Source organism: Canis aureus, chromosome 3, assembly GCF_053574225.1.
Source record: "Canis aureus isolate CA01 chromosome 3, VMU_Caureus_v.1.0, whole genome shotgun sequence".
Lineage (NCBI taxonomy): Eukaryota > Metazoa > Chordata > Mammalia > Carnivora > Canidae > Canis > Canis aureus.
The window spans coordinates 80,663,588-80,807,766 of NC_135613.1; the positions used below are offsets into that span (position 1 = coordinate 80,663,588).

General features: G+C 43.3%; 2 protein-coding genes across 9 annotated transcripts; one reads left to right on the forward strand and one right to left on the reverse strand.

The window, feature by feature from the left end:
- The first annotated feature begins 8,932 nt into the window (after nucleotides 1-8,932).
- On the forward strand, nucleotides 8,933-18,894 carry VSIG10L2 (V-set and immunoglobulin domain containing 10 like 2). Its single transcript, XM_077883288.1, is given in 19 exon segments — nucleotides 8,933-9,041; nucleotides 9,487-10,224; nucleotides 10,627-10,772; nucleotides 11,053-11,387; nucleotides 13,166-13,224; nucleotides 13,227-13,259; nucleotides 13,262-13,306; nucleotides 13,309-13,374; nucleotides 13,779-13,934; nucleotides 13,937-13,968; nucleotides 13,971-14,028; nucleotides 14,920-15,060; nucleotides 15,063-15,170; nucleotides 16,387-16,416; nucleotides 16,419-16,523; nucleotides 17,813-17,935; nucleotides 18,223-18,251; nucleotides 18,359-18,407; nucleotides 18,554-18,894. Coding segments are annotated over 19 exon segments (2,703 nt in total).
- A 1,415-nt stretch (nucleotides 18,895-20,309) lies between these two features.
- Nucleotides 20,310-119,569, reverse strand: CDON (cell adhesion associated, oncogene regulated). 8 transcript variants are annotated; one of them, XR_013377092.1, is made up of 22 exons: nucleotides 119,452-119,569; nucleotides 83,496-83,623; nucleotides 81,054-81,326; nucleotides 79,043-79,189; nucleotides 78,089-78,232; nucleotides 77,159-77,446; nucleotides 75,611-75,880; nucleotides 69,073-69,423; nucleotides 62,582-62,871; nucleotides 60,884-61,058; nucleotides 58,923-59,051; nucleotides 54,943-55,146; nucleotides 53,017-53,198; nucleotides 52,022-52,127; nucleotides 47,087-47,209; nucleotides 43,621-43,842; nucleotides 41,394-41,674; nucleotides 38,635-38,714; nucleotides 30,028-30,275; nucleotides 29,507-29,782; nucleotides 26,418-26,449; nucleotides 26,063-26,329 (listed from the first exon to the last, which is right to left on the reverse strand). XR_013377092.1 is itself a non-coding variant. In XM_077894102.1 (20 exons), exons 2-20 carry the CDS (start codon nucleotides 83,572-83,574, stop codon nucleotides 23,294-23,296), a joined length of 3,768 nt encoding a protein of 1,255 aa, XP_077750228.1. In that variant the 5' UTR covers nucleotides 83,575-83,623; nucleotides 119,452-119,569; the 3' UTR covers nucleotides 20,310-23,293. The 8 variants fall into 8 exon arrangements, 4 of the variants coding, with proteins under 4 accessions (XP_077750228.1, XP_077750229.1, XP_077750232.1 ...); XR_013377095.1 differs by lacking the exon at nucleotides 30,028-30,275; XR_013377094.1 differs by lacking the exons at nucleotides 26,063-26,329; nucleotides 26,418-26,449 and adding an exon at nucleotides 29,909-29,934 and having other exon boundaries at nucleotides 29,693-29,802.
- Between the last annotated feature and the right edge of the window lie 24,610 nt (nucleotides 119,570-144,179).

Genomic DNA, 144,179 nt, shown 5'->3' on the forward strand with positions numbered 1-144,179 from the left:
GCCCTTAGGAGGAGTGGAATTTTTTATTATGCCTGGAGGGGTTTCCCAGTACAGCTCAGAGGAAAGAGAAATTGGGGCTGTGTCCAGAGCCTGGGGATGGGGAGATATTTTTGCTACAAGATAGGTCTCTTGGAAGAAGCTTGGAGTCTAGAGAGAGAAGATATGGCCAGAGAAGACTTAAAGAATTTACCCAGCCCTCCCCTCCCCCTGCAACCCCCCCTCCCTCCCCAGCTTGGGAGTATTCCCCATCCGCCCCTGGCTGGTCAGAGACCTCTTTGGGCCTTCTCAGCTCCCCAGGCTCCTGCCCCCTCCTGGCTCAGAACAATCTCCTCTTTGATTGCTGGCTCAGGCCCTGCTGACAGGTCAGGTCATATGTACCTAATCAGGAGGAGCCGGGGCCTGAGGGATGATAAACGGGGCTTCTCATTTCAATAAAGTTTGTGCAGAATATTGGAAACAGCTGCGGGCCTTGGCCGGCGGTGCCAGAGCCCGTGGGGGCCTGGTGTTTGGGGGAGGAGGGTGGAAATCGGGAAGCAGCAGGGCAGGAGTCTGAAGGGTGCTGTGCCCCCCGAAAGCTGAGGAAGCTAGTGGGCCTCGCTCCACCCCAGCTCCTGCTGGAATCCCCGACTTCGCGGAGGCCGGAGAGGCCGCAGAGGCCGCAGAGGCCGGAGAGCACTCTGGAAGCGGAGGACTCAGCTCACAGCCAGGCAGGTCCCCATTACCCACCAGGCGTCTGTTCCCATTCATGTAAATATGTCATTTATTTCCCCAATTCTACCTAGATGTCTCCGCAAGCTGCTTATCTCCCCTAACATCGTGAAAACCCCTCTAACGGTTATTCTTCCTCTTAAACTGCGGTAGCACGTGTACAAAATGTACCCTCTTCATGGTTTTTAAGCTGCAGTTCCCTAATGTTAAGGACGTTCACGTTGTCATGCAACCGACCTCCAGAACTTTCTCACCTTGCAAAACAAACTCTGGACCCGTTCAACAACAGCTCCCCGTTCCCCCCCTCACCCCAGCCCCTGGCAACCACTTTTCTTTCTGTCTCTACGAGTTTGGCGACTCAAGAGGTACCTCAAGTAGAATCGTACAGCATTTGTCTTTTCATAATTTACTCTCTTTTAACAGCTGCATGATATTGCGTTATATGGACATCTGTATATCGCTCAACCACCACTAGTACTTTGCCCCAGCAAAAAAAAAAAAAATAATAATAATAATAATAATAATGCTATCAAAAATTTGTATGCGTATCCTTGCACACTTGAGTTTGCTGCCTTTTTTTTTTTTTTTTTTCCCTGCAGGATAAGTTACCAGAAATGACCTAGCTGGGTCACAGAGATGTGTATTTTTAGGTTTCATCCAGATCCCTTTCTCGAAAGTCTGGGTAATTCCCATATTCACAGCTGTGACTTTTGCTTCCCCCACATCTCCTCCAGCCCTGGCTCTCCTCACTTTTTCTAAGTTTTTGCTATTCTGAGGAAGGAAAAGTGGCGTCATGCCTTTAAAGTGTGCACTTCTCTTAACTATTGGGGAGGCTGTGCACCTTTCCCTAAATGCATTGGTCATTTACAATAGAAACACAGACACAGGTATTCCTATTTTCTGTCCGTTTTTCTGCTGGCTTTATTTCTCTTTTCCATGGTGTGCAGGAGCTCACTGGGCGTCACAGGTGTCAACTCTATCTATGGTAGATGCAGAAATATCGTCCCCGGTCTATATTTTGTCTTTTGACTCTACACAATGTTTCATCCTTTGAAAATTTTAAAAAATCACGTCTGTCTTATCCTCTCTGGCCTCTGGGTTTTCTGTTTTGTTTAGAAAAAGCTCCTCAAACCAGAGATTGTATAAATATTCTTCTAACGTTTTCCCTGTTAAATTGTTTTAAACAGTGTTTAAAATTGTTTTAAATATTTCCTCATGAAATTGTTTAAGTATGAAGAACGATGCATAAATTGTTTTAAATGTTCAAATTTAAATACATTTAAATCTTCCATCTATTTGAAATTTGGTTTTAATAACTTGTGAGGTACAGAGATGAACCTTGTGCTGTTTTTCCAGAGAGCCAGTGGTGCCTACGTAATTTATTAAATAAACCATCCTTCTCCCCACTGGTTTGAGGTACCACTTTTATTGTATATTATCCATACGGACTCGGGTAGAGTTCTGGACTTGGTTCAGTATCTGTCCCCCGGATCTATTCATCTTGTCCTTTACCCTTAATGTGTGATTTGATCACAGTGATTTAGAATCAGTGTTCTTACCTAAATATTTCATTGTTTTCATCATTACCATTATATCAGTCCTTTTCAGCTGTCGTGGCCTGCAAGCCCCGGAAAGCCTGCCCATGTGTGCTTTCTGGAATCAACCACGGCAGAGGCCGGACGATGTTCGATGAGCATCTACTATGTGCTCGGCACTGCTCTTCTAGGTAAAGCTGGGGCTGGAAGACCAGGTTTTCCCACGCTGCAGTGACTAATAATACTTGAAGGTTCTTGGGCTGCTCCTTCTCCAAACTTCGAGCTTCTCCATCCATCACACACCCCACACTCCTGCGCCAGAGGCCCCGGCACCTGCCAGCAGGTGACTGCTCCTCAGAGGTCTGGGCACCAGCCCAAGGGTCGGTCCTTCCCACTCAGAGCCTCTTCCCCAGGGCTCTGGGTCCCTCCTCCAAGCATCTAAGGGTTCGTAACTGCAACCTCCCCGTCTGGTTCCCCCAGAGTTTCTGCAGTTGCCACCTCCATGACACCCGAGTGTCCTCTTGTTACCTCATGGGCAACCTTATACCTAGTTATCAATTCCTCATCCTTTTCTCAGCTGGCGTGATTTCTGTCTCCTGCCTGGACCCCGACTGACACAGGTAATGGAGAATGGAAGTTTTCTGGGGGCGGAGGGCTGCTTCCCTTGGCCGCCCTGCAGAGAACTCCCCTCCCTCCTCCATTCCCAGAATTATTTGGCTGCTGGTTGTCAAGGAGACGGCTGACAATTTCCAGTTTGCAAGCCTCCCCCTGGAGCTCTACGGAGACATTCTGGAAACTCCCTACTCCTTCCTGCTCTCCAGCCAGGGAACTTGGAGAATCTAGCCAGGCTCAGGGGGCCAAGGCATGGGAGGGGGCGAGGGGAGCTGACCTGCAGGCCTGCAGATGGAGAGAGAGGCAAGTGGTCTCGATGGGCCTTGGCTTCCTCCATAGGCCTCAAGTGCCTGGCCAGCTCCCCCAGCCCTGTCCAGACAGATGCCCCCGGGGTCCAGACAAGGCTGCCTTCTCCGGCCAGGCCTGCAGCCACAGAAACCCATCCTCATGCTGTGACTCCAGGCATGGGGGGAGCCCTGTTGCTGGCTGCAGCAGGGAAGGGCCTGGAACCTTTTCTAGGGAGGAGCCGCAGCCATTCCTGCCTGCCTGTCTCTGAAGCAGAGAGCAGCACACACTGAGTGTCACCTAGTGTCACCAGCAAAGCCCCTCACCCCGCCTGCGATGCTCCAGTCTATTTCATAATAATAACAGCAGCAACATAATAATAATGATAGCAGGGAGGCGAGTGTGAATCTCACTCTATTAAATTCAAATAAAGCTGACTCCTTACTGGGACCCTGTCTCCACCCCAGAGCCCCACCAGAGTCTTCGAGGCTTACACGGTACGAAAAATAGAGAGATGCTCCTAACTCCGGGCCTGTCGTGGTTGCTGCTGACCTTTCACTGGCCGAACTCCAGGGACTTTCCATTTCTCTGTCCTTGGAGGGCACCGGCCTGGCCTCTCGAGGGTCATCCTCTTCCAGGGACCCAGTGACCTCTGACCTGTCCCCACACTCAGGGAAGTCTCTTCCACTGCCACCCAAGGCACGCTCCTTCGTCCTTCTTACCACTACCGCTTCCACGGAGAACACCTAACACAGATTTTTGGTGAGTCCGTGCCTCAAAAAAAAATTAAAAACATTCACTTTGGTGCCAAGCAGCTTTTGCGTCTGTCCTGCAAACATCCTCCAGGCAACACAGAACTGACGACCTGGCTAAAGCTTCATCTGTTTTATTTTTGCAGAAGTCTGGCAAATTGAAGACACCCTTATATCTCATCCTCGAAATGTTTTAAGAAAAGTAGAAAAAAGTAGAAACGTTATCTTCCATAAGCACAAAACCACTATCTTGCAAAACCAGAATTGATAACCTTTGTCTAGTGTTTGTCTCAAAGAATCAGCCTCATTTGCAGGGAAGACCTGAGACCTGGAGCAGGGAAGGAGCGCGCTCGGCGTCCCTTGGCCAGTGGGCCGCGGAGCTGGGATCTTGAATGCTGACCCGGTCACGGCCCTGCTCTTCCCCCCCACACCCCATGTTTGCACAGTGGTTTCTGCTGTTCACTGTCCCCTCCGGACCCCCTCCTCCAGCTCTTAAACAGCTCTGAGGAGCCACAGGGCCGGTGTGACCACCCCGTGTCCAGCAGCTGGCGAGGCTGAGGCCGGAGAAACAGGGTGGCCTGCTCCCGGTGGCGCAAGGGGCTGGCAGTGAAGGTGTCCGGGAGTGGGTGCAGCAGACGGAGCTGGCACGGACACCAGGCCCCCTCCCAGGCCCCCACCGCCACACCCCGGCCACGTGCCCCCTGCCTCCCCTGCCTCCCCGCCTCCCCTCATCTGATGGTCTCCCTTTCTTCATCCCCCCATCTAGGCCCTCATTCATTTCCTCTCCAAAGAGCAGTTACCAAAGTGACTAAGCGGTGACCCCCGCCGGAGCCCCTGTCCCTGGGGCCCCCCTCCTCCTCTCGGCCAGGAACACAGCCGGAGCCGTGTAGGCCGCGGAGCCTCTGGCCGTTTCCTCTCCAGCCCTCAGCTCATGTCCTACCGAGGTCCCCGAGGGCCTGTGGCTGGCCTCGGACAAGGCACACATGGACGCACATGGAAAAGCCATTTGTTTCCAGAAGCATCTGCTTCCCCTGCTCCAGCCCGGCTGTTCCCATCCTGCCCCGTTCCGCTCCCCCTGAGCCTGGGCCTTCAGAGCCAGGACTCAACGTGGTCTCAACAGGCCGGAGGACTCGCCAGGCGCCGCTGCTCCTAGTGACGTAGAAGTTTCTCAGAAAGCGAGGCAGCGGCCCGGAAGCCTGAGTGCTCGTGGTCGCCGGCCACTGTCCCCTTGAGAGGCCCCAGGAGCCCCATGGAGCCACCAGGTCCTCTCAGAACACCGAGTTCTGTCCAGCCGCCTTCCTGGGCCCGGAGAGGACCCGGGAACGCAGAAATAAACGTCAACTGGACGGATACACAAAACTCCAGCGCGGTACGTAACTGAGAGAGACTGAGTCTCCCTGTTGGAGAATCTTCCACAGGCCCCTGGCCAGCCCTGACGGGACAGTCTAGGTGAGGACCAGCCGGAGAATGCCCCAAAGGGGTGCACCTACAGGAGCGTGGGGGAAATCGTGGAGAGAACCTGAGCCAGCTGGTAAAATGCGGACGGCAGTACTGCCTCGCGGGGCGTGGAGAACACCGAGCACACACAGCACATGCCGGGCCATAAATGGAAACTCGTATTATTATTTCGGTAGAAAATAAGAGGACTGGACGTGCTGCTCCAAATTCCAAATGACTTTCATTTGGAAGGGGCTGATGAATAATTTTGCAAAGTTTTGGTGCAAGAACTCAACCCTGACAACAGAAGCGTCAGGGAAGCAGATTCTAGTTCACCCTAAACAGAAAGAGGGCAAGAAGGAACACGCATTGAGTGTGTACTATGTGCTCGGTGCTTACAAGGTGCTGGATATGTGGGGTTGGATCTTATCTGTCCAACAACTTGAAGGTGTCCCTGGATTTTGGATGAGCAGACAAGGAGGCGCAGGGTGTGTTGCTTGCCCGAGGTCATGCAGCTACTGCAGTGCCCACCCCCAGTGTTGGTCCACGAGAGGGGCTGACGGGCCGTCTCTCCAGAAGGCTGCAGAGCAGCCTCCTCTGCTATAAGGCAGATCTCACCCACCTGGAGCCCTCAGCCTGGTTCTCCAAAATTTCAGCTCAAACAACTCAAGACTCTGGATCCCCAAGTCCATCCTTGTAACCTCTTCTCTTCCGAGTTGAGCTGAGAGAACAGTCCAGTGTTGGCCCCTTGTCGCTCCTGACTCCACGCCATCCCCTCTTCTTCCCTCCCTCCAGGGTCTCCCAAAGCAATGATGCTGGTGTTGATGTGGGACCCAGGTAGGCTGTCGATGGAAGCCTCCACACTGAGGAGGCCTGCATCCACCTGAGCAGGAGGGGAAGATGGAAGCAAGCGCCAAAACCTGGGAGGCCACAGCCTCACCTGGCCCTGGGCGTAGGCACTGAGCATGCCCCAAGCAAAGCACAGTACCAGGTTACCTTGGCTTGGCGGATGCTCCTTGGGAAACAGGGGTAGGGAGAAAGGGAAGTGCCCGGCCATATACAGCAAGTGCTTTGCTCTCAATAGGTGCTCAAGAAATGTTTGTTGAATAAATTGTTGACATTCTTCAGGTCAAGGCGCATAAATACTTTTTTAATCGGCAGGAGCTATCTATGTATAGCCTCATTTATCCTTCTCAGGAAAAAACTATATAAATGAAGAAACTGAAGCTCAAAGGGGCTAAGTTACATGCTAAGATCACAGGATAATGAAGAGGCAAAGCTGTGCTCTGACCTCTGTACTTTCCTGTCTTACAAAAGTGGAAGACCTGGCCTCTCCTGGCCCCTGAGCTCCCACAGCATCAGAGACAGGAGGCCTGGATCTGCTCTCCCATTCTGGTCATGGCTCCTCTTCCCTTCCAGGCAGGACCGCAGCCCTGCCCTGGTGGTGGGGAGCACAGGTTAATTTTATGTGTCAACTTCACTGGGCCATGCGGTGGCCAGATATTTGGTCAAACATTATTCTGAGTGTGTCTGTGAAGGTGTTTCTAGATGAGATTAGCATGTGAATGGGTGGAACTGAGCAAAGCAGATTGCTCCCCACTCCATCATGTGGGTGGGCCTCATCCAATCAGTTGAAGGCTCTGATAGAACAAAAAGGTTGACCCTTCCCCCTAAATAGGAGAAATCCCCTCCTGCCTGACTGCTTTGAGCTGAGACATCAGTCTTCTTCTGCCTTTGGACTTGGACTGAAGCATCAGCTCCTCTGGGCTCTCAAGCTTGCCAGTCTTCAAACTGGAACTTACATCACAGCCCCTGCTGGGTCTCCAGCTTGCTGACTGCAGATCTGGGGTCTTGCTAGCCCCCAGGAGCCCATTTCTTAAAATAAACCTCTTTCTCTATATGCACACACATCCATCCAGTTCTATTTCTCTGGAGAATCCTAATACACCTTCTTCCCTGATTCTCCCTTCTAGAGTCTCCCTTACTAAAGAGACAGAGTGGGTGGAGGAGCACTACCCATATCTCCTGTGATCCTCATGGGCCTGGGGGAGAAAAGGCTGACTGCAGGGCCCAGTTCCACAAGCCCAAGAGGTTAACGTCAAGGCCAGCATAAAATCTCCCTGCAAGACCGAGTATCCTTAAAGTTCCCTGATTCACCCTGCCCGAATGCTCATGTTGTCTCCAAAGATGGGCCGCCCACCCTGAGGTGGAAGGCAGTGCCAGATGCCCATCCTTGGCTCCCAAAGAAACATTAAGACATTCCCAGTTTGGGAAGGGGAGATCAAAATGACAGGTCAGTAGGGTCAAGAAAACATGCCATTCCCACCACGTGGGAGCCTGGATCCCAAGGACCATCTGCCATTCTGCTCGAGAAGCCAAGTTAGGATAGGAATAAGGTCGTGACCCCGTGAAGGGCATGGAAGGATCTTGGCCACGGTTGAATGAGAGTGAGACAGGGGCCCGTCCACCATCCTGTAGGCCAAGTAAGAAACCAAGAGGGCCACGGTGAGGTGAGCACCTCTGGGCCAGGAGGAGCCTGTGGACACTCAGCTCTGACAACTCCTGTCCCGGCTGAGCCCTGATGAACCCGACACCAGACATCAGATCCCCCAGCTCACTGGGGTCTGGAAATCTCACCCTACACCCAACCCCAGCAGCAGAGGATGGAAAACTGACCTCACGTCAGGCTGTCTGTCAGGGGGCAGCAGGAGAGCTGGTCTCCGTTCCAGCACCAGGTCCGTGCATCGTAGCTCAGATCTGCCTGGGAGTGTGAAGGATGGGGCACCAACTCCACGCGGGGCCTTGTTCACTGAGTGTGTGCATGTGTGTGTGTGTCTGTGAGAGAGAGAATTTTATCAAGCGTGCGGAGAAGTATATAAAACACAAATGTACAGCTTGGTGAGCTGCAACCCCTACCCAGGTCAAGAAACAGGACATTACTAGCACCCGAGAAGCCCCCCATATGCTAATATAAAGTTTTCACTTAATACCCACAACAATTTTTACAAGAAAGAAGGTGTTACTACCCCCATTTATCTGTGGAGGAACGAAAGCTCAGAGAGGTTCAGAAACTTCCTGAAGTTTCACAGCCCGTCAGTCAAACCCGAACTCTGGCGCTGTGTCTGACTCCCAGCTCCTTCCACCTTCTACCAGCTTCTCCCAACAAAACACGAGCAAAACACAAGAGGGGCGGAGGGCATTCGAAGGCGTGTTTGAATCTCCTTGTCCCTGAGGCCTGGGGGACCGTGCACGCTGGGCAGGTGGTTCAATTCGATGAGTTTGGGGCTGTTTTCGACTCTATGATCAGTTTTATACTATCTCTAGTTTTATACTATAATTAAAATAAAAATGCAGGGAGCTTGGGGGGTCCCCTAGATCTGCCCCGGCCACATCTTGCCCTCCCCAGCTCTGCATTATGGATGGAGTGAATCACCAGGTAAATAATTCACTTGTCGTCGGGCCAGTGAGGGTAACAGGAGAGCGGGGGTTGAGGGGGGCAGGGGGCAGAAGGCCAAGGCTGGCAACCCGAGCCAGACCCCCAATCCTTCCTGGGCTGGGCTTTGCTCTGGAGAGAAAGTGCCCAAGCGTCAGGCAGGAGCCCCGATGGGCAGCCACCCGGGGAGACGAGGCCATGGTGGGTCAGAGGGCTCCGCGCAGACGGCTCGGCGTCCTGTGCTGACGCCCCTCTGCCTTCTGCACGGAGGGGCCGCAGGTGAGTGATGCCCAGACCACGTCCCCATACCCCGTTGTTTCTCCCTTTTTCTTCCTCGGGATCCCCCTTTAACACTTGTGTGGCCATTCGATGAAGTCCACCAACTCTGCTTCTCCGCTAGACCTTGGCCAGCCCGCCCTGAGCCACCCCTCTGTGCCAGGCGGGGGAGGCAGGGCCGGAAGACAGAGAACATTCTGTGTTACCCTCAGAAGTCTGGGGTTATCCTGACCAGGCCACTGTGGTAAGCATGGAGTGACACGGTCGGCTCTGGGCTTCCCTCGAGGGTGGATGGTCTGCAGGTGGCTGAGAGCAGTGGGAGACCAGTAGTCTCGGTGGGAGAGGCTGGTAGCTTGGGCCAGAGCAGGGTCCACAGGCTTGGGGGCGAAGGGTTTTGCTTCTGGATCAATGAAACGGCAGAATTTGGCCCTTGGTCCCTCCCCTCCAGCTCCATGCCTGGGTCCCCTTCTGTCCCTGGAGAAGCTGGCAGCAGCGGGAAGAGTCTGCTATTGGGAAAGAGGCCCCCCCAGCTCCACCATCTACCCTGTGGTTCTAGAAGGAGTGACTTCCCGCTCAGTCTCAGGGGGGCGCTATTACTGTCAGGGTGCGGGTGGACCCGTACCCCACGGGCAGGGCCTCGCACAGAGGAAGAACTCATGTCAGACCCCCGGGGAGACCGAGCGCCCCCTGAGAGCAGGGATGGGCCTCCTCCCGTGTCATCGCCACCCTGTGCCCGGGACGCAGCAGGCAGCGCCTAATGACCGGCCGACGACTGAAGGCTGGATGGGCGGGTGGCAGGCCGCGGTCACCGTCCCTTCGGGCAGTGGGTCTGGAATCCCCTGGAAGCCTCAGACACCCGCAGAGCCGGAGCTGCCGGTGGCCGTGTGGATGTCCCAGTCTCGGGCTGATCAGCAGATTGGCCTCCGGATGCCCGTTGACAGCACAGATGCCCGGGCCAACGCCCTGGGGACTCCGACTCCGGTCTGGGATGAGGCCCAGGGATGCATATTTGTATCGAGCCTCCAGGGCGGTCTGATGGCTCAGGGGGTGGAAACCTCAGCTCCGGGCGGTTCCCAGATCGCAGTCAAGGATCCCCCTGGGCTGTCTGCTGCGAGGGCACAGCCAGACAGGAAACCCCAAAGCTCGCTCAGAAACTGGCCTGCCGGGGCCCCTGGGGGACCCAGCGGTTGAGCATCTGCCTTCCGCCCGGGGCATGACCCTGGGGTACCGGGATCGAGTTCCGCATCAGGCTCCGTGCATGGAGCCTGCCTCTCCCTCTGCCTGTGTCTCTGCCTCTCTCTCTCTCTCTGTGTCTCTCATGAATAAATAAGAACATCCTAAAAAGAAAACCCCACCAACTGTCCTGTCCCCACCATCTCCGGGGAAAAGGAGCGGGGGCCCAAGGAGGGGCGGGAGGAGAGCCCAGCACCGCCCAGATGTCCTGCATCACCGCTCTGTCCCCAGGGCGGCCCAGTGGCCCCAGGGAGCCCCTGACAGAGGCCACGCGGTTCAGGGAGCACGGGGGGGGGGGGGGACTCTGTGGAGCTGGCCTGGGGCTCTGGCCCCGGCCTCTACGGGTCTCCTGGAGCTTCACCCCCTGGGCTCACTGAGGCCTGGCCTGTGGCCATCACCCATGGAGCAGAGTCCACGGTGGAGGCCGGGGCCTGGGCTCTGGGGGCCGTGAGTCTGCGGAACAGCAGCCTGGTGCTGCGGAGGCTGCGGAGGCTGCGGGAGGCCGCCTGACCACCCCCGGGCCAGGCCCTGCGCACGGCGGGCCCGCTGCATGCCTGCTCCCGCCCCCCAGGCCGCGCTGGGCGAGGGGCCTGCCAGGGACCGGCCCCCCTGAGTGGCTCTGCCTGCTGTTTGCCTCTATTTGCACGTGTCTCCCATTGCAGCAGGCTGGGTCCACGACCAGGGAGTGGGAAGACCTGGAATCACAAGGAGGGGATGGTGGGGGCGGTGGGCAGGCCAACCTGCAGCCAGCAAGGGCACGGCTCAGGTGTGACAGCTGCAGGGCGGCTCCTTCTCCTGGCCAGTGCCCGTATCGAAGCCCCAGGTGAGGCTGAGTGACCCATCCCCAGTGGAGGGGACCTCCGTGGCTGCCACATGTGCAGTACGGGAGGGCACAGAGCCCATGACGTTCGCCTGGTGACATCGGGTACCTCGGGTGGATGTGTCAGACCAATGGCTTCAGCTGGACCCAGTCAACAGGACGCACCTGGGCTGGTACGTATGCAGTGTCCACAACACGGTCAACCGGCCGAGCAGTGATGGGACCTTCCTTGATGTCATCTGTGAGTCAGATTGGGGGGGCTGGCACCTCCCTACCCATCTGTACGTGGCCTCCTGACACCCCCAGGGCCCCCAGGACTGCCCCAGCCCGCTGAGTGGTGCCAGGAGGCCAGGACAGCAGGGCACCGTACCCCCGCTACCAGATACAGGCCTAGTACAGGGGTTGTAACCTTCTCCAGGTACGAGCCCCTTTTCCCAGAAAAATGAGCATGCATTCAAAGTCACAACTTAGCCCCTAATGACAGTAAAAGGGGTGACCTGCGGAGCCTGCCTTTGGACTAAGCCGGAAGGCCTCTCAGGGATGAGCGGAACCCTGAGGGACCCTGAGGAAACCGGGAGGAGGGACACAGTAGGGAGAGAGGGCAGCAAGTTGGCCCCATGTCGGAGGCTGAGAGTTTGGAGTTGAAAATCAGAAGTTTGTCTTTAAAGCACAGAGACCAAACACGGATCACTTCTCAGAACTTGCAAGGAACTCCAAAACTAGCAACCAGGAGGAAGTAGCAACTGATACAAAAGCGGACAAAAGGCCAGAATAGTAAAGAGAACAAATAAAGCTAATGAACTTCTGCAAATTAAAAAAAAAAAATTAAAGATGAAACTAGAAGTTTGTGTGAAGAAAAAAAAAAAAGAAGTTTGTGCAAAGGAACAAGACTAGGATGGTCTAGAGCTGCCCTGTCCAACGTGGCTGCCATCTGCGTGGCTCCGAGCCCTGGAGATTTGCCAGAACCGAGCAGGTGTGCTCAACCTACCAAATGCACACTGGATTTTGAAGACTTTGTCTAAAAATATATATATTTATAATAACTCATCAATAATTTTTTGATTATACACAGAAATAATATTCTGGATGTATTTGGTTAAATACAAAATATTATTACGATTATTAAAACCCATTTGTGCTTTTTGGTTGGGTGGGTTTAGTTATTTTTCCTTTTTAAGATCTGGCTGCAGGGGGATCCCTGGGTGCCTCAGCAGTTTAGCACCTGCCTTTGGCCCAGGGCGTGATCCTGGAGACCCGGGATCGAGTCCCACGTAGGGCTCCCGGCATGGAGCCTGCTTCTCCCTCCTCCTGTGTCTCTGCCTCTCTCTATGTCTATAATAAATAAATAAATAAATAAATAAATAAATACCTTTGAAAAAAAAGATTTGGCTGCGGGCCAATTCTAAAAGATCTGTGGCTCACGTATATCTCTTGGAGGAGGCAGGTCCAGAGGATTTAAAAAGCCAGGACTAGTGATGTCTGTCCTGGTGGTGGGGGTTGGTCGGGGATTTGCAAACTCAGGACCATGGAGGAGACAGATGAGCAGCTCTTGGGAAAAACAGAGGAGCAGGAGCAGAATGCAAGCAGGCAGAGAATTCAGTCCTTTCTGGGAATCAGAAAGAGGGGACGCAGGAGAGAAGGGAAGACAGTGTGACCCCAAGAAGTGAGAGGGGCTGGCTCTGGGATCCCGCTCCGGGGCGCCTTCACGCCCTGTTTCCGCCCTCCCCCGTCTCAAGGGCCAACTGTGCCAGGCCCAAGAAGCCCCTCGATCCTGGGCAAACCCGGAAGGTCGGCGCCCTACCTCTCTGCTGCCGTCCCCCCGACTCAGGGCCCCGGGGAGCCTCCCACGGCCTAGGGTGGTTGCCCCCACGGCCCCTGAACACCCACCTGGCCCCGGGCCTGAGTTCCTTGGGGGCCTCGCCCAGTGCTTGACACAGTCGGTACGTGAGACACGCCTGGCGGCCGGTGGGCAAGTCCGGCGAAGATTCTATGAGCGAGCGGAGGGGTGAGGACGGGACAGGGGCGAGTCTTCCTCGCCTGCAGATGGTCCAGTCCCGTGACCACCGCGGAGCAGGGGGAGGGGAGAGGTGACCCTGAGCTGCCGGGCCGCATCCAGCCCCCCGAGTCACTAGGTGCGGCTCGTGACCACAGTCCGGTCCACAGCGGGCCTCCGTCATCGCCTGCGCCAGCCGCGTCCACGCGGGCCTGTACACCTGCCGCCCCGCAGCAGCCGCCTGGACACCCGCGCCCAGACCGCCACCAGGCTCAGCGTCCGCCGGGAGTGCGTGGGGAGGGCCACGGCCCCTGGGCCGCATCCCCAAGGGATCCTTCCTGTGGCCTTGGGGACTGAACTAAGGCACAGAGTAGGCTGGGGAGTGACCGAGAAGCAAAGGGCCCAGTGGCAAAGAGATCGGGTGATGGGGAGCCTCCCCGGGCAGGGGCTTCCATGGGCCCCTGGGACTCCTCAGGGATGCCGAACCCCGGCTCACCCCCTCCGCCTCCGCCTCCTGACCCGACAGCTCAGCTCTTTGCTCACCAGCCCCCCAGAAGAATCCATCCTTCCCCCCCCACCCACTTCTCCTACCCCTCACCCTGTGGCCTCCGGCCCCCAGCTGGCCCGGGGGTGCTGCAGTGCGCTGGCCGTGAAGTCTCCCCCCAACCCCATCCTCACCCATTTCTCCACCCAGATCCCCCTGAGAGCCAGCCCTCTTGAACTGTGCCCCCCACCCTCGAGGCTGTGATTTTGGTCTGCACCTGGCCCAGGGGGCTTCCAACTGCCCAGCTGCCGGGGGGAGGGCCCCAGGGAACTGGCCCTACTGCTCTCAGCAACGTCACCTGGAGTCACCAGCCGCCCGGCTCCCCAGCGGCTGTGTGTTTGCGCCTGCACCGGCCAGCACCTGGCCCTGGCGCTGCCCACCCTCTGCAGGATCACGCTGTGTGAGAGGACTCAGGACACAGCCGGGCTCTGATGGTCCAGGCCGAGGTGTGGGTGGGGGCCCTGGGACCTGGGGTGGGGGTCCGGATCACAAACTCCAAAACTGGCTGTGGAACAAGGAGGTGGGCCGCACTCAGCTCAGACCCTCCCTCCCAACGCCTCCTCGCTCCAGCCGGGTCTCCAGCCACACCGCTCTGGCCCCTGCAGGTCGGGCCAACCTCCTGTCTCCCAGCCCCTAGGGTCAGCAGGCTGTCATCGACCTTACACTACCACTGCCCTCTTGCTATTAGCCTTCTCTCTGCTTTGTAAACTCCTAACCACCCCCCAAGACCAAGTTCGAATGCCATCCTATCTTCAAAGTCCTCCTCCCTGAGGCCCCAGAGTTTGTCTTTCTACCTATACTCTGGCATTTATCAAATTATATTGTAATAGTTTGCTTGGCATCTGTTCCCACAATTTCTCTGGCATGTGGCTAGCCCTCCGTGAATGGTGAATGAATGAATGAATGAGTCACTGAGGCAATGAGGGAATGAGTGAGTGAAGCAATAGATGAAGGAAGGAGGGGTGCCTGGGTGGCTCAGTCAGTAAAGCATCTGACTCTTGGTTTCAACTCAGGTCATGATCTCAGGGTCATGACCTGAGCCCCACGGCAGGAGTCTGCTTGAGATTCTCTCCCTCTCCCTCCACCCCTCCCACTTGTGCTCTCTCTCTCTCTTTCTCTAAAATAAGTAAATAAATAAAATCTTTAAAAAACAATAAGGGAAGGAAGGAAGGAAGGAAAGAAGGAAGGAAGGAAGGAAGGAAGGAAGGAAGGAAGGAAGGAAGGAAGGAGTAGGCCTACCAAGCCCTCTGTCCTCCTATAGGGCCATACTGAGCCATTATTCCTTGTCTAGGGGACCCCCACCCCTGGAGCCCTACCTGCTGGACCACAGCCACCGTGGGAGACCAGTTCATCATGCTGAGCTGTGAGTGGCCTGGAGGCGAGCCCCCTGCCATGCCGAGCTGGCGGGATGGACAGCAGCAGCCCCTCGCTGGCCGTCTGTCCATCTGCTGCAGGCCCAGGAAGACCTGGCTGGCTGAGAGTTCACCTGCCGGGGTACTCGCCCCCTCAGGGTCCCTGACCCCCACTGCCAGCTCCAGCTGGGTGAGTGGGGGCTGCTGGCTTAGTTCTGAGGGCTGAGGTGGGACAGCAGCCCTTTGGAACCCGGATGAGGGGCTCTGGCGGCTGTCTGTGCTGGAATGCAAAGTGAGTCAGGAGACGGAGTCATCTCATCTCCTAAGGATCCAAGGTTTTTTTGATCCATGAAATTAGGGGGTTTGGTCTGGGTCTGTGTTGTCCAATAAAAATATAATGTGAGCCATTTATATCATTTAAATTTTTCTAGTAGCCACATGTGAAAAAATAAAAAGAAACAAGAGAAACGTTTGATTGAATTCAATATATCCAATACATTATTACCTTGATGTATAATAATAAAACATTATGAATGAGGTATCCTATTCTACTGTCCTCAAAATCTGCTGTAGTTACAGCACATGTTGACGTGAGCTGGCCACACTGCAAGCCTTCTAGGGTCACATGTGGCCGGGCAACCGCTGTGGGACAGCCCCCCTCCAGCTGGCCAGGGATTCCGTCTCCTTCATTTGCATCAATTTGCATGAGAGATGCCTGATTATTATTCCTGACCTGCATCCACGGTTCAGGTGTCAGAGGCCTCTGCCTCTCTCACTGCCTATAGGGTTTGGGTCCGGTTTCTTACTCTCTCCATCCAGCCCTGCCAGTCCTATTTATCGCCAACTCAAGAAGAAAGGTAAATATTGAAGTGAAAGATAGGAGAAAAGCGCACAGAGGAGCCGCCCCTATAACGGTTCCCACGAAATGATTTCCCCTTGGTCTCGGGGGCTGGGTGGCAGCCTGCACGGCCCAGGCCCTCCACTGGGAATACTTCCCTCCCTCCCTCCAGTCTCGGCGCTGGAAATTCCATCCTAGGAGAGTCACTGACACCTGAAACTCTGGGTCTTTGGGACTCAGTCCATAAAGAGAGCACCTGCTCTGGGGCCAGCCTGGGTCCCCGGGGGGCAAGGAACTGGTGGGCCATTAGGGAGGAGGGGGCCCCTCGGCAGGTGCGGGCAGGGAGGCGCTTGACACAGAGGTGAGTAGGGCAGGGGCGCACCCGTGGGCGGGGAGCAGGGGGCAGGCAGGCGCACCGGCACCCTCGGGAGATCTGGAGCGGACTGGGTGGGCATCCGCCCTCACCTCCTCTCTCCCTCCTCATCCCGGCCGCCTCGGGGACCCCCCCCAGCCTCCCCAGCAGCCGGGGCGCGGGGTCCCCCCAGCCTTGCCCTCTGCGTCCCCGCAGAAGCTCCGCAGCTGGCGGTGGCCCAGCCCGGGGGCCGGTGCCGGGAGGCGGAGAGGCCAGGCTGGGGTGCGCCCTCCTGGGGGACACGCCGCCCGCCCCGCTCCTCTGGCGGGGACCCCGGCGGCGGCTCCACCTCGGCACTGAGCCCTGACCCCGCGCGCCCCGGGGGCGCCCACCCACGGCGAGTGCCCGAGCGCCCTGCGGGAGGTGCCGCGTGGGTCCGGGGCGCGGGCGCGGGGCTCCCGGGGCGCCGACAGAGCGAGTGTAGACGCGAAGGCAGCGGGCTGGCGGGCACGGGAGTCGGGGCACTCCTGGGCGCAGCCTAAGGGCCCCGTGCGGTGGGCAGGGCAGGCTCTCCGCCTCGCGCAGGGACGACCGGGTAGCGCCGGCGGGGTGGGGTGCAGGTGCCGGGCGCCCGTCCTCCCCCAGCGTCCCCATCCGCCGCCCACCTGCGGGCGCCCCTGCGGCAGGTGCGGTGCAGGTGTCCCGGGCGAGCCCGGGAGCCGGGGCTGGGAGGCGGCGGCCGGGGACCTCGCGCCGCACTGCAGGGCCCCCCAATGCTGGGGAGCTTGGACCCCGGCGCCCGCTGCGCCTTCCGCGTCCTGGCCTGACACCCCTCGGAGGGGGACCCCAGGTGCAGGCCACGCGGACTCAGCCTTTCTCTGCAAAACCGACTCACCCGGTTCCTCGTCCTCTTTTATCATTTTTAAAAATATTCTATTTATGTATTCACGAGAGACACACAGAGAGGCAGAGACACACGCAGAGGGAGAAGCAGATTCCCTGCGGGGGCCGGACAGGGGACTCGATCCCGGGACCCCAGGATCACACCCTGACCCAAAGGCAGACGCTCTGAGCCTGAGCCACCCACGAGTCCCTTCCTTTCCTCCTCCCGGGGAGTCCCTTATCCCCCCCTTTGCCCCCCCCTCACCCACCGCATCCACCCCTCTCTCTCCTCTGTCTTGCCCATCCCTCTCTGGGAGGCTCCGGAGGCCCCAGGCCAGGGTCGGGGCCACAGGGGGTGGGACGGGGTGCTGGTGATCAAGGAAGAGCAGGGGCCCAGCTCTGTGCCTCAGTGTCACCCCCCCCCCCCGGGGGCGCAGGTGGGCTGTCAGCTCCCCGCTGCTCTCCCTCCATCCCGGCAACTCCTTGTCTCAGGGTGTTCTTCCCTTCAGCCCCAAGCTGCCGAGATAACTGGCCTGCCGCCTTCTGAGCCAGAAATGGGGGGCTTGGCTGGAGCCTCGAGAGCTCGAGAGCAGAGGCATGCCGAGCACCTCTTTCCTTGGGAAAGACTTGACCTTGGTCGCCGTGGGGCCGTCTTGCTCGTGACTCCCACTGCAGGGCCTTGCCTGCTCGCTGCCCGCTGAGCCCTTGTTTCAAGTTCAGTAGTGGCTCCAAAGCCATGTAACCAGCACTGTCCCCTTAGCGGAGCCCCCCTTCAGCGCCTATCCGGCAGTGCTGGGTGCAGCAGGCACAGGAGTGGTGGTGGCAACGGTGGCCTCCCTCCTGGTGTTCCAGCCTGCTGCCTGGCACCCCGAGACTTTGCCCTGTGAGTAGTAGCCGAAGGGCTGGGTTGCTGGACTCCAAAGGGGGCCAGGTCTACACCTATCCAAGGAGAGATGCAGACTCTCCCGGGCAAGGCATCTGGGCTCTTCCCTGTGACCTCTCCCCAGTGCTAGCTGTCCATCCGGGCTCCAACTCCCAACTGCAGGCATCTGGGGCCATCCCCTCTGGGTGCTGGGGTCTCCAGTGGGGAGCCTATGGGGGAAGGGAGGGTTATTGTTGCCAGATCTATGCTGGGTGGCTCAAGTAATGTGCCTTCTTTTCTTCCTCCAGGCCTTGGTCAGTTGCTTGTTCCCATGAGAGTGGAGAACCCCAGTCATTCTGGGGGTCGGGATTCTCCAGTAACTGGAAAGGCGGGCTGGGGAAGTGTGGCTGTCATTGACTTCTCTCCCATTTCACCCTCAGGGAGCAAAGTCACCAATACAGGGATTCAAGGGAAGGCCTGGAGGCACCAGCAGGTCAGCACAGTTTTATCCCCAAAATCACCCATATGTTAAGGGGAGCAGTCCTGAGTTCCAGGCACTATACTCAGTGTCTTGTCCTGTGAACAACCCAGGACGCGCCCGAGGCGTCTGTCTCCTTTGCTTGTGTCTGTTCTTTATAGACCTTGAACCACCACCCACCACCCCAGGCTCAGATCCTGCACAAGAACCCACAGATGCCCTAGTTAACGTCACCATCACTGTGACCACGACCTCACGAGGCCCCAACAGGAATGTGCAAGCATGCATAGAGGGGACAGGCGGGAGATGGAAAGATCCTTCTGTCACACTTGGCCTTAAGACCAAGATGGCCAAGACACCGGCCCTCCCTCCCCACCCCTTAACACCCAGCCTTCCCCACGAGGACAAAGTAAATGGCCTGGATACAGGAGAAGTCCTGGCCCAGCTTGGGGAAGAGAGAGGTGGAAGGATGAGGAAGACACACAACTGGAGTAAAGACTAGTGGGTGTCCAAGGCCAAGGGAGGACGGTTCTGGAAACGGTGCCTGGTGCAGTTTGAGTGAGGTGGCCGCTTCCACACAAAGCCCATGAACTGAGCAGTTGCTAAATAAATCCTACTCGATGCCGTCACTAGTAGAGGGTTATTTCAAATTGCAACTCCCACAGGGAGAGGCTGACCCCAGGGTGGGCTGGATCGCAGGTTCTCCTACCGCAGGAAGCTAGGAGGTGGGAAGGAGGACGTGGAGGTATGTGCTCCCTTCGTTCCACTGTAGCAAGAAACGTGCTCTTCTAGGAGTTATTTCCCAAATCTCAAATTCCTTTCTGAAGAGCACAAGCTTCAATTATGGGACCAGCCTAATCAGAGGGGCAGGGGAGCCAGGTGCTCATCCCTGGGCCTTTGTCTTTTACCTCTGGTGTAGGAGTGTCACTGCGTCTGCAGTGGTCAGAGGGACACACAGTTACTAGACTCCAGGAGTCTGTGCCAACACGACAGAGCAGAGGTGTTCCAGATGCAGCTTCTTGCCACCAGGCTGGGGAGCTGGCTGACAGGGGACCGGGGCTGTTCCAGAGTCGTACTGTCAGCTGCCAGCATGACTCACTGACTCCAGAGTGTGAGTGTGAGTGTGTGTGTGTGCGTGTGTCTGAAATCTGGGTGACACACAAATGAATGCTTGTTCAACTGACTAGAAGAGTCAGGACTCAGAGCTGCCTCGGCGGGGGACTCGGATGAGAAGCAAGAGCAAGACAGCCAGGGGACGAGCTTGCCAGGACTAAGTGGCGCCTGAAAGGAGACGGGAATCGGACAGAAACTGAAGTTGCTTCTTAGGTTCTCACAGATTTAGACTTTATTAGAGAAGGGATTTCAAGTTCTCTCAAGGCTCTCAGGACTGGAGCTAAGGTTTAAGGGAGGCTTATTTCAACACGGGAAATAAAATATAACGAGGCCCCACCCCACCCCATGCCAAAGACCCTGTTGGCTTTCTGGTCAAAGCAGCCTTGATCGGTTTGATTAGGTTTTTTTTTAGGGCCGCTTCTTGAGGAGGCTAAACGCCTGCCCAGGAGTTCCCACAGATGCAGCGCCAAGCTAATGGTAAACCCAGACAGCGGGCGAAGCCCCCCTCCCCACGCTCCGCAGGCTGCTCTCCAGCCCTCCCCCCTTCCTTCCCGAGGGGCTCGGCCTGCTTGGGCACAGCCTCCCCACGAGACACTTGCTGCCCTACGGCCTGGCCGGTTCCTTCAGGGCCTGGATCTCTGCGGTCCGAACAGAAGGGATTAACTCACTTGGCTCTGGGACGTGCACTGGGGATGTCCAGGGGAGGATGAGGATGGAGATTCCAAAGAGTTTCAGAGTAAGACGAGCACCCACCCCGACCACAAGCTATCAGCAGCTTTATACAAACAGGGAGTTATCCGAGGATCCCCATCTTCACGTGCTACTCTCCAGGAAAGCAGCGAGCTCTTTTAATATAAAGTCACATCAACCAGATAAAACCCGTCAACGCTACATCATTTAGAATATGTACAGTTCCAAACATGTTACAACTTAAAGGAAAATAAAACATACTTTTCAATAGGATACAAAAACATGCATCTCAAAGCCATTACTTTAAAAACAAAACGCAACAAAAAACAGAGCAACACAGGTGAAACCCAAAACCATGAAGTCAAGGCCCTGGCACTAGGGCATCCGGAGGGAGGCCTCTGGGACGTGGTCGGCCCCACACGGACGCACTGGTCTTCGCAGACTCGCTCCAGGGAAGCCAAACCCAGAAGGAAATGCTTTTGCAAAAGCCCACACTCCAGGAGGGGGGAGACACGGCGAGTTAGCAGACATCCTTACGGCCCCTGTCACCAGACCACGTGTGCGCAGCGGGACGAAGGACGCAGCGGAGGCTGCCACGGGGCAAGGGGTGGGGACAGCGAGATGCTAAAACCCAGAACCACAGAGAATCCTCAGATGGAGGCATGACGGGGCCTGGCCAGGGGGGTGCCCACGCAGCCCAGGGAGGATGGCGTCCCCAGGCGGGGTGGGGGCGAGGGCTGGCACAGGGAGACACGGGGACCTGGCCAGGCGCCTAGGACAGAGGCCCCCGCGCTGGGGGCCGGGGTGCAGCCTGGACGGCTTCCCTTGCAGGAGCGAACCGCGCGCCTTCGAAAGCGGTGCGGAGAAGGGGAAGGAGGCTCGATTCCGGCTCCAGGTAAATCGGGTGGAAATGCAGGCTCTGCGGTGGCGGCTGCTTCGCAGACTTGTCGGGAGGGTTAACGAGCAGCGGAGACCGCGCCGAGCGTGGTGCCTGGGCCACAGCAGTCACTCCACAAATGCTGGTGCCCTCGCCCACCCTGTCCCGTGTCCTCTGACCTCCCGGGGAAGCGACATCGGGCAGGACTGTGGGCGGGTGGCTTTGTAGGTCATACACGTTCAGAGCAACTCCAGGTTAGGGAGAATGCATAACTCCTAAACGGTCAGGCAATTTTATATATATATTTATATATTTATATTTATATTTATAGGTCTCAATATATAAAGGCATTTTTTATAAATAAAATACAATAAAAGGGATAACACTTAAAACAGCGTTACTAATCATATAAATAAAGCAGTCCACAACGAGATTGCCCTAAAGGAAAGGCGTCTTCTCTTCCTAGTGGACAAATCCCATATTCAAACTCGATCTTTAAAAGCAGTTTATGACCTAAGGCTCATGCTAATACACCTCTGTTTCCTGAATCAGAATGACTGCCCACAAACATCTACCCCCTAGTTTTCTAAACCTCCCTTTGTGACAGCATGGCTGTATCTTGGTTGGCAAAACACAGGATATGTTTTCAGAGTCTGTGCCCTAGGACTCTGTCCTTTGCTAGTCACCAAAGTATAGGGATGCAGCTATTCCCTCCAAAAGCTAAATTGCATCTACACCACATGAAGGATAAATCCAGTATACTCGAAGTATGGACATCTGAAATGAGAACTTGATTCTACTACAGCATTCCTAATACCTGACCCAGAAATTATATTCACTACATCCTACTCGAAGGCATTCTTGCATAGTGACCCAGCTCAAACAGCATATTTCACTAACAGCTCTATTTATAAGATACGTAGACATATATAAGGGGATACGGATGCGTTTACAGACGGTTGATTAACATAGTATTCTAGTCTATTTCACTGCAATTTCTGGGAAACTGAACTTTTTTCATTTATGCTGAAGCTGCTTGACTCTTCATGAAGAGAATCACGAGCAATGATCCACTGAAGCTTGACTGACGCTATTAAAATAGCTATTAAATAGGAGTAGTGTTTTTTTTTTTTTGTGGGTTTTTTTTTTTTTTTTTAGAAGTGGAGAAGAAAAGCCTTCCAAAGGCAGCTGCAAATGTCCTTGTCACTCAGAGGGAGCCATAACTGTGATTTATGGGCTCTGCTCGCCAAAGCTTCAGGTGCGTGTTTACAATGATGACATTCTGAAACAAGTCAGGAAGTTTCAAACCATACCCCTTTCCCACCAAACTAAATCTTTTCTGACACTCACATCTTCCAAGTATTGCCCACGTTGGAAGCTTGAAAAATAACTATCGGGTGGCGGGATACTGGGAGCATGATGTGAGTCTCTCTTTCCAAGTCACCACCTTAAATTCATTTTGTTCCTACTCTTAGAAATAGTCAAAAAGAGCCCTATAGTGACAATATAATAAACCAATCTAATTTTAACGCAGTGGGACTAGAGGGCTATCTTTTTCTCTCCGGCCTCGTTCCCTGTCTGTACATGGCAATAACCCCACAGATCTTAACTTCAACCATGTTCATAACACCGTCTGTGACGTTACTTGTGCCTAGACAACTGAACATCATTTGTGCCCATGTGCAGACAGAGAGTCAACAGATCACCTGTCACTTTTGTGGAAGACACTCATAAAATTCATAAGACACCTGCTATTACAGACACTAGGTTAACAACTGAACGTGACTTCCAATGTTCTCAGAAAGTCTGATCACACAATACATCATCAAAAGATAGCTTTCCATCTGAAAACTTCAGTTTCCTCTTAGCCAAATTGGCCAATAGGCTGGATCCTTGCAGAAGGAGCTCTTACGGTCACGGAGGTTCTCGGAAACATGGAACGATCCCACCGCTCTCAGATGATTGAAAACTACGCAAAACTAGGTTGGTTCCTACTCAGGGAGGGGTTGAGAAGAGGGAAATTTTAAGGCATAAATAATATAAAAGGGCACACATTTTAAGATACATTCATAGGACATCACTACTACAAAAAATAAATAATGATTTTCTCTGATTGGAACTCCTGTCCTTCACACAGTCCATCCCCGGGCCTGTTTTGTGCAGTTACTGGCTTGAAGTGGGAACATGACTGGTCATTTGCATACTCTTGAGTTTCTTAGTGTCACTGAAGGACCCCTGCAGGGCTGTCTAAAGGAATGCCAGGAGGGGACCAAGTGGCCTTGTCAGTACAGTCCTTGGACACGTGTGGCAAAATAAGAGGATTCCAACTCAAAATTTTGTTCTCTGTTTCTGAATGGATGCAGCTGTCTCCTGAAAAACACAGAGATTTGGGAGCATTATGAAATCAGAAAGACAGATTTTTACAAAACAGTCTCACAACATTACTTTGAGCAATAAAGAAAGAATAATGGGCAAAGACAGAGCCCTATAGATAACATTGAGTTTGACTTTGAGAGAGAAAGTAGGTTTCAAAGATTCAAAATAAGGTTGAGCTCTCATGAATAGTTGTACAATTCATCTGAGGGGTTTAAGCAAACCCCTTAAAATCTCACAAATAACCACTTTAAGGAAAGGCTACAACCCCAGAAGCACCTCAAATAATAAGAGGCCTACGATCACAAAATACATTCTTCCAGCAATTCTACTGTTCAAGCACAAACCAAATCAAAGCCTATTTGGATTTATTCTCCAAAATGTAATGGGATTAACAGCCTGAGATGAAGGATGTAACAGAATTTCACAGAATTCCTTAATATAGTCAACTTTTTTGAAGTACCCAATACCCCCACCCAGTATTTAAGAAATACGTGAGTTGATCACAGAATGTTCTAAAAGCAACTTCCCTCACACAGGTCTCAGCTAACTGAACACTAGCTAGAACTTAAGATTTATTAAGGTATCCTGGGGGGCACCTGGGGGGCTCAGCCAGTTAAGCATCTGCTTTTGGCTCAGGTCATGACCCCAGGGTCCTGGGATCAAGACCTGCATCGGACTCCCTGCTCAGCGGGAGCCTACTTCTTCTCCCTCTGCCCCTCCCCCCGCTCATGCTCTCGAATGCACACAAGCTCTCTCTCAACTAAATAAAATCTTTAAAAATATATACACACATATATACACAATATATATATGGTCTCCCAGTACCTCTATTGAACTCTACTGTATCTTCTGTGCACTCAGAGTTGATCTCATGTCTACTGTCCTGACAGCAAGTATGCTCAGCTGGTCTTGGTGCCATGTCGTCTTTGAAGCTCTCCTCAGGTGACTGGCCACAGTCGGGGACTGTGGAAGCCAGACATGCAAGCATCTTCATGTGACTGAGGGGCTTCATTTCCAAACCATCCTGGGGATAAGGTACTACCGCTGGGACCGCAGGAAGGGGGCTGCTGCTGAAAGTGCTGTTAGTTTTGGTGAAACACCTACAAAATACAACCAAAAGAAACAGAACTGTGTCTGAAGGGGTCAATAATTAAAACATGCCTATTTTGAAATACCATTTAGTATTTTGTAATCATAGGTTCTTAAGAAAGATTAGTGCTTAAAAGTAAGGAAATGACTATGATTTGAAATATCAAGAACTCAAAATTACAGTTAAAATGGACTATAGCAGGAGAGTGCACCACTTAAGAATAAAACCGTACGTAGGGTGCCTGGGTGGCACAACTGGTTAAGTGTCAGACTCTTGGTTTCAGCTCAGGTCATGATCTCAGGGTTGTGAGATTGAGCCTTGCGTCCAGCTCCATGCTGGGTGTAGAGTCTGCTTAGGACTCTTTCTCCTTCCCCCTCTGCTCCTCAGCTCCCTCTGATAAACAAATAAATCTTAAAAAAAATAAAAGAAAACGATATGTGAGGACCTATCTCACAGGCTTCCTTTGCCTTGGTCCACTGTCTTAAGTTGTCTTCCATTTCATAATTAACTGGTTTCTGAATATAGCCCACAGAAGAAAAAGGCCATTGACAACTGGAAGGAAGGGGGGAGAAAAAGAGGAAGAAGAGAACAGAAAGCTAAGAAACGTATGGTCACATAAGAGGACTAATCTTATGAAAGCCAACAAACACACACCACTTTGAAATCAGATAATATGCTCCCTCTCACCCTTGAGAAAAACACTACATGGATCAGACATTCAAAATCCAGGGTTCGTTTATTTAAAATTTTTTTCTTTGCAGAATTAGTTGCTAGAATTTATTAGCACCGAGCATTTCAATCCTGCCCTACTTTTACTTCCTGCCCTTATCTAAGATATGTGTTTTCTTTTTTTTCTTTCTGTTCTTCATACTGGATCATTTCTATTGATCTTCTAGTTCACCGATTCTTTCTTCTGTTGTCTCTGACCTGCTCTTAAGCTCATTCAGTAAATTTGCCATTCCAGTTAATTGTACTTTTCAGCTTTGGAATTTCCATTTGGACTTTTTTTATAGTTTCTATTTCTTGGCTGCAATTCCTTACATGGGAATTGTGTTGATCTTCCTTTAGGTATCTGAACGTATTTATAATAACTGCCTTAGGTTACTGCCTGCTAATTGTGGTATCTGTGTCACCTCAGGGTCTTTTTCTATTGACATTTTTTTTCACATGTATCACATTTTCCTATTTCTTCACTTGTATAGGCTTTTGTTTTTGTTTTTATTGGTTTTCCCTCTAATTTTCTGGTTGTTCATGAACTCCATCTTCTGACACCTTCTGTTTGGGTCCTTGATCCGAGATTGAAGAATGCCCTACAGCAAAAATCCATGAATGAATGCCAGACATTGTCTTTCAAGGTTAGCTTTATTCAGTTTCTGCCTGCTTTTGGTTATTCTCCAAACTTTCAAATGGTCCAGATTTCATCATTATTACCTGTGGATGACTGAGCTATTCTATCATTAACAGAAACTGGAATTACAAAAATGTATTTTTTTATTTATATAATTACAAGAAGAGTCTCAGGAAGATATTTTATTTGGTTTTAATTTGGGCATGCTAGGTAGAAAAGATATAGCACTGACTCCTAGTATGATGGAGCTACACAATATCAGGGAATAAAGATAAGAATTTCTTTGGATTTCCACATTTTTAACATGGAATGAATGGTGCCTCATTTCTGAGGCAGATGAAAATCAGTGCCAGTAAAAGGAAGTCCATGCAACCGTTACTAGCATCTCTGTTGGTTCAAGTTATTAGAAATACTGAATGCTAGGCAAGAAGAAAGATCTGAACCTGAAAGAGAAAAAGATAATCTGTTAGTAAACCAGATCCTTAATTTAAGTAAGTCCAATATTAGTTTAAAATAGAGAAATATACTTACTATACATTTAGTGGAATTCAGATACTTGTCACCTGAAATGAAAACAAAGGAGGTGAAGAATTTGTATAGAATAGTTGGAGTACAGAATTAATAGGACTATATTTTAAGTTTCAATAATACAGAAGAAGTATATACCTGATTAAAATAAAACCTAACCATTCCTATGCATGTCTTCAGTCAATAAAAAAGGAAGGAAGCACTATTATAGAAGGAAGTTTGCTGAAGGCAGAGGCAGAGCACTGGGCAGGATAGATCATGATTACAGGAGAGTATGGCATTCCTTATTTGTCCCATTCTCCATTTTATTCAACTCTGAATTTTAAAAAATGTTTTAATGTTAATGCTTTTTTAATGTTAATGCTCTCCTTTGCCAGCACCCTAATTCTGGCAAAGGGGAGCACTAATCTCCTGACAGCCATTTAATAATGTCTGTGTTACTGGGTTCTTTCCTTCTTGGATTTTGTCAGGTCTCTTCTATTGTCCCTATACCCAGGGAACCTGAGATTCCCCATGAATGCATTCAATTCATGGGAATCAAATGCAAACTCTAAGTAAGGTATTTACCCAAAATGTTGGGCATGGTCAGAGGCAAAAACAAAACAAACCAAACCAAACCAAACCAAACCAAAAAACCCACTAAAAACCCCACTTTTCTGAATTCAGGTACTACTAATGAAACTTTAATAGATATTATTCATTTATTTAAATAACCTTACCTAGAAGAACCTTTTATTCTAAAAGCATTTGCTGAACAATTTCTAAATGTCAGACACTGTGGCAGACACTAAAAATATAAAGGTAAATACAGCAGATTTCTAGCTTCCAGTCAAGTGGAGGAGACAGACAAGTAAACAAATGGTTACAGTGTGATGCAGTGTTATATAAGAAGATATAAAGGGCGCTGTCAGCACTCACCTGGGAGATGGGTAGTACATGTGTGGCTAATGAGAAAGAGCACTTCTCATGTGACCAGCTAGAGGCCAGTGTCTATTCTTTCCTACTAGTTCAGACTCAACTGACTTATAGCCAAGGAAATTACATTAGGTAGCAATTATAGAGTTAGAGAATAAAAAGGATTCTGATTTCCCAAAACCAGAAATATCTCTGGTCAGGAGAATCTATACGGCTACCATGATTTGTTAGAAATAACTTTTAAATTAAATTAAATTAAAAATTAAATTGCTGGTTTCTGGCTATGACTGATCAGTTTATATCAAGACAGCTCTCCTGCCAAGGACAACTAAAAAGGATGGAGACATTTTTATTTTACATCTGTTGAAGTCATCCGAGGGCAACTATCAAAGCAAGCAGTTGAATAGCTGAGATTCCAGAGAGAAGGTAAATGCAAACCTAAGTTTCAACATCACTTTTTCTCTTGCGGCATTTGCCCATTTCAGTGCAAAAAGAAAAGGCTGAGACGTCAAGCAGAAGGTGGTAGCTGCAAAGCTAAGGAGCTGAGTAGGACTCTCGGTACTTTCATGGTGCTTGGAAGATAGAAATTGGCATTCAGAGCTTCCTAAGGAGAAAAGACTTTCGGTGGGACCTTTGAAGGCTTAAACTATAAAAATAATGGTGAAGCAGAAATAAGACAACGCTTTTACAAATGCTGAAATTCAGCAGTAAAACGGCTCTGTCCCTGATTGGGTGAAAGTGATCTGCCCCTTGCCAAATTCCCTGCTAAAAGCAACCCTTTCTGGAGGAAGAAAACCTCCTCCAGAGCCTCTTATAGTTTTTATATGCAATTTCCAGAATTCATAAAAAATTGCCAGGCATATCAAGAGAAAGGCACAAGAGAAAAATAAGTGACACATATACTGAGTTAGAAGACAAAAACTTTGAAAGAGCTGGATGCATATATTCAAGAAAACAGATGGTAAGACAAAGAATTTTAGTAGAGACCTAGACTCTAGTAATAATTAATATCTGGGATTTCTACACTAAAAAGTAGAATAACTGAAATTGAGAACTGCATACATGGGGTAAAGAGCTAACTGGGCACAGTTGAACAGTGGTCTGCTGCACATGAAGCAGGAAATGCACAACATTTAGACTGCAGTACAGAGACAAAAAGGATGGGAAACATAGATAGAAGCTTAAAAGACATATGAGGCATCACGAAAAGCTCAGAAATATATATAGTTGGGAGTCTCTGTGAAGGAGAGAAAATGAAATGGGACAGAAGCCATATTTGGAGACATAAGGGCTAAGAATTTGCTAAAACTGATGAAAGTGCCGGCACAGATTCAAGAAGTCCGATGAACCCCAAGCAGAATAAATACAAATACTATTACACTTTTGAATGTGATTAATTAAACTGTTGAAAGCAAAATACAATGTGAAAATCATGAAAGCAGCCAGAAGAAACAGATATTATTATTCTGAAAGGGAACAATGCTAGCTGTACAGATGATTCTTCACCAGAAATGACAGAAGCAACAGTGCAGTGTCATTAAAGTACCAAAGAAAGTAACTGCCAGCCTAGAATTCAATAAACAGTAAAAAGGATACTTCAAAAAGGAAGATGAGCTGAAGACATTTTAGACCAAAACACTGGGAAAATCTGTCACCCTTAGACCTGTACTATATGAAACATCAGAGACAGTTTTTCAAGTTGAAGGAAATGATTGCCAGTACACGCAAGAAAGGAAATACAGAAAGGAAAACAACGAAAAAAGGTGGTGTTGGGAATTCTGAATAAATATTGACTTCAAAAAGCAGTAACTGTAATGTCTTAGGGGATTTTAAATATTTATAGAATGAAAACCCCTGACAAAAATAACACAAAACCCTAGAGAAGGAATGGAGTTAAGATGGTCTAGAAGTGGTAAAGTAGTAACGTATACGGGATTCTGATTAAAGTCATAATCTCCAGCACCAAGCACACAGTTCATGGCACACAGCAGGACCTCGAAAATGCTGAACTAATGAATGTTAAAACATTAGTTTTTTAAATAAGCAAGTAAATTCATTATAGTGGGGGTAAGGGAGCAATGACTAAACTAACTGGAAAATACCTCGTAATACCTTGTTAATACCCAGTACAAAGATAAGACATGTCCATTAAAGTGAGAATGAAGAGATACACTTACCCCTGAAGATTCCTGTATCACCATCGTTGTTATTTCTGTCCTTGTTCAACACTGGCTCTGTTGTCCGGGTTTTCCTTTATCTGTTGGTTTCAAACTTGTCTGATTTAAACTTCAATCCCTTGAGGACAGTCAATGACTGTCGTCAGTGTCAAAGCTCTTAAAATAGTGAGACACACAGCTCACACAGTCAGGTCCTCAAAAAAAAAATTCCCAATGGTGACGGTGTAAAACAAACTAACTGAGCTTCTGGCTTGCTGCCACATTTCTCTGAAGAATCTGGAAGTAACACAGAGGTCCTAGAAACCCAAAAGACCAAAAAGTGTTGTCAGGTCAGAAAGAAGAAAGTTTTCATTTAAAAGAAGCAAAGTTCAACTATAGGAAAAAAATAATAATAATACTTGCCAGAATTAGGAAAACAAGGAAGTTCCCTAAAAACAAAATATCATAAATTAATGATTTGTTTAGGGCGATAGAAGATGAATGAAATTTCATAATGTTAACATAAAATAACGAAGACTCACCGAATGATAGTAAGAAGCCTTCAAGTCTTCTGCTTCCTTCCTTTTAGTTTCTTTTTTTCTGCTCATTTCTTTCATTCAAAGCCAAGGATGAGATTTTAAAATGAGGTGTGAGGGCAGCCTAACAGTTTGAGTGTAAGGCACCCCTGCAAGGCAGCAGTGGTGACTTACATGTGTGGGGCAAGAAGGAAGAGGCGGCCAAGACAGAGGAGCATGGCCAACCGTGATGGATGATAACCTGGCTCTCCGCACTGGAGTCAACACACAGATGAAATACACAGATGTTTTAAAAGAAATGACACGTATTTAATAAGAAAAAAAAGGTACAAGTGTACTATTCCCATTTCTTTGATATCTATTTTTTAGATAACTTGAAACAGATGACAGCAACTGTTTACTGCTGTTCTGAATCGTGATTCTCTCCATTAACAGAATGGTGTTGACCGTAAGATCACACTTTGAGTTAGATTACCCGCTTTTCAACAGGATAAACCAAACTGATTTAAAATTTTCTAGTATATCAAATCCTAACTCCTAATCATCAGGAATTTAGATAACCACATGCAAATAATTTTGTTCTATGCCAGGTACCTACATGTGTTGTGGCATAAAAATGGCTTCAGCTTGCAGATTACATGCTAAGATACAAGCATAGAGGACAAAGTATATATATAAAAAAAAGAAAGAAAGAAAAAAGAAATAGGGGCACCTGAGTGGTTCAGTGGGTTAAGTGTCTCAGGTCACGATCCTAGAATCCTGGGATCGAGCCCCATGTCGGGGTCCCTGCTCAGTGGGGAGCATGCTTCTCCCTCTTGCCCCTCACCCCTGCTCATGTTCTCTCTCTCTCTCTCCTTCACTCATTCTCTCAAATACATAAATACAAATGTTTATAAAAAAATAAAATGTAGAGAAATAGAATACCTGTCCTGAGAATTAGGAATATAGCATGTGAAAACAATTTTACTGATTAACACTTGAACTAAAATTTCTAAAGCTGTCAGGGAATCACACAAAAAATATCTGTATACATGTAAACTTCAATGACCCAAATCTACAGACAGTGAGAGACGGAAGAGGTCAGATGAGTATATCTGCAAATACATGACATTCATCAAGATGCTCTCACAGCGCACATTTTACAGTTCATGCAGCCACAAAGAGTTTGTAATTTCACTGCCTCGGGCTTCTCAAATAACCCTTCAATTACAGTTATTATTGGCTTAAGGTAGAGTGAAAGTTTTCACTGAGTTGTCTCTGGCTCAATGAAACTACTTTTCTTAATTTTAAGTTTAAAAACATTGAGTAAATAGAACTCTGGGCATCTTGCCATGTACAAAAATGTGTGCTAAAACGAATTCAGGTGGTCTGGGACCTGTTAGTTTACTAAGATATCATTCAGTCAACAGGACAGACCTGACAAACCTGTAAGAGAGAAAAATGACTATTCTAGTGTCGTAAGAATAATATTCTTTAACCAACCATCTGAATAGCACACACTGGGAAATCAGAGATTGGAGTAGTGGCATAGGACCGTGCTTGGATGAATATGTTGCTTTAGTATTCGACTAAATGTATTTTGGACTTCCCAGTAAAACTATCTAGGACCTCTGAAATATCTCCTAGCCAAGTGTTCCATTTCCGTTTACACAGTTGGGTATTTGTTCAGCTACATACAGAATTGCTCCGATTAGATACTTGTGTAAATCGTGCATTAGTTTTCTTCTTTTGATTGTCCCCAGAGGGCAAAGACTCACCATCCATCACTCTCCTGGGTGTGTGATACTTATGCTCATGAGGCTGTTCTTGAGACTTCTGAAACAGTCACATCTTGGTGGTGGTTTAATGTTCAGCTCATTTCTGTTTCCTCTTGCCTCAGTGTCTCTGTCATTTTGCTGACCCAGCCCTTATTTCTGGAGGCTCATCAGTTACTACGCAACAGAACCTGAGGACACTCCTCCAGGGCCATGAGGGACACTGTCCTCCATTCTCATGGTATATTCTTCATCGGATGCAATGACCCCAGTCTCAGAGTGGGAGCTGCCCTCTGGGAATTAGTTTACTGGTAATTGTCACATAATAGGTGACAATAAATGAGTGCATTACTGAACGTGACAAGCGCACATGCACGCTCTCTTACAGATAAAAGACTAAAAAACACTACCCTAACCACTGGATTCCCTGACAACGGGCCCTCTTTTCTCCATCTTAGAAGTACAAAAAACAGAACTTCCCCAAAAGGAAGGTACTGATCAATTTTAAAAATTAGACATAGTGTTTTGAAATTTTTTCCTTAGGGAATTAGGCAAGATTACCAGAGCTGGAAAAGAAACCAAGTCTTAGGTTTTGTGTATTTTCTGCCTTTCGTTTTTATGGCTAGTTCTCAAGTAGCTACGTGATCAGCAACAGGAGATGGATGAAGTCATAACAAATTCACTTGCTAGGGGAAAGAATTTAGACGTACTCAATAAGTAGTCATTTTCATACTTAACAAACCAGCTGGGTAGCTCAACTCGCAGGCCAGAAAGAGCAAGTACTATAATGAAATGTTTGCATGCTCATCTCTACACACTATTTTTATCTACATAGATCCGACTGACGTGGAAGGTTCCAAGTTGGTGAAAGAGTGTCCCCAAGCGCAGTAACACACAGGCTTTCCAGGTCCTCATCAGGCAAAACTTTGGAGATCATTCATAGTATCTGTGCTTCCTAGGCACTAAGTAATTTTATTCCTCCTTTTGACCATCAGTGAGGTATAGCTTGCACTATTTTTCCCAGATGGATTATATATGCATTTTTCCAAGTTGATTTTTACTTAGCTACTTCCTGCCCACTTCCAATCTCTCTAGGACCCTTCATTTCTTGTTCCTTCCTGATGGGACCTCTCGGTCCGTGGGTCTGTTTATTCCATCAGTGTCCTCTACTCTTTTACAAATTATCAAGACTGATGGTAAACAGGCGGGATTTAACGTCAGTCCTTTCCCATTAAACTAGCCAAGTAACTGACAATCTCCAGCTGATTACATATCCAGAACTGCGCCACTGCCTCTTAAATTGAGGAGAGGAGGAGGATGGAAAGCTTTTGATTTATTTCATTAAAATCTGTTACATTCTTGAGATGCATAAGTATTTCTCAATTAAGTCTTTAGTGTAGGGCTCCCCACAAAGCTGCATTATATATGCCTCCTTCTAGCTGTCATGGTGAGCTATTACATAACACTCTTAAAACGTGAAAAGGAAAACAAAACAAAACGTGAAAAGGGTTCAAATTAACTGAATACGGTTGAAGCGGGCAGTCATTTACAACATGCCACAAAAGTGCTAGAATCAAACAGAACTCCATAGATTGCTGGAGTGCACATTCCCCTCTCTTCCTTGTTGTCAAATTTTCACACCAGTACTCCAATTTAGATGATAAAGATGTTTTCTCTCCAGATAGTTATTATCACAACAGAGGGATGATAAAAGGGGTCTAAGGCTGGCACTGACTTGTTCCTTAAGAGCCCACTCCCCAAAACACATTTAAGTTTAAACCCAAGAAGGCAGGGCAGGACACTGTGCTGGTAAGACTGTGTGGGGCACAGGCCCCAAGCAAGACTGCCTCAGTTCCTCAGTTCTCAGGCACCTGTGGAAGATGACAGCCACCCAGGGTAAAGGTAAGTTTAATAAGGTGACTAACAGGATGACTCCCGGGGCACTTGGGTGGCTCAGTGATTGAGCGTCTGCCTTTGGATCAGGGAGTGATCCTAGGGTCCCGGGATCGAGACCCACACTGGGATCCCTGCATGGAGCCTGCTTCTCCCTCTGCCTATGTCTCTGTCTCTCTCTGTGTGTCTCTCATGAATAAATAAAATATTTTTATAAATAAGTAAATATATATATATATATATATATATATAGAGAGAGAGAGAGAGAGAGAGAGAGAGAGAGAGATAAATAAGTATTTATTTGAAAGAGGGAGAGAGTGAGCACAAGGTGGCAGGCAGTGGGGAGGTGGGCGCAGAGTGAGAGGGATAAGGAGATACCCCACTGAGCAGGGAGCGCAATGTGGGACTGGATCCCAGGATCCTGACCTGAACTGAAGGCAGATGCTTACTGACTGAGCCACCCAGGTGCCCTTAAGTTCCTTGTCTCTATGACTATGACCATGGCAATTACCTTGCCGTCCATGCTTGAAACATTCTATTCATTTTGAACCTTCCTTTTTTTCTAGATTCCCCAGTCAATGGCCAAATCCCCAAGACCAATCACTTCTGTCTTTTTTTTTGTCTTTTTTTTTTTTAATTGGCACTTCCTAAATCTCTCAAACCCATCTACTTCTCTCTACCTCTCCTGCAATCATCCTAGAACACGGTTTCTCCTCTGGACTACTGCAATTAGCCATTTCACTGGTCTCCTGTGCTAATTTATTCTCCAACCTCCATCCAGAATGTTCTAGCACAATGCTGTGCTACTTAAAAATCTCTTGCTGATTCACCATGGCTCTGTATGACCCGCTTTCAATCATATTTCACCTCTGACCCCTCTGCTTGCAAGGTTCCTAAATACTCCCACTCTAGGGGCACCCGAGTGGCTTAGTTGGTTAAGAATCCAACTCCTGAATTCAGCTCAGGTCATGATCTCAGGGTTACGGGATTGAGCCCCATGTCAGGCTCCATGTTCAGCAGGAAGTTTGCTTGAGATTGTGTCTCTCCCTCTGCTCCTTCCCCACCCCTCTCTAATAAATACACAAATCTTAAAAAAAAAAAAAAAAAAAAAAAAAAAAGATTCTCACACTGGAGCCTCCCTGGTCCCTTCCTTTCTACATCCATTCCTTGCACAGAAGCTAAGGTCTTCATTATAGAAACCATCAAACTGGTTTCCTACCTGCAACCCCACCTGTGTACAGCTACCACTAATCAAGTCTAAACACATCTCTTGGAAACACGGCTCCCCTTCTCAAAAATCTTCCAGAGAAATATGATGCAATTATTAGTCCATTGTTTTTCAACATTTAACCAATATCCCCTACTTTTGATTAACTTAAAAAAAAAAATCTCATATCCCTCCCTGCACCTTTACTATTGAAACAATAAGGATCTTTTCCATTACTTAAATGTAAAACTACAAGATTCAATGTGCTTCCTTAAGCCCTACTCACTGTACTTGGAGCTCTGTTGTGAATCACTACGATTAAACTATGGGCTCTCTGCAGGGGGGACCTGGGTCAGTACCCTGTATATGGCAGGTGCCCAACAAATGTTTATTAAATAAACTACTAAACCATGACATTCAGGGTCATCCATGACATAAACTCTGTCCAGCTTTCCAATTTATATCCTGCTACCCTATTCTTGAACTTCACTAGCCCAATTATTCCAGTGGTTCTTAAAACATGGTCCCATGACCAGCAGCTGCAGCATGAGTGGGAATTCATTGGAAATGCAAACTCTCAGGCACCACCCTGTACCTACTGAATCAGAAACTCTAAGGGTAGAGCCCTGTAATCTGTGTTTTCACAATCACCTAATTGATTCTAATGTATGTTGAAGTGTGATAACCATTGAACCACACTATCAGCATACCTTGGGGATAATGAGGTTCACTTCCAGATCACTGCAATAAAGCAAATATCACAATAGAGGAAGTCAAATGAACTCGTTGGTTTCCCAGTGCATATGAAAACTTATGTAAAAAAAAAAAAAAGAAAACTTATGTTAACATTATACTATAGTCTATGAAGTGTATAATAGCATTATGTCTAAAGAAACATGTACATACCTTGATTAAAAAATACATTATTGCTAAAAAATGCTAACCATCATCCGAGCTGATAGTGAGTCATAATCACTGATCAGATCCCTATAAACAGATATAATAATGAAAAAGTTTGGAATATTGCAAGAATTACCAAAATGGGACAGAGACAGAAAGTGAGCAAATGCTGTTGGAGAATGGGCGCTGATAGACATGCTTGGTGCAGGGCTGCCACAATCCTTTGATATTTGAAAAAACACGATACCTGCAAAGTGCAATTAAAGCAGAGCACAACAAAACGAGGTATGCCTGTCTTCACCCGTAGGTAAACCCTCATGTAACTTAATTGAGATTATGCCTCTTTTTGTGTACTCATTAGTTTGGCATTAGGAAATGCAAATTTATTCTTAGTAATGTCAGTATTCTAAAAGTGTAAATGGACTAAAATTGTGCATATGCTGGGAGTAAATCATGTGTCATCTACCTCAGCATTCAAAGCTTATTACAGATTTTGCCATTTGGGGGTCTTGAGGAAAGACACCTGTTTTCAATTTCAAAGTGAAAAGAGTTAGACACTTACATTTAATGATGCCAATTTTCCAGAGATGAAGGCAGGTACTTACTGATACTTATCGGGCCAATCATTAAGTATCAAAATCACATAATGGCTCCTGGGAGCCAGGTGTGATGTCTGGCTAACCTTGGAGGCAATGCAGACAAGCCAAGACTTGCCCTAAACAGGTAGACTCTCATGCAGGAAAAAGTCAGTTTAAGCCAGGGAGAAACAGAAGCTGGGTTTCTCAAGCTAATGAGAATGCACCTATGTTCCCAAATAAAAGTAAAAGCCCCAAACATAAAATCAAGAAGTCATCGACTTGAAAAATTAACAGAAATATAACTTTCCATTTTCTTAAAGGAAAAAAACCCCTGTGTAACAAAAGCCCCCAATACTATACACATATATTCACTCACACACACTCATACATATACACACACACACAAACACACATACACACAAATGGCCATGATCGTATATGCAAGATGATAGATACTGGTTATATAAGTTCTTTTAAGGAAACGGGATGTATTTTTGGTACCACAATGATAACTTCCTCATAAAGACATGATTAGCAGCAAATTATCAAAATCTATCATCAGAGTATGTCGGGATGATTTTTACATTTCCTAGGGCAATTTTCCATTTTTCAGATAAGGATATAGCCACAGAGAGATTATATAACTTTCTCAAGATCACAGATTCAAGCAATGGCAAAGCCTCTTTCTACTTATTCTTAGGCCAGAGGGTCCCTTACAACATCTCTCTAACACCAGCATTGATGGAGATCAGCTCATGGTCACAAGAACCACAAAGGAAAATACATGATATTTTTAGGTGATACCATTTGTCTTAATTAAGTCTATTTGATTACTTACCAGTTGTATGAAGCATCTTTAGCATGTTCCTAACAAACTGTGATAAAGTCTACAACCAGCTCAGGACAAAAATACGACTTCCATGTTATAGATATCTTAAATTTAGCTAGGGTCAGAAAGAATTTTTAGAAATGTAACAAACAATCTTAGTACACAAAATAGGTGGATGGCTCTTGCTAACACAGACCCCCCCTAAGAGGGGCTAAATAAACGATAAAGACAAATCTCCAGGAAGTTTTATTGCTTTTGCTCTGCAACTCTCAAAACACATGTTGAAAAATGTACTGTTGATTCTATAGTTAACCTGGCTATTTCCAAGTTCTGGTTTTGATAACCTCCAGACACAACACTTAGCCTTGTCATTAATTAAAAAAAATATAGGTCCCACCCCATTTCAATAATGAAATAGCCAAACCCCAGTCCATACTCATTATTTTATGCACTAACTCTAACACAATTTTTAAATTGTAGAGTTTTAGAGCTGGGGAGGGCTTCTGAGACCATGTAACCCGATACCATTGTTACAGGAAAAAAAGAACTAAAGTTTCTGATGGATACAACTTTAATACAACAGAATATCTGAAAATCTTTTGGAGTTACTATATATATAGAGGCAGCCTGAAAGCTTCCTGGATATTGTCAAAATTTAAGTGGAACATGATACTCCACATATTTCTATCTTGTTTGAAATACTGTGAGTACATATGGCTCTTACGGTATTTTAAAAACTCAAATTAGAAAAAAGTGGGGGGAAAAAGTGAGATTCTGCTACTTAATTATCACAAGGATTTAAGAATAATAAAAAAAAAGTACTATAATCCAGTAAGAAAATTTCAGTAATATTACTATATATACATTCCTTTATCCACAGGACTTGCCCCCTAACATTCAAAGTGCTTTTATTCATAACACAGAACAGAAAAGAACAGGTGAGAAAAGATAAAATCTGTATACCGAGAATGGCTCTCTTTTAAGTACTTCACAAGCATCAAACCTTTTAATACCATCTCAGTGAGAAACGACATCTTTAATATTGTCCATCCACCTAAAGACACCAAGGCCCAGAAAGCTAAAAATTGTAAGGCAGGGGGCGCCTGGGTGGCTCAATTGGTTAAGCATCTGCCTTCAGCAAGGGTCCTGATCCTGGGGTCCTGGGATAGAGTCCCATGTCAGGCTCCCTGCTCGTGGGGAGCCTGCTTCTTCCTCTCCTCCCTGCTCATGCTCTCTCTCTCACTCAAAAAAATAAAATCTTAAAAAAAAATTGTAAAGCAGGGCCAAAAAATTAGTAATGGCCTTACACTTCAGTCTCCATATTCTGAGATTTATGTCTTACTTAAAATTTCAAGAACGTCCTTTGGTGAAGGTGGGGTGGGGGTGGGGGGGGTAGTAAGAGTCCTACCAGGCTGTGTTCCCAACAACCTGAGCAAATACAGGGTCCCGTACCTGTTGTTGTTTCTACAGTTTCGACAGTTAACACACTCCAACGGGTCTGTCTGAGGCACTGCTGTGTACATTCCACCACCCTGGTCAGGAAGGGAGCAGAAGGAAAAAGAAAAATACACGTTGTGAAGATATCACACACCAGTCACCCAACAGCCCCCAGTGGAAGAGCCAGGCCAGGGAGAAATGGGCTACACGGCCTATTTTAACCAACCCCTGAACAATGCTGTGCTGGTCGCTATTTACCAATATTCACAATTGAGTTCTGCACAATGTTAAAACCATACTCTACACACTAACTGCCATGCTTTCGCTCCACATATTTTCTTCCTGGAAGGAGCCACAGAAATGGAGAAATTTACTCACTTCCCTTTCAGGCGTTCAAATCTCCTGGGCCCCAAATACACACTGTACATTAGAACCTCCTGTCCATTTTTACTTTTCTAGCAGTCATGGAAGAATTTTACATGATGCCAGTTGGAGAAATGGGGTGGAAATCTGTTTGAATGATGTCACAAGATAAACCCATCTTCATTTTCCTGTAATTATTTCTATTAGGTCTGTTCACTTGACTACACTAAGTTTTAAAACATGTTATATTTTTCCAGATGGAGTAGATTCTCAGCCAGCAATGACTTGGAGGGGAGGATTAATATTTTGATGTTGCTTTTGGCGGAAACTGCCCAGCAATTAAGAAAAATGCCCGGATTAACACATACCTCACTGTAAAATGCTTGCTTGACATATACAATGGCAAGAGTTCTTCAAAACTCATGTTCAGAATTGAACCAGCCTTTTGGTCAGAGGCAAAATTCTGCTTTCAGAGGAAAAACAGCAGAATCGAATTTGATAAGGGGGGGAGAGGTTGTCACACTGCACCCAAGCCCAGAGCAGCTCTTCAAGGTTAAGGAAAGTTCAGGCAATTGTTTTTCCCAGAATACTTTCCATTTCCATTCATCTCATAACAACAGCCAGAATCTAAGCAAACCAAAAGCACTGAAAATGTCTCTCAACATTCCTGATCCAACTAGCAACAGGAATTTTTAAGAAAACATTGAGAGAAAGAAGATCCTCTGTGGCATTCAGTCTGTGAGCATAAGCTCCAAAGCTTCACAAAATGAAGTTAACCTACGGGGTAATATGCTTACTCGAATCACTAAACACATCAAAGTGTTTTCAATGATTCTTTTAAGATCGCCAGTATTTTTAAAATTTCTCCATTTCCTCCCACCCGGAAAAGACAAGTAAGAAAACTAGTGAGTATAAACCACAGATGATAACCTCTAAAATTGTACACCTAAAAAGGGCAACTATTATTTAAATAGCAATTCTTTGTTCAAAAAACCCCAAACTGCTGTGTCCAAATCCTTGATCAAATGTCAGATTTATTTTTTTCTTCTTATGGAAACAGCAAGTGCTACTCAAACCTTAATGCTCTCTCCTTTAGTTTCTTGGACAATGTCAGTAGTTTGGACTAGGAATGGTGACAAAAACAGTTTAGAAAGTCTGAATATAAGCCATGTCCTTCCACATAAAATAATGAAATCATTATTCTCTTTTGGTAATGAGACACACTCAAGCAAATTAGGTATTTTTCTATAAAACACTAAGACTAGATCATATGAAATCCCATCAGATGTCCAGCTTTAAGATACAAATATATATTATAGTTTTGTTCTCCAAATGTAATATTTTTTAATAAATCTTTGTTGAAGTTGAGGATGAAAAAACTCTAAACTTCTTCTAATTTTAGCACCTTGTGGGTTACGGCAAATTTATCTGTATTTAGAACAATGATGAAAACCTCAACGAGCGCTTAATATGATCAACTAAACATATCACCTATTTGATTGAGAAATAATGTGGATGCATATCCAAACAGCATCATAAATCAAACGTCCTAATGCACAGAACCTCTTTAACCAGCAGAAATGTAAAATATGCTAGTCATTTTATTCCCATTTCAAAAATTAAACTATATCACCGAGTTATCTCTGAAACAAAGTATTTTTCAAGGCCTATCCTGTAGTTAAGAAATACTAGTATCATAAAAGACAAAAATCTTACAGGCCACAACCGTACCACACATTGGATACAACAAACAAAAGAAACTCACTATGGTGCGGAAGTCACCATCTGGTGGCCTGTGGACTTGTTCCATGTGGCCTACACAATGCTTTCAAAAATTGGAATTCATTGCCAATGTGTATATAATCTGGCAATTTTTCCTAGATTTACAAGATGTTTTGAAAAATCAGAAAACCTGGTAACCCCAGGCCCTCCATTCTGCGTGCCAACAACTGGTGTGAGTTGCAGCTCTCCAGATTGCTATTGCCTCCACTGCTTCTGTCTCATTCTCAACTTGCTTTGCTCAGTTTCACGATCTGCCTGACTCCTCTAGGCATATGAGTTTTCAGACTTTGCTCTAAATAAAGCAAATTTAAAGTATTGGGTTCACTCTACACCCAATGGTATTTCCAATTCTCAAGAATAACTTCCAGCCAGTTTGTTACCAGTATTCCACTTTCACTGTGAAATAATTTTAAAATATAAACCAAATTGATGAACGTACTATCACCTGACAATAGAAAGCTCACCAAGATTACTCTACATGAAGGGGTTGCCAGTAATACATACTATTTCCAGTTCAACAAACCCGTGAGGTTTCTATGTTGACAAAGGCCAAGCAAGTAGGCCAGCCCTGTTCTTGCTCTCTGGCACCACGGGCACAGGGAGGCCTTATCTATCATTAGGTCTCTTACATTTACTAGGTGACGAGGATGTTCAAAATCCATATGCATCCTGGTTAGTGAGCCTGTGTGCCCTGAGTAAAGCCCTCCATTTAAGCTTCCATTCATGATTCCATTGACTCCATTAGGGATCTTATGGTGAAGATGGGAGCAGCCATTGCTGAGACCTCCATTGCTTATGAGGCTTCCATGAACATTCCCATTTATCCGGTTTGTGCCAGGCAGAGTAGTGTATTCTACCATCTGCCCATTAATATCTGACCCCTGGTAGAGATATCCTGGAGGGTCATACTCTGTTAAGAGAGAAAAAAAAAAAAAAGAAAAGAAAAGGTAAGATAATGAAAAAGACAATCTTCTTACATAGGCAGTTTTATTAATAAACCCCTAAGAAACTACAAATACACTAAAATGAAATGCCTTAAATATGTTCACTTAAAGTCTAATTATGAGATAATGCTTTAAGAAAGTTATTGCTCTTTCCTTGTGTGAAGATAGCTAGGAACTCTGAGTTAATTAAGGCTTTGTTAATGGGAAGAGAAATTAACCAGAGAGAAATTACTCAAGAGAATTAAAAAAATCATGCAAGTTGAAACTATCTAAGTACTGGCAGCACTAAGAAAAAGTATTTAAACTCCCACACACTTCAAAGTGCCGAGAGATCAACAACAACAAAAGGCAAACTTTAGGTAGGATATTTTAAATAGTAATAAATAGCACTTTTTTTTTTTTTTTTTACACAACACTTTCAAATGAAAGGACGCAGTTGTGTATACATTCACTGACTATCAGCTCCTTGGTTAATACAGCCCATGTGAAAGGTGTGGGGTACTAAAGGCCAAAGGCTAATTACTCCATTTCCGTATATTAAAAGCACTTAAATAGTTGCCTCAATGTTCCAATTTCCAGAGGCACACTTGCTAGATATATTTAGAAAAAAAGTGTAATAGCCCTGAGAAAATATAGCACCTAAGTTGTACAGGACTTGTTGGCAGAGTTTTGTTAAATTCTTCAAAGGTATTAGAGCATGTCAAGACTAGATTAGGTGTCTTTCTTCCTATTTCTGAACTTCTTGCACAGGTGAGTTATTGTCAGCATACCTGCTTATCTTTTCCATTAAACTATAAGCTGACAGAGCAGGGACCAGGTTTACATTTTTACCATTGCATCCCCACTGTCTAACATAGTGCCAGGCACATCAAAGATAGTCCATGAGTAGCTTCTGAATAAATGACTGAATGAATATTCTACCCTAGATTTCCATCTTTGAACACATGACCAAGTCACAAAGGAAAATGACCTTTGCCAGATAAATCTTGCTCAGAAAAGGAAAGCAACACTTTTCTTTTAATGATTCATCACACACTCACACAATTAAAGTCAATGACATTGAAACCATTTAGGAAAAGACCCAAATCAAATGATCTCCAAGCCTTTCAGCCTGGCACCACCACCACCACCATCTCTCTCCATATCTCCTAGAAAGCACCAATTCAGTAAAAATAAATCACCTTTTTTCCCCCCGGGCTGTTAGCTTGGATTCTCTTATTCTGGGGTCAAAGGGGAAACCAAAAAACCTTCTCCCACTAAAGACTAATGATTCCCCTATCTTATAATAGCTGGGAGAACAAGAAAGGTAGGGAGGGATGGTCAAAGAAAAAGAGGGAAGAGGGGTTCATCATCTGTTTTCATGCAGCACCATCACTGACAGCACCAGCATTCCATTACTAGAGACACTTAGTGGGGAAAGGTGCCAGTCTGGAGCCGTACTGACTTCGGGTACTAAAGCAGGACCATGGTACCTTAATGTGTGTCATTCAGTCACAGTAACTTAGACAAGTATTCCTTTCCCCCTCATTTCTAGCCTTTTCTATTCCTGTTGACAAGACTCATACCAGTATGAAGGTGTTCTTGCAACAATTCCAAAGCTCATGCTTCAAGAACTCATGCTCTTTGGTGGTCTGACAAAGCCAGAGTTTCCCAGCACTAAGCCAGCTATTTACTTAAGAGACCTGCCTGGTTTTGGCTTTGTTGTTTATTTCTACTGGGCGATTTAATGTGATGCTCCACTTATTCTGGTTGACAGCTAGAACAGTTTTAAAGTCACCTCCCCTGAATGAAGAGTTTCTAATGTGTTTTATACCATGACACTAACACACAGAAGTCTTAGAGATCAATATTCTAACAATATTTTCCTACTCATCTTCACAAAAAGACAAGGAAATATTTACGAATGGCTTACTCTGTATGGTGTTTTGCTGGCGGTTCTTCCACAGGCACATTGCAATGAAAACCATGAGAATGAGGACCATCACACCTAACACACAGCCAACTATCAGATACAACATATCGCTGCTCCTGGCGGGGCTGGTGGCAGGCCCAACATTTCGTCCACTTCCTGAAGAATTTGGAGGGGTACTCAAGTCTTTGACAGGATACTCAGAAGCTCCAGGAACACGTTTCACTAGTTGACATATTAAAGAAAACATGATGTCAGAGTGAATACAGACTCTATGAAATGGTTTACTCTCTGAAGGAGGTCTGGTTAGGAATACAAGCCAGTCTGTTTACACTTGTTACTGAGATGATCTGACCACCAATGAGTCACAAAGAGGACTCAAAAGTTTAAAAATCTGATGTGCCAAAGTCTTAGTCCACAAATTCTAGAGAAATCATAAAATCAGAGAAACAAATACCCTTGGTCTAACCCAAACTGCTATATGATAATCTGCTCAGTTGTCCCTGTAGAAGACTCCCAATATTTCAACTTACGGATGAGACAAAAAGTCCTTTCTGTGTGACATACTCTGAGCTGAGTAAGATTCAAAATTAGAAATATTATGCCTCTTTTATGTGATTGATATTAAAGGTATGACTTTGGGCCATTCAAATAATTATATACGATTCCAAAAACCTCACACTTAATATTAAGTAGTCCAAAACCAAAAACCTTTGGAGTCCATGTAAACGCAGTTCTTCTACCTAATTCACTGATATTCTGGAAAATAGTGACCACAAAAGCTAATAACAGATGAGACTCAAGCCCCATTTTCTTTGTCCTCGAATAACATGTTCTTCATGCTTTAAATGCCAAAGCAGCAGAGCATAGCGGCGGATAGCCCCGTCTCTGGAAGCAGACTGCCCAGGTATATATTCAGTTCCACCACTTATAATTAGCTGTATGACTTAAACCTCCAGGAACCAGGGTCTGCATGTGGGAACTAGAGATAAGACTAAAAAGTTCTATCGTAAGGCTGTAATGAAGAATAAATGAGTTAATCATGTAAAGCACTTAGAACAGAGCTTGGCACATGGCAGTGCTCAACCAATTTTGTTACTGTTAGGTATTATATCATATTTCCTGTTATGGCTCTTAACAACCCACTGGAGCAGAGTGATCCTTAAAAAATTCTACTTCAATAAACATTATGTTGGGGTTCAACTTTCTAGCACCTTTATGCAGAATAGAGTTAGGAATCCACAAATAAGAGCCCACTTTTCAAAGGGAAGAGGTCTTCAACACTGCAAAGTGGATAAATACTTGGCAGAGACTCAAGGAAATTCCTACTTCAGGTGGTATTTTGGATTAGATAATTCCAAGGTCCCTGCCAATTCTAAAGAAAACAAATGACTTTCTGAGGCAACGTGGATGCTGCAGATCATACATTAAAGATCACGATGACCCGTGGGGAAGTCCATCAGGTTTATTCGCTCTTCATTTACTCTTTATTTATTCATAATTCTACCAAGCTTGCTGATTTTGCTAGCCTCTGCTAAAGCTAAAAATTTCTGTGGTGGATGGTGAGTGAGGCAGATGCATCAACATCAACAGGGAGAGAAAGCTAACTCTAGGGAGAAGGAGAGGAGGAGAAAGAGGAAAAACAGAAGGAAGAGGAGGAAGAAGAAGAGACTTAAGAACATGAAACAAGACTGGTGCAAGGAGATACAAAGAGAAGCCAAAGAACTAAAGAAAAACTATGACAGGCTATGATCTGGTAGGGCACGGGGAAATGGCTGGCCTCAACGCCTCTGTCATTCCCGGAAAACCTTATTGAATTACTAAAGATAAGACAATCATTGTTGCTAACAAGAACCTTGACTCATTTCTTTAAAAACAGAGATGGTGTATCCTACAATCTCTTTCCACAGGCTGGAAATTGTGTAATATCTTTTAGAAAGTCATTCAATATGAATGGTTAGGTATTTTCATCTGTCAGTGACCTGGAAGTCTGTAGGTAGAACCTTTTATTTCTCAGTCAATTAATGAGGCCTACTATCACAGACACGGCTAGCCTCTAACGCTACTTAAACAATACAGTTACTACACTGCTGTCTGTGTTTTGTGTTTTGCCTGGCTAGATTCTTAAAGGTCTTGGGGACAGAGACGATAAATTTCATTTTTATTTAATTTTGCCCCAAGTATCACAATACTCTAGAGGCAAGTAAGAAACGCCCATTAGCAAAGCAGTGACTACTACAAAAAGCCCCTCAAATATATACTAACCAAAGTAAATCTAAAGGTCCGTGCATATGTATGCTTAAATGTGGATTTAATAGGCGGGTTTTGCAGCAGAAAGACACATGACTTAGTGTTAAAGATGAAACTATGTCTTGTCTTTATAATTCAATTTTTCTGAGCCCTAGTTTCTTCATTTTTAAATCGGCACATAAAATCACCTGGAGCCTGGCCCACTCAGCAGGCTCTTCCTCCCACGCTCCTCAGAGGCCCAAATTCATTCAGCTGTCCACTCGAACCCCACACAACTCGAGCAGCTCCTGACCAATCATTCCATTCTAGGGAATGGTCTGGACTGAGTGCTGACCACTGAGACTAATGGGGGTGGGGGACCAGTGAGGACTCTGGGAAATTTTCTCAGGTTCTTAAAAACAGACAGAAGTCGGGGATCCCTTGGTGGCTCAGCGGTTTAGCGTCTGCCTTTGGCCCAGGGTGCGATCCTGGAGTCCTGGGATCGAGTCCCACGTCAGGCTCCAGGCCCGGAGCCTGCTTCTCCCTCCTCCTGTGTCTCTGCCTATCATTAATTAATTAATTAATTAATTAAAAAAAAACAGAAGTCAAAAACAGTCACTTTTTCTGTCAAATTTAACTGAGACGGGACATGAGTTTGTAAATAGCCACATCAGCTGTTTCTATTATTCACAGGTACTATTGCCACCTTTAAAAACAGAAGATACTTTACAGTCCATCTATGCACGTAGGCAGAGTTGAGAATTCCAATTTAGCATTAGCGCACTGCGGATTCTGAACTTAACCACCACACTTAAGCAGTAGACAGTGCTATGCATAACTGTCACTCCAGAAAGTTTCCACTTTAAGCCTATGAAGCACTTTTCCTTAAAATTATATTTTTGTTTTCCTTCCAGTATTCTAATTCCCTCAGCAATCTCAGAAATTATTCAGCAAATACTTCTACTCTCTTCGTAAAGAGAAAAAAGAAGGTAAGTGACTTACTTGGTGTCACATGGGAATTCATGACTACGATCCATGCCTACATAAAGTATGTTTAAGACAAGTGCTCTAGCCAACTTATTATATTTTCTGTTGGGACAGTCTTAATGCCTGCACCTAGGAAATGGTCCAGAGCAGATGCTTCCTTAGGGAAACATATCAAGAGTCAGAAGGAATAATGCAGAGTTTGAAATTCCAGTACCGTCTGGGGAAAAAGGAAGAGCTCCCATTTGTCTCCTACCTTTAGTTTCACAGATCATCACATTACTAAACTCGCTTTCTCCCCCTTCATTGAAGCACTGCATTTTAATATCATAGGAGGTTTCTGGCTGCAGATGACCAATCATGTGCCACTGCTTTGAACCTAGAAAGGAAAAATAAAAGAGGAGCTTTACATAGCGTACGACCTGAAGGGTCGTCTCAAAACGAGGCTGGAACAGCACATATCACTGTAGAGTCGGTCTGTGCAATGAAAACATCCTTCATAGAAGTATTTTAGTAATGCACCACAGATAAATAGAATTTTGGTTACATGCCAGGAAACAAAGGACATGAGGTACAATGATTGAAAGCTGAACCTGTGCATTGGTAGTAATACTGTTCCGTTATAAATAAATAATATGAATAATTAGTGGTGAGTCTTTTATAAAACATGTTAATTTTATGCATAGGTGAAATAAATTAAAAAAACCCTCAAATCCTCTGATGTTCCATTTTAGTCTAGCGAGTCAATCCAGTCTGTCCACCCACCAGAAAGGAATACTATAAGTGAGATCAGCAAATGGTGCCTTACCCAGGACAAGTGACCATGTAGTTACAAGACAGGTCTTACAGAAACTCTCAATCCTGGGGCACCTGGGTGCCTGGGTGGCTCAGTGGATGAGCATCTGCCTTTGGCTCAGGTCGTGATCCCAGCATCCTGGGGTGGAGTCCCACAGGGGGCTCCCCCAGGGAGCCTGCTTCTCCCTCTGCCTGTGTCTCTGCCTCTCTCTGTGTGTCTCTCATGAATAAATAAATAAAATCTTAAAAAAAAGAAAAGAAAACTCTCAATCCCACTGGACTGGACATGGTATGAATGGACAGATAAGCACATGCCTGAATAAATGGTTGAGAATAATCAAAAAGCAAATCTACTAGGGGAAGCTCTGGGTTCCTGCTCCCACTACTTCTTTTCCTTTGAGTTGGGGTCCCCAAGCCACACAAGTATCTCTAACAGAATGATTCTGTTGTCCATGGCCCACAGCCAATGGTTTCATTTAGAAACGCTCTTCAAGCGCACATTCCCTTATAAACTGCCCCCCATTTTTACCTCCATGAGCATGTGACGCCTTTAATAAACAGGACACTTCTGCCAGATTCAATTAGCTCTACAAGCACCTCTAATCCCTCTCAGAAAATACCTCTTCAAACTGTTTCCACAGTTCCTTAGAAGCTCAACTATACCACCTACTGATTTAAGAATTAATTGAAGGGGGAGGAAAAACAAAACCAAACCAAGCATCCAAGTCAGGTCTACTCAGAGGACAGGACTAAGAGTACTAGGTTCCCTTCTAATTCAACACGGACAAAAATACTCCAAACTGGACACACAACCCCTTTGGCAGGTCAGCACCACAAAACCCCTCATTCATAAAGACCCACAGTTTACATGGAAGAGAATCTGCTTGTTCTAGGATCAAGGGACTCTGAAAGGCTCAAGAAGGGAAGAAATCTATGCCCCCTTTATGAGTGTAAAGAGGGCCCTACAATAAAGTTGACTCAAACCTTGATTCAAAGACTGAAATAGATTTCTAAATTCCACAAACTTTCTCAAAGACTTCCATTTTCTCCGCTGTCCTTGGGTCTTTCCTCACCCAGCCCTACGCTCACCTACCTACAAACATTCACCCAAATAATTACCACACTGCAGTTGAAGTTTTCCTTTCAAAGCCCTAGTCAAAACGGAATTGCACCACGCTTCTGATATGTTACAAATAAAAGAAAATTGTTAAAAGGACACAAATCTGGTTAAATTAATATTCCACTGTTAGGGTAATTCTTCGGAGGGCTAAGTGACAGGAAGTAGGAACAGAGGAAAAAAAGTCTTTACTGATCATTGATGAGTAAGACAACTAAGTGTATTATCAGGTTGAAAGTCAACCAACCAGCATATCCTTTGTTTGCTTAAATGGTAATATTTTTTCTCAAAGGATATTTTAGAAAAGGCAAGAAACAAAACACAGGCTTAAAGATTAGGATTCCTGATACTCTGATTTATTTGAGACTCAACTTAACTTTATAAGATAAAAATATTCATCACACAGGCACTGGTATGCTGGAGACATTTACGGTTTGTCCCAATGTGGAACTTAATATAATCGCTCTTAGCATATTCTTTAACACTGTAATCAAGTTTCAGATTTTTTTTTTCCAAAAGCTTAAACAATTCTGAGTCAATACACATAAGTAACCTAAAACTTCACTTTGAAGAAAACGTTACGTGCTAAGGGTAAATGCTTTTGTTCCTTGGTTTGGGAGAACAGGCCAATAGTTTAAGACAGCCACAAAAAGAATTTCAAATGCATAAACTTGAAAATAAGGAATAAGCAAATTACACAGCACAGTGAAGCCCACTTAAACATCTAACTGCTCCGTCTACTGAGTTTATAAACAAGGTCTCTGTGAACCAGAAGGCAAAACTCACATTTGCAGACACTACTACTAGATACAAAAGCTCCTGTAAAGTAATTTCCCAGCTCCACACACGATATTCACATCACACAAGCTTGCAAAAGTTCAAAGATTTAACTAGAGAATATCCTTTAAAAACTGGTCACTGGTGGCTCTTTCTAGAGAGTAGAGCCAGGAGAGGTAGGGAAAAGAGTTACACGTAGAGAGAAACAGAGAAAGGTCTTCACTTTACTAACATTTACCTGTTTAGCACTATTTTACAGCAAATGTTTAAACTCTGTCAAAAGACTTAAAAAAGGGACGCCTGGGTGGCTCAGGCGTTGAGTGTCTGCCTTCGGCCTGAAGCATGATCCTGGAGTCCCGGGATCGAGTCCTGCATCAGGCTCCCTGCATGGAGCCTGCTTCTCCCTCTGCCTATGTCTCTGCCTCTCTCTCTGTGTCTCTCATTAATAAATAAAATCTTAAAAAAAAAAGATTAAAAAAATAAAAGTCTAATAGACCCACTCTCCTAACCCAGCTAAACTTGAAAAAAAACCCAGGTAGGACTCCAATATAGTGAACAGTTACTAACAATTCTTACCATTTCTTCTTTTGAATAGCCTTTCTAGAAAGTGAAATATGCATATGGAAAAGTACCCATAACCAAACAGTTCATGGAAGTTCACGAATTGAACATATTTCAAGAAAGGAAATATTAACTGGCACCCAAAAAGTCCTCCCCATGCTTCTTCCGGTCACTTCTCCCTCAAGATAGTTACTATCTTAACTTCAGAGAATAGTCTGGCTACTAACAAGTCTCTAACCTCATTTCCTCAATTCTTCATGTTTAAAGCAGATTTTAGAAACTAATCTGTTTCCTACTTTTCCAGATTAAGAAAAATAATCATTCTTTTATTCAGAAAATATTTACTGAGCACCTACCTAATGTGCCATGTATTAAAACTCAGATGATAACCTTTTACTACTTTACAAAAGTAATTCCACTGGATAAACATTAAAAGGAATGCCACAATATTTAAGGAAACCTGATATCGCAGATTTAAATGAATTTATTATAGGACTACATATAACAAAAACAATATGCAGTATTTGATGTCAAGAAATTGTAGGAAAATAACCTTGGCCTAGGGCCATTCTCCGACATGATCCATTTAGGATGTTAACAGTTCAAAGAATCAGAACCTTGCAGTGCAAAAAGGCCTTGGAAGGAGCCTTCCTCCCAAAGCAAGAATCCCTTTCAAGCTATCACTGAGCAATAAGCATCCAGCTTTTCCTCCAAAATTAGGGAATTTTTAATTTTGTTGGAGAGCCTTTGCTAAAAATGCTGTTGGAGGGATCTTCCTTACACCACTTCCTTTTGGCTGTCCCTCTCCAACTGGCTGAGTTCCTCCTCCACGTAACAGTCGTTATATATTCGAAGACAGCTGTCACATTGCTGGCTCATCATCCTTTTTCCAGTCTGATTATCCCCAGACATTCCATGGTTCTTTCTGGACTCCAAGCATTCCTTCCTTCAATAAATACTTAACACTGCACCACTGTGGGGGCTTGGGGATACGGCACTGGGAGCAAAGGCTCCTGGCCTACAAAGAGGCTAACGTTTACTGGGGGAGACCAACTAAGTAAATAATTTCATGTATCCACACACATACACATAAACATACACTCCTTACATATCAACCATTCATGAACTCCACGGGAGAACCATAAAGGTCACAGTTAGGAATTACACCAAGGGTATCTCACATACAGCGGTGGAGGTTCTCCGAGGAAATAACATTTAAGCACAGAACAGAAAAGTGGAGTCCCTGAATCAAACACTGGGAGAGGAGCAGAGGAGGCAGCTGGAATTGCCATGTGTCATAGTCCCAAGGCAGGAGAGATCTTGGTACACATAAGGAAACTCAGAGCCAGTGGGTCACAGAAGACACAGAGAGAGGGGACAGGTGCATTAGACCAGCAGCAGGTGTAGGCAGGGGCCAGCCTGACCATCTGGAGCCTTCAGACCACATGCAAAGTTGTGGATTAGAATTTAACTGCAGGGGAAAGTTTACTATCTTGGCTGGCTTTTACTCTACATATACGGCATCTCTAAAAGCGGATAACCCGCCCAAGATGCAATCATTCTAGTATAGACTTCAATGGAACTGGGACTGAGACATTGTTTTTTAAAAATCTAGCTAAAAGTTGCAAGTGGCTTTGATCCTCAGGATACTATTCATTAAAAAAAAAAAAAAAAAAACAGAAAACAAAAAATTTTTCTTCAGATAAACTACTGACAAATCTTATACCCCTCAGACTCATGTAACCGTTTCTCTAACCAAAATGTCAGATGCTTCATATATTAAATTGGAAAAGACTTTCTTTGGGAAAAAGTCAAAGTAATACTGTACATAACATCTCATGATCTCTCTATCTTAACATGGGATGATGTTTTCCATAATATTTATAAACCCTCTCCATCCAAAGCTCTTTACGGGGACTCCAGCTTGTCAGGGGGACTTACCTTCTACCACATCCCTCTTGTAATCACTGTCATTATCACTATCTGTTGGCCGGTAGTAGATATAAAATCCTTGAATGGGAGTGTTATTGTTACTTGATGGAATGTACTAAAAAAGAGAAGTGCAGACTTGTCAAAGACAAAAATAAATGTAACTTTCACAGCAATGAAGATTCATTTATCTGTGTGGCTTCATTTTGCAAACATCTTTGATGGCCATTTTCAATTTAATTGGAAGGTGGTCAAAGGTATCAAGAGCATTTAGTTTACTGTCAGGGCTGAGCAAAAATAGAGTATATTTCACAAGGTTCAAAGGCATAAAAGGATATTTGGTGTAAAATAAATTAAATCTTGAAAGGGCAATTAAGTTAACACCTAGATGAGAGCGGAGGAGACAAGTTTATTTTTAATCCTGCCCCCCTTACCACATGTGCTTTTAGACAAATATCTGTGCCCTTCAATTTTCCTTCACTTAAAAGTTAAAAACATGATGTGATGAGCACTGGGTGTTATACACAACTGATGAATTACTGAACACTACATCTGAAACTAAGAATGTACTAAATGAAAAAAAAAAAAAAAGAATGTACTAAATGTTGGCGAACTAAATTAAAAAAAGTTAAAAACATTTGCTATTCAGGGGCACCTGGGTGGCTCAGTTGGTTAAGCGTCTGCCTTTGCCTCAGGTCATGATCCTGGGGTCCTGGAATCAAGCCCCACATGGGGCTCCCTACTCAGCGGGGAGCCTGTTCTCCCACTCCTTGCTGCTCCCCTGCTTGTGCTCTCTCTCTCAAATAAATAAAATCTTTAAAAAAAAATTGTTCTTCATAATATCATGTCATCAGAATAGTAAATCAATCCTTAACATGGCCAAACACTTAAAAGTCAAAAACTTTTGACTCTTGCTAATCATAATACCATCTCATGAGAATAGTAAATCGATCATCAACATGACCAAACTAGAAAATTGTCTCCTTTAGAGAAGATGTCCCACTTACCGTCCACTTGAGCATGATCTGAGTATCACTGACAGCTTCGGTGTATGCGATGTGAGGTCCAGTTACGGGACGGTTAGAAAAACGATTGGGGAACCCAGCCACTTGATAAGGACGAGACGCTGAACTGCGGAAACTCTCACCATAATGGTTGATAGCGATGACCCTAAATTTGTACGTTGACCCTTTTGAGGGAGAAAAAAAAACAGTTTTTAAAAAACTGCTATACAGCGACTGAAGGTCCAATATTCAAAATATGACAACTGTGCTCAAGTATCTACACTAACAAACGTGCTCTGAAGTCTACATGGTAATCAGATTCCAACCCACGTGCCAGCTTCTGCCAACTGGCAGTGCCTGTCCAATATGCCCCGATCCAGATCCCAAGAGCTTATGCATAGCCACCGGGAGACAATGCCATGAAGGGTAAATGGCGTCTGTCATGGAAGGGGTGGGTAGAGAACAGGAAAGAGCATGTGTGCTTTTTTCACTATCATCTTCTAAAGTCATAACCATCAAATACAGTATTAGTTAAAGTATCTGTGCTCGAGACTAGGTTCTTTGCCTTTGAAAGAAACAACTGAAGCGAAGTTTAATACGGCGAATACACTTATGAAGGGACACTGTGGATGACAGTAGATGTCACTCCAATTTCACAAGAATAGGACAAGAGGGAGCAGATTTAAACTACAACAGAAGGTATTTATTTGTATTACATATTAAGAACTTTTTTTAAAAAAACTAAGGATTGTGAGTTTCTGAAGTTCTGAATCTAAAGAATAAATTAGACTCCTACAGCACGTTTCCTGATGGCTCAGAAATAAGCACTGGGCTTCTGAAGACCACGTTTTCTGTCTATGAAATGCTATTTAGCTTCACCCATATTTAAAACTTGTCACCTTCTTCCAACTATACCTACAGGCTCCTAGGCTCATGTTACCTGTTTAGACAAACACAGGCATTTATCACTAAATACATATAAAAGCCCATAAGCAAAATGGTCATGAAACCTAAACAAATAAAATCAATGAGAGTAGATTTATGGTTACTGCTTTTCTCTTGTTATGGTTTAACTTCTGGCATACAGCCTCAAGATATTGGGGTGGTGGCAGGGATGGGGGGTTCCTTCTGCTAAAACAAAACTTACAAAGCAAAGAAGCATTAAGTGTTCTCTCATTTCCATAGACCTAAGTAGGATTCATCATTAGATCAAACAGTTTTAGTCAAATAACAAGCAGTTTTCCTCTTAAAACACGGAATCATAGCAAAATACCTACACATGCATACACACGAAGATGTCACTACAATGCCATTTCTACTTATTGGCAGTTAAAAAGAATCCAAAACCCAGGAACATAGGATGGGTTAAGTAAAGTATACTATATAGATATATAGTTATGAAAAACTGAATTTCTGAAGAATTTCTAACATCACTGGAGTGTACATATGATATAGGGAAAATGAGGTCAAGAGACATTTTGGCATGATCCTGGTTTGTATTAAAAAATCAATAAAGGGGGACGCTTGGGTGGCTCAGCAGTTTAGCACCTCCTTTAGGCCCAGGGCATGATCCTAGAGTCCCAGGATCGAGTCCCACATTGGGCTCCCTGCATGGAGCCTGCTTCTCCCTCTGCCTGTGTCTCTGTCTCTCTCTCTGTGTGTCTCTCATGAATAAATAAATAAAATCTTGAAAAAAAAATCTATAAAGGCCACAAAAAATATACCAAAGGGTAAACAATACTTAATTCTGGATGGATGGGTGGGTTTAGGGTGACTTCTCTTCTTTCTAGTTTCTCTGCTTTCAAATTTACACACAATAGGCTTGCATTACTCTAACAATTGGAAGAATAAAACATCATTAACAAATATGCACCTAAAGTCACATAGATGGCATAGATGGAAAAAAAGGAAATGTGTGAATATTACTACCTGGCTCTAAGCTACGAACTTCCACAGAAAGTTTGGAAGGAGGGATATCTTCAGCTGCCACCAGCCAATCACTAGTCCTCATCCGTTTGTATTCAACCTTGAAGGCAGTGATTGGAGAACCCCCGTTGGCCCGAGGAATCCAAGTGACGTAGACGGAGGTCTCCGATGCCGTGGAGATGGTTGGCCGATCAGGTGCCTCTGGAACTAAGCACGGAAATATCCACTCCAATAACCCATGGTGTCAGAAATAATAACTCAAATAAACTCAAAGGGATAAATCCCAAGTACCATTTTATTAAAGGTTTATCACCAAACTTATTGCCAGGGTTAATAATATTATGACTATCTTCTTGCCCTGTGTTCAAAGCTAATGGGCAATGAAATGGCCAAAAACGGGAAATAAAAGGAAGGAAAAGCAAAGTCGTCTATAAACTTGATAATTAGCTCTAAAAACTGAAAGTTAAACAATAACAGGAATAGTGACCATGCTACTTTGGATTCTTAGCCCAACAGTGTATAAGTAATTATTACTTGGTGCTTCAAGTCTGATTGTGGTTATAATTTACAGTAAATTTTCACAATTAGGTATTATTTTATTTAAATGTTCTCTTTATCTGTCCAAGCTACACAAAGCACATTCAGCAAGCAGTCTACAGATTATTAGCTATTATTATCATATTGTATCTTAACACACCTCAAGGCTACAGGAATGCTACTCAAAAAAAAAAAACTGCATGCAATAGAGATAAAATTTGAGGAATAAATCAATAGGGATATTAATGGGAAAAAAGGATGCTGTGCGGGATGAATGCAGGAACATGAGCTATGTAGTTAAAGAAAAGTGCTATCAGCAATTAGATGATCCACTTGATCATCCACACAAACTTTAGAAAAAGGGGGTGAGAGAATCAATGTCTAGCACTTTCAGTTCGCACTACCAAGGGTAGGGGACGTCCTGGCCCACACTAGACTTCGGTGGCAGGTAGAAACATCAGGAGTAAGTCCATCTGCCATTTAAACCATGTACCTAACTCTTCTTGCTGACCAAGCCATCTTGTGGTTATAGGTGGCTTTCCACTTGGTTCCTATAAGGAAAGAATGCTGAGAGAAACAATCTGGTCTGTGTGACAGTTACAGTACAAATGAGCAACTCATCATGCTGGTTTACATTAATCCTCTATGAATTTTGTAGAAGTGAGCTGGGTCAAGAGACTGGCTAACAATCCAGTGTCCAGAGCTTAAGGAAGAGGACCAGCTCCGGGCCATGGTTACACTACTTGGCTGAAGTTGCTAAGGGAGCCCTGTGTGTTCAGCCTGTGCCACCCTCCTTAAGCAAGACCACTCTGTCTCAACATCTCTTTAACCTGAACAGAAATACATAGGAAAGAACGTAATAATGTTGCAGATGGTAGAAATGGAGAAAATGGAGAAAACGGTAGCATTTTAAAAACAAATTGCATAATGGATAAAAAGAGGAAAGTAGTCAAAGCAGGCAACTTTTGAGTGATACTTACTGTATTCCTTTCGAGTTAGAAAGCAATGAAAACAGAATGAACAGAACTGTTAGTGAATCTCTTTTTTTGGTACTAGACCACCAAAACTTCCTCCTATTGATTCACAGAAGGTTAAAAACTCATCGAAGACCACCAGAGATCAAACAGAAAAAGGTTATTAGGGAAAAGAATCTCTGTAGAGAAGAATCTTCAAGATCTAAAAGAAAGAGCACGGGACAGTTAAGGAATAAAAGAAAGACTGGCTGGAGTTTAAAAATCGAAATGTGAATAGCAGTTGCACATCTGCTGGATGACCTCAGGCTAAGTTGTACAACCTTCTCGAGTCTCAATTGCCTAATTTGGAAAATTGATAGCTATCTTCCTCAGAGGGTTGTCTCGGATATTCAAGAAATCACTTCTCATGGCTATCTCTGCCTGGTAACTCCAAACTCCTGGCTTCTAGAATGGAATCCATAACCTGCACCTAAAAATCTTGATCATCCATCTTGATACATGGTCCCTGGTTGCCGGAGCCCGAGTCTCCACCTTTCTCCCTCTCCTTCAGTGTGCATTCAGTTCCCTTTATCTGTCACCTATGTCCTCCTCCATCCACGTGGGCACTCCTCACATTATTTCTCTAGCCTCATCTTTGGCCATTCACCCTTTCCCCCTCCTTAAAGCTCTTTAGGGTTCTTCATATCTTTCAGGGAAAGACTGAAATTTTAAGTATATCATACAAGGTACCCACCTGCCCTGCTCCCACTCCCCACAGCTACCAGTCAAACCATCAATTCTCTAACCTCCACATCTCTAAATGAAATACAACATATCGATCATTCATCTCTTTGCACAGGAGCTGTCTCTCCCTAGAACTTCTTTTCCTGTTCCTTCATCCATTCTTGTCTTCATAGCTTAGCTAAGGGAGCCTCTCTTACCACCACCTGCCTTCCCCACATATTCCTCTTGTGAATCTCAGGCATAATGAATCAAAATCATTGTTACGGGTTTTTTTGCCTATATTACCCCCATGCTGTCATTGACTCACTGCCTAGATCATCCACTATGCTGTAAACCTCCTGAAGGCAAGATTTTTTTACCTCTGCTGCAACAGCATTTAGTCCGTACCTACCAGAGTATGTTAAACAAATCATAAGGTTTTCTTTTCAGATGGCAGCTTTATTCATACAAAGCTGATACTTGAGCACCTGGGTGGCTCAATCGGTTAAGGGTCTGCCTTTGGCTCAGGTCATGATCCCTGGGTCCTGGGATCGAGTTTCACATCAGGCTCCCTGCTCAGCAGGGAGTCTGCTTCTCTCTCTGATCCTCCCCCTTCTTTTGCTCTCTCCCTCTCTTACTCTGTCAAATAAACAAATGAAATCTTTTAAAAAAAAATTTTTTTAAAAAGCTGATAACTTAATGTAAATAATCTGCTTAAGGTAGGTGAACTATTCCTCAGAAGTGAAAGTATTCAAGCAGAAGAGGCTCGTGCTATTGAAGAAGCAGAGGGATTCTAGAGGGTGTTCAAATGTCATGACTTGCTTTTGTCAGAAACCACTTCATGAATGACTATAAAAATAGGGAAGAGAAGCTTGAACATTCTAAGAGCTCAGCAATGAAATTTTAAGCCCTCCCTAGATGTCTTGCTAACACATATTAACACAGTCACAGGAAGTACATTATGTTGTAATTGCAGAATTGTTAAGTATGAAATTTAAATACTAAAGAGAAGTCTTTTGAAACCTGTATTGCTATGACATCGAAACACCATACAGTTGAGGGCCCCCTGGTGACTCAGTTGGTCAAGCATCCAACTCTTGGTTTAAGCTCAGGTTATGTATGATCTGAGGGTTATGAGACTGAGCCTTTTGTGGGGCTCCACACTCAACGGAGAGTCTGCTTGTCCTGCTCTCTCCTACTCTGCCCTTCACCTTCTCTAAAATAAATACATCTTTAAAAAATAAAAATTAAAAAAATTAAAAATGAAAACCATACAATTGGCAAAGTACAGCAATAAAATGGAGTATGATATTGACAAGATACAGCCATAAAACAGAGTATGATATGTAATTGTTTGTTTAAAAAACTAACCCCCCCCCAAAAAAAAAAAAACTAAACCTTACTATACATACCACCATACATTTTGGTAAGTCACCAAAAAAAAAAAAAAAGTCAGACTTTCAAAATATAAATTTGGTTTCCTCGCCAGAGAGGAAACAGAAAAATCTTTTTTATGAGTGATAAAACCTAAGTACCAGAACATTTTGAACCTGAGTTTATTACCATAAACACCAATCATGACACTGAGTTACCGAGATTTGAATATAGGGCATTAAAAAAATGGTTGAAATTGGACCTGGAAGATCTATATGATAGGCTATAATCTGAATGACAAACACCCTCTTCCACTCCATCCCCCCAATAATTTGAAACACGTCAGTTACATTTGTAAACAAACAAAATCAATAAAATGAAGATTCTCCACTCTACCTCCACTATGCCTGGATGAATCTGTAAGCACCACTCCAAAGTTGTCCACAGTCTCTGAAACAACAGGGCGCCTAGGGATGCCCATGGGTGGAGAGGATGCCTGGGTGTTTTTTGATGAGGTTGTTTTTTCTAGAAAAGTTAGAAGACATATACTCATATACTGCAACATAAACTTCTGTGAATATGCAGAGTAAGAAAAACTACAAAACTCAACTGGTATATAGGTATAAGAACTTCTCTATTACAGAGACTAGCTAAATTTAACACCTACGTTGTAAATACTTAGTTTGAGGAACTGACCTTAAAAATCACTTTGTCTTTTTCAGTAGCTTTAAGGAAAAATGAAAATGGGTCTTTCTTCATCAAGGTAATTTTAATTTACACACAGAATAAACACCACATGTAAAAAAAGCCAAACGACGAGAGTAAAGGCTTGCAAACTATTCACCCATTTTTCTTCTTACTGTACCTATTTCTTAATTCTAAAAAATAAAACTCATGCTTAAAGAGCTTCTGTTTCTTTTTGGGGAAATTATTATGTTGAGTTTTAAAATCCCAAGAGGCAAAAAGTGAAAATGGGTATTATCATAAAACTGAAATACTTGCCTATTAGTCAGTATTTATAGGTCAGATTCTACAAACAACTGCGGAATGATCATGCAAATTAACCCAAAATACAGTTCAAATAAGAAATACTCATTATTTTTCTAGCTACACTCAGTAATTAGCATGAAAGGGTCTTTTCCAAAAGCCAATAAATAAATTTCTTCTTGATCATACCTTTTTATTTTCATGCCATACTAAAATAGTCTTCCACCCAAGTCCCCTCTCTGCTCACTGATCTTTTTGTCCATTTCTGGCCAAGCTATAATGGCATCTTTCAATCAAGCGTACCCTCAACAAGTTACCCCACAGAAAGAACATCCCTTTTTTGTACTTCTCTGACATTTTCTAAGTCTTTTACTTGTATATTTTGGCTTCTTTGCTGACACCTTTGCCCTATTCCAGTCTATCTTTACCCTACAGCCAGTCTCCCGTTGAAGCATACAGTAGATAGTGTCACAACTCAGCTCAAACTTTCCAATGCTTTCAGCTCAGAAACTGCTTTATTTGCTAGATTAACTGTATTTTACTCTCAGTCAATGTCCTTGCAGGGTAGGCAAGGCACTATGTGGTCTGGCCACTCTGTCATCTCCCTGAGCTTTCTCCCTACAGCCTCCTCTCTTTGCTTCTTTCATAATGGCACCTTCAGTGTTCCTAGGGTACACCAAGCACACTCCACCCTGGGGTCTCTGCACCTGCTACTCTCTCAGCAGGGATGTTCTTTCCCCAGATAGCCACATGGCTTTTCACTTCATCCTTGACATTCTGTTCCACTGTTGACTGCTGAGGACTTCTCTGGCCACCTGGCTTAAATTGTGACAACTGCTACTCCCAAATACTTCTTATATCCACTCCGTAACTTATTTCTCTTATCAGTGCTCATAACTTTTTACTGTACTTCTAACTTAGGGGTAAGTCTCTCCCAACTAGAATATAAGCTCCATGAGTTATATCTATTTTGCAAGGGCAAGGAGTTTTGTCTATTTTGTTTATTGCCTAGCACACAGAAGGCATCCTGTAAATATTAGAGGAACTGAAGTCTTGCCTTATGGTTGGTATTTATTTATGTGTCTTACCCTTCTTGGCAAAGCAAAAGCACCATTAGGATGGATCCTGTCTTGATCATCTTTGTTTTCCCTGCATTACCTACTCTAATGCCTTACATACCATGAATTCCCCAAAATATTTATTGAACATTGATGGGATGGAATAATACAACATGCATGGCCAAAAAAAGCACTACAATAAAAATTTTTAATGAAATTATATATAAGAATCTCCATGACCCAAAAGGACATTTACTAATAAAGGGACATCAAGCCAGCGAGCTCACTCCTCTTAAGGAAGATTATACTCACCTTTGCTCGTTCGGAAGGTAAGCATGGCAGGTTGCCCTTCACCTGCTGCACTTCTTGCTACCATCAAAACTTCATAGAGACTAGATGGCTCCAGTTCTGTTAAATGGAGCTCATTTTCACTTCCTGGAACTCGAACCGTGTGCCAGCTTCCCACCAGGCCAACTCCATCATCTAGCTACTCCAGAGAAAAGCCATTAAAACAGAATAGGTTAAGAGCAGAGGAACCTTCCATTCAAATCTAAGAAAATCTTCAATTCTAGATAAATTTTGGTATGGAATAAAGCTCTGGAAGTAAAAAAGGAATAACATTTAATCTAAGGAGATGTGTAGCAAGAACTTAGGAATTTTCAGGAATAAAAAGACTCCTATCTCTGCTATTTTTACCACTAATTTATAGCCTAAAGTGAGTTATCTCATCTCCCAGAGTTTGCTTCCTTTACTAGTAAAGGAAACAATACTCCTTTCTTACTGGGCTAATAAGAGCATAAAACAAGTATATAATAATCTGTATTAATGATAATATATAATAAATTAGAATATGTATGCATATTTGAATTACATAATTATGCATTATATATTTCCAGCATTCTTCATGTCTCGACACTTTGCACATGCACTAGAGGAAATAAATTTTAAAAAGATCCAATATGCTATGTCTTAGTTAATGGAAACCAGAGAACGACATCGCATAGAAGTTTTTGTGTTGGTAAGAATCCCAGTGAAAATTTCTTCATCCAGAATCATCAGGTTAGAAACAGTGAATAAACTTTCAAATATCACCATGTTAGTTTTTCCAGATATTAAAAATATTACTATTAAATGATGGGTACCAAAATGTCTTGGACAAAGAAAAAGTATTTTAAATATGAGAGCATCTTTTGTTCATTTACTAGTCTCATTAAACAGAGGAGATTTTCTCATTTTGCTTTAATATAAGCCTCTGGAGGGGAAACACTGAAAAATCAACCGAGAGGATTAAGATTAAACCAATAAATCACCAAACAATGTAAGATCCAAGTACAATGAAGAAGACAACTTGAAATCAAAATAATTGTCAGAGATTATGCCTGAGGACTTTGTTCAGTGTTTCTAATAAGAAACTGCTTTATTTGCTAGATGAACTGTATTTTACTCTCTCAGAAAGGGAAGGGAGGACTTTTTAAAAAGTAGGCTCTGGAGCTTTACACCCAACGGGTTAAAATGTTTGATAAGAAATGTCAAGGGGCGCCTGGGTGGCTCAGTCGGTTGGGCATCTGCCTTCGGCTCAAGTCATGATCTCTGGGTCCTGGGATCAAGCCCAGCAGGGAGTCTGCTGCTCTTTCTCTCTCTCTGTCTCTCAAATAAACAAATAAAATCTTGAAAGAAAGAAAGAAAGAAGAAAGAAAGAAAGAAAGAAAGAAAGAAAGAAAGAAAGAAAGAAAGAAAGAAAGAAAGAAGAAAGAAAAGAAATGTCAAGAAGTCACTAGGTTCTTGGAATTTCTATTTTGGGAGAAATTATATATACTACATTCTTACTGCTTATATTTTTAAGACTGGTAACTCCAGCATGATTGCTAGGATGGCTCCCCCAAAGTCACAGCCCTGGAACACTGCTATTCTATTTCCTGCTGCTCCATAAATGTCAAAGATAATAAGCACATGTTATACACACAATGTCAAGGTGTGTGAAGAGAAAGCTGATAAATGAGAGGACATTACCTTTCGATACTTCACGAAATAGGCATTGATGGGCAGCCCACCATCCTTCCCCGCCCTCCAGACCAGGTTGTAGGTATCGGATGTGTAGGTCTGGGGAGGGCTCAGAATGATGGGGGCATCAGGGATGGAGGCACCACTCGCATTTTTCTCTGGTGCTGAGTCCACCGCACTGGAGCGTTCCTTCACTGGAAACGAGCTCAATAGTCCAGCTTCTGTATTATCTCCTTTATCATTCTGAGGAGGATCGGAAGGTGTAACTGTTTCTGCTTTTGTGTTTGTTTCAAAAGGAACTGCAGAAGAGGGGAGAAAGAGAAAGAGAGAAGAGAGAGCTTGAGGAAATTCATCATCTCAGTGCCTTCTACACAGCGATCGAACTGCCCATGTGGATACGGAGAATCTGAGCCCTGGGACTGAAAACAGGTAACACTTCAATTTGTAATTCATGGAAACATCTAATTTAACCTCCAGGAGCAACCTCTTATTGAAAAAGAAGATGTGGTATCTATATACAATGGAATATTACTGAGCCATCAGAAAGGATGAATACCTACCATTTATATCAACATGGATGGAACTGGAGAGTATTACGCTGAGAGAAATAAGTCAATTGGAGAAGGACAATCATCATATGGTCTCACTCATACGTGGAATATAAGGAATATTGAATGGGACCATAAGGGAAAGGAGGAGAACTGAGTGGGAAAAGTTAGAGAGGGAGACAAACCATGAGAGACTCCTAACTCTGGGAAATGAGCAAAGAGTTGCAGATGGGGAAGTGGGTGGGGGGATGGGGTAACTGGGTGATGGGCACTGAGGAGGGCACTTGATGGGATGAGCACTGGGTGTGACGCTAAATTTTGGCACACTGAATTTAAATAAAAGGAAAAATCAATTATATGATGCAGTAGCTTAGCGATCTGAAGGATGTTATTTTTCCTCACTCTACACTAGTCTTCCCTTTTACAATAATTTGCTAGTTTAACTTCCAAGTTAAACTTGGAACTTAGATTTTAAGTTGGAGAACACAGAGCCTTAACTCCAGTTGGTGATGAAGCGATACATTTCCTTGGGAAGGCAGAAGTAAGACTGTGTTCTTCCAGCCTTGAATCTTAAGAAGGCCTAGTACTTCTACTTCAGTGTTGCCGCATACAGACATCCCAGCTAGCCATGTAGAGAGACTACATGGGTGTGGGGGGATGAAGGGAAGGAAGGGCAGGCAGGTGGTGATTCCAGCCTTCACAAAAGCGCCACACATGGGAGTAAAGCCACTTTGGCTGTTCTAGCCCCAGGTGCCAACTGATCGCAACAGCATAAGAGACTCAAAGCAAGGCCAGCAGAATTGCCTAGCTGCATCCAGTTAGCCCACAGAACTGCAAGAGTTAATAGAGGGGTTGCTGGAGGGGAGCCTGGGTGGCTCAGTCAGTTTAGCATCCAACTCTTGCTTTCAGCTCAGGTCATGATCTCAGGGACACAATCTCAGGTCCTGAGATCAAGCCCTCCATTGGGCTCCACACTCAGCGGGAAGTCTGCCTCTCTCTCTCTGCCCCTCCTCCTGCCTGTGCTCTCTCTTGCTCTTGCTCTCTCTCAAATAAACAAATCTTTCAAAAAAATAAACAAAAGGGGGCTGTTGGATAACTAAAATACTTATCCCACAAGCAAAACAATTTATATTCAACAAGAGGAAAGAAATGAAACAAGACTAGCAAAGATAAAAGAAGAGTTTACTTATTTCCAAAGTAAGCCCTCTTTCTGGATAGAACTGAAGGTTGGCTTAAGAAACTGCCAACCTAGTATTTTTTTTTAAAAAAAGAAACAAATAAGAGGGAAAAAAGAAAGAAATTGTCAATCTAAAGAAAAATAAAACAAGCTGACAGTCTTAATACTAAAAGCATTCAGAACACAAGAGAAGGGAAAAATACTTTTTTTTTGCACTGAAAAAATAAATAGCTTGCGTAAATCCTCAGTAAATGTACTGAGCACATATTACGTGCCAAGCATTGTGCTAGACTTAATGAATATGATCGCATTAAATTCTCAAAACAACTTTCTTAGGTAGATAGTAATATTCCCACTTTTGCAGATGAAGAAATCAGGGTTCTGGGAGATGGTGACAATAGCTAGCAGAAGAACGTGAGTGGTGCTGCTGTCAAAAATGAGAGAGCGGTCTATGAAAACAAGTATGCCGCCAGCACCATGAAACCTAAGCACTGACAGCTTGGTTTCTCTAAAGTGCTATTCACACTGGCAACAAAAAGGTCTCCTATTTTTGACCACGTCTGTGGAAGGGTTGTTGGGGGGGGGGGGGGAGCAGAGGAAACAATGCGAAAGCGTTTCTTCTGCACAATGAGGTCAGATTCCTGGTTAAAAATAAATTCAAAAAAAAAAAAAGGTGGGTGTGTTTTTAGGACAATCACTGCAGTTTAGGGGAGAAGCAACAAAAGACACAGCCAACAGTGTAAGGTCAGTTCTCTATTTAAAAAAGAAAAGGTGTCCCAGATGCGTCCTTCCCATTAAAGAAAACAAAAAGGCATGAGAAAATAGTATAGGAGAAAACTAATTAAGTTCACTGAGACCAACTGCAAAATATTGCTCCTGGAGCAGCCGTGTTTACCTAGTGAGTCAGAACGTGGGCTGGCTGTGAAGGGTGTGAGCTGGTGCCTGCTGCCACGGACAGATGGACTCGAGGAAGTGCTGGTAATTAGCTGTGGCTCAGGGTAGTGGAGAATGACCTTTTTATCATTAGCAGTTTCATGGATCCTCTGGGCTGGTTACCACTGGGAAGTGGTATGTGGCTGCACAAGAGTTTAAAGACCAGATGCCTCAATTTATACAGAGGCATGAGACAAATTCATGCTACAGCCGGGGTCTAACCGTACCAGGGTCAAAATCCTACTTCTGCTATTCAGGATGCAATGAGACTTCTCTGTAACTTTTATTAAGAAGGGGATTCAAGGGATGCCTGGGTGGCTCAGTGGTTGAGTGTCTGCCTTCAGCCAAGGGCATGATCCCGGGGTCCTGGGATCGAGTCCCACATCAGGCTCCCTGTGAGACGTCTGCTTCTCCCTCTGCCTATGTCTCTGCCTCTCTCTGTGTTTCTCATGAATATGTAAAATCTTAGAAGAAGAAGAAGAAGAAGAAGAAGAAGAAGAAGAAGAAGAAGAAGAAGAAGAAGAAGATTCAATTCCTTTCCCTCTATTTTCAATGCTATATCTTGAGTGCTCACAAGATACGAGACACAATGTATGAGACCTAGGTGCTTCTTTCAAAAGTTTGTTTAATATACATTATTTCAACTCATCTTCAAAACAACTCTGTGAGTGAGCATTTTTAAAGGTAGAATGCTTTTTGAGATGAAAAAGAGATTGATAAAACTCTGCTTTTCTAAGTGCTCTAACTATGGCAATGAGCTTAATGACTCTGAGTCGAAACTAATTAAACAAGGAATATAACCAAACTTGTCAAAGCGATTCCCACTGTGACCACTCATAGCAGTCACCCCTCCCGGACTATCCCAGGCCAACTCCCATTATAGTGCTGAAGAGTTACAACCCACTCTACAAATATTTGTACATCCAAGACCTCAAAACCCAAGGTCTCTGGAAAGAAAAAAGGAGGGGAGGGGAGTAGTCATCTCTCTCTTTGACCTTGCTTACTCCCCTCCTCACAAAAAAAAACAAGGTAAATAGCTCTCAGTATGCTAGAAATTTAATAGGGCTCAGACTCCTGTAAAAAGAAGTGGGTTGTTACGTATTGTGAGCTTCAATAAACTTGCCTGCACCTTAATAATTATAGACCATGCAAAAGAGGAAATGCAGGACCACTGAGATAGGATGTAGGTAATGGGGTTACTTACTATACACGAAAGTGGTATTAATCAAGATTTATAGAATTTTTTTTTTAATTTATTTATGATAGTCACAGAGAGAGAGAGAGAGGCAGAGACACAGGCAGAGGGAGAAGCAGGCTCCATGCACCGGGAGCCTGACGTGGGATTCGATCCCGGGTCTCCAGGATCGCGCCCTGGGCCAAAGGCAGGCGCCAAACCGCTGCGCCACCCAGGGATCCCAGATTTATAGAATTTATAAAGATTTATAAAATTCTGCAGGGGGGGCAGATCTTAAAGATCTAAAAAGTTCTAACCTAAACAAGTTAGCTTACGTATCTTCTAAAAGATTCAGATCTTTCATAGATCTGAAGTTAGACAAAATACCTAGTTCCATCAGCTATGACTATCACATCTATCCCTCCTGCTATGCTATATGTACAGGAAGCAATCACTTCAGCCAAAAACTAACCAAGCACTGCCTGGGTTACACCTGTCTTACAGTTAACAATTTTGAGTAGAGCCACTCTTATTTTTGCTTGGCAGAGTGGATATATAAACACACTCATGGGGCCGCCTGGGTGGCTCAGTTAAACATCTGCCTTCAGCTCAGGTCATGATCTCCAGGTCCTGGGATGGAGCCCCCCACATCAGGCTCCCTGCTTAGCAGAAAGTCTGCTCTTCACTCTCTCTCTCTCTCTCCACCCCCTTCCCCATCACTCATTCTCATTCTAATAAGTAAAATCTTAAATACATAAATCATAAAATAAACACACACAGGTGTACATACACACACATTTACACATATGTATAAATTTATACAACACTCACCCACCTTCTTTATTTGATGATTCATTTTTTTTAAAGATTTTACTCACTTGTTTGAGAGTTTTAAAGTACCAGTATGTAGAGTATCAATATTATTAAAAGTAATTCAAATTTTACTTAATTCAAATTCAAACCTTATGTCAGTGAGTATTTACTTATTAAAGATTTATTTATTTATTCATTCTTTTGAGAGAGAGAGCACGTGCAAGCGTGCACACAGCAGAAGGGGCAAAAGGAGAGGAAGAAGCAGGCTCCCCACCGAGTGGAGATCCCAATATGGGGCTCGATCCCAAGATCACGACCTGAGGCAAAGTCAGATGCTCAACCACCCAGGCGCCCCTGTTTGAGGATTCTTCAGATGACCAAAATCAGTATTTCTTCCTTCCCTAACCACTACATGGGATAAATCATCATTAGATAATAATTAGATAGTAATAATTATAACCTAATACTTAGAATTTACTGAAGGATTTCTATTGCCAGACACCAATCTAAACACTTCACACATATTAATTTCTTAAATTCTCACATCTATCTGGTGAGTAAGGCCTTCACTATCCCTGTTACGCAGATGGAGGAACAAGCACAGACGAGTTCCATGGTTTGCCCCAGGTCTCTCAAAGCTCCTAAGTGGCAGAGCCAGGAGTCTAACCCCGCCTACCTGCTTAACCGCCACATCATTCCCACCTCTAGCATTCAGAGTAGCACAAGAATATAAATGGAAGTCCTTGGCCTTCCCCACTTCTCTTCCAACCTTCAGCTTCATCTAGAGCTAGAGGGTCCTTGTGCACATATGAATAGAAACATGTGTACACATCCAACCTCTGTCCACTTCACCTTCACTCCTGTGCAAAAGACCACCCCTTGGCTACTCTTCTGGCTTAAGGGTACTGGCATACCAGGGGTGTGGCCTACACTCTGGAGGATAGGCCAGGGAGAAAGAGCTGTGTGGAACTAGACTGTGAACTAATTAAAGCAAGGGATTCCAAAAACTCAGTCCTGCTATATAGAAAGAGGAACGTGGGTTCCAGGCTCTGGGTAAGCACAACCCCTTAACCCCATGGACTATGTGACCTGTGGGATCTGAGGACCCAGGCAGAAGAAAGCCGCACGAAGCCTTCTAAGGCAGCAGCCCAAGGCGGGGACCTCAGTTGCCAAAACTAAGGACAATTCTGCTCTATGATTCTCCACCTCTTGCATGACAAATAAGGTGACAGTCTCTACTCAACTACCTGCTGGGGAATGCTGCTCTAAATACTCACTGACATAAGGTCTGAATTTGAATTTGAATTCATTTAATAATATTGATACTCTATATATTAGTACTTCAAAAACTGCATAAAACTTTTAAGACATCTTCACCAAGAATCAGGAGAATATCAAGAATTAATGTTACACATCCCATTAGAAAAATAACTTTGGTGAGAGGTACTGTTAGCACCGTGATTCTTTCTCAATGAAAACCAACTCTTTAGACTTTGGATTCTGTATCTATCAAGGGCTCACCCGAAAAATGTCTGCAACGACCACTTTCAGTAGCTTAGAAAACCAAAAGCATTAATCATGAAAAGAGGTCATAACTTGGGCTTGCTCCCACATGAGAGCTGTCCACAGGACAACTACAACCCTAACAAAAAGATCAGAAATGGACATTAAGGTTCATCTGGGTCTTGTTAAGGCCAAATACCAAACACTAGAGTTCTATATTTCACTATCGTCAGGAAACCATATATATATTTAGAGATTGCTGGACTCATGAAAATAACATACTTCAAAGCACTTCCTCCCCTACTATCAGAGGAAGCTAATCACCTGAGAAAAAGAACTAATGGCAACTCACCAACTGTGAGGACTGCCTCTGACTGTGTGGTGCCATGTTCATTTGTGGCTTCACAGGTGTATTTCCCAGCATGCTCCTGAGTGACAGCCTGAATATACAGAGAGCTTGAGCCAGCTCGGGACATGATGAAGTAGACAGGCTCCAGGTCAAAGCCCCCAGGCCGTAAGTGTGATTTCCGGGATTTAGATCTAAGCACTTGCAATGGATGGCTGGTTATCAACCCATGCCGGTCATACCAACGCATGACGGGGACTGGCACTCCGGTGGCATTGCAGGACAAAGTAACAAAGTCTCCATCTACCACCTTTGCACTTGCTGGTGCTGTAATTATAACTGGCTTGAGTCCACTGTCTATTAAAAAAGTAATTCACAAACACAAAAAAATAAGAACATTGTTGTATCCATAGTGCAAAAGTATATAAACTCATTTTATTGCATAACTGTTCTCAATGTCATGTCCAAGTAGCAGTCTTACAGGCATCTTTTATCCATGTGTTCCTTAACAGTGTTTTTTTTTTAATTGAAGTATAATCGACATAAAACCTTAGCTGCAGGTACACATCATGATTCAATACACACACACACACACACACACACACACACACTTGGTGAAATGAGCCCCACCATAAATCTAGTTACGATCTAAACAATGTTTTACATGCACAACAGTACAAAGAACACATTCATTCATTGAAAGAACAGTGTTTGCATAGTCACATGCAAACAGGGAGACAATAATGATAACAGTAATTTAAAAAAGAAATAACTCTCTCCTCGTTAGCTCCCTTCTCAACTTTTAGCAAGTAAAACTGTCCACAGAAAGTAGAATTCAGGGCAGCCCGGGTGGCTCAGTGGCTTAGCACCGCCTTCAGCCCAGGGCATGATCCTGGAGATCTGGGATCAAGTTCCACGTTGGGCTTCCTGCATGGAGCCTGGTTCTCCCTCTGCCTGTGTCTCTACCTCTCTCTGTCTCTCTGTCTCTCTCTGTGTCTCTCATGAATAAATGAAATATTTAAAGAAAAAGAAAAGAAAGTAGAATTCATCATTGTAGACTCCTAGACATTTCCTACTTAGACTTCTCGTCCTTCAAGAAAAAAAGGAATGAATACAAAGGAATGTGTTGAGAGCTTTCCAATATGTATTCTATACACATCTGACCACTACAAGTATAGAATAAAACCCCAGACTTTAAACATGGAAACAATGTGAAGTAGCATAAAACAAAATAATACTCCTTCACAAAAAATAATTCCAGGGAAAACATCTGATTACAAAAATCCTAGGAGAGAACCCCGTTCTGAGTAAAAGCTGATGAACGTATTTCTTTTTTCTTTTGTTAAATTTTATTTATTTATCCATGAGAGATTCAAGGAGAGAGAGGCAAGGACAAAAGCAGATGGATGAGCAGGCTCCCTTGCGGGGAACCTGATGTGGAACTCGATCCCAAGACCCCGGGATCACAACCTAAGCCAAAGGCAGATGCTCAACCACAGAGCCACCCAGGTGCCCGAAGAATGTATCTCTTACCATATACACGAACAATACTTTGTCTCCAAACTACAGTGACATCAATTCTCTTTCCTTTTGGCCCCCAAATATTCATTGCCTTGAGTTATTTTTTTAAGATTTATCAATTTATTTCAGAGAGAGAGAGCGCGCACACACACACAACGGGGAGGAGCAGAGGGAGAAGGAGCGAGAAACTCAAGCAGATTCCACACTGAGTGCAGAGCTGGACACGGGACTCAATCTCATGACTCATGAGATCACGACCTGAGCTGAACCAAGAGTTGGGCACTTAACTGCCAGGTGCCCCTGGAACTATTTTTAAGTGCACCTACAAAGGAATATTGATTACAAATGGCATTTACTCCACCCTTTTCTTCCTCTTGTCCTACTTCCTACATTTGATAAAAATAACATTTGGTATGATTAGATTTCTAAATTTTTGCCAGTTTAACAAATGTAAGATGCTGTCTCACTGGTCATAACCTGCACTTCCCTGAGTCCTAACAAAGTTGAACATCTTTTCACCTGGGTCACTGATATTTTTCCTCTTCTGTGAAACGCCTTTGGTACATGGGGTCATTTATCTATTTTGTAATGGTTCAGAGTTCTTTGCATATTCCAGATACCATTCTTTTATTAGTTCTATATGTTACTAGTATCTTCTCATGGTATATTGCTTTTCATTTGTAAAGGTATCCTTTAAATAACAAGGATGTTCTGATTTCAGTGTAGTTGTAACAATTTTTTTTAAATGAGCCCCAAATGTCTTGTTTTGAAACCCAATCAGATAGATACTCTCCTACATTTTCTATAAAAATACTGCCATCTTCGGATGTCAAATTAGCTCAGTTGGTTAAGTAGTCAACTCTTGATTTTGGCTCAGGTCATGATCTCAGAGTCATGAGATCAAATCCCACAACAGGCTCTGTGCTCAGCAGAGTCTGCTTAGGGGTTCTCTCTCCTCTCCCTCTGTCCCTCCCCCTGCTCATGCTCAATAAATAAATAAATAAATATCTTTTTTTTTTTTTAATCTGCCATTTTGGCTTTCATGGATAGGTCTCTAATCCACTATGAAATTGTCTTTGTAGGGATCCCTGGATGGCGCAGCGGTTTGGCGCCTGCCTTTGGCCCAGGGCGCAATCCTGGAGACCCGGGATCGAATCCCACATCGGGCTCCCGGTGCATGGAGCCTGCTTCTCCCTCTGCCTATGTCTCTGCCTCTCTCTCTCTCTGTCTCTCTCTGTGACTATCATAAATAAATTAAAAAATTAAAAAAAAAAAAAGAAATTGTATACATTATAAGTCAGAGATTTAATTTCTTTCTCTCCATTTTGATAGCCAATGGTCCCACATCAAAACTTGAAATGAATATCCTCCTCTTGCTAATCTGCAATGCCACCCATGTCAAGTCCTTAGCTGCAAGTGTCTTTTTGAAGTCTCTGTCTTGTTCTAAGAGTCTATGTATTCCTACACCAATATATTTTAATTACCACAGATCTTTGTACACTAATCTCTGTAAAAAAACGAGTCCCCCATGTTCTTTTTCTTCTTCTTTTAGTATGTCTTAGCTATTCTGGGGCCTTTGATCTTCCATATAAATTTCAGAATCATTTGTCAAGATCCTCAAAATATTTTGATAGGATTTTAATTAGACTTGCATGAATCTACAGAACAGTTTTTGAAAAGATCTGACAGCTATATAATACTGAATTCTGGTATCTACCAACTGGTGTACCTTTCTAGGTTAGCTAGGTCCTCTGAATGTTGCTAATATTAAAAGGTGACTTTGAAATTATATTTTCTGTTGTTGCTGGTTATAATAGTTAATTTTACGTGTCAATTTAATTGGGCTAAGGGAGGTCCAGACAACTGGATGTGTCTGCAACAGTGCTTCCAGAAGAGGTTAGCAGATGGCACTGCCCAACAAGGATGAGCACCACCCAGTCTGCTGAGTGCTCCGCATAATGAAAAATCAGAGGAAAGGTGAATTCTTTCTCTCCTTAAGCTGATCCCTCTTCTTCTGCTCTTGGACACTGGACGTCAGCACTTCTGGTTCTCCAGCCTTCGGACTTTGGTCAAGATTTAAACCATCAGCCCCTCCTTCTCCCCACAAATAATTACACTACTGGCTTTCCTCCTTCTCCAGTTTGTAGACAGCAGACTATGAGACTCCTCAGCTTCCATAACCATGTGAGCCAATGCCTATAATAAATCACCTCTTATTTTTATCTTGTATGTCCTATTGATTTTGTTTCTCTGGAGAAATCTAATATATACAGTGGTATATAGAAAGACATTGATTCTTGTTTATTGGTCTTCATCCAGCCATCTTGCTAATTGCTTTTATTATTTCTAGTAATTTTCCAGCAACTTGAGAATTCTCTGTGTTGATAATCACAGTTATACATTAATCATTAATAATGATTTGGTTTCTTTCTCTCTTGCCCTTACAGATTTTATTTTTCTTGTCATTCTGTGCTGGTTAGAATCTCAGTATGATGACAAATAAGAGATTCTAAAGAGAATGTTTCCAACATTTCACCATTAAAAGTGACATTTCCTGTAAGTTTTTGTTAGATACTCTTTATCAAATTAAGAACATTCTCTTCTATTTCTGTTTTTCTAAGAGTACCTCACATGGGGGCACCTGGGTGGCTCAGTGGTTGAGCATCTGCCTTTGGCTCAGGGCATGATCCCAGGGCCCTGGGATCGAGTCCCACATCAGGCTCCCTGCAGGGAGCCTGCTTCTCCCTCTACCTGTGTCTCTAGCCCTCTGTCTGTGTCTCTCATGAATAAATAAATATAATCTTTAAAAAAGAAAGAGTATCTAACATGGACACTGAAATGTATCAAATTGTTCTGCCTCTATTGATATAATCATAGTGTTTTTCTTCTTTATTCAATCAAAAGGATGAATGACACTTTAAGTTTTCTGACTGATTCCTGGGATGACTCCTTAGTCATTTCCTTTCGTATATACTGATGGCTTGTCCTATTTTATATAGGATTTTTGCATCTCTTTGTTCATAAATGAGACTGAACTTTAATTTTCCTTTCTTATTTCATTCTTTTGTGATTTTAGAATGAAAATTATACTAACAGGAGAGTTCCCATTTTTTACTTTTCACTGGAAGAGTCTGTGTAATATTTGAAATGGTCTATTACTTGAAAGTGTATTAGAACTCTCCATAAAACCAGCTGGCAGGGATCCCTGGGTGGCTCAGCAGTTCAGCACCTGCCTTTGGTTCAGGTCGTGATCCTGGAGTCCCACGATCGAGTCCCACGTCAGGCTCCCACCATGGAGCCTGCTTCTCCCTCTGCCTGTGTCTCTGCCCACCCCCCCCCCCATGTCTACCATGAATAAATAAATAAAATCTAAAAAAAAAAACAAAAAAAAAACAAAAAACAGCTGGCCTGGTATTTTCTCTGTGGGAGGACTTTTCCTTCTGATAGTATAGGACTATTCAGGCTTTTTAATTTCTTTTAGGTCACAGCCTTACTAAGTTGTATCTTTCCTAAGAATTTGTCCATTTCTGTCTAGATGTGTAAATTGTTGGCATAAAGTTCATCCCTGTCTTATTATTTTTAATCTCTATAAGACTTTTACTTTTTATTCCTATTGTTTATTTGTATTTTGCCAAAGATTTGTCCATTTTATTAGTTTACAAAGAACCAACTTTTTCTTTACTAATCCTCTCTACGTTATCTTCCTTTTCTATTCAATTGATTTCTGCTCTTATTTTTATTTCTTTTCTTATGCTTTCTCTAGATCTCTTCTGTTATTTTACTTAGACCATGAATCTTCAGTCTTACCAATTTTCTTTTATAAGCATTTAAGGCTATACCTTGCCTTCTAAGTTCCATTTTTGCTATACGCTGCACAATTTGATCTGTGGCATTTTAACTTTTGAAATAATTGCACCAAGGTCAGAGAATGGGTCTGCATGACACTGATTCTTTGATCTGTGAAATACTGATAATTCATAAACAAAAGATTGATTTCCCTAATATATAAAGAACTCCTACCAATCCACAAGAAAGAAGACCAACAGTCTAATTCTTAAAATGGACAAAAGACAATAAATAGTCAATACACGGGAAAGCAAATTCAAATGGCTCATACACATATGAAAAGAAGCCAGATTCACTCAAAATAGAAGAAATATAGATCAAAAGGTAGTTTCTTTAGCCTATCAGATTGGCAAAGATTTAAAAAGCAATTGACAACACCCTGCCTTGGTGAAGACAGGAGGAGAACAGGCAGTTACACGTTGCTGGTCGGTAAGAGTATGAAGAACAGTAACAATTTTGCAGAGCAACTCAGTGATATTTATCCAAATTACCAATGCTTTTATTCAGCAAGTTCATTTCTAGGTATTTATTTTATGGATATTCACACCCGTGTAAAATAATATATGCAGAAGGACATTCATTATAGAGCTCCTTAAAAGAGCAAAAGATTAGAAATAGCCACCAATAAAGTACTAGTCAAATCATTATAACCATATCATGGAATACTAATAAGTAGCAATCTAAAAAAGGAATGAAACACTCCTTAATACGGGAAGACGTCCAAGATTTGTTAAGTGAAAAATTCAAGGTAAAGAATACTACCACCATGTAGGGGGGGGAAACTCCCAGATGTTATTAAATGCACACAGACACATTATGTGTAAGTGATCGTAAACGTACATTCAAGGATATTCAAGAAACTGATGAAACTAGTTAGTTCTAAAAGCAATATGGTTGGCCAGGGAATAGGAATGAGAAACTTTTATCACATGACTTTTAAACTATGTAGTAATGTTTAAAAAAATATATACAAAAAAATTTTCAAATGAAGTTGATCACATATTTGCTTCTTCATGGAAATGCCTACCTGCAGCTAGAAAGGAACATGGAAAATGGGCATAGTTCTGTTATGGTAATAGGATTATGTTTTTGTAGTGAGAATGATTTAATTTTTAACCAAAAGAAAAGCATATCTGTAAAGTGAAACTTCCTAGGATTGGGGGACCCAAATGCCTACCTTTTATAATTTCAAGTCTCCCAGTAGACTGTGCAAATCCAATCCTATTATCTGCTACACACTGATACAGCCCAGAATCTTCCAGGGTAACACCACTGATTTTCAGTCCGTTTCCTGTGGGTAGGTGTCGTGGGGAAGGATGAACAGGCTGTGCGTTATGAAACCAGGTACGGTTTGGAGTTGGGTTCCCATGAACCTCACAAGTGAATTGTACTGTGGCACCCAGAGAGACTGTCTGATCCTGTAGTCCTTTAGAAATTGAAGCATTTTCTGAAAATAGAACATATAAATTAAACTCCAGCCCTCAAGGGGTACTTCTTTAAATGATCACATGATACACATAAAATCTTCCCTCTATCAATAACTAGTTGAAACCAAATTTTATTGTTTACTCACATTCTCTCACCTGCTGTGGTCATCAAGAAAAACATCAGAAATATTTTGAACTTTCTACTAATAGGATAAACCGTATGTTACTAATATGTCATGTCTCTTTTTCTAAATCTCTCCACCCACTTAACTCCTGCCAACATTCACACACACACACACACACACACACACACACTCCCTTGGCTTCTCTGAGCATTTATTTCAGGTGATTTGTATAAATTAGTAGTTTCCCTGGACTTCCCACTGAACAAGAGCCAAAACAGAAGAATGTTTATTTGTTATTTTCAAGTTAAATTCCTTCCATGATCAGTTCTGCTTTAAGGTTAGGTGTATAGTGGGCAGAAAACTTTAGTGTCCATCAAGTCACTTTAACCTAGACAAAGCAGATGATCTACCAACATTTATCACATATGCCAAATTATAGGATTCTGCATATTAATCTAGACCTGACTATCACTGCACTTTAAAGCTCACTTGTCATTCCCTAATTTTCAATGTTACCTACATCAGGCCATCATTGCAAATAAATACATGCAGAAGTTTATGAAAATTATTTTTACTATGAAACCACTTACTACCTACTTTTCTGGCTTTCATGAAAATCTGTTTTGATAAAGGAAAACATTTTTTGCTGCTAGACGTGACAGTGAGATAGGTAGCTGGAAGAAAAGAAAGGAAAAGCTGTGAGATAAAGAGTGTATATATAGAAATGTAGGTGGAAATAATGCAAGGTTGATGAGCCAGATCCAAGGAAAGCATTCCAAAAGGGAAAATGATATGAAATAGATTTCTTTTTGAGAGGACATTTTTTAGTTAGCACTCTTAGCTACTATTACTGGGTAATACACACTGAGAGAGCCCAGAATCTTCCATCCTATTGAACTCCCATCTCTTCCCTCCATGTCATTAGGAAGGAAAAACAAGCTCTGTATTATATAACCAGAGTGGAGGTATGGTACCCAAGAACATCCCAGGTGAGATGTTCTGTGCCACCAAGAAATACTGTCAAATTCAGCAGGCCTTTCTGACTACTGGCATAGGTGTTTCTAGCTTGTCCCTATTTTACTTATAGTTCCCAAAGAGATCTCCCATTCCATACATCACTTAGACCAGAAAATTAGCCTGACTTGAAAAACAATTTAATATATAACATCTTACCAAGTACATTAACCATGTAAGTCACACGTTTGATGTCTCCAGACTTGTTTCCCACTACACAAGAGTAGTTTCCAGAGTCCTTTGGGTCAATACTATCTATGGCAAGATGAGAATACAACCTTCTCCAATTGCTTCCCAGGAGAGCGTCCTGATCGTCCTTCAGCCAGTACACTTGAGAGGCTGGGACCCCACTCACCACACACTCCAGAGTGACAGGGCTATGAGAAAGGACAGCCAATGCCTGGGAATGGGTGGGGTGAAGAATATGGAAATCATCTGAAGAAGGGCCTGGGAAAAGAAGAGAAGAAAAATTGTTATTATTATATATTCACTTCCAATCGCTTCCTTAGCCAATCTGTGAGCCTTCCCATCTTCCCATTTATTATTCTTTACACTACAAGGTCCTACTTGGTAGCTAAACCATTTTTAGCTGAGAATTAAAATCAAGACACTTTGTGATCCTTTAGGACTATTTCTAAATTAGCAGTTTAGAAATGTAGAATTTCTGGCAAGTCCAGAAACTACTACTTTGTTGTGCTTTGACTATTGGTTCTATCCCAGTTCAGCTATCATAATCTGATAAGAGAAAAAGATAGTATTTTTTCATAATTCGCAGTTAGCCATCAATTTAACACTGATATAAAGCTCTATTTCCTCTACAATTTCTTTTTATTTGAGCAAAGGCTCATGTTTTCCATATGCTTTTCACTCTGTCAACCTTGACCAAAATTCTCTTCTAAAAATTCATTGTCTTTTAAAAACATGTACAGTACTATTCTATAAAGCATTTATGCATTTAATTTTTTCATAAGACTTTCTTATGATAAGCAAACAGGATCAGAAAGAAAAATGAACTCTGATTTCCCAAGGTTTTATAAGGAATGTTCCTGAGGACTCTTCCTAGTGATCATTATTCTCCCAAATACTTACGATTCACAAGAAGCTTTCGGCCAGTGGGTTCAACTTTTAATTCATGTGTGACAGGATTAAAAGCTGCACATTTATATGATCCCTTGTCCTCTAAAGATACATTCAAAATCTGAAGATTCCCTGATGGAAGGATTAAGTAATTCTCTGGGGAAAGAAGGGAATGCAGTTAGGCCTCTACTAGAAGGACACCAATTAAAACAAATGAAAGGTGATGGTTGTGCTTTAAATTTAGACATAAGACTAGCAGCCAATAAGCAATCAGGGAGGATGTATTAAATAAAAGAAAAGGCAAGTCAAGGAAGGAAAAAACAAGTCAGCAGTACTAGTGGAACAAAATTAAACCCATCAGAAACATTTGATAACAGATCATTTGTTGAGAACATTGAACACACAAGCGTATTTAGACACAGAGACAATGACTGTAGCAACCACCTGGAGCAAACCTCTAGCTACAAGACAGATCATCCAGTGTCCATTATTGTCTTTCCACTTATTTTTTTCTCAACAAATACTGCCATCGAGGGCCCAAACACAGGTGATAGAACAATAAAGAGAGCCGACTAAAGCCCTGCACTCACGCAGCTCACGTTCCAGTGGGGGAAATGGGGGTGGCAGAGAAAGGGGTAAATAAGAGACAAGCAAACAAGAATGTGCATAACACAATGCTATGAAAATTGAAAAGGAAGTTAAGTAAAGGGGATGGAGAGCAACAGGGCCTTTCATTTTAGATGGGGCCATGAGGGAGGTCTATCTGAGTGGAGACCTGAGCGGAGGAAATGTGGGACTGTAATCACATCTACAGTGTAGCCATCTGTGCTTGTCTCCACTTGACTTCTGAGAGTAGAGACAATATATCTTAGGCATTTTTTTTTTTTTTTTTTGGTATTCACGGTCCCTAGCACACAGAGCTCCATACTAGGTTAATGACATTTGGCTTCCTGTAAAAAGTCTCACCTGTGGACTGTTTGAGCCACTTTCCCCGGATTTTATAGCGCACCTCGGCCTTGGGGTCACTATCTGGAACCTTGCAGCCAATGAAACCAGTACTTTTTTCTTCTGCTGTAACAACATGCTTTGCTGCTGAACCGAAATCACCAAGAACTAAAATAAATAAATAAGTAGATAAGTAGATAAATAAATAAAGGCAAACTTGAACTCTCTTCCCCCAAAGGAAATATAAAATCTAGAAGCCACATCTGCAACATGGCGGTTTGTGGCAGCTAATCCAGTTCACAGAGTAGCGTGATTATTCTTTTTCAATCTCAGAAAAGTAGTTGGAGTAGGGGTGCCTGGTTGAGGGCTAGAGCTACATCATGGCACCCTTTTTCACTGAAGTCAATGCTTCCAGAAGAGTGCAAAAAAAAGCAGGCTGATCAGAAACAACAAATACCCATCATTTGCTTCAAGGTGGATGGAACTGAAGGGTATTATGCTGAGTGAAGTAAGTCAATCGGAGAAGGACAAGCATTATATATGGTTTCATTCATACGGGGAATATAAAAAATAGTGAAAGAGATTATAGGGGAAAGGAGAGAAAATGAGTGGGAAATATCAGAGAGGGAGACAGAACATGAGAAATTCCTAACTCTGGGAAATGAACAAGGGGTAGTGGAAGGGGAGGTGGGTGGGGGGATGGGGTGACTTGGTGAAGGGTACTGAGGGGGGCACTTGACGGGATGAGCACTGGATGTTAAACTATATGTTGGCAAATTGAACTCCAATAAAAAAAATATACAAAAATAAATTAATTTTTTAAAAAGGCAGGCTGTTCTTAAAACATCAGGGAGAACTGTAAAACATCATCCTTCCCATTCTGTCAGGATAAATCCTTTTCAAATCCAGTCCCTCATCAAAACGCACTTTCCCTATGCATCTTCATTCTGCATGTAGCTATTCCCACTGCAATAAAGTGGCTTATAGGCATGAAACCTAGGACATCAAGAAACCAAGCAATATATCATTTCTCTCTCAACTCCTCTCATTATTGGGGCACCTGGGTGGCTCAGTGGTTGAGCATCTGCCTTTGGCTCAAGTCATGATCCCAGGGTCCTGGGATCAAGTCCCACATCAGGTTCCCCTTAGGGAGCCTGCTTCTCCCCCTCTGCCTGTGTCTCTGCCTCTCTGTGTGTCTCTCATGAATAAATAAATAAAATCTTTATTAAAAAAAGTTCCTCTCACTACTTAAAAGTTAACTACAGATGGAGCCTGCATGGAAGTGCTCTTTATTATCTCCAATGCTGAAAGCATTTAACCGCCTGCCACTAGGAATTTGGCCTTCCAGTGTGTGTCTTGGAGCTGTCCATGGGTCACAGCTCTACAAAAACATTTACTCTTCTCAGTTATGACAAACTCACGACTCCTGGGGAATCCAGATTTGTTCTGTAAATAGGGGTGCCCTTACAAAGACATTTTCCATTACTGGAAGCCATCACCATTTGAAAGGCAGATGGCTCAAACCTACTAAGAAAACCACCACATTCCAGATTTTCCATAAGTTCAATCCTCAACATTCCTTTCTCTACAGTCAATTATTTTTTTCCTGCTTCCTTAGCCTGGTTTCAATTACATAAATTAAAATCACTCAGTAATCAAGACAAATAAAACAATTAGATATGAAAGATAAAGGACTGCACGAAACTACTGAATGTCAAAGCAGGCAACAGCTTTTTTGCTGCTGGTGATGTTAAGGTCTTCTATATACTCAAAAAGGAATTCAGAATTTGCATTAGAAAACAGTCCTAACCATGTAAAAGTTATTTCCACGCCTCTCTTACAGGTGAAAACATGAGACTAGGCTCACAGAGGTTCAAGTACATCTCCCCCAAGTTAAACACATATAAGAGTCAAGGCTGGAATGAGTATGTGTTTACTCCAGAGCCCACATTCTTCCTTCTATTCAAAAATGCAAGTACTAACAGTAATTCTAGGAAAAAAGCATAGATATTAGGGACAAAATTAAACTCACCAGCAGTGGATACTGTTGCAGGGCTGCTCACAATTGCACCGATGCTATTGTTGGCAACGCACTGGTAGGAACCCGAAAGGGAGGGATTAAGAGACAGAATAGTCAAAGTCCCCTGATGAATCTTAATCTGTTCCATGTTTCTATCCAATCTTTTTCCATTATGCAACCATGAGATGTGAGCGCTCACAGGTTTAGCAGAACAATGTAGTACTACAGGTCCACCAAGTTTCTGGACAGCGGATAGTGGCTCAGAAATAAAATAAGGTGCCAAGTCTACAAGGAAACGTTCCACATGTGCAAAGGGGTCGGAGGGGAGGGAAGAAAGGAGATGAGGGAGAGAGAGAGAAGAGTATGTTGAATACATTTCATCTGAAACTATATAACTAAAGGCAAGCTCTTATTTCAACATACCTTACAATTCCTAATGCTTGTAAAAGTTCTAGGAATATTTTATATGCCCAGTTTTGGAAAGAAAGAAGGGCAACACATTATCCTAGGACTTAACAATTAGGGTAGAAGAGAAACTTTACAATCGGGCACCTGGGTGGCTCATGGGCCTTTGGCTCAGGTCATGATCTCCAGGTCCTGGGATGGAGCCTCATGTCTGGCTCTCTGCTCAGCGGGGAGTCTGCTTCTCCCTCTCCCTCTGCCCCTCCTCCCTGCTCATGCTCTCATTTGCTCACTTTCTCTCAAGTAAATAAAAAAAAAAAAACTTTAAAAAAAAGAGACCTTAAAAAAAAAAAAGAAACCTTAAGGTAGAAATCAGACAACACACCAATTCTCCAAGTGAGAAATGGCAAACAGCTCTTTTTATGAAACAGCTTCTAAGAAATGCAAGTTAAGAATCTGAAAAAGTGAAGATAACTTGCAAAATAAAAAGATTTCTCTCCTACATCACCAAGGATTTGATTTTAAGAGTGAGTTATTCTATGAGTAATGGCTATGATCATTATTACTTACCTTTACTATAAAATAACATTCAACTTTTGGGAAAGAAGTCGAACGTTAGGAAGCCATGCTGAAATACAGAGTCTATCCTTTTTTGGATATAAGACTAAGTAGAGTGTCCACTTTAATAGTTTTATTTGGTGTTGAGAATAGTTTCATTTGTGATGTCATTTCCTCAGCAACTTGGAGGAGAGGGTGGGTTCTCACACTAACGGATCAAAACAGATCCCTCCCCCAACATCCAAAGAGTTGGGGCGGAGGGGCGGGCAAGGATACTGTTAATCTGGGGGAATAAAGTACTTCAAAGGAAAAACTCGCCAATAAATCGTTGACTGTACTTTCCCAGGATATTTCACCAGAAATGAAGACTGAGAGGCACTTGAATGGCTCAGTGGTTGAGCATCTGCTTTCAGCTCAGGTTGTGATGTGATCCCAGGGACCTGAGATTGAGTTCTGCACCAGGCTCCTCACAGGGAGCCTGCTTCTCCCTCTGCCTGTGTCTCTGCCTCTCTCTCTGTGTCTCTCATGAATAAATAAATAAATAAAATCTTAAAAAAAAAAAAAAAAGAAGTCTGAGGAAAGTGTCTCTCTTGACTAACCCCCTGAGGTGGTTGTTCAGCAAAACAAAAACAGAAATAAAACCAGCAAATCAGCTTTTTTGCTTACAAATCCAATACAGTCATATAGTATTCTTAACAGACATAATAAACATAACTTAATGAGTAAATATCACTCGTATTTCTATATACTTACATAGAAATCTGTACATGAATCTAAAATTAAAAGAAACGCACGCAGGCCATACACTGGGCTTGGGCTTATACACACATTGAACAATAAACACTTTTAAGCTTTTCAGTAAGAGAGGAGAAGAAAAACTCAGACAAGTCATGTGAGAAAGTGGCAGATCTGGGATTTGAACCAAGTGCTCTCCATGCCGCATACTAATACATGCTGATTCTAAAATTTCTTCAGTGGTATGTAGTCAGCATTTTATTCCTGGTATGATTTTCTAATCCAGACATTTGGAACATATCCTCTTGTTGAAAGAGCACGATAGGACAATGTTTGTTTTTAAGGCAACAAGAGGAATAAATTATAAGGACAATGATGGGAAGGCCTGCCAGTGCCCAGAAACACTACCAAGAGATCCTGAAATTGCTGAATTAATCAGTTTTTAAATCATGCGCCTGGGTCAAACAAATCTTAGAGATGTCTTTGGAAACCATTGTTATCAGCGAAGATTTGAAGGTCAAGTTTGTTTTTTATAGGATTAAGGAGACGAAAAGCCTCACTGAGTTTAGACCTGACCATTCTTGGGGATTAAAGGGCACACTTAATGATGCTGAGCACTGAGTCGTGTATAGAACTGCTGAATGGCTGTATTATACTCCTGAAATTCATACAACACTGTATGTTAACTACACTGGAATTAAAATTTAAAACCTAAAAAAACAAACAAACAAACAAACACGACCGTTCTTCAGCTCTTACCTGAATTCACAGAAGGGCATAGAACCGTAAGTGTAACAACATACAGCAGTGTCTGTAAGGGCCGAGGATCTGGATGCATAGCGCCAGATTGCAGAAGCAGGCAGGACAGACTTCCGGGCTTTGGCTCACTAAAAGACATCCAGGAAAAGAAAGAAAAGATCATCTAAAGATCTTTATCCCACAAAAGAGCTAAAAACCTTGTATCTGAATAATCACAGTTGTGAGCATGATGGCTGCCATCGATTTTGGAAGCTCTAGACAGAGTGCGGCAAATACAAGGCACCAGATGATCTGTATCTCCCCAATTCACAAACTGATCTCTAGACCCTAAGTTAACATTGGAAGTTTTGTTCATCTTTCCAAGGCACTAAGACACCTCCAATTATACAGGATCAATCATTTCAAGTGAACACATTCAGCGGCCATTAGTGCATTTGTTTGTACATTTTACAAGCATCTGAAACTCACCATCCTCAAAATGCACACACACACCCTTTATGGTCCCAAAATAGAAATGGTAACAAAAACAACAAACATTTACATGGTGCTTAGCAGGTGCCAGACACCATGTCAGTGCTTTTTGTAGACCCAAAGACCACTGTGGTGAGACCAGACGAAACTGTGGTAGGAAGGGAAGAGGGAGACCAAGCAGGAGGTAATGTAACCACTCAGGAGAGAGATGAGCACATGGTGGGTCAGACCAGTGAGTCAACTGCGGAGGTGGTGAGGAGTAGCTGGACTCAGAATGTATCCCAAGGTGCAACCAACAGAATTCCTGAAGACTTGGCTCTAGAGTATGATGGAAAGATGTGTCAAGGATAATACTTAGTTTCTGGTGAAACAGAATCCATGATAGCTCTGTTTACTAAAATGGGGGGAGACTGGAAGGAGGGAGACGGATTGAAGAGGCTAGTCAGCCAGTCTGGAAAGGTAGGTCTGAGCTACCATGAGGCACCCGAGTACGATGGTCAAGTCAACAGCCGCATACAGGGGTGTGGAGAAGTCAGAGCTGGAAATACAGATGTCAGAAATACAGACATCAGACCTATGAAAGGCCTGGCACGGGGTGAGCTCTCAAGAAAGGATGACAGAGGAGAGGAGCCTTGAGATACCACAACCTTTAGAGACCAAATAGAGAAGTCAATGGAGACTAATGGAGACTAAGAAAAAGGAGCCAATGAAATAAGAACTCCAGGAGAACGCTGTGTCCGAGGAGAAAAATGGAAAATTATTTCTAGAAGGAGAAAAGGAACAACTATTGCAAACACTGCTGACAAGTAGAGTACGGTGAGACACCATCAGGAAGGCATATGGGGCGCAGGTGATACCGACAGGAGTGGTTTTGATGGTGGAGTATCGGATGGTGGGTTCAGGACAGAATGGAAGGAGGGAAATGAAGAAAGCACAGAAAATTCCTTCTAGGACCCTGCTATCAAAGGGCAACAGAAAAATAGGGAAAATTGCTGGAGACACACAGCAGTCAAGAAGGTTTCTTTTTGTGTGTGTGTTTTTTTAATGTGAAGACAGTAGGGCACATTTAGGGAAAGCTAAAAAAAAAGTTTCACAAAACCCAGCACTGGTAAGGCTGTGGGTAAAAATGGCTATCACCCACTGTTGGTGGAAATACAATCGGTAAATTCTTTTTGGAGGGAATTTAGCAATAGCTATCAAAAATCATTTATCCGCGCAACAAATACTTATGGAATGATTATTACATGCCAGGTACTATTCTAGAAGCTAAGGAGAGAACAATTTAAAAATATATAAATAGGGGATGCCTGGGTGGCTCAGTTGGGTAAACACCTGCCTTCAGCTCAGGTCACGATTCCAGGGTCCTAGGATCGAGCCCCATGTTGGGCTCCCTGCTCCGCGGAGAACGTTTCTCCCTTTCCCTCTCCCCCTCCCCCTGCTTGTGCACACTTGCTCACTTGCTCTCTCTTTGACAAGTTATTTTTTTAAATAAGTAAATAATAAATAATTATTTTTTAAATAAGTAATTACTTTTTAAATTATATATATATAATATATATTATATATATATAATATATATATATATATATATATATATACATATGAATAAGTAACAGGCAAAAATGTACCCCTTACATTCTAGTGGGAATGATGGACAATAAACACAATAAATAAAATTACTAAAATTAACAATGTCCATGCCACCCTCCAGATACAGTCCATTTCTCCTCTATGCTGCCTCTACGCCTTGGACACATATCTACCACTGCACTCATCACTCTGTTCTACAATTTATCTGATTACATAACTATGCCCTCCTTAAAGGCAAAACAAGCTCATATTTAACATTGTAAGTGCTAATACCTAACCGAAAACAGGCACTAAATAAATGTTTTTTGGTGTTTTTTGTTTTTTTTTTTAATGAAAGGAATACCTTAATATAATGCAATTCCCAGAAGTACCTTAAAGGGTAGTATTTAATGAGAACTGTCATCTCGTGTGATTTCAGTGTATTCTAGCTATATTTTTTATTCATTTGTTTCATATATATATATATATATTTCATGCTTTTTAAAATCAGCAAAAATATAATAAGTGCCTACCATATGCCAGGCACCCTGCTAGGCTAGAGACCCAAAGATTGGTTACTACGTCTGCAAATTCTGCCCCACATTCCTACTTGGCCAGGGCTGGCCACAGAATCCCTGACTACGGAATACAACAAAATGTACCGAAAGAGCAACATTAATGACATTTTAGAAATGGGAATTTTATGTTCATATTCACTTACGCAAAGGTTAATTCTAACCATTGATAAAATTGGGTAGAAATACAAAGCAAGGCACCTTAAGTATGGCTTCTATTAAATCAAATAACGTCTCCCGGGATCTGCTCCCTTCTCTATGCCATGCACTCCAAAATCTGAGTTGCAAACTCAAGTTTATCTAGATCACAGATCATCAAATCACAGGCTGCCTTTTAAGTTTTTTTTCTTGCTGACCTCTTTTAAAAAGTGGGAGAGGATATTTTGGTACCACTCACTGGCGGAAGAGGCCAGCTGTGTGAAAATCTTTTTTGGTTTATTTGAATTCCCCTTTGGTTCAAGGGCAAGGACTGACACACCACTGGTAAGCAGTCAAGGCAAAGTAAACATTGAAATAATTTGTTAACAGGAGCCGCTGTCCTCAGAGAATGAGGACAAGGAGGGGCGCTCTTCCTTTTGCCAAATCTTTCCTCGACTATTTATTTATCAAAAAGCAGTGAAACAAATACCAGAGTCAACTTTAACCCTAGCACATGATCTGCTGAGTAACTTTACAGCTGTCCTTTAAAACTTCACAGCTCATTATTGCTACCTAAATGATCCCACAGGACCATCCTTTATGAATTCTATCTTTCTATGAGGTTACTTGCAACATGCTGTCAGTTGATTCTGGAGGTTGGAAAGAACTTACGACCATAACATAAATACTTGTTGACTTGGTTTATATTTACCCAAGGAGAGCCTGCTGGGTTTGTTAAAGAACTGTGATAACAAGAACAAGGACCTGGATGCTACTGCAAGAGGAGCCAGGGAGCTTGAAATTACATTCAACAGCCACAAACAGTAACCTAGGTCCAATCTCACAAATAAACATTGCTGACCACAAGGCAGGTGAGATGATGTATAAAGAAGGACATATCCATTAGCACTGATGGAAAATTGTTTAATGCTGTCATTTCCAAAAGTACTATCTTTGTCCAAAAAAAAAAAGGAGACTTAATACTAGTGTTATTGTTATTGAACTAAGAAGTCATTGGAAAACAACTATATATATTTACATTTACATATAATGTAAATATTTGAGTATTTCCCCTGCATTGCTATAGCAAATGAACAATTTTGTTTGCTTGGCCACACCTGAACAAGGCTCCTACCATCTTTGTACCAACAGGCCAGTGGCCTTAACATGTATGTTTCTTTTCTTACTTTTCTTACCTACAGAAATTTACCTTGGTAAGGGAGACAACAGCCTTAGTTTCGTCTGCACAGAAATTGTTATTATTGTTATTCCATCATCCTCTTATCCTCTCTTCTGATCTGGAAACAGTGGGCAGCATGGTAGGATCACAACAGCCCACTCCACCACACATCGTTTTTGGCATATCACTTGCCAAAGGCTATCTGACCTCTGTTCTAGCATATGCAACATTCAAATATTCTCATGGAAAAATTAAAAACAGAATTCTGATTTAAATTATATCAGATGGAATAGAATTCTGATTTAAATTACAATGTCACATTTTAAACTTCAGTGTTTTTCTCATTTAAAAAAAATTTTAAAGCACCCAATTGTGGTTAACATGCCAGATGATAATTTAAACAAAATATTCAAAGTTTTCTTCACACATTCTACAATGAATATGTTACCTTTACAAGTAGAAATTGCTAACAGAAAGTTTCTACAAATATTCATTGATAAACTCTACAGATTTCAGCACAGAACAAAAGCAAGTAAACACAATTTTACCATCTAAACATAGCACATCAAGGTTTTGATGCATTTCCTCCTAATCCTTTTCGTATATGTATACATACAGAACTGATATTATAACATACATGCTAATATAGTTTTAAATCCTGCTTTATTCATTTTTTATCTAATAATCATTTACTCATTAAATAATTCATAAACACAATTTATAACAGCTGTTATATAATGATACAGATACTTTACTGAATAGATATACTTTACTTAGCCACCTCCTTTTGGATAATTAAGCTACATTTCTTTATGTGTGTGTATACATGTGTATTTGTCTTGCTATTACAGATAATGCTGTTATGACTATCTTTTTTTAATTTATTTATTCATGAGAGACACAGAGAGAGAGGCAGAGACACAGGCAGAGGAAGAAGCAGGCTCCATGCAGGGAGCCTGACGTGGGACTCGATCCCGGGTCTCCAGGATCAGGCCTTGGGCTAAAGGTGTGCTAAACCGCTGAGCCACCCGGGCTGCCCCAGGATAGATTTTTTAAAGTGGAATTACTGAGTCAAGGAGTATAATTTTTTTTTAATATTTTGTTTGTTTTAGAGGGAGAGACAGAGAGAGAGAAAGCACGTGCACAGGTTGGGGGACAAGGACAGAGGGAGAGAGAGAGAAGCAGACTCCCTGCTGAGCAGAGGCCAACACGGGGTCTGATCTCATGACCCTGAGATCACGACCTGAGCCAAAATCAAGAGTCAGATGCTTAACCAACTGAGCCACCCAGGCGCCCAGTACAAACATTTTTAATACTCTTAACATACATACTGTCAAGTAGCTTTCCCCATAAAAGGCAATAATGTACAACCTTATCCCCAATTGCTTCCATCAGCATAGTGGGGGGGTAGACTCCCAGTCACCAGAGAATGGTCTACATCCTTTTATTGTGGTGAGCAAAACATAGATGTAAAACATGTGTTTGAGCAATTAATTAAAATATTTGATAAGACACAGAGTAATATTTCCTGTCTAATATATTAGGGACTTTATAAAACAATAATTTAAATTTACATAAAAAATGGGGATGCCTGGGTGGCTCGGTGGTTGAGCATATGCCTTTGGCTCAGGGAGTGATCCTGGGGTCCAGGGATCGAGTCCACATCGGGCTCCTTCCAAGGAATTGGCTTCTCCCTCTGCCTGTGTCTCTGCCTCTCTGTCTCTCATGAATAGATAAAATATTTAAAAATAAATAAATTTACATAAAATTAACTACAACAAGGTGCACCTGGGTGGCTGTCAGTTGAGTCTGACTCTTGGTTTGGGCTCAGGTTATGGTCTCGGGGTCCTGAGATTGAGCCCTGTGTCAGGCTCCATGCTCAGCACAGAGTCTGCTTAAGATTCTCTCTCCATGTCCCTCTGTCCCTTCCCCAACCCCAACATGCATACTCCCTCTCTCTAATAAATAAATCTTAAAAAAAAAAAAAGGGGAGAGAGAGAGAAAGAGAGAACTGCAAAAAAAAGTAAAAGGAATGGACAATGCGGACATTTATCAACACTTGTTAATCTAAACTTCCAATTACAAAAAACACACAGACACAAAAATCTCTGCTTTTTATCCAAAATTTATTGTAAAGAAGGATGCAGGGTCACTGTTGTTATACTGGGTGATTTTAATTTAGAACATGCATTTCTCCAAAAATGAATTTGTATACAAAAACTGCTGACAACGCTTTTTTGCCAGTATTTGCTAGCATTCAAAATAGTAAATTATCATTCATTTCAAAACTTTATTCTCCCTTCCCTTACTGCTTTTCTTGCCCATAAAGCATTTAAACACCTCTACTTCCCTAAACTACCACAGGTAATAACTCCAGGCACTGGATCTTAAATTGGGTTGTTCTTGTCTTCCTATTGGATGTTAGCAAAGACGTGATCAATTCCCTATGTGAAAATCAGAACTCCTGAGACTTATCCAACCCAACTGGTCTCAGAAGAAATTAACATGAGCATGAGGAAGTTCTTCTATCCCCTTCGTATCTTCCGAGGAAGTTAATGGACAACATAATTCTATTCTTTTCACTGCAGTTCTGAGTGGCTGATTTAAGTGAGAAGATGCTCCCAAGAAAACACCTGGTAGTACAATCTCTCTGGAAACAAAGACTCTAGAGGGTACAAAAAACCCAAACCCAAACCAGAACAGCTACACGTAGTACCCCACTAAACCTATAAATTGAGGGACTCTTTCCTCCAAAAAAAATCATTGGAGGGCTCCCCACTTTTGCATGGGATGAGTGCTGCTCCCGGAGTCCTAGCCTGCTGTTCCTGAAGGTGACTGGTGTAGTCATAGGGCGTCCTTTAAGCTCTCCTTCACATCTATGTAGAAGGCAATTTGTCTTGTATAACAAACTGTACTTTTATGCCAGCCCAGGCTTAGCAGCATTTCTGTTGGCAAAAGCAAGCTAAAGGTATGCCTGGTTCTAGAATAAGAAAGGAAATACTTCCCTAACATTTACTTAACTTATTGTTCAGGTTATGAACTTAATGCTTTTATAACCTCTTTTCAACATGCTGCCAGAATAATCCTTTGGGAAAAGTCTTTCCTGAATTTCTAGATTTGATTCCTTTGTTTTTGAAGCAATGCCTCTGCTTCCCTAAGGATGATTAAAGCCGTCTCTCTGAATTATCCCCCTCCCTAGACTCCTATATCAAACTTTCTTCTAGTTTCTTTTCAGTTTTAGGGAATAACTGTGATTAATCTGTGAATAAAAACTCTACTTGGGATCCATGCAAGGCTTTCAAAAGAGAAAATTCTTTAATTTCCTTTTCTAAAACCATCTTATTCGGGGCAGCTAGGTGGCTCAGTCGGCTAAGTGTCTGCCTTCAGCTCGGGTCATGATCTTGGGGCCCTGGGATCGGGCCCCACATCAGGCTCCCTGCTCAGTGGGGAGTCTGCTTCTCCCTCTCCCCCTGCTCATGCTCTTTCTCAAATAAATAAATAAATAAATAAATAAATAAATAAATAAATAAATAAATAAATAATCTTGAAAGAAAAAGAAAAAAAACCACCATCTTATTCTGCATGATACAGTAATTTTTCTCTAGAAACAAAAGATTGGCCTTTATTTTCAAATGATCTATTCCATAACCTGCTTTTTCTCCTGTTGCCTTAAAAAATGAGTCTTCTGCAGTAGCTAAACAAAAGAAAAAATAAAACATGTCTACTTAAAAATTTTTGAATAAGTGCTATCAAGATTAACTGAGCACAATTTCTATTAGGGAAGTCAAATATACACTTTTTTTTTTTTTAACTCATTGAGCTACCTTGACCTTAAATCACATCGAATTGTAAATCTTCTATAAAAGTTTGACTTTGGTCAATATATTTGTGAAATATATTCAGAGTTCAAAACAGGAATCCATCTTACATGTGCTGGGCTCTGCTAGGAACTCAGCCTCCGACAGGACATTTGCCTCCCTAGGGCTCGAGGTCAGATGAGGGAAGTGACAGAGAAGCCACCCAAACATGGACTCACCTGTCAGAATGACTAACCGTCTCGCCACAAGGGTCCCTGCAGTCATTCCACTTTTTGGATGGCTTCTTATTTGGCATCATGACTTTTTCAATCAGAAATGAAAAAGCCGTACTTTGATATTACAGCTTTGGGCAAAGATAAACCCACCAGTTTCCATGACCCCATGGTTTTTATCCAAAAAGCCTCATCTAGGAGAACTGGAATGGCCCGCTGAATTTGGATGAAGCCCAAACCCGGTGCTCTGTGTACAGGTGCCAAGTGAGTGGGAGGACAGGGAGCACATTCCGCTAATCTCTCTGCACTGTGGGCACCTTTTCTACCAGTTGGGGAGCACTCCTGTGTTCAGCCTTTGTTTTGCCATCAGGTGTTTTTCTGTGTGGTCAGTCTGTTTTTAAGTTAAATGTGAATGCAGATCACTCCTTAAAAAGACCTGCTGTCTGCAGGCCAATCTCCTGCCTCTTCACCATCTTGGGAGGGAGGACTTGTCCCTCAAGTCTTCACCTAGACTTCCTCTAGGCCCTCCTCCATCAGCCACCAGCCTCAAGTCTTCTCTTCTTGGATGAGCACAACTTCACCATACTGTATTTTCCTTCAAAATACTGTTTATCACCTATACAAATTGTTTACAAATTTGTTTTTATTGCTCAGTTGACTCGTTTCTCTATGAAAACTGTGGCTATCTTGGATGAGGATGGAATACATCATGACTTTTTCCCATCAGAATTGACAGAAACAGTTTTCACTAAGAGGCAATGCTTTTAGGAAATAAAGGTTCTCGGGAATTCAAGTGGTTAAGGGAGAGGGGATAGGTGAGCCACAAAATAAAGCAAAGTGCTATAGGAAACACAGAAGGGTCACTTTTTTTTTTTAAGATTTTATTTATTTATTCATGAGAGACACAGAGAGAAGCAGAGACATAGGCAGAGGGAGAGGCAGGCTCCCTGTGGGGAGCCTGATGCAGAACTCGATCCCAGGACCCCGGGATCACGACCTGAGCCAAAGGCAGATGCTCAACCGCTGAGCCACCCAGGTGTACCACAGAAGGGTCACTCTACCTGGACTTAGAAGTTTTAAGAAGACTTCTCATGGAAACAATGATCAGGTGAATCTGAATGGATGAGTCTGGGGGACAGGAGGGAGGAAGGGAGGTAGAAAAAGCAAGGGGAAGTGATGCTCCAAAGAGAGGAGCTGTATGTGTGGAGAATTAAAAACAGCAAGGATGTACGGCTGCAGAGCAGAGTATGAGGAGGAAATAAGGGGTGGGGAGGAAGGTAGCATAGGTGAGCAGAAGCCACAGCGTACAGGATAATATGAACCAGGTCCGGGTATTTGGCTTTTATCCTGAAAGGGGAATATTAATGGCTTTTAAGCAGGCAAAGGACAAGATCTGACTTGTGCCTTTGAAAAATCACTGACGCTGCCATGTGGAGCATGGCTGAGAGGAGGAATAGAGGTTAGAAGGCCCTGGAGAATGAAGATCGGAGCCTATAGCAGAGAACTAGCAGGGGATAGATTTAAAAGATTAAAAAAAAAAAAGACATGGACATATTGCCAGATGGTATTATAAGGTGGCATGGATAGGACTTGGATACTGAATGATCTGGACCAGGAAAGAAATGATCCCTTAAGACACCTTTGGAATATATCACCGTCCACTTCCGTTCCCCCACTGCTTTCACCTTCAATAGAGGAACAAGGCTGCTGTCCAGATGTCTCCTTGGACAAGTGAGTGTATGACGTGGGCTCGCTAGATACAGGGAACACACAGGAGCAGCAGGGTTTTCCATGGCTTCTTGTCATTGTTTTGATGGTGGCAGGGGATGGAGAGTGTGGCCCTTAAGGTGTAGAGAAAATGAGTTGAGTTGGCCATAAGTGGAACTTTAAGAAAGAGATCGAGGAGGCAAATAGAAAGAAACCTGTAGTGCTTCAGAGATTTGAGGGGAAGAGATCTTGAGGGGACAATGACAGATGAAAGTGTTGCTCTCTTTTGAAGAGGGGAGAAGCCTAAAGAAATCCGCCACGTAGGAAGGCCTAGCAATTGCAATTCCTCACTTAAAATAATCCACACTATCAATACCATTATTTAAAACTTTCAAAACAAAGAAGGAAAAGGGGATGAACTAGGGACGAACACTCAGCTTTCTTAAAAATGAGTTTCAAAATGTCACTGAATTTCATACCCATCTACCTTTTTTAAAAAAATATATAAATTCAACTAGCCAATACATAGTGCATCATGGGTTCCAGATGGAGAATTCAGGAATTCAGCAGCTGTGTACCTAACACCCAGTTTAGGGTAATCGGACACATTCCTTAACTGTTGACTCCTTCGTGATCACTCAAGGCTTTGATCCACAACAGTCCTCACGCTGTACACATGGGCCTCAAAAAATGAGAGTAACAGCTGCCACACGTCTTTCAGGGACTCTACCAGAGGAGTGGGTAGGGGCAAGAGGGTGAGGAAAAGCAGCAAAGTGCTATCATGAGTCCAGTTGCAACAAATATACCATCTAATAGCACGTTAATCTGCGGGGGTTATTCTCCTTCTTTGAGAAATGAAAGAATCCCTTAAAGCAGGCATGTGCAGTTGACAGTGATGCATGCTCTGACCTGCCAAGTAGCTCGGAGGCTGTAGGAGGAACATATAAATCTTCTAAATGTAGAGCTGTAGGACATTAAGCAGCCAGATCCACATCAGCAACTCGTGGTAGCTCTCTCCTTACGGAGTGTCCATTTGATGAGCACATAATGATTGCACAATCATTCAGATCGACTCCTTAAAAACTGTTGACACCTACAGACCTCACAACCCTCCCCCCGGTTACCACCCCCCCTCCCCAGGCTCAATCGAGTCAGCCAAGCATACAGACTTATCCTGCTGCCTGCAAAAGCATTTCCTTTCACTGTGGACCGTCAAAAGTAGAGGAATAAAATGGAAGTGACGTGGAGTTATGGCACCAAAAAGGCCAAATGAGCAAAGAAATAATCAACTCCACATGAGCCACTTCGGCTCCAACACAATGAAAAGGGCCTAGGACTAACCCCAGGAAAGGTCACTGGGATCAAAGGTCACCAGCAGAAAAAGGCCACAGTGAAGAGCTGCCAGCTGCAATAGGAGTCAGTGTGGTCCTAATTACACACCAAATGCGAAGGGGTCTAAGTGCCGAGTTTGTTTCTATTCACGATATTTGCGTGTTTAAGAAAAAAAAAAAAAAGTCAAGTGTTCCTGTTCCGCTGGCTTTCAAAGCCACTATTTCATCCTGCTTCTAGAACACAGGAAACCAAAAATCGTGGAGATAAGATGATTCTGGCATCCACCGTGAGGCGTACAGGCGCATTAGGGATATTTTAAAACATAGCTGCGGACAAAGAGCAAAATTCTACAAAGTGACTCGGGAGAGATTATTAAAAAGACAAAATACAGCAAGTTTCAAGAGGACTACTCTGCAGGCACCAAAGAGTCAACATTTGCCACAAATCAACACTCTGGAGATTTTCAAGGTTGCCACTGGGATTGGCTTCACAGGGGGAAAAAAATAACAGAGTTATGGTAACTGAAAAAACAAAAGCTAGCTAAGAGCAAAAATTTTTAAGTTTGCTAAGAACTAGTTAAACTTGAATACAGTGATCTTCTAAAGATCCAGACAGACATTTGGCCAACTTTTTTTTGATGAAGGTTGAGGAGGAATATGAACAACATTTGAAAAGGGGCTATAGATAAGTGTTAGGTAATAAATTTAATATAGTTGTTATTATGTCCAGCTCATTGCTGAGACCTTACCAAATGAAACAAAATTTTCCCTGGCTGTTCCAAAAGACTCCCCCTCCTGGGGTTTGGTTTAGATTTCATTTTAATAACAAGGAAATAAAACCTCAAGGAGAAACTCATTTCCATGAAATGTATTCTAATGTATACAGCCAAACATTTAGGAAAAACGCAAAATAAGAAAAAATTAGAAACCTAAGAAAAATATCTGTGCTGCAAATAAACTTGCATCAATGTTAGCTAAGCACTGGACCTCCTTTATGATGACTTTTATATTATGTTACCTGCTGAGCTAGAAGTTTCCTGGAACATAGTAACATTGGTTTCCAAGGACTTCATCCACCTTTAACCATGGCTGCATAAAATAATAAAAGGAGTCTAGATTTCTTAGGCGCCCTGCTTTGTTCAGCTGGTTATGGGAATTAGGTCAGGCACAGCTTCATCAAAGCTGTCATAGTGCCATGGAAGAGTGGCTGTGCACTGATAATGGGACTCTTCAAGCACATTCATAAATTGGCATACAAGTCAATCACAGATTACTATGTAGTCAGTACCTAATCACCTCAAATGGACTGTTAAGTCTATAGATTTGTAAAAATACACACTGGCCTGTATGAAGAAAACTTGCACCCCAGAAAACTTTGCTCCGCAGTTAAAGAAATAATCAAGATCAATGCCCTGATGAACTAGAAAATAGGAAAATCAATTAAAATCCCAATATCTTTGCAAACACAGCACAATATAGCAGGTCATCTTTAATCCATTGGGAGAGTCAAAGTAGCAGCTTTGGCATGAGGTCCAGCCTGTCTACCAGAAAGAAATAAAGCAAAGCTTGCTGGAACAACTCTGCTACGCTGCGTGTGTATGTAGCAAACAACAGTGGCTGCATTTTGGCATTACCTTAGGCAACAATAAAAGGATGGTCAAAAGACCATTCAAGGACACACTGACACATAAGAGACACACACACACACGAAACCACAGTAGCAGACTGGCCAAGCTTGGAAGACACAGAAACTTACTCCATTGATAATTCCCCTGTGCAAAACTTCTCTGAAAATCCTTTGTTAATTATGTTCAGTGTCATGGATAAACCAGGCATAAAAAATCATTTTTATTATGTTAGGATTACAACTGATTTTTAACACCAGTGTCTTTTTTTTAAAAAGATTGTATTTATTTATTTATTTATTTATTTATTTATTTATTTATTTATTTGGGAGAGAGTGTGTGTGTGTGCACACCAGTGGGTGGAGGGAGGGTGGAAGCAGACTCCCCATTGAGAAGGAAGCCCAACACAGGACTTGATCACAGGACCCTGGGATCATGACCTGAGCCACAGGCAGACACTTAACTGACTGAGCCTCCCAGGCACCCCCACAAACACTACAGTATCCTAACTCCAACGTTATCAACCAATGTATTCATTAATGGCTATTTCCCAACAAATTAAGAACACCAAGAATTTTCTTACAGTGCTATAACCAGTAAGGATAATTCCAAAAGGACTCCACATTTCTTGGCACAGTAACAGCAGTGTGAGATTGCATACACAGCTTACAGATTCTGACTTAGATATGTAAGTTCTGGCACATTTAAAATTTTTTATATTACACGATACTCCATGTTTCCTACATATACAACACTAGTCACACCTTACATCTACAGAATACACTCTGTATGTTGAAACATCTACATACCCTGGTAGCCGGACTCTTCTTGTAAAGACTTGTCGTCATTGGCTTCTATGAACATGAGGATGTTTTTGTCTTGTTTTGTTTTGTTGTGTTTTGTTTGGTGAGATTTACGGGAACATTACAGCTTCATTCTTTACATAATGACATAATTAATGTGGGTCCTGGAATTTGAAGAGTGCTCTGGGTTTTATCCTTAGCTTAATATTCTAAAATCTCTTCATTAGACCCATTTTCTAAGCCAGATTGTGAGTACAGTTGGAATTTGCAGCATAAAAATACAAAAAAGCAGTTTCTCATTCATTTACACAAAGCAAATATATTATGTACTTATATTCAAGGTAGCTAGGGGAAAGAAAGAACGGGGTGGTGGTGGTGGTGATGAAGTAGAATAAGACAATAGAGACACCACGATCTCATTTCCTAAGTCTCTGACATCTTTAACTCTTAGATTATATATAAACAATAGCACTTAAAACTATTTTTGAGGCATAATAAAGTTTTAAAAGGTGACAGGAGCCCTCATTTTAAAAATATTTCTTAAGATATTATAAATGTTTAAATCTATTTTAATAATCAAATATATGCTAAATATATTTTTAAAAAATAAGTTAGTAGTCTAAATGGATATATTTATTTTTCCTAGAGAATGTCAGTCAGATAGAACATTTATTCATTTAGTGTAGCTTAGGCTCTGTCTCTAAGGGAGGCAAAAAACTCCATAATTTTTTCCAGCTTTATGACAAATATTTTACAACTGCTGTGTTTAAGTGAAAAAAAAAAACCAAGACTTAAAAGCTCAGGTGCACCTCTTACACAAGTTTTGCCTCATCTTTGGCAAACTCCAAAAAGGACTGTACTTAATTGAAAGAGGGAATGGCAGGAAAATCCAGCAAATGTATCCAAAATCAACACAATTTCAGTTCTAAAAATTAAGTCAAAAGCATGCAGTTCACTTCAGTTTGCAAACAGAAAAGAGAGTATTTGTGTTAACTCAAAAAAAAAAAAAAAAAAGCCAAGTTGAAAAGAAAAAATAAGTCAGAAACTAGTTTATGATTTCATTGTAAAAATTTGGGAGAGGTGGCCCCTCTGCTTTATATCCAAGTTAAAAAAAAAAAAAAAAAAAACACTGGAGAAATTACCTAGCAAACTTTCTTGCATTGAGAAAGCATCATCTACCATTTTACAGCCAAATTATGTATCAGGTACTCACAGAACCCCCAAAACACTGTTAGAAACACATGTAAAAGACATTAGGAACATGCAGAACAATGGAAAAGATGGGTCTTCTCATGAAAATTCTGTATTTATCTTCAAGAAAAGAACCGCTGCTTATGAAGAAAATGGCATTACCAATCTAAAAAACTTGGTTATCAAGCTTTCCAAGAATTTACGTTTAAGACATTTCATAACTCTACATAATCATCTCCGTTTTTTCTCTTCCTAGCTTCCTGGCCAACATGAGTGTGCCTTAAGAGGAAAGGCCCAGATGGCAGGTGTGGGTGTTCCAAAACATCAGATATTATTTTGTTTATTTGAATTACATTCTTTGCTTGAACAGCCTCAGGGCGCACATAAAACATACTACTAATTAAAATAACCAACAGCAGTACTAATAAAACATCTAAAAAGCAGCCTTTATATAGAGAGACTTGAGGTTCTTGCCTCCTGACCTCAGTACATGGAACAATGAAGGTGCACTTAACACTAAGTGAGGCATTACCATTTCTGTTGGCGGAGGAGGAGAAAAAGCCAACACAGGCTGTGGCAAGGAAGAGAACCCTTCTTGATAATGATGCATCATCAACATGGGGGCATAAATCTCACATATGGACACACAGCTAGCAGGACAAACTGCAGAGGAGCCATATCCCAGTGTGAACAACTGCATACAGACAGTTTGCTAGATTTAATCTACAGCAGCGGTTCCCAAACATCTGCATGTCAATAACCAGGAATACTGAAAAATAAAACAAAACACCTGTATGTCCCATGTAAGCTTGCCAACAATTTGCCAAGTAAGAATACTTTTTTAAAAAAATTGAAAACTGGGATGACTGGGTAGTTCAGTGGTTGAGCGTCTGCCTTCAGCTCAGGTTGTGATCCCGGGATCCTGGGATCAAGTCCCACATCGGGCTCCCCGCAGGGAGCCTGCTTCTCCCTCTGCCTGTGTCTCTGCCTCTCTCTGTGTCTCTCACAAATAAATAAATAAAATCTTAAAAAAAAAATGGAAACTGCCATCTACTATCACTGTCTCATTAGAATAGAATGGAAAAGTAGGCAAAGCACCATTTCAGAATAAATTTGGCTTTTGGAAGCAATGACTGCATGTCTTTTGGCTGGTTGTTCATTTTACTCCAAATATAAAATCTTCAAATATAATATGCGGCCTTGAAGATCAATGTTGAGAAACAACTAATCAATAGACCTAAGTTTTCATTGTCTTAAATCAGTATATCTATTATTATTATATATATTACACATTATACATTTGGATACATATATATTATACATGCATATATTACATGTTCTTGTGTATCATATTACACACGATTATATAATTAGGCATTATAATTACATATTAATATATGTTATATATTACACATACGTATTATAAAAGCTCAATACCAACATTTGGTTTCAAAGTAGGCTAAAACATGCGCCCCCTAAAGGACCATTAAATACAGACATCCCTTAGCTTTTTATCCTGAATGTGACCAATAAATGTCCCTAAAGCAGCATTTTTAATATTCTTGGTATTGACGGGTTTCTGCCACTGAACGATGATACCCAACTGGTCCCCGAGTGCCATCCCTACTCCTCCTTAGTAACATTCCCCTCCAACTTATGCCAAACTTTTCGACTTTGCTGGAAAACTGGTATTTCAGAGGCAGGAAAATGGACACAGCCAGCCCTACACTCAACTAAAAAAAGTTCCCATGCCTCTCTCTGCACTCACCACTCTGAAAACCTCATGCTTTAAAAAACCTCCTTTCCTTCCTTGGGGATGGAGTGGATTTTCATTTTAGCCTGATCTCCCCTGGGCAAAACTTATAGCCAAGGAGGAGCCCTTAGAAAGTGCAGAATCTGATTTCACCTGACTCTCCATACTGTGGGAAAAAGAACGAGCCTGGATATTCACCGGTCACAGAAATGTAAAAAATTCCCACCAGGCCTGGATTAACCAACCAACTCAGTGTTTGTCAGTTCCGTGGAGGGAACGAACCATGTCTATTTTGTTCACCACTGTAGACCCAACACCTGGAAGTTTCCTGCACAAAATGAGCGCTTAATAAGTGTTGATAAAGGAATAGACGCACACTGAGAGAAACCCAGCAATCCTCCTGGGAATTACAAAGTTATTTCGCAAACGACTAATGTACTACGCTTAAAAACACTGTAGTAAACCAAAAGAGATCATCTGAGAATGGTCTCACGTTACCAAGCAGCAGTTTCAGAGAATCAGCAACTAGCGCTCTCTGACCTGTTTACTATCTGGTCTGGGATGGAAGCGAACACCCAAATTTAGTGATGTCTTATTATGTCAATTTTTTAAATCAATGACTAATAGTTATGTGCTGTATAATTTAAGACGTCCTTAAGCCAAATGACTAACAAAGTGCATGATGCAGCATTACAGAAGAGCCACAGGCAAAAAAGAAGAGTTTAAATAACAGATGTTTAAAAAAAAAAAAAAAACAGATGTTATCAAAAAGTCCTTTAAATGTGAAGGGAGGGGCACCTGGATGGCTCAGTGGTTGAGCATCTGCCTTCCGCTCGGGGTGTGATCCCGGGGTCCTGGGATCGAGTCCCGCATAGGCCTCCCTGCATGGAGCCTGCTTCTCCCTCTGCCTGTGTCTCTGCCTCTGTGTGTCTCTCATGAATAAATAAATAAAATCTATAAATAAATAAACAAACAAATAAATAAATAAATAATAAATAAATCTATCTGAACAGAAAAGGGATACTACATAGAACACCAAAGCATTAATTTGCTCACAAACACAAATGACCCAGTAGAGTCTGCAAAGCATTTGTCATGATCTTGAAAGTTCTAAAGGCATAGGACCACCAGTGGGTAAATGGAAGTCTCTGCTTTTAGGATTGTTATAAAAATTTTGTAGCTAAAACAACAGACTGACTCTTCATACATTTATGACAGAGATTGGCATTACAGACTAAAATATCAGGGTTTTTATTGTACATAGTCATCTTTCCTGCAATGTGATATGGATTTTTGTAAGGCCAATATCATGTAAACAAAATCCTACCACATAAAGCCTCTATTAAATTTAGGAAGATAACTCTCAAGGAGGAATTTCAAATATACTCAGAGTATTGGCCAAGTTAACTGGGTCAAACCACAAGTAGTTTTATAAATGTCTTTAAAACTATCGAGTCAATCTATCCCATCTATTGGTAACACTGTTTTTAATGTCCTGAATGTGGTAAATAAATCTCTAGGGAAAACAAGCACATTTTTTAAGCCAAATGCCACAATACTAATTTATACATACACATGAGGTGGATTAGTCACTCCCTGTCGGTATCAGACAAAATCAATTTGCTAATTTATTTGTACAAATAAGTCCACCTTTTAAGTATTTATAAAATTAGGATTTTATTGTTTGTTTGTTTTTTTAAGATTCTATTTATTTATTTGAGAGAGTGTGTGAGCACAAGAGGGAGCATGACCAAGGAGGAGAGGGAGAAGCAGGCTTCCTGTGAGCAGGGAGCCGGACATTGGGCTTGATCCCAACATCCCAGTATCATAACCTGAGCCAAAGGCAGACGCTTAACCAACGGAGCCACCCAGGCGCCCCTAAAATTAGGTTTTTAAAAGATTATACAAGTATTTAAATCAGAGTTACCAGGGAAAGATTCAAATGTTTCAGTCAGTAGCTCTGTCACCTTAATGCCCTAGCACCAGAGAGCAATGATCCATTCCTGGAGTAATGGTGGGTCTCTTGGAAATGATTTAAGGGGGAGGGACTCTACATGCAGCAGCATGAAAAATCTTGCCAAGTCTGATACTCCACCCCACCCTTGCCTCTTGCCTCCACTAGGCAGGGAAGAATTTGTGTGGAAATATATCTATTTGTACATCTTATCAAACACCTGTCTTACGAGACAAATTATTCCAAAGAGTAAAAACAACCACCATTTGTTAAGTTTATAGGTGAAAGATTTTACATGTATTTTACTGATCCTCACAACAATCCTAAAGATAGGTGCTGTTTCCATTTTACCGTTTATGATGGAAGGAATAGTAAAGAAAAAAGCTCTGATAGCCTGCCCACGATTCTACAGCTAATAAATGGCAGGGATAGCATTTGAACCCACGGCAATCCCAGGCCCAAGCCTATCCCTTTTATTTTCCTAAATAGAGACCTTTGAGTATAAATCTGTTTTTATGTCCACTGACTTCAGTGTGAATCCATAGCCACTTCTCATTCTGGAGGGATTCTCAAACCTACCAGGTTTTAGCTCTTTTTCCATTTTAATCTGCAGATGGGTTGTTGGAGGCATGAAAATTATTTTCTTTTCTTTTCTTTTTTTTTAATAAATTTCACCGTTTCTGAGCTCCTGCATCTTCATTACTGTAAGCTTACCAGGGGATCATCTGCCAGACAATGAAGACAGGACACAAGGTATCAATGCCCAACTGGCATTTGTGTTTTTGGATCATGTCTACGACATGGGAAGGTCAAGTGATGTTAGAGAATACAGAGTACAAAGAAAGTTTTGGAATCGGTAAGAAGAAAAGCAGATGTGAATGATCTCCTAGCCCATGGAAGCATAAGTGTGACAAATTTGAAAAGCATGTGACATAGCAAAGAGCCTTATACAACTTTGCAAACACACGTATTACAAAGATCCCATATTACTCTGGTTCAGCAACAGTAAGTATTAATACACTCAAACAGTTCATTCAATGGGTTTTAAAGTTCCCAGTACTAAAAGAAACAAAAAATAAAAATAAAGTTCCCAGTACTATACATACAAGTGCACTTCCGAAGTGACTGTCTGCAACATACTGGGCTGGTAGTTAAAAGCAAGCTCATTATTTAAAAAGAAGAAGAATATTAATCATGCTTAGAATCAAAGGAACCAAATCAAATAGGCAAGTGAAATATAAAATAAGCAAAAGTATCTTTCTACTATTAAACAATACAGACAACCTAAACATTTTTGAAGATTTAAAATTTTTGACTTATACTTGTTTTGTGGTTATGTATTTATTTTGTAAATTTTAGTTTTAGAAGAAGTCCACATCTAGTTTACTTTGTATATAATGAACAGATTAGTAATAAAAATGATTTCATCCACATTAGTTTACAAGAATTTTTCCTTTTGAAAAAGTCATATATTACCCAAGTTTGACTGCTAACCCCTTTTTAGCAAAATACTAGCCATTATCATCTCAGTTAAGACACTATGTTAACTAATCAAACACATAGTTATTTCTTTGATCACACACATCCCTACAAATCTGAGCTGAGAGTGAGGGCAAAGGAAAGGACAAGAATAATAGTTTCAAACACAAGATCCACAGTCCCCCAAATCAAAACAGTTAAAAGCATCCTATAAACATTACCTACCTCCAATAGCCACCAAGACCACTACCCTAAGAAAACTCTATAAATGCAATATAATCAAGCTTTATCCTCTACTTTATAGGCCCCAGAAGGATTATCTTAAAGTCTGTGCATTTGCAGAGTTGTGGCACTTTTTCTCCTGCAAACACATTCAGTATCACTACAAAAATTACCGTGCTTCCCTGAAAACCTGGATTCCAGTGATAAAAATCCAATAATGGGGCCACCCTATGGGATGGAAGAAAAAGATGGAATTCTCAACACTTAACTGATTCCACAACTCCCATCTCTAGTTCTTTGGATCCCCCTCTACTGTTAAATCTTAATCTTCAAGTCACTTGAGGGCAACATACTTGTGTTGGCCAACTAGAAGCAAAATAGGGGGAGTTGCCCGGGTGGGGCTCACAGAGTGCATAACTGGCCCATCTCCAAGTCAAATATTTGCATCTGATGATTCCATGTCTATTCTATTTCTTTTTTGGAAACAACTTGGGAATGGCATTTTACTGGTGATCTCTAATGCTACCAGCCCCAGTTAAGTGTTTATGTGTCCTGACCTTGTGTAAGCCCAAAAGAAATTTAAAAGGACCTAAGATTGAAGCTCATTATTTAAGTATACATATAAGAATTCTAGAAAGCACTGGGATTTCCCATAGATGACACCACTTGTTGGGGAAATTATCAAGGGAAAAGTCAGCAAGGGGTTCCGAGAACAGGGGGCTCTTGCTTCTAAGAACGTGTCCATAAGGGTAGATAGGAAGTATATCTCTCACAAAATAAATTTGATTTTTCTGGTATCAAACTGATATGTTTATATTAAGTTTGGGGAGATAGGACGGAGGAAGGGGGAATCACAAAGTTACACCACTGAGTGGGTGAAGCAAGAAAGTCAAGTGGTGTTCAGTTATATGGAGATTCACAGATTTACCCAAAAGTTGCCCATTAACACTGATAGCACTCACCTACCTAACAGCTCTCTTCGGTATGCATCAGAAGCTAACTAATCCAAAAACAAAAACATATCATCAATTCTAGCTTATTCTCACATCTGTAGCTCCCCAGAGTTTAATCCCCACTCATTTTATTTCAATTTGACAGTCTAATTCATCTATGTCACAAGAACATCATATTTTGTGAATACAAACTCCCCGTCGCAGAGACAGCAATTGTAACAGCAGCAACTCTCACCCTCCAGGAGCACCTCCCACACTCTGACCACAGGGAGGCTGTGTCACACGCTGTAGTGGAATCTGGCTTTGACACCAGGTACTCAGACTCTTGAGCTTACCCTCATCCAAACCCTTACGATACAAGCCTGAAAATTCCCAGGTTAAGAAAAATCCCATTTACAGAAAACTAATACACTCTCAATTTAACTGTTTCATTAATCTAGAAATTGCACATGCTAAGTTTACTTTAAAACAAGGTGTAGGGGCAGGGAAGGTGCCTACCAGTCCTATACTGACCATCTACTAAGCACCATATGAATGATAAAAATCAATGGTCTTCATCAATTGACCTTGTTTAAAGTGTAGCAAGAGCATTGTAGCAAGAGCACTGGGTACCTTCAAGTCACACTTAGTATCAATCTGTTGGGAATGAGAAAAAGAAACAAATAATGCAGCAAAGAACTGAGCCATACACTCCTGAACGTGTATGGCTATGCTATGACAATTGTCCAAGTCATTTTCACACAGTTAGAGAGCAAGGGGTTGAAAAAAATTTTTCAATATGCTATGACAATTGTCCAAGTCATTTTCACACAGTTAGAGAGCAAGGGGTTGAAAAAAATTTTTAAAAGCCAAAGACTTTTCAAATAACTCAATTTCATAAGGGAACAAGGAGGAAAACTCTTATTGGTTAAATTTTCCACTAAAGAATATCAAAGAAACATCAAAGAAAACCACGTTTAAAAGATGTTAAAAATAGGAGGCAAGAACTCTAGAATTTCAAGAGTATAATCACATAAAAGCCAAATTAACCTGCTGACATAAAACTATTATTTTGAAGCCATTCAATCGTTACCTAAAAAGCAACATGCAAACTAATACATATCAATCGCGATAGACCAAACTACATTATAGACTTGGCTTATACTTGGTAATTAGAGATCTGAACAAGTATTCATTCTTGTTCAGTTTTTCTCCTTTAAAAAAAAAAAAAAAAAAAAAAAAAAGACCTTACAGACAAGCTTCATCAATCATTAAGAGGGCCTGGTTCTGATATTATATGAGCTCTGTCAACTTTAATCAAATTGCTTGCCAGATCGTAGATAAGTAATGACTTGCTTAGGTTAAGCAAGGCCAGAGTTTTCCTTCTGTAGTATATACATCTCCAGAGTGAAAATAAACAGCCTCACACCTCTTACTGGGAGCTGGTCTCTGTTGCTATTACAACTCACTCTTCACCCCAATGAAGGAGGAGGGGCAAGAGTGGCCTTTAAGAATACCTACGTTTCTTTCTTTCCTTCTCAATCTGCTCATCAAAACCATTTTTAAACTATTTCATTAGACAGTTAACAACTGGTTTGATTTTCACCGAAAGGATACAAATTAGCTGTCATTAAATGCTTTAGCATTAACATCTGTTTTAGCCAACAGTATACAGTGATACAAAACGAAAAAGAAATAAAAAGTGACCAAAGCAACATTAAAAGGATCACTTAAAATTAACTGCAAAGCTTGAATTCATTTTCTAACAAATCCAAGAAATGAAAAACCAAATTATGTCTCGATACCATCTGTCATGTTTTGGCTACAGGACAACTGTTAAGAGAAAGAGCGTATCAATTTAGATTTTACATTCATTCCATAATCAAAGACACTAATATAAAAATGAGATTTATTTCTAAAAAAGCTCCCTTTGCTATTTTCCTTACTTTACATAGAATTGGAAAGGGCTTCCAAACTTCATTTTCAGCTGGGATATTCTATTAAAGAATTTCTAAGCACCCAAGTACCTGCTCTGAAGAAATGTGCTAGAAAAAAGCAAGGAACCCTGTGGCTAGAAATAAAAATAAAGTGACCTCTGTAAAGGAAAGAGTTTAAAAATCCAAGACACCAGGGAATGAATTTTACCTTAGGCAAAATTCACTTCCATAACTTCCCTTAGGTCAACAGAATGTATAATGCAGTCTATGGTTTAGAAATATCAAAGAGAAAAAAAAAAACCAATTTAGAAGTATTTTATTCTATTCCTAAATGTGCAATTACAACCTAATTTACGCTTAGAAAGACTACAGTTTCAAAGAACCTCCTTTCTCAACATTAGAGAGACTTTTCAAGTTCATCCAACTTTGAGCTACCTTAAAACTCTCGTGTCTGATACTAATGCTCAATCACGTACTGTCTTCATGGCTTCCATTCCCAGGAAAATTTCACTACTTCATATGCTTAAGCAGAAAAGCAAACACACACCAAAACTGTAAAACACTGCAAAGTACAAAGGGCTGCATAAAAGTTATGTAAGAAAAGATCACCATCAGAAACAGGAGGAAATTATTCTGTGTATGGAATACAAAGAGCCATGAGACAGGAGGAGGAGTAATTGTTGGACCGGGCCCCTCCTCAGCGAGGAGCTAAGGGAGCACAGGGTGGGGTGGGGGGGTGGGGGGTCGTGGTTCACCCATGCAACACCAGGCGAGCCAGCACTTTGCTTCCCCAGTCCTCTGGAGGCACCATCCTTGCAAGTCTGCAGAGTCCCACTCTGCAAAATCAGTAACGCCAGCCCTTTGTCACCACATCACTTACTGTTAACTCGCCCCAGTAATACTGGCGCTACATCCACTCCAGGTGAATCAGACACAAAAGCTGTTAGTATTTCTCACCGAATTAGAAGAACTTTTATTTTTATTTTATTTTTTTTAGAAGAACTTTTACAAGGAAATGGGGACTTCGTTTGCCTACTAAATGTCAAGTGGAAGGATTTTTTTTGCCAGAAAACTCACATTTCAGTATGGAGGGGGGAAAAAAGCTTCAATTGCAGAAATGAGTGAAAAACTCAGAACTCAGTTTCTCTCTCTGGTGTGTTGTGGGCCTCAGGAGTTTGAGAGGCGGTGCCTTGTTGATCTGATTCCGCGACCAGCTGACATCTATGATCACAACTAATTAAGTATTTTGTATGTATGTATGACTAGCTAAGAAAACACAAATCTGATCTTTGTCCTACAGGGTTAACCATTTCCTTATCTTTTCCCTGATCATCTCCTATCTCAGAGAGAGATCCCAAAAGAAGGAACGTTTTGACAATCTCTCTTTAAAATAATTTATGTTATTTTCATGTGCGGTGGGATACAGCCCAGACTTGGAAGGGTCATATTTAGAAATGCACTCTGGGAGTTGGCTACAAGAACCCCTACTGACAATAATAAGATATATGTAGTCAAATCCCAGAGCTAAAATTTATTTGATGCCACAAAACGTTGCTATCAATCTCTGCACAAGCTGTATTGTATGATTAAAAACCCCACAGTGGCTGCTGTCATAGTAACAAATGTGAAATTATTTTAAGACCTAACCACTATGACAATAGATTCTTTTAAAATGCATCCTCAAACACAAAAAGGAATAACAAATAATGACAACTATGTTTGCTAGCCTAATAGGAGACCACAGTTAGTAACTCATAATGACTCAAAATTGGCTTTAGTTAGCCATGGGATTAAAAAAAACACACACACACATACAATGTATGATGAAAATTATGTGAAAGACCTATACAGGTCTACAGTCAGAACATGAGTATTGCAATTTCTTTTAAAAGAGAAATCCAATAAATAAATAAACAAACAAATAAATAAGAAATCCAACTAAAACACAAAGCAATCTAAATCATGATGACTAGAGCTTGGAATTAGAAATTCAGGGTAGGGATCCCTGGGTGGCGCAGCGGTTTGGCGCCTGCCTTTGGCCCAGGGCGCGATCCTGGAGACCCCGGATCGAATCCCACATCGGGCTCCCGGTGCATGGAGCCTGCTTCTCCCTCTGCCTGTGTCTCTGCCTCTCTCTCTCTCTCTCTCTGTCTCTGTGACTATCATAAATAAATAAAAATTAAAACAATAACAACAACAACAAAAAAAAACAAACAAGAAAGGAAAATAAAAACATCTCAAGTTGTCTTCATATGTTGGAAAATATTTAAAAAAAAAAAAGAAATTCAGGGTAGAATTGCAATGTCTTTATTTTAATCTCAGAAAAGGGTTTGATCATAAAAAATATAAACTATGCCTCACCATCATAAATGTGAATCAAAAGTTCAGATAAAGAGATCTGAACCATTCTAATCAAACTATAATATGACTTGAAAACATTTGAAGTAGAAGTTCTACTTAGAATTAGGTTTGAAATATACTTTCACCCATCAGAACTATAGTCCTCCTTACTGTGACACTAAACCTGTAATTCCATTTCAGGTGAATATTCAAAATTTAATGGAAGAAATAAAATGAGCTTGTTTAAAAAAGGTGATCACAGCAAGATGAACCCATGAGGTAAATCATGGACAGAACCTAACAGGCTGTAGTATGGCTCTACTCAAGAGTTTAATGATCTATCAAGAATGATAAAAGTATCTTCTCAGTATTTAGTAGTCCTTGGGTCTACTGGACCTACTGCTCAGATGCCTGGACACCAAACTGGTATATGAGCTGTCATTAAATCATGGTAACATCTGGGGCGTCTGGGTGGTATGGTCCAGAAAGTGTCCGACTCCTAGTTTAGGCTCCGGTCCTGATCTCATGTTCTGAGATCGAGGCCCTGCACTTAGCACAAGCCTGCTTGTCCTTCTCCCTCCCTCTCTGCATCCCCCTAATAAATAAATAAGTCTTTAAAAAAATCACGGTAACATCTAAAAATCTAATTTCACAACAAGAGTGAACAGGGCAAGACAGGCATAAAGACACGCTACATTCAATCAAACTGAATTAACTGGTAACACGATGTTATTTTATGCATGATTATAAAAAAGGATTAAATAGCACCTTTTCTACATAAGTGTACTGTCACATTTGTAATCACACCCAGACACCCACTGTCATGTGACGATTTTATAAGCCAATCATCAAACTTTTTCAACATATTGCAAGCTAGGTCATATCAGGCCAAATCATAAAGTTTAACTCCACTTTATGGATAAGGATCCCTCATACTCACGCTCACACTCTCCTAGTCACCAAACTGAAAGGAACAGTTTAGGGCAGTCCCGATGGCGCAGCGGTTTAGCTAAAACTATGTTCACTCCCCAATTCTCACTGCCTGTTACTCACTGTGTTGTTATTTTGTTATATACACATGCTGAGGCCAAAACCATGAAAATTAGCCAAAACAAATGGACAAGAAAAATGTCTTACTCCTAGCTTATGATGCTATTTTTGTTTTTATTGGAATAAAAGAGGCTGCCAAGTTCTGATGTCACTAGAGTAATTTCATGGCCTGATGAAAGTAGTATTTTATCCATTAAACATTCATCCCCCTTGCCAAATTTACCTCCAACCAGGCAATGTGTACAATTACTCGTTGAACAGACATCAAATTATAGTAAAATAGAGAATACTAATTACTTTTACCGTGATACCATAAAAGGCCAATAACTCTCAGGCATTTCCCTGGCAAGAGACAGAAGCCAGAATGCACTTTTTAGTACCTATATATCCAAGAGAACACCTGCAATGCTGAGTATTTAAAAAACAGACAACACTTGACATCAAGCTTTCTCTCTAGACACCAAATGTTGCACAGAAGAAAAATACACATTTTTAAATATATTCTTCAACAACTCATCCATTTAAAATGTTAAAAAGAAAACCATTTTTAAAATAAAACTGTTAAAACATCACACATGAATTCTAGTAATTATGTGACATTTAAGTATGTTTTTCTTTATCTAAAGCATTCTTTATCTTCATGGTTTGAAGTTGTGCTCAACATGCAGAATCACTTTAACTGGGTTTTTAAGAGCAGACTGTAGGGATGTCTAGATGGCTCAGCGATTGAGCGTCTGCCTTCAGCTCAGGACATGATCCCGGGATCCTGGGTTCAAGTCCCACATCCAGCTCCCCACAGGCAGCCTGCTTCTCCCTTTTCCTGTGTCTCTGCCTCTCTCATGAATAAATAAATAAGTAAATCAGAGCAGACTGGATGTTGAAATCGCAACGGATCTTGAGAGGACAGTTTAGCATCTTGCCACTCAGTGGGCTCCACTAAACATCATCAACATTATTTGAGAGCTTGCTAGAAAGGGACAATCTTGGGATTCACCCCAGACTTACTAAATCAGAATCTGCATTTTTAACATCCCCCAAGAAATCCAAATCACAGGGACACCTGAGAAGCACTGCTATGGCACTGATTCATTCAGCCGTTTGGGTATTTACTACTTGTTAGGCACAGCACAGCACAAGTAAGAGGGTGAGAGGGATAATCACCTATCAGGGAAATCACATCGTCTGACCTTAAGGAGGAAGATAAGACTAAGCAGACATGTAAATAACGATGACATGCTACCAGTGCCACAAGAGACAGACACAGTCCTGTTCCCAGCCTGCAGGAAAGAAAGCAAGGTTCATTCCAGTGATTCCAAGTAGCCACAGAAATATCCAACAGGGAAAGAACCCCATACACCCCACTGAAGACCTGGGCCCTAATAAGTGAGTGAGTGATTCTGGCAGGGGCCTTAGAGAAACTGATTTTAAGGACAGCATTCATATGATCAGATTGAGGTTTTAGGACAATCTTTACTCAGCAAAATGGAGAAAAATGGATCATTTGGAGTGTAGGCCAAACCAAGACTGAAGATAGGGAGACGATGTACTACTAACAGTTTAAGCGGAAAAAAAAAAAAAAAAAAAAAGTTTGTTTTTTTTTAGTCTCATATTCGAATATCCTCTCATCCCCTTCCCAAATTTTGAAAAGAATGATGGAGGGTAAAAAAGTAAAAGGAACAAAGAGATGAGAGAAACCTGCTTATAGCAAAGGAAGGCATGGACAGTTTATGTGTGTACATAAACACAAAACGGTAAAAAAAATTCAATCTACTATACTTCTCTGTTTTATAAAATAGGGAAGATACTGTTTCAGTGATTCAGGATTCTATCCTCCCTTCAATCATTCTAAATGTCAATTATTAACACACATTTACAGATATAGGATGTGTATGTTGGATTCAATAACTATGGGCCTCAAAAACAAACAAACAAACAAACAAACAAAAAAAAAAAACTATGGGCCTCAGAAAATGTCCCAAGTATAGTTTTGTTGATAGAATAAGTCACTAGTATCAGCCTTTTCCCCCCAAGTCATCTCTCTCGAAAGTCAAGTATAGGAAAGTATGGTGGGGGAGTGAAGGCACAGAGCAAAGATGTATATTTATTCATTTTGACGGTACATTTGTTGTAGGAGTGAATAAATAAATGGGCCAGTGGATGGGCCTCAAGGAAATTCTCAGATGTGCACCTACATAAAAAAGTAGCAAATACTTTACTTGTAAAGCATTATCATCTCTGACACGTACACATTTAGAATATTGGAAAAGTCCCAATTTTCTCTTTAAGTATGAAAGATGGGAAGAATATTTGGCATTTAACTTATTAGTGATAAGTAAAGAATTACATTTAAAGGAAAGAGCTGACAAGTAGAGGTGGTCCTCAACTTTAAACTAGGATTAGTTTGAGAAAATGTATTTATTCAATGGCTGTCTGGAATTTTTTTAAAAAAATTTTATGTATTCATGAGAGACAGAGAGAGAGGCAGAGACACAGGCAGAGGGAGAAGCAGGCTCCATGCAGGGAGCCCAATGAGGGACTCAATCCCAGAACCCCGGGATCACAACCTGACATTTGAGCCACCCAGGCACCCCAGTTTGGAAATTTTTAACACATTTTTCTCTCTCCAAAATTACACGTGGATTGGTTATGTAGAATCACTCTTTCATAAAAGCCCATTTCATGGAGTCTTAGTCCTGCAAGGGCCCTTAGAGGTCATGTGTTTCAATCTCCCTTCCACAGTGTCTTCAGCAAATGTCTAGTAACAGGAGCTCATGTCCCCTCAAAAGAGCATTTTCTATCACGAGGCAGCCCTATTGGTCACAGTTCTTCCTCCTTTTGAACCAAAATCTGCATCTTTTGAGTCCCCCTACAGGACAAAAGATGAATCATATATCACTATTTCAACTCTCCCCACCCTCCCCGAAATCTGGGCCACCAGTGGTCTGATTTAAGAAGAAAAGGGGACAACCTAACTCTCTGGGGTCCGGGGGAAGCCATCCCTGCACATGGCTATATGTGAAGAATGACCTTGCGTCCAGGAGTACAACATAATAAGATCTAATGAAATTATAAAAGCTGAAAAGTACAATGTCTCCTGACAGAGAAGCGGCTTGTGTTCAAGCAGAACATCCAGAAAATCCTTCCTTAACATTTCCAAACACAGAAATAGAAGCTATTTACCCCAGCTGCAACCCCCTCCAAAATTAAAAAAAAAAAAACAAATAAGCAGCCTTCTAATTCACTGACATCATCTCGTACTCTTGTTTCACTATTTGGTGAAATAAACTTTATTTAGCACATTAGGGAATTCCAACAACACAGACAGGAATTTTAAACATATAGGCATTGTCTGACTGCAAGTAAGAAGCCAAAACTCTTCTCCGTAAAGGGTATGGTCCTGTTTCTCAAAAACTTTCTGTAGCGTAACAACATCCTACCTCCCCTTTCTTCCACTTTGGGGTTTTTTGTTTGTTTGTTTGTTGTTGTTGTTGTTTCAAAAGAACATCGTGTTGTTCTCTTTTCTTCCAAAAGAGTATCACGCAAATGCCAGGCTAGTGGTTTCTTCTGTACATTTGTAAATATTGATTATGGATTAAATGCTAAGCACAAAAGATATAAGCTACCTGAGATGGCTTTCTCTGCTTTGAGGTTCTCTTCCTTCCCTTCCTGGGTGGCTCAGCCAGTTAAGCATCCAACTCTTGATTTCAGCTCAGGTCGTGATTTTCAGGGTCATAACATCGAGCCCCATGTCAGGCCCTGGGTGTGAAACCTGCTTAAGATTCTCTCTCTCCCTCCCCTCTGCTCACCTCCCCACGCAGCCAGCTAGTACATTATCTCTCTCTCTCAAAAAAAAAAAAAAAATTTTTTTTAATTTAAATTTAAAAATTAAAAAACAGGGGATCCCTGGGTGGCTCGACGGTTTAGCGCCTGCCTTTGGCCCAGGGCGCAATCCTGGAGTCCTGGGATCGAGTCCCGCCCTGGGCTCCCTGCGTGGAGCCTGCTTCTCCCTCTGCCTGTGTCTCTGCCCGCCCCCCTCTGTGTGTCTATCATGAATAAATAAATAAAATATTTTTTTAAAAAAATTAAAAACGGGGACGCCTGGGTGGCTCAGCGGTTGAGCATCTGCCTTTGGCTCAGGTTGTAATCCTGGAGTCCTGGGATCAAGTCCTACATCAGGCTTCCTGCAGGGAACCTGCTTCTCCCTCGGCCTTTGTCTCTGCCTCTCTCTGTGTCTCTCATAAAAAATCAAAAATAAAACACATGCACACACAAAAGAACAGTTATCAGTGGATTTGCTTTATGTAAGTGTGATTAAGAGTAATTATATTACCTTCACCCAGTTTTATGTACAAAAATAAGGTCCTGATAACTTTTCTAAGCTAAACCCTAGGATCTGATTGTCAAAAAGTTTAGGAAGAAGTGCTGGTTTTTCTCCCCAATGGCTACATACTCAATGTGCCAATAAAATGAACTACTACAAAAGATGCTATAACAATTTTAAGACCGTAAACAGTAACATAGATGAATCTCACAGACATAATGAACAGTACAAAAAAAACAGATATAAAAGAGCACATACCATATGAATTTGTTTGTATAAATATAGTTTAAGAACAGGCAAAACTAATGTACAGTGAGACTAGTTAGAACAGTGTCTGCCGGCTGGGGGTGGCAGGGTTGTCTGGGAAGGGGCACCAAGGAGCCTGATCTGGGGAATAGTTACCACGCACATGTGCATATGCAAAAACTGAATCTGGCTGTTCACTTAAGTGTCCATTAAGTGTACATTCTTACATTATATGATCAATTAGAAAAACGCAACATTGTTTCCAAACGCCTCTGCAGTTCAACTGCAAAATTAAGAAAACCGTAGCACACCACAACAGCTGGGTGTCCCCACACTGTTACTGGCTTCTGAGAATTCCTTTCTAGCCAGTATTTCAAGGAAATTACTCTGGATCAAAGGAATAAACTAATGTGTCCAGGAGGAATTACTAAAAGTACAGCAGCTAACTCAGAGATGTTTTAGTACATCCTAGCGAAAGATTTACTTTCAATATCCCATGTAATCCCCACGACAGTGGTAGGAGATGCTGTTGTTATCTCCATTTTCCAGATGAGGAAACCAAGACATTGGTCAGGCTGAGTGGCCCGGCTCACATAAAGAAAAAGAGGTGAGCCAGTCTCCAACAGGAATATGTAGCTGAAAAGCAAGCTTTCTGTGTCAAGTTTTTAATTCTGTCTGTGGTGCGATCATCTAAAAATAAAACGGGCCATGCAGTTCCTTTTTTTTTTTTTTTTAATTTATTTTTTATTGGTGTTCAATTTACTAACATACAGAATAACCCCCGGCCATGCAGTTCTAAGCAACAAAACGGTAAGGGGAATGTATCTCAGTTCAGTCATATAACCTGAACCAAGACAGGCACAGTGCTGACTTCAGTGTTTACTCCAATTCATTCAAGAGTCCTTCCTAGGTGGCTGTCCTGGAGAAGGTATACCCAGGATTAAGGTGGGAAAGGCTTAAATGTAGTCTCTAAAAGGCTTCTTTATTTTCTCAACACTCTGTATTGTGAGGAGAATTTGGTAGAGCACTACATGGTGGCCGGACGGAAAGGACTGTGACGCGACGTGATTTTAATCAGGGACAAAAATACATGAAATTAACCATCGGATAAGCCACTGCATTACGCGTCCGTTGAAAACTAGCACTGGAATCCACGTTCACGTTTAACTCTTCTCGGAATACGGAAATCAATTAACTCTACCCTCCAAGACCCAGAGCTGCTCCTCCTGGAAAAGTACACAAGAAACACACTGGACTAATATCCTGAGAAATGCTTGCATCCAAAGATTATTTGGGGCAGCTGGGGGTGGGAGGGAGGGGCCAGGGCAGGAATGCTTCTCAAACACTTTGCTCCAAAGATTTTCAGAGGATATTCCTGATAGACCTATTTTCATTTACTTGCGGCTGTTGGCAAGTCTGCAGAGCAATGCCTTCAAAGACCCTAACAGCCAGAACTCTCAAAAAAAGGACAGCAGGAAAGAGACGTATGTACCCTACATGAATTTAAATTCTCTAAGAATGCAACAAGAAGGCAATAAAATCACATAAAAAACTAAAGAGCACACAACTCGAAGGAGCACTTCATGTCTGCTCCTGAAGCAATCTGCTTCACCTAAAAATCTGATTTTGCTCTCAGCTGAAGGAGTTATTAGAATACATGGGCCCTTGCAGGCAAGACCAAACTGTAACACAATTTCACATCTTTATCAAAAGATCATTCAGAGAAAACTTACCGAGTCCGCGACGTGTATATGCTTGCGCTTCGGAGGGAAAGCAGAGAAGTGACTTTCTGTACTTACAGTGGCGTTGGGTTCAGTGCTAAGAACACATCCCCACACAGTCCTGCTTGCAAGAAAGTTCTGACTAGCAATCTGCCTTCGGGTTGGGCTTTTCTCTTACAAGATAAGCTGTTAAGTCATGCCTTGATTTTAGATCTGCTAACATATGGAGTCTTCTAATGCAGCCTCTCTCCGCCCCCCTCCCTCCACCGCCCCATCACCACTCGGCTCCCCCTCCCTCTCCACACACACACATACACACATACAAAAAAGGCACTGCAGGGCAGAAATTCCTCAGGTGCTCGCTAATGGAATTCCCAGGGTCCTGGAGCCGCTTCGGGGATCAAGAGATCTCATAGCCCCTGCTGGGGTAAGGAGCAGCGAGTCTGTTCCATTTAATCAAATACAGAATGAATTTTCAGCTCTATTCACTAGCTTGTCTCCCGGGCTCTCAAAAGGCACCAGGCAGCTAGAATCACACACATGTGGCTCTTTTAGGCAAGTATAATTAGTTTGATTTTAAAAAGCCACATTAATAATATCACCTCAGGACCATTATTCAGGGGACAGATGACAATGATACTGTATGTTTTAAGCCTGACAATGGGGGGAAAGAGCACAAACAATGACGAAAACCTTGAAGGATTAAAAAAAAAAAAAAACCAACAAACCAGTTTTTCACTTAATTGTAATCCAATATTTTTTTAAATGACATGAAGGATATTCCATACACCATCTTTTAATTTTCACTGAGAAGACTCAAAGCCCTCCCTCCTCCTCAGCCTCTTAAAAGTCAATTAGTGCCATATACACAACAAAAATTTGTAAATGGAATGTTTATAAATAAATGGAATGTTTACATACAATATAAAACCTTGAATAAAAACAATAAAACATTCTCTAATTCAATCCAAGGCAACAAAAGTTGTTGGGGGGGGGGAGAAGAGGAAGCACTAATCAAAAATCACCATAAAATCGAGTTCTTCAAAGCAATCTATTTAGCAACCAGACTCCAAATTCTCTTTCTAATCTAATTAGTTCCTATTAAGTAGTAAGATCATATATCTAAAGAAAGACTACGTGGTACACAACTCATCTGCTCTCCTGATGTATTGTCTTATCTATCCTTCTACATAGTACAAATGCTAATTACAAGGCCATAGCCAATGTAATTACATGTTATAAATAGCCAATTTTTCAATTAGTTGTTTTTAATTTCCTACCCCAGCCTAATATCACTAAGATCAGGTTGAATTCCTAAAATCATTTCCCCAAGATATGCTTAGACACAGTCACCAATTTTTAGTCCCAACTGTGGCAAAAGAAACATCTCTAGAGAAGAACATTTTTACTTCAACTTATATTTTGACAAACTCATAAATGAAATCATCTAGAAAGCTATGAGGGCATAAGGGCAAAGTGGAAAACAGAAAAGCGGGAGAACTAGTCAACAAATTTTACCTGACCTCTTTAGAGCAAAACCCCATAACAGAGGTTCCTATTCCCACATGAAGCCTCCATCTACATATATAGATATATAAATATATATATAGACAGATATATACATACCTTGCTGATGGGGGGTGTGGGGTGGGGGTAGAGGGGCCCTATCTTAAAGTGAACTTAATTCCTTTCTTGCAAAGAAGGCAAAGGGTAAGACTGATTTAGAAGCCAACCTACACAAGCTAGATCAGTGTGCTCCAAGTCCTAAGGGTTCTTTGTACTTCCCGGCTTGAGAGTCAGAGCTGTTTAAGTACTTTCCACAGAAGAGGAGGTTGATGAGAACCACAGCAATCAATCAAAGCATCCCAAGTGAGTTACTACACAAACAATAGCACAGTACCTCTAGTAACTGATTTTCCTGGTTGACTAAACTATTCAAACAAAGACAGATTTCCAAATACTATATCCGAGTTTTTGCATGAAAGTTAAACAATATACACTTGTGTGTGTGTGTGTGTGTGTGTGTGTGTGTGTTTTTATAGAAATATAAATGTTTCTGCTCTACCCACTGCCAAGCACACACCCAGGGCACGTCTTTACAAAATGAAACAGGTTTTCTCCATCCTTCTCATATAACTTCAAGTATGAGGCAGTTTATTTCAACATGTGCATAACAGAAACTACAGTATTTGGTGCCTCTCTGGGTTCCTAAGAATGCTTTCTAGTTAAGCACTAATTTAAAATTTCCAGAAAATTTTTCTTTCATCTTGTCCTAAAAGCTGAACCACGACCCCACCCCACCCCCAATTTCAGCTAAAATAGACTACTTTTCAAAAATGAGCTACAAAATGTCCTAGAATGCTTAGAACTACACTGAGAATAATCCCATTTATTTTCCGGCTCTGCTTCCCACCTTTTCCTCCTTGACACAGCCCTTTAGGTATATGCCAAGTGTCAGCTGGGGAGGCGGAGGGCCACGGTATCAGCGAGGCACAGCGAGGCACGGAAACAGAACTGGCTTCTCTCACTTTTGGCCACTGCCCGCTGAGAATGAATCTCCTGTTAGCTTCGGGTTCAACTTTCTGTTTCTCAAAGTGTCTGCTTTAGGACACACAGAGGCTGACCTTCCGTTGACGAGGTTCCCCTAAACTCTACATCTCCATCGGAAAGCTGCCTTGCCCTGAAGCACCTGCCACCCTCTGGTCGTCCTGACCGAGGAAAGGCGGGCACTTCTGGAGAAGAGCTCCTTTTGCAGAGCCTTCCACCTGACTTGGTGGGGTGAGGGAGAACAATGAAGGCGAGGGCGAGAGAGTCATCTATCCTCCTCAAGTGATTTATTGCTCAAATCCCTAGATGCGGAGAGAAAGCAACAAAGGTCTGGAAGCTGCAGACCGAAATAAATAGCGAGCTGTAATGCATTTAGCAAATGATAATGCAATCCACAGAAAGCTTTACGGAGGGGAAGGAAAAATGCACTCCCTGGGGCTGGGAAGTCGCTGGGTCTGTGAAGGCAGAGAAAGATACATTGTGCAGGACATTTCTCTCGCTTCTCCCCGCACATAAATCACTGTCTCTCGCGGGCGCTCTGCGGGATGGAGGCGAGAGAGGCGAGGGACCCCGCTCCCTCGGGGAAACGTGCTGGCGCCCCCCCTCGCGGCGCCGCCGGCCCTCACCTGCCCCGCGGGCCTCGGTCAGGGGGCGGGAGCGTGCCGCTGACACCTCGGCCCGCCCTCCCTCCCGGCGGCTCCGGGCCCCGGGACCCCCACGGCCGCCCGCGCCCCAGCCGCGCGCCCCGCGCCCCCGGGCTCCCCGGCCCCCGCCCTCCCGGGCTGCGGCGCGCCCCCCCCGCCCCTCTCGGCCGCGCGGACCCCGTCCCCGCACCTCCTGCGCGGCGGCCGGCTCCCAGAGCCACCCCCAGGTCATGCCCCGCGCGCGGGCGGCGGCTGCGGCGGCGGCGGCTGCGATCCGAGCGGGGCCCTCCATGCACCGAGCGGGGCGGCAGGAGCGCGCGGCGCCTCGCACGCCGGGGCGGGGACGCAGGGCCGGGCGGGCGGGCGGGCTGGCGCCGGGTCCCCGCTCTCCGCGCACCGAGCCGCGCGAGCCGGGCACCCGGGACTCGGGGGAGGGGAGCGGGGGCGGGGCGGAGCCAGCGGGGCGCGCCCCCGCGGCCGCGCTCCTCTCCGCCCAGGCGCGCGGCGCGTCCCCGGCGGGCGCGGGGCCAGCGAGCTGCACGCGAGGAGCGGGAGGAGGGAACCGGGCCGGGGGGTGCGCGCGCAGCCTGCCAGATCAGCGGCGGGGGGGGGGGGCGGGCCGTACCAACCTGCGGGGGGGGCTCTGCGCAGGACCGTCCCCTTCCCGCGCGCTCCCGGGGAGGCCGCCCCGAGGAAGGTCGAGCGCGGTCTCGGCCTCGGTTTCGGGTAGTGAGGGGGAGCCGCCTGGGCCGCCACGGAGGCTCCGGGATGCCCGCGCGCTCGCCCTGCTCCCCTCGCGCCCCCCCCGGCAGAGGCGGCACTTCGGCCGGCCCGCGGGTGTCTCCGCGCTCCCAGGCCCCGCCCCTCGCGCGCTACCTAAGGGCTCGGTGGGGCGCGCCCGTCCAGCCCGCTCTTGGCGGCCGCCTGGCCCCTGCCTCCGGCTCGCAGCCGCCCGCGCGCCTGTGGCTCCTGCACCTTTCCAGCACGTTCTGTGCTTACCCTCGTGGGCGGCCTCGCACCGCCCTGCATCCCCATGCACGCGAGCAGGTAACAAAACCCAGAGTCCAGGAGAGGCTCAGTGTCACCTGCCGAAGCTCACGTGGCCTTTGGCCCCCGGAGTCTTCCCAGCTCGTCCTTTGGACCGGCCTCAAGTTATTTGATTTCACTGAACCTCAGTTCAAACAGAAAAAGGGGAAAATAATTTCTGTTTAAAGGTCGTTGGGAAGCATAAGTAGGATACTTGGTGAAAAACACCTGCCACTCACTGGGCATTGGAGGACATGTGACTTCTATAAAATTATTATTATTATTATTACTACTAGCAATTCCTTTTTTTAAATCACTATAATTACTTATTATGACTTTAATTATAAAAGGAGACCTAGTGATACTTGAAATTCAAAAACAGTACCGGGGTGCCCGGGTGGCTGAGTCTACTAAGCTGCGGACTCATGATCTCAGCTCAGGTCCTCATCTCAGAGTGCAGGTTCAAGCCCCTAGTTAGGGTCAATGTTGGAGGTGGAGCCTACTTAAAAAAAAAAAAAAAAACCCTCAGTGCTGAACTTCAGGAAAATATGCCAATCTCCCCAACCTTCTTCCTTTTTTTTTTTTTTAATTTTTATTTATTTATGATAGTCACAGAGAGAGAGAGAGAGAGGCAGAGACATAGGCAGAGGGAGAAGCAGGCTCCATGCACCGGGAGCCCGACGTGGGATTCGATCCCCGGTCTCCAGGATCGCGCCCTGGGCCAAAGGCAGGCGCCAAACCGCTGCGCCACCCAGGGATCCCCCCAACCTCCTTCCTTAAATTCCACAAAGAAATGCTTTGAAAGCGATGGTGTTTTCAGCTCTTGCTCTGTCTAGGCTCTTTGTAAAAGCATTAGATCCTAAGAAAGTCATTTTAGGGGGGACAAATGAGCTGTGACTCTAGTTTGTTTCCCATTGTCCTATATTTTACTTTAAATCATAAATCTATATGTTATTAACTTAAGGCATAGCAAATGAGTTTTCATTCGGCAAATAAAACTTATAAACACTGAAGGTTAAACTGGGAGCATTTTGTATGAATAGAATGGAAGTCTGGCAGGTTTCTGGCACTCTGTAGGAATACTAGCTGTCCGCCACCACAGCACTTACAACTACAGACACTTTGAGATTCCTCTCTTGCGGGGCTGCATCGACTCTGGGCACCCCCAGTGTTGTGGTACCACTTGACTATCGTTCTGCCTATTGTTACTCATAATCAGATTGAGAAATAATCACGATGTTTGTTGATATGGATTACTCTCTGGCTTGTTCATAAAGTGGAGAAATCATTTTAAATATAAAATAGTATTTTAGGGCACCTGGTTGGCTCAATCGGTTAAACATCTGCCTTCAGCTGAGGTCATGATCCCAGGGTCCTGGGATCAAGCCGCACATTGAGCTCTCTGCTTGGAGGGGGGCCTTCTTTTCCCTCTCCCTCTGTGTGCCGCTCTGCCTATTTGTGCACTCTCTCTCCCTGTCAAAAAAAAATAAACATAAATAAATAAATGAAATAGTATTTCATTAATGGATCACTCGTTTACTTGTTCAACATTAAACATTATCGAGCACCTCCTCTATGCCACTGCTAGGCAAAGAGGTACAAGGAGAAATATGACACAGTCCTAAGCTTCAAAGAGCTAGCAATCTAATCGTGATCCAGACACATAAATGGGTAAATACACTGGGATGTTTTCAATGCAATGAACAGGGAGCTGTGGAAGCACAAGGGCAGTGTTGCTAATGCTGCCTGGAGTTCAGGAGAAGGGGAAGATGGCTTGTCAAGAAAGGCTTCCCAAGAGAAGTGACCCATGAACTAAGTCTTAAAGGATAGAAGGAGTTGGCCAGATAAAGGCAGAGGAGTGGAAGCGCAGTTTGGTAGAGGGGACATTATGAATAAAGGCATAGAGTGAGAAACAAAGCAGCCCACAGGAACTGCAAGCTCTTCTTTCTGGTTGGAGCATAAGGAGCTCCATAGGGATTGGTAAATGAAAGCACTGCAGAATGAAGCTAATGCCAAATCACAGATGGCCATGCATGTCTTGCCAAGAAACTGGGACTTTATCCTGTAGGCAATGGAGAGTCAATGCAGGATCTTAAGTGGGAGTGTGATATGGTCAGATTTGTGTTTAGAAACATCACCTGGCTAGCAGCAGTGATGAGGATAGACTGAGGGTGCCAAGTCTGAGATCAAAAAGTTTGGAAGCTTCAGAAACTACTATCAGGACAGTCCAGTTGGGTCAAGAGACTGCACTAGGACAGGGAAGAGAAGGGAGATTCTAGAAACAAGAAGAAAGTTTGGCATCACTTGGAAACTGAATCCATGTGGAAAGTAAAGAAGAAAGAGAACTCAAGGATGACATCAACCTCTTAGCCTGAGTAGATGGTGGTCATGCCTCCTACCCCCATGGTGCCTGGGAAGAGAAGAATGTCCTGCAGGAGATATAGGTCTTAGGGAAACGATGTGTTCAGTTTTGAACCTTTTGAGTTTGAAATCTCTGTGGAACCTCCATGGACACGGGTCTTCAAGATTGAGAAGTACAAGCTAGAGATATAGATTTGAAAGTCATCAACATGGGTATATTTATGCCATAAAAGTAGAAGTGATCCCTCAGGAAGAATATGGAACCCTATAAACTTGTGACCAAGGGTGGATTTCTAAAACTCCAATAACTAAAGCCCTCGATTATCCTGATGAATTTAGAGGGAATGTTGTCTACTGAATTCAAGGAGTGGAACGTGAAAAAGATGCTTGAGGAAGGTGGTGAGGATTTGGAATGGCCATTAGGGAAAATGAAAGCTGAAAACTGAAAATTAAAAATCAATCATGGGAGTAATAAGTGATGCTGAGAGCGTGACTGAGGTTGAGGATCATGAATTTGTAGTGGAGGAAACTGCATGACTGTTTGATTGTCTGTATCAAAGTATAACCATTCGAGGGTAAGGGGAAGAGCTAACACTGATCCAAATGTGGAGCTTTGCTGGGTGATGTGCAAGGAGGAGAATAATACAGGGTATTGGTAAGAAAGTAACTTAAATCATCAATCATAGGATCCATGGAGTGAGCTGGAAAGGAATGATAAACTAGAAGACAATGTTAAATAGAAGAAAAGGAGATTTCTGTGAGATTAAAGAGTGGTTGTTGCAGGATTGAGGAGTGAAAAAGCCACCAGGTCTTTGGTTATGATCACCATATCCAAAGTGGAACAGTTCCAGGTAATGATTAGGTCTAACGTACTACTAGATGCTGGTGGAGGAAGATTACAGGTCATCCTGTTTATGGGATCAGGGCTGAAGAGATGAGCAAACATTGGAGAGACAGAAAGGTTAAGAGAAATACCATAAGCCAAGTGCCCAAGTCCACAATGACTAAAAGGTTGATAGATGCTTAAGCGACACGGATGTTTTTACAATGCATTTTAGGCCTGAATTGGGTGCTTTTATAATAGTAAATGTTAAAACTGGTTCTCCAAGAATAACATGATAGACTGACTAGAGTCCAGCAGACCTACATCAAATTCTGACTCTACCTCATTTGACTTGGTCAAATTATTTAAACTCTTAGAGTCTTTTTTTCGTCATTTCTGAAATAGAGATGATATTAACATCCCATAGAAGGTTGATAATATGACTTCCTTTTGTAGAGTTGCTGGGGAGATTAATTGAGGTGAAACGTGAAGTACTTAGTACTTGGCAATAGCAAACACTGAATAAAAGTTAGATATTATAATAAAAATAATAGTTAATGCTTACATAGCACTTGTTATACCAAGTATTATTTTAAGCATTAGTCCTGTATTACAAATGAGAAAACTTGAGGCCAAGCAACATGAGGTGTCCTGACCAGCATCACACACCTAGTCAGTGTCAGAGCTTGTGTTCAGACCCAGGGACTCTGGCTTAAGAGGCTGGACTCTTGATTACTGTATATTAATGTCTCCCCACGATAAGAATATTTATCTTTATTAATAACTTCAAATGAGGGGTGCCTAGGTGGTTCAGTCGGTTAAGCCTCTGCCTTTGGCTCAGGTCATAATTCCAGGGCTCCGGGATAGAGCCCATTTTGGGGTGGGGTCCCTGCTGAGTGGGGAGCCTGCTTCTCCCTCTTCCTCTGCCTGCTGTTCCCCCTGCTTGTGCGCTCACACTCTCACTCTCTGTCAAATAAATAAAGTCTTAAAAAAAAAAATCACTTCAAATGAATGTGTCAATTAAAAATTTTTCATTGAGCACCTCTTAGGCATAAAGCACTAAATTAAAGAGGTCTAAGAAAATGCCTAGGGGCTCCTGGGTGGCTCAGTTGGTTGAGCATCTGCCTTCGGCTCAGGTCATGATCTGATGGTCCTAGGATGGAGTCCCATGTCAGGCTCCCTGCTCAGCAAGGAGCCTGCTTCTCCCTCTGCCCCTCCCCCTGTTCATGCTTTCTCTCTCTCTCTCTCTCTCTCTCTCTCTCTCTCTCTCTTTCAAATAAATAAAATCAAAGAAAGAGAGAGAGAAAGAAAATGCCTAGATTTAAATACATCTATGGACCTCCACAAGGATCCCTTGGCCTCACCTGTCTCTAGGACCCCTGGCTACCACGGTGACCCATTTGGTGCTCCTCCCACTGTTCCTGGACCCTGCAAAGCTTGGGATCTCACTCACTCCCCCAGCATCTGCTGAGAAGGCCAGGTAACCCAACCAAAAGTGTGGCTGTGTCTCCCCCCATGAACCTTAGAGGGACACAAAGGAGGACAACAGATTCCGTCTCCCTTCCTCCACCCAGCGGCATGATATTTCAGTAAATCTCGTCTAGAGACATCCCTGGTGGCTGAGTCGGAGCGCCTGTTGAATGACCAGCTGTGACCTTGCATTTGTTTCCTGACTTTTCCTACCGTATTTCCCTTTTCCCTCACTCTCACCTGGCACTGACTTAATTGCCCCCAATTTCTGTTTCCTAGAGAGACTTTGAACATCAAGACTTATGTTCATAAAGCTTTAGAAGGACTGGGTCCATCTCTACATAAAATAAGTAACAATACAGACAACTATGTGATTAATACTGAGTCCCCACCTGAATATTAACTGCAGGATCTTATATTTTTCCGGACTTCGGTTTCCTCATACATAAAACAAGGATAGTGGGATGCTTGGGTGTCTCAGCGGTTGAGTATCTGCCTTTGGCTCAGGGTGTGATCCATGTTCCTGGGATCAAGTCCCACATCCAGCTCCCTGCATGGAGCCTACTTCTCCCTCTGCTTGTGTCTCTGCTTTTCTCTCTCTCTCTCTGTGTGTCTCTCATGAATAAATAAATAAAAATTTTTAAAAGAATTTTTAAAAATATAAAAAATAAAAAAATAAAACGAGGATAGCAATACCTATGCCATATATTCATACACTGATGGTGAGAATAAAAATGTTACAGCCTCCAGGGAAGAAAATTTGATGACATTTACCAAAATTTCACGTGCTTTTACCATTTGATCCAGTATTTCCAATCTTAAAATATATCCTACAGGTACTCTTGTACTCTAATAAAATGCTGCATGCAAAGGCCCATTCACTGCAACATTATGACAGATCAAAAACAACCCGATGGATCATCCATCATGAGGAACGGTAGCTGCACAGTGGAATAGTATACAGCTGAGAAAAGAAAACAAAAGAGAGCCTAAAGAGCTGCTATGGAAAGTACTCCAGATTCTACCATTTGCAGCAACATGGATGGACCTTCATGCCAAGTGAAATAAAGCAGACACGGAGAGACAACTGCTGGACGACCTCACTTGTGTGTGGAATCTAGGTAATAGAACTAACAGAGAACAGATTGGTGGTTACCAGAGACGGAGGGGGAATTGGGTGAAGGTGGTCAAAAGGCACAAACTTTTAGTCGTAAAATAAATAAGTCCTGGGGAAGTAATCTACAGCCCTGAGACCATAAGGAGCAACACTAAATTGTGTATTTGAAAGTTGCTAAGAGAATAGATCTTAAAGGTTCTCATCGTAAGAAGAAAAATGGTAACTTTGTGAGGTGACACATGTTAACTTATTGTGGGGACCTTTTCACAATATATCCATCTATCAAATGGTGATGTTGAGCACCTTCAACTTATACAGTGTCACATGTCAATTGTATCACAGTAAAACTGGGGGGGGGGGCGGTGTGAGGGGGCTAAAAGAAAGTACTCTAGGACAGGTCCTGAAATGAAAGGCAGGGAGCCAGATGTGAATGCAGAGTGGTGCATATGGTGTCATGCCCTATTATAGAGAGTTAGGAGGGAGAGGCTAAGAACATCTATTTGTTGATCTTTTGCATAAAGAACCATTGGAAGAATCCAAAGAATAGCTTAAAAATGATTACCTTTGATGCAAAGTGTGTAAATAGTATTGACAGGAATGGAGATAAACCTGAGGCTTTTTAACTTCTAGCTTTTTATAATACTTTGTAAGTGGGTTACATGTAAAAAAGAAAACAAAACAAAAATTTAATATGAAAATAGTAGCCGCCTTTCAAGGAGTGAGATAAAGTGTCCAATTCGTAGCATGGTACCTGAAGGACAGTAGGAGCTCAGTAAATGGTCCCTACAAAAACGAAAACAAAACAAAACAAAAAAACAATAAAAACAACTTTCAACTGAAATGGTGGAAGAAAGACTTCAAGAAGGAAAGAGATTGGGGCTCCTGGGTGGCTCCATCAGTTAAGCATCTGGCTTCATCTCAGTGTCCTGGGATTGAGCCCCATGTTGTGGGGGGAGAGGTCTCTCCTCAGCGGGGAGTCTGCCTCTCCCTCTCCCGCTGCCCCTCCCCCTACTCGTGCACACTCATGCTCTCTCCCTCTCAAATAAATAAATGAAATCTTAAAAAAAAAAAAAAAAAAGGAAAAAAAGAGAACTTAACCTCAGCTCAGATGCTGGGGGAAACTCAGAAAGTAGAGTCTATCCCCAACGAGGGTCCATCCCCTCCTTCCTATGAAAGTAAGATTGCAGGTAGAAGACTAGACAGGGATGGCCCAGGGGTTAGAGCAGAGGAGCAGTGGGAGGTGGAGTTAATGAGATAATGGGAGCCACATAGAGAGGGTTTGAACTGTAAATAAGACCTTGAGACTTTATTCTTTGGGTCATCATAATAACTAATCTTATTGTATCTTACGTTAGAAACTCAAATCTTACTGTCTGGATTTGATACCAACTCTCCTTAATATTATAAGCCTGTAAAATATCCTTTGGGTTAGAAATGATCTAATAGACGTGGCAAATGTCAAGAAGTGTCCTTTTTGGCAACAGCAAGGTTGGTCAAAGTGGACGATCATCAAGCTGGCTCAGTTCGTTGAAGGATTTCCAACTAAACAGTGATTTCACATGTTTTGCTTTGGGTCATGGCTTTGGATTTTATTTGATCTTGTTTGCATAAGAAAACCATTAATCCGTTTAAAACTGACAAAGAGAAGGGAAAATGACCATCGAAAAGTCAATTGGTTTAGGGCCTTTCATTTTCCTCTCTGCTAAGGGTTCCAAAGTTCAAAACAACAACTAACCCCCCACAATATGTTGGACCCAGGGGGTTCAATAATAACAGAAGTCACTTGTTCTATTTGGATAATTTCCAAATTTATACAACAAAGTTCCCATTAAATATGCAGGAAGTTCTGATTATTTATGATGTAATTTAATATTGACATGTAATTGAATGACCCAACCCTCCCCCAAGCCTTCAGAGTTTTACATCTGATGCCTGCAAGGTAGCTCTCCTACCATGACCAGAAGGCTGGTGATCAACAGTTTGCCCCTGTAAGACATTTTTTTCCTCCAAGAAGAAATTCCAATAGCTTGACTGTATTCTCACTGTCTTATACACTTCCTGAATTACGTGCAAGAGGATTTCATGGAGAGGGAGATTTCTATGGCCTTTTTTATGCTGAACAGGCTAAGCCCCGGAGACTCACTGCCTAAACCCATTACACACAGATCACCTAACTCTGTGACTGGGTCTGTGATGCTAGATTAATTTACCCACACACCAGGACAGAAGAAAATGACTTTACACATCTTCTTTGCACTAGCAAAGAATGTGGAGATCATTTTACAGGAAAGAGAAAGACAGGCCGGCGCTGAGCAGATACGGACACCAACCTTCCGTGTCATTCGGTTACATGCGGCAAAGGAGCCCCTGTCTGAGACATGAAAGAGAACGACCAGTTGGGGAGATTTGCAGAGGGCAGCAGTTAACGAATGAGTTATTTGAAGCTCAACGGTCTCATCGAAAAAGCACTCTACTAAGGCCCAGGAAACCTGTTCGATATAATTTATTCTCAGATCCCTCCTAATCCTCCTGTCCGCTGTGTGAACTTGAGCCAATAACTTTGTCTCTATGGTAGAAATTCCCTCCTTCCTCTTGAAGTACAGTATGCCAAGGTCTCTAAGAGGCTGGCATTGTTAGAGCAAATTCTGGCAACTTCGAGGCTCTAGCATGGGTTGGAACACAAAGATTTTGACTTAATGTCTTCTTAGCTGCTGCTTGGAGGATTGGGTTTTAAGTCCCCTGTGCACACCTAACACCTAGGGCAGTTCTAACTGGGCTCGTCCCTGGAGGTGCTGAAGGGCTTCTGTTTGGTCCTATTGTCCAGAAGCTATACTTGGGTGAGTCTCTTCATCAGCAAAACAGGTATCAATGCAACAGGTAGCCAGGTTGTTCCAAGGATTTAAAGTATACGATACCGGTTGTCTAGTGGTTGACACACAGCAGGCAACACCATACAATGACCGCTCTTACTTTTCATCAGCTTGGTTTAGACAACCACCAGTCCTTAACAGTTGTGGATATCCCTTAGAGCAGCTGCAGAGAACGTTTTGAAAACTGACTTGCACCTAACCCGCTTTGTACATCTGTTTTCTCGTCAAAATGAGAAACAGGAATAGTACCATTTGCTAAGACTTTGTGAGGGTTGAGTGAAGTAATGCATGTAAAGAACTTGGCCCAGAAACAAGGACATAATCAAGAAAAAAGATGAACTAGTCTTATTTTTATCATCATCATTGTGGTAAGAATCATTGTGAATTCCTCTCCTACAGACCAAAGCTGTCTCTAATTGCTTTAGCTGTGAGCACCTATCAGGTTACACAGGCAATGAAAGATGGAGCACACATGAATTACTGGTTTGTGTTATATAGTCTTTTACAGATTAGTAGTAAGGAAGGACAATGCTTGCTGTATATAGCATGTAGGTATTTATCCATAAGTGACATAAATTTAGGAGACTGGTAACCAGACAAGCTAGGCACCTGGTAAGCATTTCTTTGTGCTTGTTAACAAAATAAACACATACATATATTTAAAAAGGAAATCTCATTAATCATTAGTCTTAGTCTTGCTTTTGCGTTATGCAACCAACTGTTTTCTTCTGGTTAGTTAAAAGTACTTATCGGGAACCCTCTTGCACTGTTGGCGGGAATGCAAGCTGGTGCAGCCACTCTGGAGAACAGTTCAGACTTTCCTCAAAAAGTCAAAAATAGAACTACCCTACGATCTAGCAATTGCACTACTCAATATTTGCCCAAAGGATACAAAAAGACAGATTCAAAAGGGTATATGCACCCTGATATTTATAGTAGCAATTTCCACAATAGCTAAATTATGGAAAGAACTCAAATGTCCATCAACTGATGAATGAATAAAGAAGACATGATATAGATAGATAGATAGATAGATAGATAGATAGATAGATATCACACACAATGGAATTTTACTAAGCCGTCAAAAAAGAATGAAGTCTTGCCATTTGCAATGACACGGATGGACCTAGAGGGTATTATGCTAAGTGAAACAAGTCAGTCAGCGAAAGACAAATACCATATGATCTCACTCATATGTGGAATTAAAAAAAAAAAGGCAGACGAACATAGGAGAAGAGGGAAAAGTAAAAAAGGAGATAAGGACAAGCCATAAACGACTCTTAACAAACTGAGGGTTGATGGAGGGAGGTGGGTGGAGGATGGGCGAGCTGGGTGATGGGTATTAAGGAGGGCACTTGTGATGAGCACCGGGTGTTGTATGATGAATCACTGAATTCTACTCCAGAAACCAATATTGCACTGTTTGTTAACAAAATTAAAAAAAAAAAAAAGAAACTTATAAAGTGCATTAATCCTGATACCTCTTAAGACAATGGTTCTGAATGGGGTCCTCTGTGATGCCACCCCAGGCTTATCAGGTGTCGGGGGGGGGGGGTGGCTGGGGGGTAGAGAGACCCTGGACCAGGGCTCCGCAGGGAGAGGATACCATGGGAGGGGACCTGGAACGCTGGCCCGTGGGAGCAGACCTAGCGGACTGAAGAAGCTTGTGGCTCCTGCCTTAGGTGAGTCTCCTCAATAAATTGAGCTTCAGATGCAGTCTTTCCGTTTATGCCAGAAAAGGGAGAGAGCGCCTGTGAGCTAGATACCTGCATGTGGAAGGTTTAGGGGGGCGCAGCAGGGATTGAGAACAATTGAAATTAGGGGCCATTCCCCTTCCCCTTCCAAATCCACTCCTCACTCTCTCTCTGATGAGCCATTATGCTGTTAGAAAGTTGTTCCTCACTGCCCCTGATCTGCTCCCAGTGGGACTGGGACTTCTCCAGGCTGGAGATGCAAACTGGCTATGGGTTTAGGGGCACGTTTCCGGGCTGCAGGGCTCCCGTGAACACACTCAGTCTAAGGTGTCAGGAGCTGATAGCAGCTTTACAATTAGTTCTCCCAGGACCTAAAGGGATGGCTCTCCAGGTGTAGGCCTTTGGAACCTGTAGTAGATCCCTAGGGAGATAGTTTGGATTTGGGGGGCCTTCTGTCTCCACCCTCCAGATGGCAGCGCTCCCTGGTGACCAGCAGGGGCCCGAGATTAGCAACCATCCCCCCACCTGGTCCCAGGCTGGGAGGGGGCTTGGGAAAACCTGTAGAAGAGCCCAGTCACAGGCCCCCTCCCATTCACTCAGACCCCCACCTGCATTCAGGAACACCTCCCTCCCGGCTCCTCTGTTGTATTCATTTCAGGATTTGTCAGAAGCTCAACGCTGAGCCAATTAGCCTCCCCTGCCCCCCAAGCTTCTCTTGGGCCCCTTCACAAAGGGCTTCCACCTTGATGAAAGGACCGTGCCAGAGGAGATACCCGTGCTTAACATTCTTCACAAGTGCCCGAGGGGGAGGGCAGAGGCCTTTCTGTAGATGGGAGGAATGGAGGTGGGAGCCTGGGGGACTTAAACTCAAAAAAATCCCAAACCACACAAAGTGTGGGGACTCAAGCTTTTTTTCCAGAGTGAGATCATTTTCTTTTTTTACCTACCCTCTGGAGCCATGACTTTGGGACCTACATGTGCCCTCTTAAGCTCACCAGGCCCCATCTCTTGCCTCCACGCACGAGGGTGGCTCAGAGACGCCTTGTTCCTCTCGGCAAAGTCCAAATTTACACACACACACACACACACACACACCCCACTCGAGTCAGCCTCTTACCCTCCTGACTAGGAGGCTTGTAACCTGGAGGCCCCTTCCAGAGCAAGAAGGCTGGCTGGATCGTCCTCTAACATGGCAAAGATTTCTGGGCCTCTTTGAGATGGTCAGCCCATGTGGATTCCCGTCTGCGAGCCGCATGACCAGTCTGCCGAGGAAAGTCACCAGTGAGATGGTTGTTCCCTGGCTTCCCCTCTGTCCCCATCCGCAGCCACAATTGGGAGATTTAGCCCTTTCTTTTCCTCTAGTGCCTGGGTCTGTGCATACTTCCACCCTAAGGGCACCCTAGAAGACTTCAGCACTTGGGAAAGTGAACCAAAGGCAGGAAGGAGGGGGGATGGATACATCACCATCCTGCTTCTCTCTCTTCCTCTATTTCTCCCTCGACCTTTAGAATGCTAACATTGCCATTGTTCTCAAAGTTAATGTTTGCTGATTTTTTAAGTATAATAAATTTATTCAATGACGTTTACTAAGCACCTACAAGATAGTATCAGGCCAAACAATGTTTTCCCCCTTCTTTGTGTCTGCCTCCTATTTTGCTGCTTTCCTGGGCAAGGTCAGTATATACCTTCTTACCTTTTTTTTTTTTTTTTTGAGCCGCCAAAGACCCAAGGAAGTCAACAAATGCTAATCAAGTTTTTTCTCTTTGTTCATCACTAGCTTGCCAGTAGAAGGACGTAACAGCATCTCAGCTCTTGAGGCACTTAGTCTTTTTTGATGAGATAAAATGTGTACTTATGTAGTCTCTATTAAGTGCCAGGCACAGAGCTCTAAGCATTGTCCCTAAGCACTCATTTACCATTCCTGTGACATAGGCATTCTTCTTCCTACTGTATAGGTGCACAGACCAAAGTTCAGAAAGATTGAGTAGCTGGCCCACGGTGGCACAACTAGAGAGAAAAGAGCTGGATTCGAATTCCAACAGGTGAGCTTCACAATCCACATGCATAATTCTCTCTCTCTTTTTTTTTAATTAAGTAATACCTCTTGCAGAAAGCTTTTCCTTTTTTTTTTTTTTAAGATTTTATTTATTTATTCATGAGAGACACAGAGAAAAAGAGAGGCAGAGGGAGAAGCAGGCTCCATGCAGGGAGCCCGATGCGGGACGCGATCCCAGGTCTCCAGGATCACACCCTGGGCCAAAGGCAGGTGCTAAACCACTGAGCCACCCAGGGATCCCCATAATTCTCTCTTTTGAAGAATTTTTTAAAAAGATTTTATTTATTCATTCATGAGAGACAGAGAGAGACAGAGACACAGGCAGAGGGAGAAGGAGGCTCCCTGTGGGGCAGCCTGATGCAGGACTGGATCCCAGGACCCCGGGATCATGACCTGAGCCAAAGGCAGACGCTCAGCCACTGAGCCATCCAGGTGCCCGCCCCCCCCACAACTCTTATGCAGCCTTTCAAATGTGTCTCCATGACAATGAGGAAGCCATGCAAAGCAGCCTATGAACAAACACTGGTTCATTATGGTGTAGACTTGAGGTTATAGGTTTAAAAGGCAAGAGACAAATGGTTCTTGGAAAAGAACCACAGAAAGGGACAGGTTGAACTGATTCAGAGCTGATGGAAGACGTTGCTCTCAGACGGGATAAGGGGGACACCCTGAGGCCCAGAGAGAAAGTCAGAGATCTGGCTGGAGCCTTGTCTGATGTTAGAACAAGGGAGCTAGCAAAGATCCTCAGCAAAGTGCCAAAATGATGGCAATAATAGCACCTCCCTCCTGGTTTTGTGAGGATTAAAACAATGCCTTGAACGTACCAAGCTCAGTCTGAAGTGTTGGCTATACTATTACTATTATTGTTCTTGGATGAACTTTCACTTGGGGACTGGCTAGAGTCGGGGAAGGGGAGCCTGGCTTATATTATGGTGTCTTAGGTTAGTGACTGGAATACACTGAAAACCTTTGTTCCTGGCAAAGCACCACCATGCTCTCATTTCAAACCCACTTATAAATTCTGCAATGGAAAAAACGGGGCTGGGGCCGGCCCTTAGGGAATTCACTGTAAGGGCCTGAGGCTTGGGCCACACTCTCACTAAATCCACTAGCAGAAGACCTTCGGGCCAGCCAGCCCCACCTGGAGGTGGAAGGCGATTAAATGGGTGATCTCACCACGTCCCCTTTGACCAAGGAGAGGGCCCGAGTCTGTGATCCTGTAAACAGACTCCTATGCACTGCAAACCATGGGCGTTTTTGTGGATTGTTCTTTGTTCAGAAAAAGCCAGAGCCGTCTTGAGAAGTCTGCAGAATGTTAGAGCTGTCACTTCCAAAGTAACGTAATTTCTGTCTGTTACCCAGCCGATCAGCAAAGCAAAGCAAGGTATGTGTCTCCATGAGTCAGGGTTTATTTAATATTTGCAACCCTGGCAGCTTTTTGACTGATGAAAATGTTTTGCAAACAGAACCTGGGCCTGTTTTTCTCCACGCTCCTTCCCCCCCTGCCAAATGTCGAGTGAGAGGTTGGCAGAGGCCTCACTAAACTAGTAGGGCCGATGAGATACTATCTCTGTCTCCTTGTAACACAAAACATTTATTTTGCAGGGAGTGAACGCAAAACTGAAAGGGCTCCAAGATTTCTGGGAGCAAGAGGCTTGATCTTCCCTTAGCTGGACCGCCTGGTTTGTTGACTTTCCCCCTGTCCCCCAGGGCAGGGCACAAGTTCCACCTGACACACAGGCCGTGAGGAAGACGGTTCTAGAAGCACCAGCCAGCCCCCCACCTTGGGCCCCAGAAGTTAGGAAAACTGTCCAAGTGGACAAGAGGATGAGCAAAGGTGCAGCCGTGATGGGCAAAACCAGGTGAACCCCCCCTTCTGGCCTTTGCCCTCCGGGAGTGTGGCGGTGACCCAGAGACCTGAATGCAGGCATAGCTCGGCGGTCCCACGGTCCCACGGGGCACTTGGCGGAGGGGCCTCATTTCGGTGCAGCGGGACGAGGAGAGCTGGAGATCTGTGCCAGCTGAGACTTCATTCCCGGGCTGTCCCAGCCTCCGACGCAGCCTCAAATGAAACCCTGGATCTCACTAGGCTTGGGGCCCCGGGCAAGTCCTTTAACGTCTGTGGCTGCAACCTGAGGATGATGATGGATAGATGGATCGTTCCTACCCTCTGGGCTGATGAGAAGGGGAAGCACAGTGTGAGCGTGAGCTCCCCTGTCACCCTTAGCCTCGGGAGTGAGGGAGGAGTCAAGGTCACGGTCACAGTCTAAGGCTGCTTCACTCTGCCCCAGCCTGGGCCCTCCCTAGTGCCTCTCCCTGGGCTCTGGTCACAGGAGGGAGCACCTTGCTCTTCCCTCCGAGCTGGCTTTGTGTTGTCTCTGAAGCCCCCCAACTTTCATCATCGGTGTCCTTGGTCCTGCTCCTTGCACGGGTCTCCCAGCACCAGCCTGTACCTCTCAGTCTCATCTGTTCAGTTTCTAAAAACATGATCATGGGCCAAAGGCTGCCTTGAGAAACGAGAAATATCCCCCAAAGAGTCCATTCGTCCCGGAGGTGATTTATGACCACACTGCTACAGTCTTGCTCCAGAAAATGTACCCCCTCCTTTTTGCAGTTTTTCCTTTAACTCTGATTTATCAAGTGTTCTTTACAGCAGAATTTCTCAACCTGAGCACAATGTGGTGTTTTGGACTAGATAATTCTTTGCTGGGGGAGGGGGGTGGGAAGGGTGGCCTGTGCCTTGTAGGATGTATAGCAGCCACCCTGGCCTCTCCCCGCCAGATGCCAGTAGCACTTAGTCCTTCAGTGGTGACAATGCAAAACTCTCTAGCTATTGGCAATGTCCCCCGGGGATAAGGTTTTCCGATTTAGCAAATAAAAAATATAAAGATTGCAGCCTTACTCCGGGGCAGATGACCCCAGGGAGAGAACCACGGGGTCCGAGGGCAGGCCCCGTGCCCGGTGCCTTCACTCTCATCCACCGGGTGGGGGCAGCTACCAGCGGCCCAGGAAACTGGGTCTCGGAGCGGGAAGCAGCTCAGCCCTGGTCACCCAGATGCAGGAGTGATTTCATGCACTTTCCGTTGTGTTCCAGCAGCTGAGTGAGGCTTGACCTTCTGTGGCTTCTTCCAAGTGTCTGAGCGTGGAGGAGCCCCGCTCCCACCCCCGCCCCCCTTCTGCGCTGAAGCTCTGATAATTGGGACGCTGATTGTGCAAAGGGCCAAACTAGACACTGTCCTACAAACCTCTCCACCCCACACAGCCCTGAAAGCCTCTCTTAGGGAGAATCCCAGGGAGGGGAGGTGGGTCCCTGCCTCCCACCGCTCTGCAGCCAAAGCCCGGAGAGACAAAGACAGCGCGGGGCTGCGGGGCCGTGATTATTTCCCTTGCTCTATCACCCAGCTCAACGGGGCATTCTGCATCCCTGCCCTCCAATGCTCAGGGGCCTTATTAACAGACCTCAGCTGTTGTCCAAAGCCCTTACCTCACCCAAGAGGGCTCTATTTGCATGATAATGCCCTCTTTGGGGGAATTATTGCTTAATTAAAGAACAGCAATCACTTTAATTAGCATGTCTCCTTGCTCCCTGGTACTTTCATGGATTCAAATGAGCTGCTCATTAGGTATTGGCACTTGGACAAATCTGGGGCTTCTGGCGGCACAAGGGAGGCTCCCAGGGCAGGCGGCCCCAGCCAGGACCTCGGAGACCGGGAGGCCCAGCCCTACCAACAGCACAACCCAGGCTTTGTGAGGAGAACGGCAGACAGGGCCCCGGCCAGCACCCCTCAGGCCGGTGACCCAGGGGAGGGCCAGGCCCTGGACGGTGGCGTCTGCAGGCTCTCTTTACCTTTGTTTATCCTCCAGCTACGCTTCTCTTTTCAGCTGCTTTGCCCTTCACTTTTAGCTGCTTTGCCCATCCTTCTCCTCCTGTGAACGAGGTTGTTTCTATCACCTTGACCCATCTCTGTCTGTCTCACGTACATGTGAATGAATGTCTCATGTCTCACATACATGTGAACGAATATGACTCATTCACACCCCACACCTGTCTTAATCTCAGTGCACCCCCCATCCTTCACACCCAGTTTTGGAGGGCAATTTTCTCTTTTGGCTGGTACTGTAGGGGGCTAGCACATGAAGAAAACAAACAAACAAGATTAAACACCTGTCCTGGGGTCTGGATGGCTCAGGTGGTTGAACGTGGAGCCTGCTTCTCCCTCTCCCTCTGCCCCTCTCCCTGCTCGTGCTCTTTCTCAAATAAATAAATAAAATCCTAAAATCAAAAAACAAAAAACACCTGTCCTAACCCAGAGCTGGTCTCTTTCCCTGGGCCAGATCACTATCTTTCCTTAGCTTCTCTTCCCTGAGCTCTAGAAAGCTCTCCAGGGACTACTCTGTGCCCTTGAATAAGATTTCCAGAAATATGGACCAATGTGGGTTCTTATTGCCACAGCTTCACTTTTCCTGATTATTAACAAAAGTTATTTTGTAGACACTGGACAACCACTTTTTATATACTCTAGGTAATGTCAGCCTAACTATACTTTGATATTTCTCTTGATCTTTTCTAGGAAATCTTTTCCAGGAGAAGGACAGTGGCATCCCCTCCAGGACAAAAAAAATAAAAATAAAAAAAATCTCTCTTTGTCTGGATTGTCAGGCTACCAAAAATCAAATGACCTTTATCCTCCTTCCTACATCACACACATTCTCTCTCTCTCGCCACCCCCACTCCAAGGCCTGTATCTATAATATTCTGTTGATTGCCAATAAAGGTAAAAATGCATATTTCCGGAGTGTTGGAGTAGAAATCGTCCTAGATTTGCACTCAAGAGATCTGTCTTCTTGTGTAAGCTTAGCTCCAGGGCAGAAACGTCTCTTTCACCCACTTTCTGGGCCTCTCGAGACCAGAGAAAGAAGAGTTCTAGGGCTAAGGCCGCAGAGGGAAGCCAAAGCCAGCCTCCTGTCAGTTCAGGACTGTCCCCCTCCTCCCCCCACCCCCCACAGCCTGGCGTGCGCACACCCAGCCACTGTGCCTCCTCTAACACACTTTCCTTTGTGCCCCCAGAGTGAGCAGCCCAGGGCTCCCCTCCCCGCAGAGTCCCCCCACCGACTATGCCCAGTGGAGGAAAAGGTGGCTTGGAGAGAGGTGGGGGATGGGCAGGGGGCCTGGGGAGAAGGGGACCCGCTGGCCCTCACCCTCCGCATCCTCCTGTGGAGAGAGTAACAACAAATCAGAGGTAAATCCACTTCCTGGCAGGAAGCTGAGCCTGAAACTCGATGAAGCCACAGCAGTTCAAAGGGAGAGTGACACCCAAACAAGAGAGCAGCTCTTAATCCCCCACAGAAAGATGGGAATGGAGAGCTCAGGCCCAGGGGGGAGACCTCCGCTTTGTTTAAGCAGGATTGAAAACACAGCCCTATTGAGAGGCTGGGACTTTGAGACACAGACTCCGAGGGGCAGTTGCCAAGTTGAAGGCAGCCCAAGGCTGCCAGCTTTCACCTCTTTAGTTCGAGGCTTGGCAGTAATGAGATGAAGAGCCAGGACTTTTAACTGGCTAGGTCAAAAAGGTTTCCTTATTAGACGAACGGGAGTGTGTGGGGGAGAGGGGGGGCATTTGAGTCTCAGCGTGAAACCACTATCATCCAGAGAAGAGCCAGAGCCAGAAGCATGCTGGGTTGTGTCCTTCCACACCCAGCCCCTACCCCTGAGCCCCTGGGCCCCTCCTGCCTGCCCAGCCCTGCTCCTGCCATCTCACTGCACCTTGAAGGGGACCGTGAAGAGGTGTCAAGTGGTCCAGAAAGAGGGCCCAGACAGAGAGGAAGTGGCAAACAGGTGGCTGGGGCAGAGGCTTGCCCTGAGGCTACTCCTTGATCTGTGGGTCAGCCCCTGGTTTAAGATAAACTGAGACAGGGGGACCCTCAGCCCCTCAGCCAGTGGCCAGATGGAGCTTTCTCTCTCTTGAGTGGTGGCACAATGTCTCCTTGGCCCGGGGCTCTGGGGCCCTACACCCTGCTGCGTGTTCACTAGAGCTATTAGTCAACCTGGGATCTGCAGAGACCTTGGGCTTAGGAGGTGGTGTCCAAGGGCCAAGGGGAGATGGAGAAGGGGACGGCCCAAGCTGCGGGAGGGGTGTCCTTCGTCCTCCCACCCACACTTCTCAACCAGAGCAGCTTTTTGAAAATTCACATGGTATTCATCTCACATAAGATTTCATTTGAAGAAGCAATCACAGAGCCTAGAGAGTTTGAAAAGCTCTGCCTTAAGGAATAAGAAGACATTGTAGAGGGGAGATTCATGCATCCCTATTTTCAAAAGAGCATTTCTGCGTAGTTGGTATCCAATTGTAATTCATTAAATGAATGCTCACGTGACACCTTATTTATAAGTCCACTAGATCCACAGAAGATTTGAAGCTGCTTACAAAGAGGTGTGTATAGGGGCACCTGGGTGGCTCAGTCGGTTAAGCATCTGACTCTTGATTTCAGCTCAGGTCATGATCTCGGGGTTGTGGGATCAAGCCCCCCGTCGGGCTCTCTGCTCAGCAGAGAGCCTGCTTCTCCCTCTCCCTCTGCCTGCCGCTCCCCCTGCTTATGTTCTCTCTCTCTCAAATACATAAATAAAATATTAAAATAAAATAAAAACAAAGGTAAGTATAATTGGGAATAAATTACCAGGACTAGAGAAAATACATGAAGTGAAATCAAGACTAGAGAAGAGAGGGATCCCTGGGTGGCGCAGCGGTTTGGCGCCTGCCTTTGGCCCAGGGCGCGATCCTGGAGACCCGGGATCGAATCCCACATCGGGCTCCTGGTGCATGAAGCCTGCTTCTCCCTCTGCCTATGTCTCTGCCTCTCTCTCTCTCTCTCTCTCTGTGACTATCATAAATAAATAAAAATTTAAAAAAATTAAAAAAAAAAAACCTAGAGAAGAGAAGCACACATATGCAGGTGATAAAGTTCTATGTATTTACTGTTATTGGACTCCAAATTGGCTTCTGAGCTTCCTGTAAGGCAGGGAAGTGGGGACAAGGAGAGAGGGAGAGACAGAGACAGAGAGGTGAGAGAACCTGGTACCTAATTCTCTTTACCACAGTAAAGAAAATACACCAGCTTCTCAGGCTAACCAAAATTCTCTTAGAAAAAATTTTAGAAGAAATTCCTCATAATGAATTTCATATAGGAAGGGCTGAGTCACAGAATTAGGCCTTTAGCTGCTTCCTATGGAAATAGACTCCTGTGGCTGATGCTGGGCATGGTCAGTAAAAACCAAAGGCATTAACACCAAAATGCAAATGTAAAAAACAGGTTGGTGAAGACACAAGATAAAACAGCCCCAAAGAGTGGACTGGTACTGCTTGGTTTGCTCCTAGCATAGCCTATTCGTTTTAGCATGGGTTCCCCTAGAAACAGACCTTAAGAAAAGGATTCAAATGCAAGTCATTTGTTTGAGATAGAATCCCAGTAAACACTGGTAGGGGAGTGGGTGAGAGACAGAGAAGGATAAGAAGGCCCCCAAAAGGGTGCTATCAGGCTAGTTAGTAGTAAGAGAAATTAGAGTTTACCCCCTGGAGAGGGGGTGCTAGGAGTTTTAAACAGCCTGAGTTATTCTGAGGGGTGGGAGCTGAGGCATTTATACTCCCATCAGGCATTGCCTGAAGGCTGCTCCTGGGGAGCATTAATACCTGGCACTTCCAGCTGGCCTTTCCCGAGGAAGCCTGCAGGAAAGAGATGCAGGTGCCAGCTGGGGAAGATGGGCCAGTGTGCCCACAGGCAGAGTGCTGACAGCATCTACTACACTATCCTGCTTTGGGCACATCAGACTGGGGGACACATGGTGACACCCTAACACCAGTCTATTCCACTGGCTCTTGCTCAGATCTGCTAATGCAGGACTTCCAGTTCTCTACAAAGTCTTCCCATAATTATTCCTAGGAGAATTCAGGGAGTGGCTCTCAGGTGCTCATAAACCAGCCCCATCAGCTAGGCATCTACTAGGCACTGCTACCTCTACTGGGAACCACTTGCAGTAAGTCTCAGGTCAGCCACTTTTTCTTTTCTTTTCTTTTCTTTTCTTTTCTTTTCTTTTCTTTTCTTTTCTTTTCTTTTCTTTTCTTTCTTTTTTCTTTTCTTTTCTTTTTTTTTTAAAGATTTTATTTATTTATTCATGAGAGACACAGAGAGAGGCAGAGACACAGGCAGAGGGAGAAGCAGGCTCCATGCAGGAAGCCCGATGTGGGACTGGATCCTGGACCCCAGGGATCACACCCTGAGCCAAATGCAGACACTCAACTGCTGAGCCACCCACGGGTCTCCTCAGCCACCTTTTCTGCTGGGCCCTGAGAGCATCACAGGTAGCACCAGGCCTGTTCAGTACCACGGCCTTGGTGGACAATGAGACCCTTTCCCTCCAGAGTGAGCTGGAGCTCTCAGAGGCCCTCGGAACACCACACTGTGTTCCCAACTGGAAACCAGAAAATGCCTTTCTCTCCACTTAACAGGATTTTCTATTCAAGGTCCACTAAAGCTAGGTAGTCTTATGTCCCGCGCCCTTCAACACCAAGATTTGTTACTGGGCCAAACCTGTCACCCTCTCTTTTCCCTTGGGATTATTTCCTGCAAGGCTCCTTGGTCCTTCATGCAAATAGACTTCTCAAGGACTTAGCCTACCAGTTTGCCAAATTTGCTTAGACATGTCTCAGATTGCCTTGGTACATACAGTTTCGACCAGACCTGGAACCCTTGCTTCAAAAAGATAGAAGTTTTTGAAATTTGAAGAAATGGGTGAAGTCTACGTTCTTCAGAGAAACTGTCATGAATGTCACCTTTGGTGACAGCCAAATGGCAGATCGATCAACATTATATTCCATGAAGAGACCCTAATGCAGGTTTGTTGGTGAATGAGAATAGCTCCATATGCATGGAAACCAGCTGAGCAGGGAATACTTTTGATCTTGTTTTGAAAGTGTCTAACCAGGACTCCTACCTGTGTGGGGGGCCATTCCAGCTCTGTGCAGAGGAAGGCTGGAGGGGTACCCGCCAGTAAAGACAGAGTTCTTCTAAGAAACCAATCTCATTTTGTTATAGTCCATGAACAAGTGGTCAGTTAATTTCCCAAAGTTCTACACTATCAAGTGCTTTTCCACCTTCCCCAAATTATCTTTCATTACAAAGGCATGTGTGCTGGAGTCTCCATTGTTTAAGTGTGTCTGAGTCTCCGTAGTTTCTAAGGCTATGTAGGGAAGAAAAATGTCATCGAGATGTAAAATATTCACTAGAACTACTTATAAAATTGATTTCCTGCTTAACTCTAGAATTCATTTCTATACGGCACCCTCCCCACCTTGTATATCTTGTGCATCTTCCCCTATCAGGTGAATACCTGACAAAACAATGCAAAGACAGTGACAAAATTTGGGTGCAATGCAGGATTTCACGAAGTCAAAGAAGTAATGTTGGGTAAACGACTGAAACACGCATAAAGCCCCTTTAAAACGACAGATCGCTAATAGTTGAAGAGAAAATCGACAAAATTCTTGACTGGGTAAGTGCTCTGCAAGAGAATTTTTGAATAACAAGGATTTAACTCCCTTGAGAACACTGATGGACCTTTGGAACATTCTTGTGAACCTAATCTACTTTATGGTCATGCTGTAAAAGTCAAAAGGGAAAAAAAGATGATGTATCATGCTGCAGGTTTGCAAACCGTGGCATGCCAAAAATCTTCCCAAAACATAAATCATCCTTTGTTTTTTTTTTTCATCCTTTGTTTTTTAAAGAAATACTGCATGATTGCAATGATAACTTCAGTTCTATTAGACATGGGGTAAAATGAAGCGATTTTTTGTATTTTTAGTTTAATTTCAACATAAAATTCTAATCTACACTTTCTCTCCCTACTATTTACTATGAAATGCTTGGTCTTCCTTTTAAGTGGATTCACTTTATTTATTTACTTATTTTTAAGTAGACACCGTGCCCAGTGTGGAGACCAATGTGGGGCTTGAACTCATGACCCTGAGATCAAGGCCCAAGCTAAGATTGAGAGTCAGATGCTTAACCAACCAAACCATCCAGGAGCCCTTGAATGGATTCACTTTAAATGACCGTTTTCCAGGATCCTCTGCCCTCTAATACAGAGAACCTTCTGTGCAGCCTGAGGAGTCTGAGAGAGGTATCTGAAGCAGCTCTTCCTTAGCATCAAATTCCTAAAAGTTTCACATTTTCTCCTAAAGTTTCATGCAAATATGTATATACTCTACAACATATTTCTGATAAATTACTTAGCTGTTAAATTACTCTTTTCACTGAAAGTCTTCAATAAAAAGGATATTCTTAGAAAAATGAACCATATTTATCCTGCGGCTTTATCGACCCCTGCGACATGTTGCGTATTTCCCTCAGGATAAATGAACTCCATTTGAAAAGCCTGGCCATAAAGAATGAGTGAAACTGCTTGGGCCTTGACAATACCCAGAGGGAATGTTGCCAGTCAACCACCATACCTAGGAACAGAAAAATCCCAAAAATGCCCCCTTAGAGTATCTAGCTTAGAGCAGTGGTTTGATCATTCTATGAGAAAAATTAATCGTAAATGTACTCTTAAACTGCTGGATTGATTAACCTGATCTGTGGGATTACGCTATGTGAGCCAATTCAACTTCAGAGGACTTTATCTGCCAAAAATAACAATTATGCTTTAGAACATCATTAAGTTGCTCTTTCTGAGCATGGTGACATGCCAGGATGACCTCCTGGCATGGTCCCAGATTGTGTCAAACAGAAGGTGTATCGTATTTCCTTGTAGAAGTCTTACCTTCCTCTTTCTGAAGCAGGAATATCCATCTATAGATCACCCTAATCCAAATGCATCAGGGTATATATTTTTAAAATTTAAAACAAGGAGCAGGACAAAGGAGAGTAAAAAGGGGGGAAAAAGGCATCAGAACGGTGTTCCAGTTTAGAATGTTCTAGACTGTTATTTGCTCTGCCAGGAAATGATTCCTGTGGACTTGGATTCTCACGGTGGCATCAAAATGCAGGTTTCATATGAACACCAACAACGAGGGATCCGTATTGTTCTTATGTGGTCCGTCTCCTGTCCACTGAGTCTAGGCAATGAAAGGCTAGTAAAAACCTCAAACCCCAAATGGCTTTGTGATTCCTTCACAACCATAGAGAGAAAATCTGTCATCAACAGGGAATGGCTGTGCTTGAGAACCCCAATTGCTCCCCCACATAAAATATTGGCCTGGGAAACACAAACGTACAATTTGCTAAGAAGACAGTGTGCATAATTTTAGTAAATACAATTTGTCTTACTGTGTGTCCGTAACAGGAAGGATATTCCAATTCATCAAACGCTGCCTCTCCATCCAACACCCACCCCAAAAAAGTTGACTAAGATGAAAGCAAAGAAGAATCTGTAGGGTCTCCCCCCAATTAGAAGAGAGAACCTGAGCCCTGGACACTCAGGTGAGAGTTGAACGTTGAACGGCCAT

What these genes read in the sequence shown, in the direction of transcription:
- CDON (XM_077894102.1), bottom strand. Translation starts at nt 83,574, where the DNA reads ATGCATCCAGATCCTCGGCCCTTACAGACACTGCTGTATGTTGTTACA. An exon ending in CAAGAGGGATGTGGTAGAAG is followed by an intron (nt 47,210 to 52,021) that starts GTAAGTCCCCCT and finishes TTTCCTTTCTAG; the next exon opens with GTTCAAAGCAGTGGCACATG. An exon ending in CCAGCAAAACACCATACAGA is followed by an intron (nt 41,675 to 43,620) that starts GTAAGCCATTCG and finishes CTCTCTTAACAG; the next exon opens with AGTATGACCCTCCAGGATAT.